Source organism: Myodes glareolus, chromosome 19, assembly GCF_982192425.1.
Source record: "Myodes glareolus chromosome 19, mMyoGla1.1, whole genome shotgun sequence".
In the NCBI taxonomy this organism is placed as follows: domain Eukaryota; kingdom Metazoa; phylum Chordata; class Mammalia; order Rodentia; family Cricetidae; genus Myodes; species Myodes glareolus.
In genome coordinates, this window is record NC_142044.1 from 41,277,795 (window position 1) to 41,405,008 (window position 127,214).

Below are 127,214 nucleotides of genomic sequence, written 5' to 3' on the forward strand. Positions count from 1 at the left end.
AGACTCATGGATTAGCAACTTTATTGACTACAGATGGGCCGGTATTTTCTCTAAACGGAGAGCTGAGAATGGCTGAGTTCTGCAGAGACCTTTGCAGTCCCCATTAATGACCATTTAACACTGAATTCAGTCAGCTCCCCTGGCCATATCCACACCTACCTCCCTGAGGGCCTGAAGCCAGAGTGGTTCCTGAACACAGTAGTTCTAGTGACCACCACTGCTTAAAGGGCCATAGTTAGGATGAAATGAAGCTCTACTGTGGCCCAATGCTGTAGGAAGTCACAGACTCCACTGTGCCATGTGCCACCATGCTGAAGTCCCATTACTACAGCCTGAGCCAGAACTACACACAGGTGAAAATAGCTGGATTCAGAGGAGTGGGCTCCAGCTGGCTGGGAAAAGCTGTAGGGTGAACAGGAACTAATCCACTGGCGACGGCTCTTCCCTTCCCTGAGCTCCAGTCTTGTCAGTCTCACAGATGGCAGCAGTGACTGTCCATCTAGCTGTGGAGTGAGCAAGCCCACCCACAGCAGCACCACACTGCATTCAGCCTGACCAGAACACCTGTCTCCCTGACTCTCAATGAATCCACACAACCTAGAAAGTGGGGTTCAAAGATAGCTAGTGGAGCATTTACACCTGCAGAAGTGGGGCTCCTGGAGGCCCTGCTCCCCTCAGCTGCCACCAGGCGCACAAGGCAGGCAGAACCTCCAGGTGGAGGTGCTGGGCAGGGAACATGACACTGTCAACTTAAAACAAACTTTTATTGTGAATGCTGGTTTGGTCAGTCCATGGCCACGGGGCAGTGGTAACTAGAAACAGCTGGGAGGAAGGGCAGGGAGGAAAGAGCAGTCAGGACCAATTGAAAGAAAGAGAGCTTGGGAGTCGAGGTGGGGCTGAAGAGGGACCCAGCCAGCTGGGTGTGTCCTGGCTGAGAAGGAGCACCCCAGCCTGAGGTCAGGGTGCAGGTCTTGCCCACTCTACTCTACCCCAGCAGCAGTGCTTTTGATGGCCTAGAAGAATCTCCACTGCCACCTGCCCTTACACACGCCAGTCAGGGCATCTGGGCCCAGGCTTCTCGCTGCTGTGATGCCACAGCTGTAGCAGCTATGCTGGGGTGATGTGGGGAAGGAGGGTTTCTAGTCCTGGCTCAACTCAGAGGAGTACCTACCCTCCCCCACCAAAGGAGGGGCTATAAAACCAGATTCCAGGAAGGCCCGGACCCAGTCTAGTACCCTGTGCGCTGAGGCTCGGCAGAGGAACAGGAAAAGCCTCCAGTGGGCACAGAAGTCGGAGCAGCCAGGGCCAGCCAGGCAAGCCCAGGATTGTCTCCAGGGGTAAGCCCACCCAGTTCTTTGGATCCATGGCAAGGGTCAAGAGTCAGAGTGGGCAGCCAGGTGGTAGGGTGCACACTTTTAATCCCAGAACTTGGGAGGCAGACGCAGGCGATCTCTGAGTTCAAGGGCAGCCTGGTCTACAGAGCAGGTTCCAGGACAGCCAGGGCTAAACAGAGAAACCCTGTCTCAGAAAACAAACAAGTCAGGGTGGGCAGTCCTGTAATGCAGTCACCACGCTCTCACACATACAGGTGCCGCTGGAGAGCTTTTGACTTTACCTGTCTGGGAGCTTAGGAGGGAAAAGGAGAGACAGGGGAAGCCACCACTTTCCATTAAATTCCCCAAATCTTAGATTGGGGGATCCCTGCTCTGGCAGAAGCTACTAAACCAAAGAAGAGCTTCCAGCTAAGAGGGGCAATTGCCCTGGGAAGACAGGTGCCTTGGGCTCCTGAGGTTCCCTAAAAGATCTGAGGATCTCATTGAGACAGATACGGATGGAAGGACAGGTGGCAGCTCTCAAAAGTGAGTGGCCAGCCAGGACTGAAACAGAGACTGACAGGGTCAGCTGCATTCCTGCACACACCCCCTACACACACACACACACACACACACACGCACGCACGCACACACACACACACACACATGACAGAGATATATAATAAAGAGAATAGAAATCAAGGGCCCAGATGTACGAAAGATGTGTAAGGGAGGAGGCAGTGGGAGATGGGCAGTCCTTGGGCATCTAGTCCATCCTCATCTTATAAATTAACAATGCCCCCTGGAAAATGGGGGTTGTGGCAACAAGGATGCTCTGGCTGTGGGCTGGAGTGGGCGGGTGGCGGTCAAAGATGCTCTGCCCAGCTGGTGAGCAGTAGCCAGAGTAAGGATCCCATGGGTGGTCAAGTGCACCAGGGGAATATTCAGCAGCCGCTGGCAGGAGTCACACAGGCCCCCTGGGACTTCACCTTGTGGCGCTGGCCCCCTCGTCGCCGGCCCCCACTGCTGGGCTTGGGCTAAAAGAAAGAAAGCAGGCACTTGAGAAATGGTGGTTTTCTAAAGTAGGGCCAGGCAATGACCATGTTGTAGCCCTAACCTAGTCACGAGTTTACATGGGGAAACGGAGTCTTCCTGGCAGCTGTAGGTGTGTGTGGTGATGGCAGGGGAGCTGGTCAGAAAAGAACAGGGGGACAGGAGTCAACATACATCACTAACTGGGAGAGGGGTTCAGGAACCTCGGGGTGGGACGGGGTTACAAGGGGAGGGAAGAGGAGAGAGCTGGGAGGAGAGAGAAGAGAATGAGCACCTGCACTGTGTGAGAGTAAGGCTCAGAAGCCTACTCCAACAAGGCTACAGAGAAACAACACGGGGCAGGCACTAGGGAGGGGTAGCAGGCCTGTGAGCTCAGCAAAGGCCACCTTCACCTCCCTCATGCTCGGAGAAGGAGCTCTAAGGCAGTGTCTCTCAGGTGTGCTGGATCTCAGGCACACACAGCACTAGAAACCAAATATATTCGTATTATCAAAGGGAAGCCTTGGCTGGGTGTGGTGACTCACACCTGTGATCTCAGCACCAGAAAAGCTGAGGGAAGCTGCCTTAAGTTTAAGGCTAGTCTAACTTACAGAGTAAATCTCAGGCCAGTCTGTCCTACAGAGTGAGATCCTATTCCCCCCATCACTTTTTTTTTTATTTTTTAAAAAAAAAAAAAACAAAAAAAACCCCTTACTTTTCATTTTACATACCAACCCCAGTTCTTCCTCCCTCCCCAAGATCCTGTCTTTAAAAAAAACAAAGGAAAAAAACAAAAAACAAACAAAAATCAAAATAAAAAGGGGAACCTTGACATTTTTCTATTCTTTATTTCATTAAAAACAAATGCCAATCAGGACCACTTGGATTATCAGTCCTGCCCCTCCCAGAATCATGCTGGAGGCCGTAAGAGGCCCTACTTACCTGTGGCTGGAGACCACTGGATGTAGCAGCCTGTGTAGTTCCTAAAGAGGAAGCTTCCTCTCCAGCTGAGGGGCCCCCGGCCACTGGTGTGCCAGATGGACCTCCTTCTTCTCTTTTGCTCAGGGGACCCTTTTTTGTGGACTGCATTTTAATCTGCTGGGGCTTGGAGTTCATGGGAGAGTTATTGGTCGTCTGGAGGAGCTGTGGAGGCCAAGTGGGTAGCATGATGTCAGAGTTGCCTGCCCAGCTCTGAGCGAAGCGTGGCAGAGCAAAGAGGCCTTCCCATTCCCATTCTGAGGCCAGGGCCACACAGCACTGGAACAGATGCCTCGTTTCCAGCCTCTCCCTGCCTAGAAAGGCTCCAGCCCTTTCTGGGTTCAGCTGCTATTCCTACAGAGAGCTCTGAACTTCTGCCACCCTACTCCTGAGGTAGGGTCTGGGCTGCCCAGAGCCTGTTTTGGACCATACTTTAACTTCAGGCCCCCTGAAGAAAGAAAATAAATACCTGTCAGAAATCATAAAAGCTATCACCCAGGAGCAAGTGTCTCAGAATCTTCCTTGTTGCCCAAGTTCAATCAATCTCAAATACAGCAGAAAAGAAGGTTGGCTGCTGGGTTTCACAGGACACTACAGTGCGGTCTATAGCCTCTAGCAAACTATCAACATGACAGGGACGCCTCTCAGGAAGAAAAGACAGCCTGAAGTTCATTTCTAGCTCAGACATGGAAACCACGTCTTCTATATGAGCAGGGGTCAAATCCTCTACCAAATGTCCTACCCAAGACCATGGGTGAGCTCTATAGTAGGCAAAAGGTGGGCTCTGGGAAAACAACCCAAGCACCATAGGACCTTCCAACCATGTTCCCCACGATACCCAGCACTCACTACAAAGGGATCTACCATGCTGTGGGAAATCCTCAGGTAAAGTCCCAAGCATGCCTCAGGACCCAGAGGTAGCACCTCAGGTCAGCCCTGGCTCCCCAGACACTCTGTCTCCTACGGAGGAGCACCATACCCCAATGCCACCTTCTCTCCTTCAAAATAGCTTCCAAAGCAGGGAGGTGGTGGCGCATGCCTTTAATCCCAGTACTCAGGAGGCAGATGCAGGTGGATCTCTGTGAGTTCGAGGCCAGCCTGGTCTACAAGAGTTAATTCCAGGACAGGCACCAAAGCTACAGAGAAACCCTGTCTCAAAAAAACAAAACAAAACAAAAAACCAAAAAAAACCCAACCAAACAAAACAAAAACAAACAAAAAGCTTCCAAAGCCCAAGGCAGGAGGCTCAGGGGACAGCTCTTGGGGAAGCAGAGACATCACTGAAGCCACCCCCTAGTACTGGCTCAGCTCTGCCAGGGCAGGGACCACACCTCTGTCCCAGAATGAAGACAACTCCTGGTTCTCAAGAGGAGCTTGTGGTACTCATGGCTACTGGACTAGAGCACACTGAAGTTTCCTTGAGCAGGTGTGGTTACCCCAATCATACCTTGGTGATAGTACCAACAGCCTTGGTACGACCTTCCCGAAACACCAACCGCTGGTCTATGTGCAGGTACTCAGGGGTCTTGATGAAGCGGAAGTGGACAGTAGCCTTGTCTCCTGTGCGTAGACAGTCTTTATCCATACTCAAGATGGTAGCTGTCTGCCGGATGCTCCCACAGTGTACTGTCAAGAGAACCAGAGCCAGGGCATGCATGACCTACCCTGTGGCCTCAGGCTGGAGTCGTGTCTCTACGACAGGACAAGAACTCTGAGAGCCAGATACATCAGTGCAGTCTACTCTCAGATCTGATCCTGCCTCCTTCCATCTCTCCCCTACCCAGTCCCATGTGGCAGAGCGAGTGCCTCTGTGTGTACATATGCCTTCCCAAAGGGCTCTTCCTAGCACCTTGATGATGCCAGCAGGCACATCAACACTCTTGGCTGAATAAATGTGGGCAGGTGTTTCCTGAGGACTGAACAACTAACTAGTGTTGCTCAGCGCTGGGCTAAACAGGATAGAGAACTGCCTTGCCTGAAGCTGGAAGCCTTGGGCTTAGATTGCCGGAGCTCCCTTGGGAAGGCACAAGTACAGAATTTCTGAGGCTGGCAGGATCTTGGACACCTACCCATGGCTTGGTAGCGTGGACTAATTGTGGTGGGATGATGGAGGACGAGAATCTCAGCTTCAAATTCCCAGGAGGCTTGGGGATTCAGGCGTGGAGAAACCATCACCATGCCTTTCCGGATGGATGAGCGCTTTATCTGAAGGGAAAAAGGAGAACACAGCGCTCAAGGACCATGGTGTCCTTCAGGTTTACCTAGTCTGGTCCCAGAGATGAAAACCACTCCTACAGCTCTACTCCTCACCACCTAATGCAGACAGCACAAGGCAGCCTCCGTGCTGTGCAGCAAGCTAAACATTGCTACTAGGAGGCAAGGAAGACTGCACAGGAGCTCAGCTTTCCAGCCACTGGATCCTGGAGGGTGAGCCAGGAACACAGGCAGGTGCAAGAAATCAGTAAACCCGACCATGGAGAAGACAAAGGATATCCCACTTTTCTTAGTAGCTTACGGGAAGGTGGGCGACCCCAGAGCTAGTACTCATCCCAAACCCCAGGAGATGGAAGACTGAATGGTAAGAGTATGTGGCGCAGATCCCATCCATCCTAAGCTTAGGAGGGTGGCACTGTGCACAGGAGAGACACTCCTATCCGACTGCACTGTGAACAAGTGGCAACTGCTCAGGCTACAGAGGGAGGGGCAGAGCTCAGGGGGAAACAGTTCTGGGCCGAGTCCTGACTTGGAAAGGCTACCACGCTGTGAACTTAAGTCTCCTCCTCTGTGAAAAAGCGGTCAGTAACCCGCGCCTTGCAATGTAGTCACAAGAACTGAAGACAGTAAAGTGCTTGGCTCAGACTTAGTAGAATTCAAGAAGAGTTTCTGGAATTATCTTTACTCACCTTCTTTAGTGCAAAGGAAGCCGTCTGGCCTCCCCGTACCTCCTTGACAGGCATGCGCTTGCGATGGATTGACTTGACAGCAATAGACAGGAAGTTACCCAAGGGGTCTGGGCCCAGTAGCAGAGTGTCATTCAGCTTGATAAGGCCCCTCAGCGTGGTCCCGGACACTACTGTCCCCACACCCTGCCAAGGAGAAGAACCCAGCCTATTAAGCCTATCCCCACCACAGACTCCTTCGCTGCCCGGAGCAAGAAGTGCCCACGCACCCTGTACAGCCCCACCCAGAGGCACTCACGGGTACAGAGTAGGTGTCATCTATTTGGAACTCAGCAGGTTCTTCCTCCCTGTAGCTGGTGCGGGGGGACAGGAGGTTGAGGAACATTTTGAGCAGGTCGAGGTTCTCACCTGTGACGTTGGAGATCTGGAATATTGGGCACATTCTAAATAGAGGAGAAGAAATAAGGGAGAGGTGCTTAGGGAGCTAAGACCTCCTGTCAGGTCACTCTGGCCCTCCTTCTCATTGTCTTACCTCAACAACAGGAATTGCACACTTTCCTTAGTACCTCACACTAGGGACTCTAAGGAGCTGGAGCATGGCTGTACCCCTGAAATACGGCCCCTTGTTGGACAACTGGTAGCACTGAAGACAGCATGAGGCTAGAGAAACAGGCCAAATGCCAGGCTTCTCTGAAGCACAGACCAAGTCAGGGGACAGGTGGCTCCAAGGAAGCCCTGGCTCAGGGCAAAGAAAAGGAACTGTTATCAAAAGATGACTTTGGACCAAGGAGCTAAAGAGCCTAGCACTGTGCTCAAGTCAACACCTAGAATCTAGATGCATTAATATCTGGAGGAAGAGCCTGGTAGAACAAACATCCAATAAACATGTATGCATGAACAGACTCACTAAATAAATGCCAAACGGGCCTGTGATTAGAAGGCTTTTGAGAAACAGTAAAAAAAGTCAGTGAGTCATAAAAAGACAGCGTTCCACCAGTCAGGCATAGGCTGGTGCCTTCTATGCTCATGACTTCTACTCCAGCACCCAAGCGCCCTCTCTGGAGGAATATGAGGGCTAATCTTGGTTGCCAGCTTGATTGGATCTAGAAGCAACTAAGAGGCTATTTGTGAGAAGGAACAGTCGAGTAAGGTATCCCCTCCCCCAGGGTAGGCAGGGTTGTATCTGTGTAGAATGCTGGGAGGCCCTGGGTAATGTTTGGTGAGTGGTCAGTTCAGAGCACTGGGCCAAGATACAAAGAAGTCCAAGAGACGCTTGGTGGAGCGTGGTGCATGGTAGTACAAGCCTTTAATTCTAGCACCCTGGAGGCAAAGACAGGCAGATCTCTCTGATTTCGAGGCCAACCTGACCTACAAAGTGAGTGCCAGGGCAGCCAGGGTTATGTAGAGAGACCTTGTCTCCAAAAACAAACAAACAAACAAACAAACAAAAAATTAAAAATAAACAGAGGACCAAGGAAGAAGCAGCTCTACCTCTGCCTGCCCACCTTCACTCCTTACAGGTGAGCGCACCTTCTGCTATTGCTGCTGTGGCTGCCTGTCTTTACTGATATCACAGCCCAATTTCTTTGGCCTTGCAACATGGACTAAAGACCAGCAGCTCCATGGTCCTTGAAGACTTCAGCTCCACACTGGAACTAATGATGAAACAGCTATGGAGTTTTCAGCCTCTCCATCAAGCAGAGAGCCACTGTCGGACTATTCAGCCTGCACTGTATAAGCCAATCTAATATATCCCGTGTGATATATATTCATTCCATTGATTCTGTGCTTCTAAGGAACCCTGACTAATTCAGGAAGTTAATAATATCCCCATTTCCCAGGTAAGGATGAGATGTTCCAACCGGGATTTCAACCTCAGAGAGATCAGTAATTCAGAATGATACAGGCTCTGAACAACCCTGTTGACCTAGGAGACTTATACAAAGACAGAACCTTCTATTTCTTCCAGCCATGTCCAGGAGACCTCACGCTTGACTAGCTGGTTTAGGCCTATGGCTCGCTGGGCCCTGCTGGCAAGGGCGCTTGCTTAGAAGCATGTGTTTCCCCACCCTTTAGCCTTGCCCCCATTACCTCTCAGAGCTGAAGTTGGAGGCTGTGACAATCACATCATCTTTGCTCTGCACCAAGACAGGGATCTTCCGGCAGCCTGGTGACTTCAGCAGGCGCTGTAGTAGCTTCAGGGTTTCTTAAAGGGTGAAATGGAACAGAATTAGGGGACACAGGCTTCTCTCTGGCCAGACTTCCAGGGTATTGTACTCAATACTGATGCAAGCAGGAGACAGAAAGACAGACGGACCAGTGTTAAATGTCACAATGCCTGGAGAAGCAAAAAGGAAGATCAAAGCAGGGCAGGTACATGCTGCTAGTGTATAGAGAGCATACAGATGGGTCTCTTTTCTAAGGCCATGAGTCTGAACACACAGACAAGTGCCTTGGGTTCCCAAGGATGATGTTCTTTCCACAATGCTCTTGCTTTTTGGAAGGTCTCATCTCAGGAATATTCTGAGCATTTACAAATCTGCAGGGACCCTTCTTCTTCTTGTTTTTTTTTTTTTCTTTGTTTTGTTTTGTTTGTTTTTGAGGTAGGGTTTCTCTGTAGCTTTGGATTCTGTCCTGGAACTAGTTCTTGTAGACCAGGCTGGCCTCGAACTTACAGAGATCCACCTGCCTCTGCCTCCTGAGTGCTGGGATTAAAGGTGTGCACCACCACCGCCCAGTGCAGGGACCCTTCTTATGAGACCTTCTAATGGAGACAGTGTTCCATTCAACTTGCAGCACCAAAGAGGAGGTGTAGAGACCCACTCCCAAGGCCTGTGTGGAAACTCTGGTGGCTAAAGGCCAAAAGATCTCTGCCCAAACTTCTCCATACACATCTGCTTCAATGGTACAGCACATGCCAGCTGTTGGGGACACTGGGAGAAAATGGCAGACTAGACTTGGGGAAAATGGCAGACTAGACTGGGGGAAGATGGAAGACTAGACTGGGGGAAGATGGCAGACTAGACTGGGGGGAGATGGCAGACTAGACTGGGGGGGGGATGGCAGACTAGACTTGGGGAAAATGGCAGACTAGACTGGCGGGGGGAATGGCAGACTAGACTTGGGGAAGATGGAAGACTAGACTGGGGGAAGATGTAAGACTAGACTGGGGGGAGATGGCAGACTAGACTGGGGGGGGGGAATAGCAGACTAGACTGGGAGAAGATGGAAGACTAGACTGGGGGGAGATGGCAGACTAGACTGGGGGGGAATGGCAGACTAGACTGGGGAAAATGGCAGACTAGGGATTTCATAGATCCTATACTTGGAACCAGGAAGGAAAAAAAAAAAACAGAAGGAAATTCTGGACTTCTCTTAAATCAAGAGCCAAACAGGAGAGGAAGAAGTAGAAGACTTCAGCTGATGGAAGCTGAGTCAAGGTCTAGCACAGACAAAGATGCAGAAGGGGCTGGGCTGAGGCCCTGGAGCAGAGCGTACTGCATTAGCATCAACAACCCCACAGGCTGCTGCAGCTGGAAGCTTCGCTTACCTTGAAGGATATTGGCAGGACACATGTCAATCTTGGTGACAACCACAAAGACAGGTACATTGAGTGCCAATGCCAAGCCCAAGTGCTCCTTGGTCATCCCCACGATGCCAGCATTACTGCCCACCTGCCCCAACAGAAAGGAACTGTCAGGACAAGGAGACAGAGACTGCTGCTGGGTAAGTGGGGACTGCAGCCTGCTGGGGAAAGCTGGGCTGGTGAAGTTCACTTAACTGAGCTCAGGAGGAGCTCACCTGAAAAGCAGGCCCCAGCGACAAAGCCTTCAACCCCAGCCACTCAGAAGCCTGAGCTTGAGGCCTGCCTGGGCTACAGAGAACTTTTAGAGCCAGCTTGAAAAACTCAGTGACACCCTGTATGAAAAAAAAAAGTAAACAAAGGGCTGGGCTGGGGATAGACTCTGCCTAGCACCACTAGACCCAAGGTTCAGTTCTCAGTATTGTAAAAAAATAGACACAACAAACAAAACTCAAATCAAACCAACAACAAAAAACCAGAGGAGTCTTGTAAACAATAGGACATTTAAAAGAGTCTGGGATGCACAGCCCTCCATACTCCCCAAAGTGTGTTCACTTTAACATCTTTGGTCTTCAGTTAACACAACTTTAAAACAGGGCCAGACACGTCTACTTTAGAGGGTCACCTGATGTTTGACAACATAATGGACACTTGGTATATGAGCACATTGTATCTCTGGAACTGGAGAAATGACTCAGAGGTTAAGAGCACTGGTTGCTCTTCCAGAGGACCCAGATCCAGTTCTCATAACTACACAGTGGCTCAAACTGTCCAAAATTCCAGTTTCAAGGGATGCAATGCCCTCTTTTGACCCAAGGATACCACAGACAGTGCAAATACATACATACACACAGGAAAAATGTTCATAAACAGAAAATGAAAAATAAACACTTTTTAAAAAAGTATCTCTGGTAGGAACACAAAAAACTAGCTGCCTCTGGAACAAAGGAAGAAGGGAACTTTACTACATGCTCTCTGTTGTCTTTTAAAAAATACATCCATGCTGGGTGCAGTGGTGCACGCCTTTAATCCCAGCACTTGGGCAGCAATCTCCATGAGTTTGAGGCCAGCCTGGTCTACATAGCAAGTTTCAGGCCAGCAAGGACAACATAGTGAGACAGTCTTAAAAGAAAAAAATTTTTTTAAAAAGTCAATTGTGTGTATGTTACTGTGTGTAGGGAGAGGAATTGTGCCACTGTAGTATCTGGAGACTGCCCCCAGCTGTCTGCTGCTGCCCCCATTTGTCTGCTGCCCCCATCTGTCCCCAGCTGTCTCCTCTTGCCCCCAGCTGTCTCCTGCTGCCCCCCAGCTGTCTGCTGCTGTCCCCAGCTGTCTGCTGCCCCTGTCTGCTGCCCTAGCTGACTGCTGCCTGTCTGAGTTACATCTCCAGTCCTCCAGCTATTTCTTCCCACTCTTTTTCAATACAAATGCAGCTCACTTTGTTGTTCCCACACTGAACCTGAGAATGGTCTATTGGTTTCTATATGTTACTTTTTCCCCCCTTGAAAATTCATTACTGTGGAATAGTAACAAGATAGTTCATTGTTTTTGTTATTTATTTATTTACTTAAAAAAGAAAAAGATGGGGCTGGAGAGATGGCTCAGTGGTTAAGAGCATTGCCTGCTCTTCCAAAGGTCCTGAGTTCAATTCCCGGCAACCACATGGTGGCTCACAACCATCTGTAATGAGGTCTGGTGCCCTCTTCTGGCCTGCAGGCATATACACAGACAGAATATTGTATACATAATAAATAAATAAATATTTAAAAAGAAAAGAAAAGAAAAAGATGTCAGAAAATGGTGGCACACATCTTTAATGCTAGCACTTGGAAGGCAAAGGCAGGTGGTTCTCTGAGTTTGAGGCCAGCATGGTCGACAGAACGAGTTCCAGGCCAGCCAGGGCTGTCAGAGAAACCCTGTCTCGAGGAAAAAGAAAAGAAAAGAAAAAAAAAAGGTAATAAACTTTAGCCAGGTGGTAGTGGTGCGTGCCTTTAATCCCAGTACTCAGGAGGCAGAGGCAGGGGGATCTCTGTGAGTTTGAGGCCAGCCTGGTCTACAGAGCAAGTTCCACACCACACACACACACCACACCACACACACACACACACACACACACACAAAAAAAAAAAAATGAAAAACAAAAACAAAAAAAGGTGGCTGGCCTCAAAGTCATGATCCTCTTACCTCCACCTCCTGAGGGTTGGGATTCTGGGGAGGCAGAATACCTTAAGTATTTTTCTGTTGTCTATAGACGTTTAATAAATAGATGATGGCCTAAAAGTCAGACAGGAAAATTTTTGTTTGGGGTGAAGATTATCCCATCATTGTCCTTCCTCATTACAGTTTTAACTAAATGAAGAACTTGAGTCTCTAAAGTAAAGACATGACAAGAAGGACCTGCATTAGGGCTATGGTACAACAGTAGCATGTCTCTCCAGGAGATGCTAACTGATATGGTTCATATATACTGTATACATGCACTGAAATATTCTGAACCTCATAAGTAGGACAATTATTACACATGTTAGTTAACACAACACAAACAGAAAAAAAAAAAACGAAAGAAAAATGTTTATGTTAAGTTAGTTCCCAAACCCTTCATGTTTAAAAAATATATGCAGGGTAAGAATTTTTTTAAAATTTTTAAAAAAATATTATTAGGGGCTTGAGAGATGGTTTAGCAGTAAAGAGTACTGGCTGCTCTTCCAGAAGACCCAGGTTCTATTCCCAGCATGCACAAAGCAGCTCACACCTGTCTATAATTCTAGACCCTGGGGAATCTCACACCCTCTGTTGTGAAATATTTGTTTAACTGGGCAAATATGTGTTACATATGTTTATGCTGCATTTGTTTAATTATGTAAAGGTGTGATGCTGTTTCACTTTGCCTGCCTAGGGCACCTGATTGATCTAATAAAAAGCTGACCAGCCAACAGCTAGGGAGGGACTGTCAGACAGAGAGAATAAATAGGAGTAATCAAGTAGAAAGAGGAAGATGCCTAGGGCCAGTCAGCCAGCCAGCAAGTAGAACGTACAGAAGGAAAGAAAGATAAAAAGGTCCGAGGCAAAATGTAGATGAAGAGAAAGAGGTTAGGTTATAAGAGCTAGTGGGACAAGCATAAGATAAGGCTGAGCACTCATAACTGATAGAAAGTCTCCATGTCACGATTTGGGAGCTGACTGACAGTCCAAGAAAGCCTGCTACAACTCTCTTCTGACCTCTGTGAGCACTGGGCACACATGTGGTCCACAGAAATACACGCAGGCAAATCACACAAACACACAAGATTCGATAAAATTAAATTTTAAAAATTAGTGTGTGTGTGCATGCATCTAACGGTCAAGAGACGTCTAGATGGAGTTCGTTTTCTCCTACCTTTATGTGGGCACTGGGGATCAAACTTAGGTCACCAGGCTTGCTTCCCACTGAGTCATCTTCCTTACCCCTTAAACCTTTCTTAATGGCCACAGGCCCAGTGGCCTCTGTGGACTTCCACAGAGATGCCTTCTGGTATGGCAGCTCTCCTTAGTCAAGAGAGTCAGTGACAGCCTTTGCAAGGGTTCAAAAGTAAGAGCAACTGCTGCCCAAAGAGCGCAAGCAGAGAGGGATGGACATCCCTGCAGCACATACTGCTCCTCCCCTCTCCAATTTGAAGGCTGGCCTGAGAACCTGTTTGTGGGGTAACTTGAGCACGTTCTGTAGCAACAGATGCCTGTGTTTACCACACTTATTAGCACAGGCAGCTGAAGAACCAGGAGGGTGGAGGGGCTTTGGAAGGACTTGAAAACTCACTCACTAAGCATGTGTGCGCACTGCACTCTCTTCCTCCCTCCCTTTCCCCTTGAAGCTATGCATAAAGTACAGAAGTTCAGCAGAACACACATGCACACACATGAGCAGAGCTGAGCCCTCTGCCCTTCTCCTTTTTGGTGACCCGACATGATGAGCTGCCCTCTGGGAGCCCTAGGACAAGGAAGGCCTACTTCCCATTGTGCAAGCCACCAGGCGAGAAAAGGGCCAGGCCCCTGTTAGCTTCCCCCAAAGAGCTGTACAATGGCTGCTACATTTCCCTTCCAGGCACTGAAGACATCACCTAAGGCCCTGCTGATTGCTACCCTTGGCTCCAGATGTGAGGTGCTTTTCTTCTTTCTTCCCCAGGCTGATCTCAGAGGGTGCCATCTAGGGCCACTCTCTCAAAGTACCCTCAGACACTAGAGAAAACATTCCTGAAGGCACTAAGTAAGGAGGAACCCCTTTGCCTTTCCAAAAATGAAATCTGCGAGTAATATATTGCTTTATACCAGGAGGTCCCCTCCCTGATCTAAATGCAGGAGAAAGATTAAGATTCACCTGTGGAGAAGATCACAGAGCTCAGAGGGCTGAGCTCCCTGAGATTCCAACTTGCCATCCTTACTCCAGCCAATAGTCTCAGAAAGATCCTGAACCTTCGTATAGCACCCCCAGGTCCCCTCCTGAAGGAAGCTTGACACTTACCATGAGCATGCAGAAGTCAGGCAAATGGCCAGTCATGCCAAAAACAGTGGTCTTCAGGTATTTCTCGTGGCCAGCCAGGTCGATGAAGGTAATCACCTTAGAGGACTTCTCACAGATCTTTGTCCATTCGAGGCTGCCACCATGGCTGTCGGGCTTGTTCACTACATTGCCTTCACTGTCAAAGCCCAGAATGTCATTGCCCACGCTGCTGGTTCGACCAGATTCAATCTCATGTTTATGGCGGAATAGTTTTTGGCGGGCAAAGCCACGGCCATTGTCCAGCTCCCCATGTGTTAGGACTCCCAGGAGTGTACTTTTGCCAGCATCCACGTTGCCTACCACTGCCACCCTGCATGGACATGAAACCAGTATGAGAGCTAGTTCCTGGAAAGACTACTCAGCCAGAGCCTGGGTCCCCGAGGGAGGGTTCATCCCAGCCCTCTGGCTCACGACGTCCCAGTTCCTGGATGAGCACAGAGGGGGTGGGTGTTCCTGGAGCTGTACCCAAGGAGCACAGAGTCAGTCAGAAGTCCTGGCTCTTTCAATGCTCACAGTCCTAACCCCACTGCTGGAAATACCCGCAAAGTTATAAAAGTATCTCCCTAGCCCCCATTTTCTAGCCTCTCAGGTTGATGGTAAACTGAATATAGCCACAGACTGGCCCCAGAATGCATGGCTGGGTCTCTCCCACACGTTCCAGATGGAACACAGAAACAAAGAGCACACTGCCAAGACCACGAGCCCCATACTCTCCCACCTTGGGAGAAGGGAGATGCAGGGGAGAGTACTGACTCGGCAAGACCACAGGCTCCACCACACGCTCTGTGAAGCCCCTCCAAGTGGTCTGTGGTCTCCTCACCTGACCTCCAGGAAGTCATTGTCTCCAACTCGTTTCCTGACTAAGTAATCACGTACACGGCCACCAGCTTCTTGACGCTCACGCAATAGGATGACATCAGCCTCTATCTGTTCCGCCATGCTCTTCACTGTGGCGTAGGAGGCCTCCATGTCAGCTTCACTCAGCCCATACTCAGTCCCATCTGGTGACAAGAGCCCAGACATCAACAGGAGAGGGGTTCAGACCAAGCAGCCTGCCAATAAGCCAGTCAGTCAACTCTATCTAAACAGACTCCCTCCTGGCACTTCAGAAAAACAGTTACAACACAGGCACACACAGAGTTAATGTATAGTAGTGCCACAGCTTCCCCTCCTAGCAGGGCACTGGATAATTCATTCATGAGCCACTGCGATTCTCCTTGAACTTATGCCAAGCTTCATACTGGGTGCTGGGAATATAAGTGCCCTCAGTGAGCTCACAGCCCCAAGGGAGAGACACAAGAAATTAATTAATGTCAATACGGATCTGAGCACTACCCTGTAGAGCTGAAGGAAGAAAACACAAAGTACAATCTAGAATGTGGAGGGTAGCGTCAAGGGTGCTGACCCCAAACTGGGTCTTTAGAAGTTGAGTATCATAGAAGAGAAGCAAAACCGAAAGCTTCGCAGACAGTGACCACGCAGGGACAAGAAGAGGCACTGGGAGCTTGATGGCATCAGGGAACAGAGGGAAATGGAAGCTGGTATTACACCAGATAACAGCAAATGGTTTGTACCAGAGCTGGGGGTCAGGCAGGACAATAACATGGTCAGAGCAAGGTAGGCTGGAAGACATTCTAGGCAATAAGCAAGAGGCCAGAAGCAGGAGCCAGGTAAGGGAGAAATTCCAATGCCCTAGGTAAGCAACGAGGGCAGGAAGAGGGAGGTTGTGGGAGGGGGTGTCCAGATTATCTTAGAGACGGTTTATAACTAGGAAGGCTCAGGTACAGTATCCAGTCAACACCTGGAAAAAGAATATGAGCCTAGGATGTGGAGGTGGGCAGGAAAAGGCTGAGCAACTAGCTTCCTAGAGTCTAAGAACAGCAATGCACCAGGTGCTTCTCTGTAGCACGGGGTTTGGTGTCCATACTCCCTCAGTCTTTCTCTCGGTCCTTCCAAAACACACCCTGTAGCAGGGTGTTCTCTTCTTTTTCACCACCCAGAAACTTTGCCAGACCAAGCCTGTTCCTCCACCTTCTCTTCCTCAAGTTCCCTAAAGAAAGCCCGCTAACTCCAAGGAAAGAAAACCACCCCTTTTTGCATTGTCTCTGCTCACCTAAGCTACTAACCGTCTCTTCAATTCTGGAAACCAAGGAATGAGATTAGCCAACCCTTGCTGACACTCATCCCCAGAGCTCTGAACTGACCACTCCTAGAAGAGCTGCCATCACCAATCATCACCAGTGCTCCCCATCACTGTAACCAGCTACAGCCCTGCCCCACCCTGGATGCCAGCCTCTGCTAGTCCACTCACCAAAGGCCCCCTTTTCCCTCTAAACTTTCACCTTAGTTATTCTAAAGTCTCAACTGCCAAGACTTCAAAGACGGGTCAGGCGGTAGTGAGCGGCCACGCCTTTAATCCCAGCACTTCGGAGGCAGAGGCAGGTGGATCTCTGTGAGTTAGTGGCCAGCCTGGTCTACAAGAGCTAATTACAAAGTTACAGGACAGTCAGAGCTGTTACACAGATAAATCCTGTCTCAAAAAAAAAAAAAAAAGGCTTTAAAGATATTCTTGTCTAGTACTGGCTACCTTGCCAAGCTCCACATGGGATCCACATGGGATCCAGTGTCCTACATGAAAACTCCTACCTAGAAGTCTGATATTCAGACTCACCCACTCACCCTGTAAGCGGCAGCACACAAATGGCCAGAATCAATAAAGCACTGGACACTCCCTGTAACCCTACAATTCAGGCAGTACTTTTGCCTTTTAATAGTGGAGTAAATAACTTGACAATTCCAGCACTCAAGACGATGAGGCAGGAGGATCATAAATGTGAAGCTCCCCTCAAAAAGAAAAAAGAGGGAAAGGGGAGGAGGGGAGGGAAGGAAGAAAAAGGTAAACAGAAACCAGATACTTGAGAACTAGGGAGCTGCAGAGGGGCCATAGTGTAAACTAGAGTCTTCTGATTCCAAATGCAGATGCTTTTCCTTCCCTGCTGTCCCTCTCACTGTCTGGCTGTTCCCTCTCTTGTTGTCCCTGTTCTAATAAAGACAATACTTTGCTTCTAGTCTCCTAAGCATGACCCTTCATCAGCCCAGTCCTGCTGATTCCAGTTCTTTATGGTGTTCTTTTGCTGCCTGATTTGGGACCATTCTCTACTAAATAACTGGTCTCAGTGAATCTAGTCTGTATGTCTTGCCCCTGCAACATCCCTAGCAGTCCACCTAGCACAGTCCCCATACATTTAAACTCTCAAAGAAACCATGGTTCTAACATTGCCACTTTCACATCAAAATCTCCAAATGACTTTCCAGAACCAACAGTATTCCTTTCCGCTCCAAGTCCTTTAAGCGACGGTCCCCCTCCCCTAGTCTTAGCTCGACCCTCACTTCTCACCCCAGACAGCCAATCAGCATGTACCCTTTGGCAAGATCCTCTCGGTTCTGCTCTGAGGCCTTCTTTACAGCATCTGCCACACCATGACCTTGTGCGTGTGCTCCCCTGACTACACAGAAAGTCTTTTGTATTTTCTAGACAATAGCTATGGAGTCTGTCCTGGAACTCGCTCTGTAGACCAGGCTGGCCTCGAACTCACAGAGGTCTGTCTACCTGTCTCCTCATGAGTGCTGGAATTAAAGGTGTATGCCACCACTGTCCAGCTACACAGAACATCTTGAGGATGGGGACCATATCTTAACTATTCTGTGGTGAATAGCTTTTCTGCCTTAAGTCCTCAGATGTTTGGAAAATGTAAAACAACTGAATCAAGGGAGAGCAACTGGGAAGAGGGTTCTAAATGAACCACTGAATGAGCTTTGGTCCCTTGAGGTGGGGATGGCTGTCATCCTTACCAGAAACACTATCTACCTCCCTTGCTGGTTTTCAATAGGGGCCAGTACCAATGTAACCTTCACCATCAGAACCTTCGGGTGGGCACATTACCCTTGTCTAAACACACCACTTTCATCATGTTAGGAGGAGAAAAGCCAGTGTCCAGTTACTAAAGACCATACCAGACCTCATCAGATTCTGTCCTGCCAGCTCGCTTTTCTTCCCACAAACATTCCACTACTCAAGGTGCTATGACAGCTTCCTAGGCTTTGGGAACACAAGTCTCACCTCTTTGGCATGACATTCAAGGACCATAAAAGAACCCTGCCTACCTGTTCAACCCCCCCTACCTCACATTCTCCTCTCTTCACTGGAGTACATCTGGCCCTCCAAATGCGCATCTCCAATGTCTCCATGCCTCTGTGCATGTGGATTCCTCTGCCCACTCGCCACCACTCACAGAGGAGCAGCTCCTCTGTGTGGCTGTTCCTGACTCCTACAAATACAACACCGTGTCCCCTGCTGTACCATCTGTCACTCCCCTCATCGCTATGGTGATTAGGCTGCCCTGGCTGGCTAGGCAGGTATTCCCTCCCTCTCTCAATGCTCCATTTGCTCAGTTGAAGATGATGACCTTCCTTTAGAGAGAACCTTTCTTCAGGGATGAGTGTATGACACAACTGTGTTCCCTGCTGGACCCTCCAAATGAGCACTCAAGTCATGGCTTAGTATTAAGAAACTTTTGAGGTTCTTTTTTCCAAGCAATTCCATAATAAATCAACTATAACCTAGGACCCTGAAAACCTGCCACTACTAACACTAACATTTCTATGCCAAATGCACTCTTTGAGCTCATGGAATGTGCCTGGACACTATGAGATGGTGTATTAGTACTCTCATTTTCTTACTATTGATTTATTCTTAAGATTTTATTGATTTATTTTTGGATTTTCAAGACAGGGTTTCTCTGTGTAGTCCTGGCTGTCCTGAAATTTGCTCTGTAGACCACTCAGGCCTCGAACTCAGAGATTCACCTGCCTCTGCTGGATTAAAGGTGTACACCACCACTGTTTGGCTGAAAGATTTTATTTTTAATTATATGTATATGTGGGGGAATGTGCACCTGAATGCAGACGTCCATAGAGGCCAGAATATGGTGTCAGATCCCCAGGAGTTGGAGTTATAGGTGGCTGTGAGCTTCCTAACATGCATCAGAACCAAACCCAGTTCCTGTGAAGAGCAGTACACACTCTCCAGCCTGATATTACTTGTATTCTAAGACAAGAAAACAATTCATAAGTAAGCCCGAACTTTCCAGGCTCCAGACCCCAAATTACTAGACAATCACTGACTTGTTTCTAAAATATCAACCTTAAATGAAGAACACACAAGTATAGAAAAGAGTCCCTCTGGATGGTATACAAAGTTTTAATCTATTTATTCACATAATACTTCTCTGAGGGACAGGTGGTGGTGGTGCACACCTTTAATCCCAGTACTTGGGAGGCAGAGGCAGGTGATCTCTGTGAGTTTGAGGCCAGCCTGGTCTACAGAGTGAGTTCCAAGACAGCTAGGGTTACACAGAGAAAGCCTGTCTCAAAACAAAACAAAACAAAACAAAACTGGTGTGGGAGAATTGTCTGTATTCTGTCAATCATATTTTAATAAAACGCTGATTGGCCAGGCAAGCAGTATAGGCGGGAAAGCCAGACAGGAAGTAGGGGTGGAGCAAAGAGACTGGGAGTATTCTGGGAAGCAGGAAGCTCCCCCCGCCATTCCTGCCCAGACCACCGAAGAGACAACATGTGAGCTGTCACACTGAGAAAGGTACTGAGCCGTGTGGCTAACATAGATAATGATAATGGATTAATATAAGTTACAAGGACTAATAAGAAGCCTGACCTAATGGGCCAATCAGTTTATAATCTTATGGAGTCCTGTGTGTGATTTTCTTTGGGACTTGCCTTACCTCACTTGGCTGTGGGGTACCAGGCAGGACAGAAACCCCAACAAGCCAGAACTCGTGTTACACGAAACAAAACACCAAAACACAAAAACCCTTTCTCTGAGGAAGGTCTCCATGTCTCCATTCTCCATGCTACAGGGGCAGGCTCTGGACCCAGGAGAAGCTAGAGATGAAGCTGACCTCTGGGAGCCTTGCAATTGATTCAGTGTTGTCTGATGTTCGACTTGTTTAACCAGTTCAGATGGCTTCTGCCTCCAAAGAATCCAGCAGACGGAGTCACCAAGATGATGTGTGGCTTTTGCTGAGTGTGTGGGAGATGGGCAAATGAGTATTATATCTTACCTCCCAAAGGAGAGTTAATTAGTTGTGAGTTGCTGAGCTATGGCAAAATTTAGACTGCATTAAAGCAGGAGAGAAAAGGGGAGTCTGAGTCTATGGGGAAGGCCAAGACAGGCGGATAAAATCCAAGGCCGGCCTGGATCACAAAGCAAGATCCCATTAAAGTAAATAAATAAATAGAGTCTGGATCATTAAAGACTAGTCCTACCCCTTGTCAAAACTGACCTTTCTGTAGTTTCCTACGAAGTAGGAAGTGACCTATGAATGGTTTGTCTTAAGGCAGGACAGAGACATACTTAATGAACTCACACAAGGAATCAATGATTTATCATCAAGCAGAATGGCCTTTTCTGAACCCGCTGCCTAGCAGCACTTGGCAACACTGACGGACTCCCTTCCTTCCTTGACAGGTGACCTCTAAGTCTGCCTATCTCTCTGACCAGGTCTTCTTTCAGGCGATAGGCACCACAGCTGAGGGGTGGCAGGCGTGGGAAGGACAAGGGAGATAGGGGAGCCGTCTCAAAGGCAGGCATGATGGGATATAGAGACAGAGTCCTTGTCCCTAGCTGTCATCTTCAGGCATTTTCAAATACTGTTTTCTCTGAGATTATTTGTGTACATGCCGTCTTTCCTCCTTGTGGGCGAGGACCAGCTATATTCTGTTTTGTTTGACTTTCTATTGCTGGTGACAGAGCACAGGGCCTTGAACATCCTAGGTAAGCATTCTACTGCTAAGCTACAAGCCCATCCTAGGGTAACAAATTTTAAGTATCCAAAAGAACTTTGAAAAGTATCAAGATCTAGAAGATCCTTAAAATATGTATCAAGTAGCTGAAGAACAATTTTTTTCCAGTACTGAGGATTCAGCCAGGCCTTGCTGAGGCCTTGTCAGGCAATAAAGCACTGCTCCTGAGCTACACCTCTGGTTTATTATATTTTTTATTTTGAGACAGTGTCTCAGGATGGTTTGGAATGGGCCATCCTCCTGCCTCAATCTCCTGAGTGCTAGGATCACAGGCAAGCACTCTGAGGCCTGGTAGAAGGCCTGTGAGAACTCCTGAACTCAGACTCAGACTGCCAAAGAACTATTTATTATGTGCCTGTCTACAAGTCTGTGTGAGAAAAACTGCCCCTAATGATGCACACAGGCCCAGCCTGGACTCCTTGCAAGTGATCCTCAATAGTTTTGGCTTTTGTCTCAGCAAAAATAATGTAATGAAGATGAAGATAGTGAGCTGTCTATGGTACTAAGGGTGGAAACAAGGACAGTGGACAAAACCAATTCTAAGACCTCATCTGGGGCTCTGACGTGGGGTCTGCCTGTCTCTAAAACTGCAGGCTCTATTATGATGAGTAAGTAGGTTGGAGGACAATAACCAGAGTAGTCACATGGCTACACGCCTGCCGAGACGTAGAGGGGTCAGGAGGGATCTCTGTTATCACAGCTATCCAGACTGAGTGGTCAGCGTGGTCTGGGCCAAAGCACCTTGATGGAGGAAGAAGAAGAAATTCTGAGTGTCTACTTCTTGGTGGCTTCAAGAAGAACCACAGAGATTATCAGCTAAGTAGGAAACAGAACATAATGGGATCTACAACAGGGCCTATGGGGGAAGAACTACAGGTACCCAAAGCAGGGTTAATTCTAGGCTTGGCTAGGACTTGCTGGCTTACCTTGGATGAGGTGTCCTTGCCTAAAGTTCCAATTCCTTGTACATAAATAAGGAGTCCTGAGGTGGAGAGGAAGCAACTGTAGGGCCCCCTGGACAAGGGACCTTGACCCCAAACCTTGTCCTGACCACTAAGGTAGGAGTTGGCATTCAGTTGCTTGTCCCCCCTCCAGACAGTTCTGCAGGCACTACAGAGTGGGTGCACAGGAGACACGGAAGTCAAACAGGTGGCGGCAGAGAATTGTGCTCTAATAATTGTTTAAAATAAAGGAAAGGAAAACTATGCTCACCTGATCCCTGCCCAATGACATATATGGTCTCTCCGCATCCCTCGTCCATCCTCTCCCACATCTGCCGAAGTAGGCTGTCATACTGCTCTGATGTAGGGCTCACTAGAACCAGCTAGAAGAGAAACCAACAGCCTTAGGACCACACTCACTAGAGAGCGCCACAGCAAAAGCTGATTAACAGCCTGACCAGAGACCCTGGGCAAACCTTAGAGCACTCTAATGCAACACAGCTGTGCAGCCCCCACATGCGCTTTCTGCCTCTCCTGAAACAGCCTTATACGACCCAGATGATATATTAAAATGAGTTATGTCTGCACCACAACCCACAGGAGGAGTGGTGTGCACAGCCTGCCTCCAGCTGCTTCACAAGGGGGTTGTCCCAAACAGCCTGACACAGCGGGAAAGCTGCGGAGCAGGGCACCTCCGCACCATCTTCTGCCTACAGTGCACCCGGAGTTCAAGGACAGACTGCTCACTTATAGCTATGCCTCCACCCACAATAACAAAAGGATTCTGTTCTACCTTGTCTAAGCTGTCTTGATTACTACAGTGAAAACTGCCGGCGAAAGGCCATCTCTGTCAACAAAATTCTATGGCCACTAAGGTTAGTATTATTAGGACTATGGGCTGTGTAAATCCCGTCAATAACAAAGTATCAACTACTTATTTGGGGAGGTCTTTGCCATCAGGCTTGACACTCCTATGTGACCTTGGACAAAGAACTTAACCTCTCTAAACCTCAATGTCCTAGTCTATAGAATAACATAAAACATTTGGGCTGGCTCATGTCTGTGATACCAGCACTGGGGTAGCTGAGGCAAGGAAATTGCTATGAGTTTGACAGCCTGGGCTATAGAATGAGATCCTGTTTCAAAATGAAACAAAAACAAAAGCTCCTAGGCCAAGCTCAACTAACACTCAGTACAAAATTATCTTCACCCAATCATTTCTACAAAAACTGCATATATCTTGCCACCATTAATCATTAAATGTTTTTCTTGCTGGAAGCTCTCATAGCCTTAGCTCCCCACATTTTTTAACAATAGTGAGGTATAAAATCTAGAGTCTGTTCTTTCCAGGGCTTAAATCTACTCAATCCACCCCTTCTCTCCTCCACACAATCAACTTTCCTTTCACACACACACACACACACTCTTTCAATTTCCAAGTTCCAAGGACTTCCCCAGCTATGTGATGAAGTAACAGTTCCTTACTCATGGCAATTAAATAAAATAGTAACGAAGGTACCACCCTCTCACAACTCTGTCCCAACTCCCCACTGTGTTTCCAGGCTTCTTCAGTTCCCTGACCATGTACTGCCATCCAGCCAGCCCACTTCTAACATGCCCATTTAACTCATCAGAACTTATCATCGTAACCTGGATGCTGCTAGGGTTACACTGCCTCCTACTTCTGGATGGAGGTCTTCTTGAGTTTGGCCAACCTCATTATGGTATTAGAGGAACTAGACAGGACTACCATGACAAAAAGAAGCTAACTGGCTTCCAAGTGCTCAGCAGAGACTAGATGGAGAAAGAATAGTTGGGAATCATTTACTTAGGTCGCAGGGAAAGGTTCTTTCCAGTTTTATGTAGTTGTGCCACCATGAGATGTCACAAACATTTTTAACGCTCCATAAAATCTCCCATCCAAGTAGTAATCAGACCAGACCCTGCTTAGCTTCCTAGATGGGAAGAGACTCGCTCAGCATAGTATGGCCACAGACATCAAAGGGCCATAAAAATCTCTCTTATAATTATCTTACAAAGGGCAAGGGGTGGGGTTGTTCTATCTTTCATCAGCAGCTTTTTAATCCTCATAGGGAATTATCATCTATCTAGTCCAAATACTTCCCGAATCTCTGATATGGATCTGGTACTATAATGGGTGTCTTAACAAACACTTCTAATTTTTGCAATCCAGCCATAGTTCCTTGATGGAATAACTGGAGAATTGAGAGGTTAAGATACCTTCCCAAGGTCACAGAACCTCTTTAATGGCAAGAGTTGGAGGGGAAACCCAGCCAGCCTCCCTGTCTCTCCAAGTGGGCATTAGTGTCTTTAGTGACACTGAACACTTTCTAAACACCAGTTACATCTTAGACTAACATTTTTATTTTTCACGATGCCAAGTAGATGGTGAGATCTAATTTCTGCCTACTGTCTCAACAACTCAGAAGGCACCATTTAAAACCCCTTCCTTCCCTATGACTACTAAGAGATGGCTCAACTCCTGGGTAGCAAGACTGTGTGGGTCATGCCCACTGCCCATCTAGTTTTTAAATTTTATTACATGGGGGTGGGGAGCGTGCCACAGCGTTCGTGTGGACATCAGAGGACAACCTGTGGGAGTCAATAGGTCCAGGGGATCGAATTGAGGTTGTCAAACTCAGGAGGCAAGCGCCTTTATAGCTGAGCCATCTCGTCAGTCCCATCTTTTTATACTGTTTGGGTGGACACGGAAAGTGGACACTCCTCGGACATCATTCTCGCCGACGGAGCAACTACTTTCTGTTTCCTTTCCAGGGACCAGGAAGAGAAGCAGCTGCCACCCTACAATCACCTCAGAATGACTACCTGTCTTCGCGAGCAACCCGCCCCCTGTCCAAGCCACCTTGACCCTCGGTCGTCCCGGACGCTCCAGAAAGAAGAAAACCCAGTGTCTCGGCGACCCCTCCTGAGGAGGGCGGGGTGGCCCACGTAGGGACAGGGATGCAGAGCGCGCGGCCGGTGTTGAGAGCCCGGTTCCACGTGGCGGAGCCAAGGGGCAGCGATCGAGGCGGGAGCGGAGAGCGCGGGAGGCCGGGTGGACACTGCCCGGTGCCGAGAGTGGGCCCGGGCCCCGCACGTCCGGCAGCGCGGCAGGTGGGCGGGCTGCGTCTTTCCCGCGTACCAGTAAGCCGCACCACTGGACGGCCAGCTGTCCGCCGTCGCCTCGGTGACCGTCCGGCCCACTCGGGTACCCCTGGCCCCGCCGCCGCCACCTCCCGGGCCTACCTTGCTGGTGAGGTCCAGCTCCGGCTCGCCGTTGAGCGCCTCGCCATCCTCGCTGCAGTCCGAGTCGAAGCCGCCGTGGAGTCGTGCCGCAGCCGCCGCGGCCCGGGCCGCTCCCGGAGAGCTGGGCTCGGGGGCGAACATCGAGGCCGGTACCGGCGACTCCACCGGGGAGCGACTCCGCTCCGCCGCCATCTTTAAGAACTTAGGCTAATTCGCAGCCGGCCGCCCGCCCTCCCTCCCTGGCTAATTTAACTAATTTATGCTAGGCCCGCCCTCCTCGTTGGAATAATTTATGCGCAATTTCTCCCGCCTCGCGAGGGTGACACGTATCTCCAGCGGAGACACAGGCGACTCGGTCTCTCAGCCACCAATCGCTGCAGTCGTCTCAAGTGTCTTAATGAATAATTAATGAGACCCAAACCCCAACAACAAATGTCGGAGATGTCGGGAGCCGAGGTCCCACCCCGGGAGGGGCCAACACGGCGTGCACGCTACCTGCCTGGAGTCTTCTCGCCAACGGGAACAAAGCAGAGGTTTGACTGACTTGACAGGGATCCAATGAAAAGAGAGATCCATGTTTTTCCCCGCCTCCGCACCGCCCCTTCACTTTCCAGAGGTGGGGCCAGTTTCCAAATCACACTGCAAAACAGTCCCGCCTGGAGCCTCAGGATGATGGACAAGAGAGGGACCCAATCTTGTCCTCCCTAGGTCCCGCGCATCTGGCCACTGCTCACCCAGATAGTAAACTGCAAAATGAACCTGGCACTCCAAATGACTTAACAGTCGCTGGAATGCGATGTCCGGCGTGTTGGCAAGCTTAAAGCAAATTTTATAGTACAATCGATGCTATTTATTTCAAGAGTTGTAATACTATAGCAGCCAGACCAAGGCAATTAATTAAACACTGACCTTAGGGAGCGCCATTCATTGACTCCTCAGAGATCTATTAAGTGAACAAAAAGGAGAAGATAACAGCCCAAATACCAGCTGAGCGTAAAACACCTCACCACATTTGTGGTGAACAGCTGAGCCAAAGGTCTAGGATATGTGAAGGTAGTTTCCTATGGGTTGTTTTTTCAGTGATGTCGCTTGTGGAAAGTCCCAGTCCAAAACGCTGCCCGTGTCCCTAAAATTCCTGTCTCAAATGTCTGAAAAACCTAGATTTTGTCAGGTGAGTTTTGTTTTTTACCAAGGTCTTATAATACTGTCTGGCCCTAGCCACTCTTCCTAAGTAGTAGAGAAAAAAATAGCATCCATCTGAGAAAGTACAGAAGATTTAGAGTTCAGACCACAAAGTATGGTGAGCGAGAGAAAGGGTTCAAAATAGCCATTGACTAAATTCGGGGAGTCTGAGACAGCAGAATCTTGTTATCATTTTCAACCAAGTAACACCAAGCTTCTGTACTGACGCTGCTGGAAACGTGGTCTAAGGTTTGTTGTTGCTGGTTGAGATTTATTATTTTTATTTTGTGGGTATGAGTATGCGGGTATGTCTATGCACCTGCGGGTATGTCTATGCACCACCTATGTGCAGTACCTGTGGAGTCCAGGTGGGGCGCTAGAATCCTTTGAGACTAGAGTTACATGTTTGATAGCCTCAGTTTGGGTGCTGCGAATTGAACCTAGGTCTTCTGGAAAAGCAATCAGTGCTCTTAACCTTTGAGCTCTTGCTGTTTTTGAAAGAGTCTCAAGTAATCCAGATTGGTCTTAAAGATCATTATGTCAAGGAAGATGTCTTGAACCCCTGATTTTCCTATTTCCACCTTGCAGGTGTGGGAAAGCAGGTGTGCCCCTGCAGCAGTGCTGGAGATGGAACCCCAAAGCTCAATAGGCAAGCACTCCACTAACTGAACTACATCTCCTGCCTGCTAAGTTATTTTGATGCCCCATCTTTTTCCTGGGTAAATTGCTCGTTACTCAACCTATATACTCTTTTATCTGATCCCACAGTGTAGTTAAAATATTAAGATTTTGTTGGGCAGTGGTGGTGCTTGCCTTTAATCTCAGTACTCGAGAGTCAGAGACATGTGGATCTCTGAGTTGGAGGCCAGAGTGAGTTCTAGGATAGTCAAGGCTACACAGAGAAACCAAACTCCAGATAAACTCAAACAAACAAAAAAAAAACCAAATAGAGAAAACTATTTAAATAGTTCCTTGCCCTATTGGAATCTCCAGAGTGACGTTTTCTCTTTGCATACCAGCAAGTCAATGGACAGAGAGTTTTCACAGAGAGATTAAAATGAAAGCTTTAAAAGGATAATTTGGTCCTATGACCACTCTTAGGGGAAAGAAAAGACTCATAGCCAATATTTTTCATCCATGATACCTATGTAACGAAGCTTCCATAAAATCCCTGAAAAGAGGGTGTGGTAGTTTGAAGGTAATTGGCCCACAATATCACAGTAATAGGGTGTGGCACTATTAGGAAGTGTGACTTTGTTGGAGTGGGTATGGCCTTGTTGGAGGAAGTGTGTCACTGTGGGAGTAGGCTTTGAGGTTTCCTATGCTCAGGATACTGCCCTATGTTTCAACTGGCTTCCTGTTGCCTGCAAGATGTAGGACTTCAGCTACTATTTCAGTACCATGTCTGCACGCTGCCATGCTCCCTGCCACGATACTAAAGGACTGAACCTCTGAAACTGTAAGTGAGCCACCCCAATTAGATATTTCCCTTTAGAAGAGTTGCCATGGGGCTGTGCTGCTGGAGAGATGGCTCAGTGGTTAAGAGCACTGACTGCTCTTCCAGAGGACCTGGGCTCAATTCCCAGCATCCATATGGCAGCTCACAACTGTCTGTAATGTACATCAAATACAAATAATAAATTATAAAATAAATGATGACAAAAAAGAGTTGCCATGGTCACAGTGTCTTGTCACAGCAATGGAAACCCTAAGACAGGGACTGGAGAGATGGTTCAGTGGTGAGAGCACTGACTGCTCTTCCTGAGGGCAGGGGTGTGAGTCTCAGTACTCACAGGGTGACTCACAATCATCTATAACTCCAGTTCTGGCATACTATGGCACCATGCATCCCCGTGTATGCAAAAAATGCAGAACAAAAACATAGAGACAGGGTTTCTATGTGTAGCCCTGACTGTCCTGGAACTAGCTCTGTAGACCAGGTTGGCCTCGAACTCACAGAGATCCACCTGCCTCAGACTCCCAAGTGCTGGGATTAAAGGCAGGCGCCACTGCCTAGCCCCTCCTTCCATCTTTACATATGTTCTGGTGTTCAAATTCAGGTCTTTGTGCTTTCACGACAAACACTTTGCTAGATGAGCCATTTTGCCTGTCCCATCTCCATCATTTATATATCCTTGAACTCACAGAGATCCATCTGACTCTGCCTTCTGGGTGCTGGGATTAAAGGCATGGATTATCATGCCATGCTTAAAAAGATTTATTTTATTTTATGTATATGACTGTTTATGTATACGCACCATGTACATGCCTACTACCGACAGATGCTGAAGGAGGGCATCGGATCCTCTGGAACTGGAGTTACAGATGGCTGTGAGTGCCATGTGGGTGCTGAGAACTCTGAAAGAGTATCATGTGCTCTTAACTGCTGGACGGTCTTTCTAGGCCCCTTATCTTAGTTTTGAAACAAGTCTCTCATCTTATGACTTGGCTAGACTAGCAATCCAGGAAACCCCAGGGATCTTCATGCCTCTCCTTCTGCTGAGATTACAAGTGATATATCCTCCTGCCTGACTTTTTACATGGGTGCTGGAGAGCCAAACTCAGGTCCTCACTTATGCTGCAAGCAATTCACTGACTGAATCGACCCCCAAACTCTAAGATGGATTCTGAGGCTGTTTCACCCAGAATGGACATGGAAGCCCCCTTATCACATACTTCACTGTCTGTCTGTCTCCTTTGACTGCTCTTCTGTGCACTTCATCTTGTCCTTTGTAATAAACTGGTATATACAAGTATAGTGCATCCCTGGGTTAAGTGAGCCATTGTAGCAGATTGAGTTGGATCACGAGCCGTGAGAATGTCTACAGAGCAGATAGACCAGAAAGTCCAGAGGTTCCAAATCCTAAGAGGCATCCAGAGTAAGAGGCAGTCTTGTAGACCAGAGTTCTTTATTTGAGGGTTCTGACAGTATCTCCAGGTATTCCGAATTTAATTGCTGGTTGCTCACTGCCTATCTAAGAGTGCGAGCAGAGGTGCCAATCGTATTAGTTCTATTGTTTCAGTTGATACATAGCATCTTATGACCATGAAGAGTTCAATTTCCGAGTACCTTGACACCTGACTGAAAACATATGTCCTTCTCACTATGGGATTTTGCCCAGAAAGGATATATGGAGCACTTGCTTTTTTTAATTGAAAGGGAGTAAGTATCAAAGTGACATTTAGAGGTAATTTCCTATCCATCATTAGGTACTCTTTCTGAAAACAGTTTAGTTCAAGTTCAAACCCTTAGTTCACTACATATATGGTGATTTCAAACAACTGATCACCTAATTCACTATAGATACAGTGATTTCAAACAACTTGATCGCACCTTTGTGCTTCAGTTTTCTCCCTAGAAAAGAGAAATGCTTAATACTACTCTCGGTGATAGACAGTTTAGATAGGTAAAGTGTTTACAGCAGGCCCCTGGGAGTTAAATCCTATGTAAATACACTGTAACTGTTGAACGGTTTACACTTCACAGAAACCTTTAAGACAGTTCAAAAGTAGTCTAGGTAGAAGCAAAAGACTCCCGTCCACGTGGTAATCACTCAGATGTGTTGCAGGACAGTGTTGATTGGAATAGTCTTGAGGATTGGAGAAACCACAGCTTTAAAAGTGCAAATCTGTTGTTTTCCAAGCAAAAAATCTGAAAGAAAGGGAACTAGAGACAATGACGATTTAAATCCACAGGCAACTTCAAATACAATGTACTCAGCTCAACTCAGAAAATAGGGAGCCCTAGTTGATATAGTACCAGGCCCTGCACAAACTAGGCGTTTTAAGTCATTCTTGTTTATTTAATGAATTCGAGGTCAACTGGGCTAGAGAACACACACACACACACACACACACACACACACACACAGAGAGAGAGAGAGAGAGAGAGAGAGAGAGAGAGAGAGACTGAGACTAAAAGGAAGGATAGAAAGAAAAAAAGAAAACACAGAAAGGAAGGCCTAGTGACAGCCAACCAAGAAGAGGTGGCAGAGCAAAAGGGCAGTGGTTTGTGTGGCGTGAACGTGAATACGACACCACGGATCTGAAATAGAACTCTCGTTTCCATTTGCAATATGACTCCCGGCGAGGCTCCTACCCTCAGCGCTCAAAGAAAACTGGAGGTGGTCGGGTTCACTAACCAAGATTATGCCCGACCGCGTTGGTAACGTGTTTGGAAATCTGGTGAACATAAGTGGGCCAGGGCAGCGGCCGCGATCCACGTTCCAGAAAGCACTCCGCCGCGAGGAGGGTCCTGCGGCGTCCAGGTGGGAGTCAGCGCCGGGGCGGAGCTGAGCAGAAGCTACACTTCGACCTTGCCCGCGACAGCAGCCCTGCCGCCGCTGTCCGGCTCCCCAACCACAAACTCTGGGAGATCCCCTTAGAGCGGGCGGGCGCGGGCTAGAGCAGGCGCGGGCGGCTTCACACGGACGTCAGGGGTGACGCCGGGTTGGCGGGCGGGGTCAGCGCGGGGGCGTGTCTGGGGCGCGCGCCGCTGACGTCGGGCTCAGGTGCGCGTGCCCGCCCGCTCTGCCTCCGGCTCGTCCGCGCGCGGCCCAGGTGGTGGCCGGCTGGCTCCCGGTGGGGGCGGAGGGGAGGCGAGCGGTTCCCGCGGGGCAGGCAACGGGAGGACGCCCGTGCTCGCCTCCTTCACGTGACAGCGGGAGGTCGCGGCGGGGACGACCAACCGGGTGGGCCAGGGCTGCGCGGGGCGAGGCAGGCGTCCGGCCGCACCCTCGCGGGCCAGGCGGGACCTCCTTGCGGCGGCGCCCGGGCCGCCGCTCCCCTTCCCCAGCCCTCCCGCGGCTCCGCCCGCGCTGAGACGAAGCGTCTCCTCCGTTGGGCCGAGTCCGCCAGCCTACCGGCGGGCATGAACAACTGCCCCCGAAGTCCCCGCGCGGCCCGCGACCCCAAGCCCGCCGGCCCTCGCTAGCTGTTGGCATCGGGCGTTTTCTTCACCATCCAACCGAGTCTAAGGAATCTGTGGCGTTGAGATTCGGACGAAATGGAAGAAAAAGAGCGATGTGACCCATTCGGCTTTGCCCTCCTGCATTGAGGCCTAGTTGGCATCTGCAGAGAGGAAAATACAGCCAGGAAAGCGTGGTTTTTTTTTCCCCCCCGAAAGGGGGTGGGAGGGTAGGGTAGTGAAAGGGAGGAATCTTAGTTTTATATGTTCTTTTTTAAATTCTGCGCTTTGAAAGTGGTGGCTAAATAAACTAATCCAAAAGTTATTTTTTTCTATCGAGAAGACAGAAGAGGTGGATTTTTTTTTTTTTGTCCCTTTTGATTTCAACCTTTTCTCCCAGTGACAAAGCATAAATCATGGACACCAGAGAATAAGGTGAACCTCAGGAATCTGAAGACAGAAGCCTAGACCTAGACCTTCTGAATCGGGGGGGGGGGGGGAAGGAGTGGGGTGTTTATCAGCTCTGTCTGGAACCTAAATCGAAAAACATGAGTTGCATGCCATGGAAAGGAGACAAGGCCAAAGCTGAATCCCCGGAGCTTCCCCAGGCAGCACCCCCACAAATCTACCATGAGAAACAGCGCAGAGAACTCTGTGCCCTTCACGCCCTCAACAACGTCTTCCAGGACAGCAACGCCTTCACGCGGGAAACGCTGCAGGAGATTTTTCAGAGGTAAGCCCCCCCACCCCGCTTGGCATCGTGATCTCCACTTCTTGATATTTCTGAATTTGTGTGGGTGGTGCGATGCCTCAGGGACATAAACCTTCAAACCTACGGGTTTGGAATTAGATGCCGTCGGCCGCTCTAAGGAGCACAGGAATGGTTGGTAATCATCTCTGGTCTGTCTGTTGTGGAGTAGCCTCAGTTGTGCGGTTACCACAGTTCTGGTCAATCAGGGAACTCCATGTTGCCTGTGTTATTCCCATTTTGAAATGAAGACAGAGCTATGCAGAGCTCCTTAATTTCCTCCAAATAATCTGACAAGCCATGGACGCAGGGTTGAGTTCAGGTCCCTATCTCTGCTGGTAGTCACTGCTATAATGCCTCCCTTCCAGACCCTGCCACCAAGGAATTTATAGTCTAGAAGGGATACAAGATGCATCCACGGTCAACTGTCACCAAAGGTGGGACATGATGGGCACCGCAAGAAAAGTCTACCCACAATGCTTAGCTTTTCTGAGGCCATGTGCTGGCCAGGATGCTCTTCATATATTGTTTTGTATGACTCTCCTCACCGTCATTTTACTGATAGAGAAATGGGCAGAAAGGACAAGTGATTTGTCCAGAGCGGCTCCTGAGCAGAGCTGTGAGAGGAGCTGACTCCAGATCTCACCTCTTCCTTGGGGCTGGTGAGAAACTCAGTGATGGAGTCTGCAGGAGTTCCCAGGTGTGTTCCCCAGCACTGTCTCCCCGAAAGAAAAATGATTGCTGTTCGGACCCCTTAGAGCAAATATGTCACTCCACAAGTGGTCAGAGTTCAGTTTTATGCTCGTTGCTTGGGCTTTTGAAAAGTCTTTACCAACAGCCTTGAGAGTTGTGGTGTCTTGCTGGACCCAGCAGCATGGCTGCAGTCCATAGCGGCTTTAATGGCGAGTCTGCCTTATCCCTCCAGACCTCAGGGCAGAGAAAGCTCAAGGATCCTTTGAGACTCCAGGTGACCTTTTTGATACTCCTCATTTGGAGATGAAATAGCCGCAGCACAGGAATTAGAGCTAGAATCAGCCTGTTTGGGGTGACCTGTAAAGCGTAGGTGTGGATGGACCACTTCTCCTGAAGGAACCGTAGGTCTCTGAAAAGAGCAAACCTGAGTGTTCTTAAGAGTCATTATTTCCCAGTGCCGGTAAAGACCAGAGTAACGCCCTTGCCTTAGCAGGGCAGATGTGCCTTTTGGTTCAGGACCACTGAATCTGCCACTGTATCTGCCAGTACAGTTCAGGCCTCAGGAAATAAAGCTCAAGGAGGAAGAGAATGTGTCTTCTACCACCCAGTCATGTGACAGAAAGGAGGACCCAGATTTCTGAACTGCCTCCTTCTGGGCAGCTCTGGATTGTTTCCTAATCTGTCGCCAGGGAGAAGGAAATGACTCACCATGCGTGCGTACCTGAGTGTGCTTGGTGCTCTGTCTAGATTGACAACCCCCGAGCCACCTTAGCAGTGCCGGGAACCAGGACTGAGTGGATGCAGTTTGCCTAGTTTTACCCACTAGGAAATAAATGTCAGATTATTACTAGTTAGTTAGTTCTACTCAAGTTGACAGATTTTGACCTCTGTGGGTTTGGCTCCTGGTCTGACAGGAGTTAATTATCTTGAGACCACTAACAAACCAACACTGCCCCGTTTTGAGGGCCTTCTTTGCACAGGCAGCTGAGTCCTCGCACCCAGTTTAGGAGGTAGGCTCTGTGGTTTCCCCTTATTCCAGAAGAAGAAATCAGGACATGGAGTTGGTAGTTGCTAATGGTCAGATTTCAGCCCAAGCTTTATAGCTCCAGGGTCCACCTCCAGCGTGCTCCTCCTGGCTGCTTGCTGCAGACTTGAAAAGCTCATTAAAGAAGCAGGAACTTCAGTAGCCTCCTTTCCAGCTAGTAAGCAGGCTGGACTGGGGGTCTGGGCTGTATCATCAAGTGTTTGTGGATAACACTGGGCGTCTTTCAGATGAGCTCTCCCAGAGTGAGAGGTGCTGAATATCTGCTAGCACCCACAGGGCCCTGTTCCTTTTGAAGCATTTGCAAACTGTGGTATTTCTGTGTTCCTGATCAGCACAGTGCAGGCTGACCAGCAAGAGAATTCTAGAAAAGGAATTCTATAATAGAGCGGTTTTATGTGTGTGGATAAGTCGGGACTTCGCCCCCTTCCCCCGCCCCCATGTACGGGAGGAATCCAGAAGAAACTGTAAAGGAAGAAGGCAAGAGAGGGAAGACTAACCACTCGCAGTGTGCCAGGTACTGGGAGGCACCTCAGGGCTGTCCGTGGGGCAGGTCTAAGAGACTGAGGCGTAGAGAGAGCCATGGACAGGACAGTGGAGCAGTTTAGAAATGAACAGTTGGTCTCTTTAGAAACTTGCGTTTATGGGGCTGGAGAGATGGCTCTGTGGTTAAGAGCACTGACTGCTCTTCCAGAGAATCCCGAGTTCAGTTCCCAGCACCCACATGGCAGTTAACAGTTGTCTGTTACTCCAGTTACAGAGGCTCTGGCACCCTCATACAAACATGCATGCAAGCAAAAACACCAATGCGTGTGTACACACACACACACACACACACACACACACACACACACAATCTTAAAAAAGAAAAGAAACTGATACTGAAAGGGAAGAAAGCTGGCAAGGTTAATCCATGCTGGTGTACAAATGAGACTCCTGAGTGGCAGCAAAGGGAGGAAAGTGTTGGTAAGAACTGTTTGCTGCGAGGGAGTTCATCATAGCAGTTGAGTTTTAGCCAGTTAAAGGGGGAAACACAAAAGCAGGATGGAGTTTTAATAGAGTTGTGGAGATGGGATGACTCATGCTCGGAATAGAAATGAGTAAGAATTTAGAATGGAGCTAATGCTGATTAGCAACGAGGGAGGGTCAGGTGGAAGGGGCTTGACCCGGAGAAGCTCCTCAGGCAGCGGGCTCATGTCGCCTCACCTCATGTGCTTCACCATATCTGTACATAAACTTTAAAAAAGAAGGGCTGAGAGCTGAGAGGTGAGCTCACAGAATAGCACTGACTTCATGACCTTATGCATACAAGTGTTTTGCTGTTCTGCAAGTGTTCTGCTGCTGTACACATTAGCTTGTGGTAGCATTTATTTTATCTTATTTACTGTGTTTCATGTGTATGGGGGTTTTGCCTGTATGAATGTCTTTGCATCACATACATGTGTTGGATTCTCTAGAACTGAAATCACAGATGGTTGTCAGCAGCCATGTGCCTACTGGAAACCAAACCTGGGTCTTTGGAAGAACAACTAGTGTTCTTAGCCACTGAGCCATCTCTTCAGGCCCTCTGGTAGCAAAGGGCTCCTTTTTTGGCCTGGCCACTTTGGAAATACATAGGCCTGAAACATTTTGTCTGGCCTTTTCCCATTATTTTAGTGACCAGAAGTTCTTGCAGCAAGCTATGCATGCCTCCCCCTAAATAGACTAGCTATTAAAATCTGACTAGACAGAAACTAGCCTGGTGACGGGGAAACATTCTGTTGAAGGAGGAACCAGGTTAGGCGTGCTGGTGAATGTCACTAAGGGTAAGCTCTCCGGTTTCTCTACTGGTCATTCATCATGAGAGATGGGAGGAGCCACATTGAAAAGTTTGAGAAGGTGAGAAACTAAGAAAAGTGCTGAGGTTTTTTTGTTTGTTTGTTTGTTTTGATTTTTGAGACAGGGTTTCTGTGTAGTCCTAGCTATCATAGAATTTACTGTATATACCAGGCTGGTCTCAAACTAAGAGATCCGCCTGCCTCTGCCTCCTGAGTTCTGGGATTAAAGGCATGTGCTACCACTGCCTGGCTAAGAGGCTGAGTATTAACCTCTAGGGATTAGAGGAGCTCATCCAAACTCATGAGGGGAATAGCTGACATGTCCCTGCTCTACGAGCCGTGTTGCATTTAGAAAAATATCCAGGAAATTCTGATGAAAGAAAGAATTAAGGGAGAAAAAAGTTGATTAAATCTTTCCCTCCATCCCTGCTTCTCTCTCTTCATTAAAATCCAAAATCACCACCACAGCAGGCAGAGTAGTGACTTTGGAGGGGACTGAGGACAGCACTGAGCTTTTCAAATCTTACCTAATTCTGGCTGCAGTAGCAGACACCAGAGGCTTGCTGTAAGCCCCAGGGTTTCTGTCGAAATCAGCAAGGCAGTCCTGGGCAGCAGGCACTGTACCCAGAGGCTCTGGTGGTGTGCTGATGGACTGTTGCGGGGAAGTAACCGTGGGCAGTTCAGTGCTGCCTTAGAGGCTAGGTCCTCGCTGTGCCACTTACCTGGCACCTGTGCGTGACTGTGCAAGTCACTGTAACCTTTGCACCTCAGCTTCCTTATTTACAGAAAGATTGTAGAAGGATTAAATGATAAAGCCTATGAAGCAGTTAACCCAGTCAATTATCCTTAAAAGAAAAAGAAAGGACTTTTGTGGGGGCATGGGGAGAATTAGGGGTGACCATCCCTGTAGAATAGAATGGAAATTGTTGTTAGCATTTCCTATATTGCTCGGTTTGGGTTTGTTTTTGAAAGGAGATCAGACTGGTCTGGAGCTCGTTATATATAGAAAAATGACTCTGAGCTTCTGATCCTCGGCCCTCCACCTCCCAAGTGCAAGTGCCAGCTAGATAACAGTCCTGTGTCACTGCTCCCTATAGTGATCAGTTTGGGCATGTTTATTAGATGCCAATGCCAGGCTAAGACATAGCATTAACAGAGTTCCCAGGACTCACTGTTTGAATGCATGAATGAATTCTTCAATAAATTAGTATTGATGGTGTTCGGATAAATTTGGATTATGTGTGGTCCTCTGTGTCTCCCTCCATTTTCAGAGTCAGGAAGGATTCTGTGAAAGAGAGGATACGAGGTTGAGCCTGAAGAATCAGTGGGATTTGGCCTGTAGTCAGAAGTAGGATAAACCACTAAAGGCCACATAGTTTTGATGCCTGAAGTAAACCAAGCTCCCTGAAGAGGACAACAGCGGATTGAGTAGAGTGGGACCCAGAGTTGGCTAGCCAGGCACTAGGCTGGAGAAGAGGGTGAAGTGAGGCCTTGGTGAGTGTAGAGAAAGATCTGTGCTGACCTGTTGGAAGGAGCTTGCAGGCTAGGAGAAGAGTCTGGGAGCTTTCAAAAGCTCAGTGTGAGACTAGGGGCCTCCGGTTAGGAAAAGTGGGAACAGGCAGGAGAGGGTCTGAATCTTAACATGATTTTTAAAGAGATGAGAGCAGGTCAAGGGATCTTGGGACAGCAGTCCTGAAAAGCAGCCTTCAGAACGATGTCTGTGTAGCCGTTGGTGTTGAGGGCTGAAGCACAGTGTGTAACCTTCTCTATGCTAGGAACTTGTGGAGTTCCCGTAGGAAGCTGCTTTACTTGCTGGCTCATCCTGTTGTGACTGTATTGAAATATTAGCTGCCTCTCAATATCTCCAATAGTGAGCATGGAATTGGGAGACTGAGGAGAGCACTGCCCTGGGCGTGAGCACGCAGGGAGGTAGAAGTCTTAGCCTTATTTCTGGTGATGTCATCTTCCTTGTATTGGTCAGAGACTCTCCAGGAAAGATTGAAGCCACACACTAGGTTTCTGAAGAGTGGGTAGAGGGAAAGGATCTGCTACCGCCCAAGTGTGGTCTCCTATCTACTTTCTCCACTGCCAGGAGAGAGGGAGCCTGGGTCCTAGTGCTCCATGTTTCAGCCTGGGGACTCAGGACTCAACAGACATTTGGCTCAGCAACCTGATACCACCTCCCATCCCACCCTGACTCTTGGGTCTCCACTGTAAGCCACATAACTGGATTCTCATGAACGCAGGTTTGAGCTTAGTTCTGCCAGCTGTTAGTGTTCATGACAAGTCAGTTAAATCACCTGACTTCATGTGGTGGAATGGCACAAGCCTAGCATTCCCAGCACATAGGAGTTGGAGGCAGGAAGGAGGATCAGGAGTTTGAAGTTATCCTCAGCTACATAGGGACTTTGAAGCTAACCGAGGCTACATGAGACCTTCTTTGGGGGGCAGTTGGAGGGTTCAAAACAGGGTTTCTCTGTGTAACAGTCCTGGTTGTCCTGGAACTGGCTGTGTAAAGCAGGCTGGTCTTGAACTCAGAGATCCACCTGCCTCTGCCTCCTGAGTGCTGGGATTAAAGGTGTGCACCACCACCCACTGAAACCTTTTATAAAAAAAGAAAAAAGTTCTTTTAAAAAATTACCTAACTTTAGAATTAAAAAAATGTTTATTTGGGGCTGGAGAGATGGCTCAGTGATTAAGAGCACTGACTGCTCTTCCAGAGGTCCTGGGTTCAATTCCCAGCAACCACATGGTGGCTCACAACCATCTATAATGAAATCTGGTGCCCTCTTCTCGTCTACGGGCAGAATACTGTATAAATAAATAAATAAATCTTTAAAAAAATGTTTATTTTTATTATTTAAAAATTGCCAGAAAAGGGGCTGGAGAGATGGCTCAGAGGTTAAGAGCACTGGCTGCTCTTCCAAAGGTCCTGAGTTCAATTCCCGGCAACCACATGGTGGTTCACAACCATCTATAATGGGATCTGGTGCCCTCTTCAGGCATGAACACCTACATGCAGGCGGAACACTGTATACTTGATAAATAAATTTTTTAAAAAAATTGCCAGAAAAGAAATTAAATGTTGGGCAGTGGTGGCTCACGCCTTTAATCCAAGCACTCAGGAGGCAGAGGCAGGCGGATCTCTGTGAGTTCGATGCCAGCCTTGTCTACAAGAGCTAGTTCCAGGATAGACTCTAAAGCTACAGAGAAACCCTGTCTCAAACAAACAAACAAAGAAAAAGAAAGAAAGAAAAAAAGAAATTAAAAGAAAAGGCACATTAAAAGAGGGGGAAAGGACCACCCACAGCCATGGCCCTGATTCGGATTGCTTTCTGCTGCCTAGACACCCAATGTCTGAGTGCCTATGGGAAGAAGCTCTTTGACAAGGCCAACAAACACCACTCTTTGCACAGCCTGGTCCTGCTAGAATTACCCTATTGCAGAAAACCCCTCTGGGGCTAGCTTCTGAAACTACTTTATTTTGTACCAGCTCTTACTGTCAGGCTCTAAGTGGAAACAGTAGCATCCAGATTGTGGGTCCTGTTGGAGGGAGCCTGCTAATTTTAGGCTGACTTGCCTTGGCTTTTTGAGGCCTCTTGTTTAAGTGCCCAGCCTGAGTAATTGGGGCTGGGGCTTGAAAAAGAAAAGGTATTAAAAGAAAATGGCACATAAAACATGTGTAGGTATGTGTGAGTATGTGCCATGAGTACAGGGACCTGCAGAACCAAGAAGCATCAGATCCCTGGGAGCTGGAGGTCGATGTCTGTGAGCTGCTTAATGTGGTTCTTGGGAACCACCCAGGTCCTCCAAGAGAGCAAACATTTCTAGCCAATGAGCCATCTTTCCAGCCTCGGACCTCAGGACTTTTTACTTAAATAGGATGAATTCATACCTTCCAGTGTGGGGATTAAATGAGGCACTTACTAAAGCAATAGTCCTAGCATTGAGCAAGTGATGGTCTTAAGAGGAAATGGCATTTGGTTACAGCGTGTGGAACTGGTGCCTTTGTCTGGAGATAAGCAAGTGAGCCCTTTTCCCTTTAATTTTCATTATTTTTTAATGCATATCATAATGGATATCAGTTTTCTCTAGTGGTTCTCACTGGGAATATCAGCCATGGGTAGGCCCCATGCCTAGGAGCAGTTATCAATACAAAACAGACTATATTTATATTTTGTCTAATTGATTTTTTTCCCTATCTCTTCAGTTTGTTTTGATTTTCTTTTTTTTTTTTTAAGAGAAAAATCATGAATTTTGTGGCTAGGGAGGTAAGAAGGATCTGAGAGGGGTTGAGGGAAGAGAATATAATCAAAGGCTGGAGAGATGGCTCAGAGGTTAAGAACATTGACTGTTCTTCCAGAGGTCCTGAGTTCAAGTCCCAGCAACCACATGGGGGTTCACAACCATCTGTAATGAGGTCTTGTGCCCTCTTCTGGCCTGCAGGCAGAAATACAGGCAGAACAATGTACACATAATAATAATAAAAAAGAATATGATAAATATATTGTATGAAAAGACTAACATCAGCCAGGAAATTTTTTTTTCATGTGTAGGGTGTTTTACCTACAGATGTTTGGGTACTATATTTGTGCCTGGTGCCAGCAGAGGCCAAAAGGCATTGGGTCATTAGGTACTGGAATGATAGGTTGTTATGAGCCATCATATAGTAGCCAGTGCCCTTAACCACCAAGCCAACTCTCCAGCCTTAAATCCCTGTGATGCCCAGTATGGTGGTGCACACCTTTAATCCCAGCACTTTGGAGGCAGAGGCAGGCAGATTTCGGTGAATTACTGGACTGCCAGGGCTATGTAGAGAGACCTCGTCTACAATAAAAAGATATGTTGGCCCTCCAGTCAAAATGGCCTTCGTCATCTCCTGGTTTGTCAAGACTGTGCAAATACCAGGCGGTGGTGGTGCACGCCTTTAGTCCCAGCACCTGGGAGGTAGAGGCAGGCGAATCTCTGTGAGTTTGAGGCCGACCTGGTCTACAAGAGCTAGTTCCAGGACAGGCTCCAAAGCTACAGAGAAACCCTGTCTCGAAAAAACAAGCAACAACAACAAAAAGACTGTGAAAATAAAATGATAGGATTGGAAATGCCTTCAGTACAGGCCTCAGTTGGAAATTGCTAAAAGGAGCAATAAAAAGGAAAGGGCTTGAAATAGATGGGGTGATGCATACCTGTAATCCTAGCACTTTGGAGCTGAGGCAGGAGTATCCTCATCTTAGGGCCAGCCTGAGCTAGTATGGAGACTTTAGTGAAAGCTGGGTAGGCCACCAAAACTGCAATTGAGTTTGTCTGGTTTAAGGTTTGTTTGTTTGTTTCCAAGACAGGACTTCTCTGTGTAGCCTTGGCTGTCCTGGAACTTACTCTATAGATCAGGCTGGCCTCGAACCCAGAGATCACCCACCACTGCCTGTAAGTTTATTTTGTTTGTCTGAGTTGATTTTGTGCTTTTATTTTTTTCAGGATAAACACAGGCACACATGCATGGACACACATGCAGGTACACTGTCTGGAATGGGCTCTATATTCCAGTTTAATATAACCCTCATTAGAGTTTATTACCTTTCGTACATTTATGCTGCCTGTCTCAACTACTGTTGACCTTTGAATATTCCATAATAATGATTACTGAAGTACAGGTCTTAAATAGAGTATTTAAATTGCAAAAGACAGGAGCAACAGTCACTGCCTGCCATTTAAATATCACCTTTTACTAGTATTTTTTTTTTTTTTATTTTATAATGAAGGTCTCACTATGTAGTTTCAACTGGCCTACAACTCACTAAGTAGATGAGGCTGGACTTGAACTCACAGAGACCTTCCTGCTTCTGCCTCCTTAGTGCCAGAATTAAAGGTGTGTCGCCAGTGGCACCACCACCACCATGCCCAGCTTTGCCAGTGTTTTTTTTTTAGGTTTGTATGAACCAGAAATAGCAGCAGTAGGAAGGCTGTGCCGACAGGAATTTGTAAAGGAGACCAGCATCTCTGTGCATCAGTTCTTTTTTGTTTCTGTTTTTCGAAGCAGGGTTTCTATATGTAACAGTCCCGACTGTCCTGAACTAGCTCTTGTAGACCAGGCTAGCCTCGAACTCACAGAGATCTTCCTGCCTCTGCCTCCTGAATGCTGGGATTAAAGAGGTGCACCACCACTGCCTGGTCTGTGGATCATTTCTTGTGGTCACTCCCTCGCTGTAACCCGCCTCTTAAAAGGCCAGATAGGTCTCAACCTTCCTGAATGCTTTTGCAAGGGAGAGGCAATCTCCAGACTAGCTAGTTTGTGAGATTATTCTGCCAAGGGGACCAGCTTCCAGGGCAATGCTGCAAAAATGCTTTTCTGGTGGTCTGAGGCTGGGGAGGCTGGCAGACCAGCAAGCCTAAGCTTTTCCTTTACATTTGTAGGTTGTCTCCAAACACTATGGTGACGCCCCATAAGAAGAGCATGCTGGGAAATGGGAACTATGATGTGAATGTCATCATGGCAGCACTTCAAACCAAAGGCTATGAAGCTGTTTGGTGGGACAAGCGCAGGTAGAGAACCAAACTTGATTTGGCGACAAGGGCCAGCCATGGCACCAACCCCAGGTGAAGGGGGCAACCATGGAGAGTGACTGCCCCAGAGTTTAACACCTTTTCTTTCCTGCAGGGACGTGGGTGTCATTGCTCTCGCTAACGTCATGGGATTCATCATGAACCTACCCTCCAGCCTGTGCTGGGGTCCCCTCAAGTTGCCTCTTAAAAGGCAGCACTGGATCTGCGTTCGTGAGGTGGGAGGGGCCTACTACAACCTTGACTCCAAACTCAAGACTCCAGAGTGGATTGGAGGCGAGAGTGAGCTCAGGTGACCCCTAACGTCTGGGCTGCTGGGTGTCAAGCTCGTCTGATTACTTGACAAAGGAAATGAAATTCCTGTGTCCTTGGATCCTTGCCCTGCCTTCTTGGAATCAGGGTCTTTAAGACTCAATTAGAACTCCATCCATCCTGTGATTCTAGCTTTCTGCTCTGGTGGGGCTGACACTGTCATCTTCCATTTAGATAACTGCCAGTTATCAGACAGGGTTAAGTTTCTGTTTACTTATTTATTTTTTGAGACAGAATCCCTCTATGTAGTCCCAGCTGTCCAGAACTCCTTATGCAGACTAGACTGGTCTTGAACTCAGAGATCTGCCTTCTGCCTGCCCTTGCCTCTTGAGTGTAAAGACATATGCCATCACCATGCCCAGTTCCGTAACTGAAGTTTTTTTTCCTTTTATTATTATATGTGTATAGGTGTGTGTGCTCCTGGGCATGTGTGGAAACCAGAGGACAATTTTTAGGGGTTGGTCTTCTTCCACTGGGGTTCCTGGAATCTCCTTCAGGCAGCCCTGCTTGGCAAGTGTTTTATCTTGAGCTGGCCCAGGTTTTATGCTATTTTGTTTTTTTTTTTTGACACTTAGTAACCATTAGAATATACTAATTCTAGAACTCACACCAGCACACTAATGATATTAATCTCCAAGAATGAGCAGAAATTGAGACTGAAGTTCTTTTTTTTCTAAATTATTTTATTGGTGTTTTAGCCTGTATGTATATCTGTGTGAGGGTGCTGGGAATTGAACCGAAGAGCAGTCAGTGCTCTTAACCACTGAGCCATCTCTCCAGCCCCGAGACTGGAGTTCTAACGGAAATGGAGGGGTAACCAAACATGGAACATCTAAGTCACCCTTAGAGTTTTAAGATTGCCACAGGGATAGCCTAGGTGGTGGTGGTTGTAGTGGCGCACACCTTTAATCCTAGCACTCAGGAGGCAGAGGGCAGGTGGACTTGAGTTTGAGGCCACTTGGTCTACAAAGCAAGTTCTAGGACAGCCAGAGCTATAGAGAGAAACAGATTTTTTGCCACAAACAGAACAGATTGGTATGGGTGTTAAGTGGGGAGGTCTCTATCCTAGTGAATGGGTGGCCCCAAGATTGCAATCTGCAACTCACTGGCATCTCGTTTCTTGTTGCCTATTCCCTCTTCCATAGGAAATTTCTAAAATACCATTTGCGAGGAAAAAACTGTGAACTCCTACTGGTGGTACCAGAAGAAGTGGAAGTCCATCAAAGCTGGAGGGCAGATGTGTGACGGTTATGCTGGACCCGCTCTTCGCCTCAACCTCCAGCCCTCTTTGATGTTCTGTGGCCTCTACAGTGGGTCTGTCCAGCCACTTCCCTAAACATCTCATTGAGTTTCCCCCTCAAATTTGACAGTGCAATAGGACAGGTGTGTGGACTGTCACAGCCACCAAGCACTGTCTGTGCCTGGGGGAAGAAGGTAGGAGCTCTGAACATTTAGGGCAAGCCATTTAACACCTTTTCTATTTTAGAGAAGGGAGGCAAGAGGGGTGGGGGACTTGCTTACTTCCCCCTTTCTATGAGGACTTGATACAAGTTCTGCTGGTAGTTGTCACTGATGCTCCAGGCTCACAGGGAACACACACTTCCTCTTTTTCTCTCCTGTGGCACCAGGGGGTCCAAGGACACAGTACATGCAGAGCCCAGTGACTAGTTCAAAGGACCCAAGCATAAGCGTCTCAGGAAACTGTCAGGCCCCCAGCAGTGGCACTATATGCCGTCTGCAATCCATAATGCCACTTCTTACCCCATTTTTAATCCTAGCCAGCCTTGGAGTTTTATAATGAGAAGTTCTGATATTCCAAAGTGGGTAAATTGCACAGTATTCCAGCAAGACAATGGTGAGAGAGGCCTAATATTGTGTGGCTGAAGCCACATTAGGACAGTCATGGGTTATGTCCCAACATTTCACTATATTGACATAGGAGGCTCTGGAGCAAAAAAAAAAAAAAAAAAAAAAATGAAGAGGGACAGTACTCCTAGTTGGCTCATTTTAACAAAATCAGAAACACATCTGCCACTGACACCAAATTTCATAGGGACGGAGTTGGGTGAGGAAACTGCCATGAAAATGAGCCCCACAGTCTGAGGGTGAGAACTGGCAGGCACATCCTGGGCTCCAGAGCTGTGGCCAGAGTCGCAGGTTATGTGCAGGACACTGGAGGCTCTGAGTTTGGCATCTTTGTGTAGTTTCCATTACAAACTGAGGGTTGGCTCACCCCCCACCTCAAGTAGTTCTAGACCATTTTTTCTCCTGTAATTTTAGAAAATAAGTAATTACCATGCCACACACCAGTGTGGTTGTGGTGGCCTTTAAGGCAGGTGACCTGGCCAGTCCTTAGGGGAGTCCTGGTCTCTGCAGGTCTGAGAGCTGTCCCACTGGCCAGGCTTCTCCCTTGGTAACAGAGCTAGCCTAGGGGCTTGCATGTCGATCCTGAGCAAGCTTACTGGGGTGAAGCGGGGGCTGTCTCCCCACTGACTGGAGTGCATGTTTACACCAGCACTTTTCTGCACATGTATCTTCAACAAGGCCGTTTTTTATTCGAGTAGCAGATGGCCCCAAGTGGCTACTGCAACTCAACCACGGTCATCTGTACCATTTTCTACACCGGATCTGCTTGGCACCATGGGGAGCTCTGACCCTGCACAATGACATTCCAATCACTACCAGCCAGAAGTTACAGCCGACCTTGCTGATCGGCACAAGCAGGACCTTGGGTCCATTGGCACTGTCGGTGGTAGTAAGCCATTTCTTGGGAAGAGGAGACTCCTCCCTACAGATCTGCTTGGGCCTGTGCAAACAGCACTGGAAAGGAGTCCCATGCACGCGGAATCCATGAGCCAGTGGAATGTACAAAGACGCTTAAGCATTTCAGGGCTGGTTCTGTTCATATCCAATCTGGTGCTTAGGAACAGGGACCCATGTTGATGCCCAAGGGCAAAAAGCCCCATTCCTTTTAAGGAAGGGGAGCCTGACCCTGATGCCCAGCAAGGGGCAGCCCTAGGCTTTGTTCTTCTTGCTTTACTCCCTTTTTTTTGTTGGCCTTGTGCTGGGTTTGTTTACAAAGATGTATTTTGTTTAACCAAATATTAAAAATGAAAAACTGAACACAATCTATTTGTTGCCTAACTATGTAAAAACCTTTGGTATGATTCTGACGTAAAGGCATTTGTTACCACTCTGAGATACACTGTCAAATTTCCCACCTGAGAAACCAAGACAAAGTATTTCCTTAGTGGGATTTAGTTCAGAGGTGCCCAACCACCGTTGTCCTACTAGAGGGGACGCTGAAGCAACATCATGTGTTTGAGGTCAGTATGGAATCCAGCTAGCCATAGCCTGCCTCAAAAAACAAACAAGGGCTGGCTCGGAGGTTGAGGACACTTGCCTGTTCCTCCAGAGGACCCGGGTTCAATTCCCAGCACCCACATGGCCATGTACAACTGTTTGTAACCCCAGTTCCAGGGGATCTGACACCTTCACACCAATTCACATAAAATTAAGTTTAAAATAGAACAAACAAAAAATGTCATTGAGGCATCTGCATTTTATTTTAATTTTTAAATAAGACTTCTGTTGGAGTTTGTACCTTTTGACTGTCTATTAGTGTTATTCTAATTATCAATGAAAAGCCAGACACAGCAGAGCTATTGGCCTTGAAAGCACACAACAGTGGTCTAGGTAGAAGGCTGGCTTTGAATCCAGATCCTGTAGTGACAGGCCTTCTACAGGTTCCTTAACCCATGGGAATAGTACACCCTCCCCAATCATACAATGCTACTGGGAATTGATTACAAAATAGGATCAGAAAACCTGCACAATAAATTATCACGCTGGGTGTGGTGTTGCACACATTTGATCCATATAGACCATGTTTCAAGAGAAAAACAAAAGACCAACATTGAGTGGGAAAACTTCAAGGTTCAAAGATAGGACAATAGTAGGATCCATTACCAGAGGCTCACTTAAAAAAACAAAAAAAAAAAAACAAAAAAGGAAGCTGGGTGGTGGTGGCCCGGGCCTTTAGTCACTCCAAGAAGCAGAGGCAGGCAGATCTCTGTTTCTCTGCGAGTTCAGGGCCAGCCTGGTCTACAGAGTGAGTTCCAGGACAGCCAGGAAATCCTGTCTTGAAAAACAACAACAACAAAAAAATCGCCTTACCAGGTGTGTATGCCTATAATCTCTCAGCACTCAGATGAAGGCTAGCTTGGGTTATGGAGAGATTCAATCCCCAAGAAAAGAGTTAGGCAACAAGCTCTATCCCCTCTCAAAACCAGAAGGCAATACATACTTTAAATAGTTTATAAGTACTGTGTAGACTGCACACCCACAGAGCATGCCCTTCAACTTTCTGTAGGGGAGACTGAAGTGATTCAGGGCAATAATCAACACCATGTTCAAAAAGAAATGTTCCTTTTTGAAAACTTCACTTAGATGTATGAAACGAGGTTGGAATAGAGGTGCTAGCTTAAGCAAGAAGAAATTTGGCAAGCAGTGTCCCTGTCTTGCTTTCTTTGGGGGGGGGGGAAGAGTTTCTCTGTCAAACAGTCCTAGCTGTCCTGGAACTCATTTTGTAGATCAGGCTGGCCTCAAACTCACAGAGATCCGCCTGCCTCTGCCTTCCAGAGTGCTGGAATTAAAGGCATGTGCCACTACTGCCTGCTGTCCTTGGCGTTCTAAAATGGCCTCAGTTTAAAATATGTATCACAAACACAGCAATAACACTTTCAGTTGGAGTTCTTTTAATATTTAAATACAAAAAGTGAGCACTGACTTCTTTTTTACACAGCACACAGGTCCAAATATGCAGAGGGATGAGCGCCTGCTCTGTCCACAGTCCCCATCTGGCTAAAGCTGCAGCCAGCCTCCCTTTTCTCCACCATACAGGGATTCCTGCTGACCGTTTTGTAATGGCAGCTATAATGGATTTTGTCAGTTTCACATTGCGTACATGGCCCAGACATTCCCATTCTTCTAAAGAAAAAGTCTTTAATGGTCAGGGGTGCTTACTTCTTCCCCACAAGGGGCACGTGAGAACTTCGATAGGAGAAGTTTACTAAAGGGATAACGCGGAATAACCTTCCACATGGCTGTACTCTAACATCAACTGAGACCAGGAAATAAGAGAGAGCATTATGAAGGGCACAGGTGCAACCGGAGTCTCTCCTTGAGAAATGGAGAGAGTTCCCACCAGATTTAAATAGACTGATGCGCCAAAGTTTAAAAAAAAAAAAAAAAGTCCAAACAATCAGCAGTTCAAACACAACTCAATTTCAAAGTCCTCTCACCAGGACAAATTGAAGTAACAATCTAGATCTTTCCAGGAAGTGGAGGTAGAGCCCCTGGCATACCTCCTGACAGCCCCGTGTTAGGCCCCAAAAGTATCTGGAAAAGAGAAAAGTGTGTTAAGACACTGTATAGTTTCAGTAGTTAAACAATTCAGACCTCAGGCCTGCACTGCTGGCCTGGAGCCCAGAGCGTGTGCTCACCTGCCGCTGCTGCAGCTGCTGCTGTTGCTCCATTTGCAACTTTTCTGTCTCAAAGACAACAGGAAGAACCAGGATCATAAAGGAGGTGGTCCCAATCCACAAAGCTGCCCTGGAAAATCTGCAGAGGGAGGGTGTGTGTGGTGACTTACCTCCCCCGATGTTTCTCAAAGTGTCCCTACCCATTCCCTCCACCGAACTCCTAGCAGAGCCAAGGGAGCAGTGGTTACTTAGTGATTACTGTAACGTTCTTATAAGTCTTGCATATAGAACCCTTAGTTAACATGAAAGAATTCCCACAACGGTCCTGCCAGATAAGAACTCCACTCTGCAGAAGACGAACCACACTCGGAGTGTGGCAATGATTCCAAGGTCACTCAAGCTCCCGGCTGTGGCTTCCGAGGCCCGGTATCCTCTGACAGCACCAGTCCCTCCATGAACACTCTCGGTGCCTCTACATTCGTCCCTTACCTGTACATCTTCTGAGCCACGAAGAGCGAGAGATCAAAGGTGGCTCCGGCGGCGGACCGGACCCTTTCCGGAAACATTTCCGTCAGACCCCAGAGTCTCTCCGACAGGGTCTCATCTAGCTGTGGTGGAGGAGGTGAGGATCGTTGGCGAAGCGGCAACAGCACCGGAGTCGCCGAGCCCTGGGCCTGGCCCTTCCCTGCCGCGCGGATCAGCCGCCCTCCCGCCTCGCAGTGCCCACGCTCCGACGGCCCGCTCCCGCCCCGCTCCCCGCAGACCCAGGCACCTCGTCGTCGTCGTCTTCTTCCAACTCCTCCTCTGCCTTCTCCGCCTCGGCTTTCGGGAGCAATTCGTCTGGGGACAGAGGCTCCCCGGCGCCAGCTGCAGCGACGGCGGCGGCCATGGCTGTAGGACACCGGAAGCGGAAGGGAGCCGGCGAGAGCGGCTCCCCGCCGGACAGAGCGTCTTCCGGAAGCGAGCCGGTCTAGCTGGAGAGAGGGCGGCAGCAGGCACTCCGTCCCGCCCCCTAGGATTCGCCCGCCGCTTACGCTCTGCCAATACAAAGAACCCCCAGCATGTTGAATGAGTTAGGTAGGGTGCTTTGGAGCTATTCTGTGCAGTTGGGGCTGGGCTGGGCTCCGATACCTGCATATTTAAAAGAATATATATATGCTTTTAGAGACAGGATTTCTATGTACAGTTCTGACTGTTCTGAAACTCGCTTTGTAGCCGAAATCTGACTACCTCTACCTCCCAAGGGATTAAAGGTGTGCACCGTTCCACCCTGTTCTACTTGTTTATTGAGACAAGGTCTTATCCAGATGGTGGTGGTGCACGCCTTTAATCCCAGCACTTGGGAGTCAGAGGCAGGTGGAGCTTTGTGAGTTCGAGGCCAACCTGGTCTATAAGAGCTAGTTCCAGGACAGGCTCCAAAGCTACAGAGAAACCCTATATCAAAAAACAAACAAACAAAAAAAAAAAAAAATAATAATAATAAATAAATAAAAAAGGAGACAAGATCTTGCCTAGGCTAAGCTAACCTCAGATTTCTCTTGCCTCAGACTCCCAAGTGTAGGGATTACAAGCATGTGCCGTTCAGCCATCAATAATGAATGTTTTAAAATTTTTATTTTATATTATGTGTATGTGCACGAGTGTAGGTACCCTTGGAGGTCAGAAGAAGCTTTCGATCCCTGGAGCTGGAGTTACAGTCATGAGTCACTTGACATGAATGCTGGGTACTGAACTTGAGTCCTTTGGAAGATCAGTAAGTGATCTTAAATGCTAAGTCATCTCTCCAGTCCCAACAACACATAACTGAAAAAACTAAATCTTATTTTTAAAAAATTACACTTTCATTTTGTGTATGTGCATTGGTGCATGTATGCACGTTGTGCTTATGGAGGTCAGAGGACAACTTAGAGGAGCTGATTATATCTGTAGCAGGGCCCCAGACCTTAGTATGCTCCAGATTAGAGCATAACTGATCCCATGGGGGAAGCGCCATTCAGGCTGTAAAAGCAGCACACAGACAGCACCACCAGGGAAAAATGAAACAAAGGCCTAATCCGTCAAAAACAACAGTTCTGGGGACGTCTCTAAATGTGCTAACCTTGCTTTTTGGCTTCTGTAGTTCTGCTTCTGGCTAACTGTTCTTGTTAACTGAAACATGTCAACCCAGGACATGGTTTTTGTTCTTAAAAACTCAGTGCTACCACTGGGATCCTAAACATCCAATGTAGTAACCGGCTGGCTAATAAAGACTTTCTATTGGTTTAAATCCCTGTCTGAGCCATCTGGTGAATTCCCCACAACACTCTTCTTCGACCATGTGGGTCCTGGGCATCAAATTCAGGCTTAGCAGCAGGCATCTTTACTTTACTACTACTACTATTATTATTTTGAGACAAGGTTCATGTAGCCCTGGTTGACCTGGAACTATGTAGGCCTCCAAATCACAGAAATCCACCTGCTTCTCCCTCCAAAGTGCTCAAACTAAACACATGCAACATCATATCCAACTCATGTGGTGGTGGTTTGCAAAAAATGGCTCCCAAAGGGGAGTGGCACTATTAGGAGGCATGGCCTTGTTGGAGGAAGTGTGTCACTGTGGGGACGGGCTTTGAGGTCTCTCAGTGTGACAGTCAGTCGACTTCCTGTTGCCTCTGAGTCAAGATGCAGCACTTTCAGCTCCCGCACCATGCCTGCTGCTTGCCGCCATGCTCTCCACCATGATGATAATGGACTGGACCTCTGAAACTGTAAGCAAGCCACCCTCAATTAAATGTTTTCTTTATAAGAGTTGTGGTCATGGCATCTCTGTACAGCAATAAAAATACCTAAGACATATTCTTAATAATAAAGGGGTTTTTGTTGTTGTTTGTTTTCTTCAAGACAGGGTTTCTCTGTGTAGCCCTGACTTTCCTGGAACTCACTTTGTAGACAAGGCTGACTTCCAATTTACAGAGATCCTCCTGCCTCTGCCTCCCAAGTGCTGGGATTACAGGGGCGTATCACCAACATCCAGCATTTTTTTTTTTTGAAAAGGGTTTTCAGTAATTATAAAATTGCCAAGCAATCAGGAAATAGTGGGATCATGCAATGTCACTTTCTGACCGCTGGGGATACCTGAGAAGCCCGAGCCAGGATAAGTCAGAGCTCCAGAACCGGAGGGGGGGGGGGGGGATGAGGAGCGCTTCAGGTTTTCAGGTTTTCAGGACAAATGCTGAGCATCAAAGGCCACACATGGTGGGTGGAAGCCAGGTCAAAGGTCACACAGACAAAAGGACCTCTAAGAGTTCCAGTGAGTGGTTATGCTCCACCTGGGGAGGAGGAGGGTGTCCTAGAACCCTCCGCTCCTGGCTGTTCCACTGCCTCTTCCCTCGAGGCTACAGTAACTGCCACCTGTGTCCTGTCGGAATCTGAATCTGGAGGTAGAGCATTGAGGTGAGGGCCACGTGGGACTCTTGGGGCAGCTAACCACGGCTGTAAAAGTCATCCTCCACCTGCAAACTCTAGTGCAGATTTGCTCTGGTTGTTGCATCTCATACTGTCTCATGTCCACAGAACTTTCTATTTCGGCTCGTCAGTGAGAACCCTTCCCTAGTCCAACTCAGCACAAAATTTCATGAGATTATTGCCATAATTACAAGAAATAATGTCCAGGGGCCAGCACTAGTCAGTTTTTAGTCTGACTAAGGCTTTAAGGGAGAATTTTAGCCAGAGCCTTAAGGAGATATCTACCGAAAAAGGAAACCTTTTTTGTTTTGTTTTGTTTTGTTTTTCAAGACAGGATTTCTCTGTGTAGCTCTGTCTGTCCTGGAACTCACTCTAGGAAATCTGCCTGCCTTTGCTTGCCCAGTACTGGGATGAAAGGTGTGCGCCACTACTGCCAGGCTTCAAAAAGGAAACTCAACAGCTGGGGCCATGTTGGTGCCTGAGGGCCACACTACTGCTGGAGCCATGTTGATCTGAGCTGTCTGTGCTGCCACCTGGGCCTGGGCTGTTGTTGAGGACCATGTCTGGGTCATCCATGGTCCTAATGCAGCCTATTGTTCCCACCAAAGGCCACATGGATGCCCAAGGTATAGGCCGTCCCATGGCCTTGTTGGTATCCATGGGCCCTGATACCGCCAGGACCCTAGCAATTTGAGTGGCCTGCACTGCCACCCAGGGCCATGGTAACATCCAGGCCCAAGCTCCTTCCAAGGGCTACAGCAGCTAGGATTTGAGTTGATGGCCACAGCTCTTGTTACCACTGAGGGCCGTGCAGTACCTGGGTCTGGTCAGCCACCTGAGTCCATGTTGGTGTACTAGGGCCATGTTGCTGCCAGGGCCATACTGATCTGGGTGGCCTGTTCTGCCACCTGGGGCCATGATGGTATCTGGGTTGGAGCTGCTGCTGAGGGTCATGTGGGTCCGTGGTCCTGCTGCAGTTGGAGTGTTGATCTCTGTGGCCCCTATTACCACGGGGGCCATGGGAGCCAAGTGTGCTGAAATCTGAGGGCCATGCTGAGCAGCCACTGCCCTTTGCTGGCTCTACCTCTTGCTGGCCACTGAGCAAGAGCTGGTACTGCTCATCATGGGAGAGCTGGCCCCACATTCAGGGATACGCCCCCCAATGGCATGGGCGTAGGAGAGCTGGCTCCACCCCAGCTGCCTGGACTGACCAAATCACCTGCCACCCAGCCCCACGTCCAGAGCTTTGATTGACCCACCCAGCATCTGCCCCATCTGTGACCTGCTGGAGTGTGAAGGGACTGGTCCTGTGGAACCCTAGCAGCAGGATCTCTGACTGGGGCAACACAGGGTATCAGAGAGGAGTCTTGATGAGGCTCCAGTGCTGATGCTGATGGTGTAGCAGAAACCAGAGGCCCTGAACCAGGCCAACAATTCACTGTAATGAACATTTGCCAGTAAAGCTGAGTGGACAAAAGGGTCCATTGCGTGACACCTGCAGCTCCCAGCGTGACCGAGCGGAATGAAGAGGTGGGGAAATGGAGGATCCAGGTGTGGTTGTTTCTAAAATTTTTTTTTAAAAATTTTTCTTTTATGGGCTGGAGAGATGGCTCAGTGGTTAAGAGCACTGCCTGCTCGTCCAGAGGTCCTGAGTTCAGTTCCCGGCAACCACATGGTGGCTCACTACAATCTGTAGTGAGGTCTGGTGCCCTCTTTGGGCCTGCAAGCATGAATGTAAGCAGAATACTGTATACATAAGAAATAAATAAATCTTTTAAAAAAATTTTTCTTTTAGGTGGAGATTCTACAGGGGTGAGGAGTGGATATGGAGGGACTGGGAAAGGAGCAGGATTGGGGTACATAAGGTGAAATTTCCAAAGAATCAATAAATATATTAAAAAATGGCATGCTAACCATGGTGGCCCTAGTACTAAGGAGGCAGAGGCAGGTGGATCTCTGTAAGTTGGAGGTTAGCCTGATCTATATACCCAGCTCCAGGACAGCCAGGATAGAGCCTGTCTCAAAGGAAAAAAAAAAAAGACATACCTCTCAAGGTGGGGGGAGCAAGACTAGTCTTCCCAAGGGACCTAGGGCTGGCTAGCAGTGAGGACTGGGTTTTGTTTGGGTGTTTTCTAGACATTTTTGATAACAAAGGTCACCCTTGGCCCCTTCCTGCAACCATGACTGTTAAAAAAAGCCCCACGTGCAAGTCCCATGTACACTAATGTCAGCTCTTCTGTTTCCACCTGTGTGGTGGGAACAGCCTAGGCCCCTGCAACCTGCTCTTCCTACACAACGAGGGCCATGGTGGCCTTCTGCTCAACTAACTCCTTAAGTGCACAGCTGCCCTTTATCACACTGGCTCCAGCACCCTGCCTAAGTACCAGTGGTGGCAGGGGGAGTCACAGCATTGGCACATCCAAGTGTACCCTATTGTGGAATATTATTTTAAATAGGCAAAGATGTGTTACATTTGTTTTTGCTGCAGAAAGTTACTTTACTGTGTGAAGGTGTGTTGCATTTGTCTCACTTTGACTGCCTAAGGCACCTGATTGATCAGATAAAAAGCTGAACAGCCAATTGCTAAGCAGAAGAAAGGATTGGTGGGGCTGGTGTTTAGAAAGAATAAATAGGAGAAGCTAAGCAGTGGTGGTGCACACCTTTAATCCCAGCACTTGGGAGGCAGAGGCAGGCAGATTGTGAGTTCGAGGCCAGCCTGGTCTACAGAGCAAGCAAGTTCTAGGACAGGCTCCAAAGCTACACAGAGAAACCCCGTCTTGAAAAACAAGAAAAACCATATATATATATATTTCATATATATATTTCTCCATATATATGTGTATATAGAGAAATCCAGGTGAGAGAGAGAGAGAGAGAGAGAGGAGGAATGAGAGGAGGACAGAACGAGCAAGAAGCCAGGCAGATGGAGAGAAGCAATGAAAGCTACACAGGAGGAAGAAATATGTCCCGAGGCAAAAGGTAGATAAAGAGAAACAGGTTAAGTTAAAAGCACTAGCCAGAAACATGCTTAAGCTAGGCCGAGTATTCAAAGCTGTAAGTCTCTGTGTCATGATTTGGTGGCCCACATGATCCCGAAGGGTTTATCCACAGCCCCTTCTCTTTCAGCCAGCACTTCACTAGAATGGTTTCGTCACCTGGTGAACAGTACTCATGAGAATTAAAACCAGATGTCCAGCATCGGAAGTTCTCAATGAATGGTTGCCGAAAGGTAGCCTGGACACAAGTAAACACCACTGCTCCGTGATCATTATTTACATGACATACCTGGATCCTTTTATGATTTCTTCAGTACTAAGTATTCACTTGGGCTGGCAAGATGACCCTTGGGATAAGGACAGAAGTCACCAACTTGACAACCTGAGTTTAACCCTCATGACCACATGGGACAAAGAGAGCCGACTCTTGAAATGTGTCCTCTGACCTCCACACAGAGCAGCGGGACACATGCAACATACCCCATAAAAACAAATAAAATGTAATGGAATTAAAGTTGAAAAAAGAGCCGGGTGGTGGTGGCAGCACTTGTGAGGCAGAGGCAGGTGGCTCTCTATGAGATGGAGGCCTACCTGGTACAGAGTTCCAGAATAGCCAGGATTACACAGAGAAATCCTATCTGGAAAAACAAAAAGGGGTGCGGAGTAGAGTTCCAGGTTAGGCACTCACTCGGGGGTCAGGAAGTGAGGCTGTGAGCTGCAGTTCTCCTATCGCCTCTCCATCCCCCGGCAGTGCTCTGCTGCCCATTAGGAGACATGAGTCAAGCCTCAGCGCAGGCCGTCCCTCCCGTCACTATGGGCTGGGACTCAGAGGCCCCCTGCACTTGCACTGTTGTGTGAAGCGGCTTCCAAACTGGTCTCTGAACACTGAACACTGTCTCCTGGTTCACAGCTAGGCGTGCTAGCAGGGCTGAATGAGGGGTGTGAGACCGAGTGCAAAGGACTGGCCTACTGCCGGACTCAACACCAGCCCAGGAGGAGGGACCCACTGAGGCAGTCCCCAGTCTAAAGCTCTGGGCTCCATGCCTAACCTGTGTCCCCTTGTCGACTTTAACAACGAGATTCCCCTCTGGCTAGATAAGACTAGATCACACTGACTTGGGCACTGATTCTCAAGCCATCCACTCTTCACCAGGTCTGGGCCACCTAGTGGGCCACTAGCGCCAGCTCCCTAGAGCAGCGGAGCAGAGGGATGTGAGCAAGAAGTCATTATTTCTCTTCTAGGGTGGCTTCTCACTTCAAGGTGCTGTTTCTCTAACCCTAAAAATTCTTGTGGTGGAGCAACGAAAAGTTAGAACCCAGGCTTTGCTTACTTTTTGGGGAACCAACACTGGTTTTGTTTTTTGTTTACCTATTTTGCTACACAGAGATTACTGAACACCATTTAATAAAAATAAAAATACTCAAAACAGAAAGCAGAGTAAATTACAATGTGCTGTGGAGGACAGAGGTTGTTGCTGGGAAGCTGATGGCAGAAGAGGCTGTGGACTTGGGAAGGCAGAGAGAGCATGGGTGGAGGGGGCAGAGAACGCAGAGAATGCAGAGCCACTTTCTGTGCATCCTCATGTGAAGTGTGAACTGGTGTGAACCGGAACTAGTGCCAGACCCCAGTGTGAAGAGGTGAACTGCCAACTGTCTGAACTGTCTGAGACAATGGATAGCTGTATGCTGTCACCTGCAGACAGCAGCCAAGGGCTAACTACTTTCTAGACCTGCCTGCGGTTTGCTTTAGGTTGACACCCTGGGCGGTGTGTCTGTGGCGCCTCCCAAGCTATGGCTTGGAACCTTGGTTTCTTCCATCCCGTGCCACCTCCCTGTCCCCATGTCCAAGGGAGCTAGGTCTGTTAATGCTCTCTCTCAGGGCAAGTCTATTAATTTGACTGAAAATCAAAGGGCTCTGCCACATCCTCCTCCCCAGGGGTCAATGGGGACTTCTAATCTCCTAGCGGGCCCGTCCAGGCTCTTCACTTCCTCCTGCGGTTGATGATCTTCAGTTCGTCCAGTTCTTTGTCCTTTAAGTGGGACTCAGCAGTGGTCTCTGAAAGCTGGAAGGGAAGCATCTGACTATTACCAAGGAAGCTATGTCCAGGCCATGCTGCCGGCTTACATAGCTACTCTGCCCGAAGGAAAGGCCTGCCATTCCTCACCCAGCTGGCCTCTTCAACAGGAAAGCCTTGACAGTCAAAGGAATTACTCAGATTCAAGCCCTTGGCACTCCCATCATTTACAGCCGTGTGGCACGCCACGTGTGAAGGCTGAAAACGACGATACTGGGCACTCTACAGTTAGGGGACCGTAAATCACTTTGACATGTATTCCTCATGCAATGGCGCCTAGGGAACAATACTGCAAAAAACATCAGGGAAATGGGACGCTCTAAAAATGATGCTCCTCTCCTCATCAGGATCTCTGAATAGGCTTCACAGCAGAAGGCAGTTGACATTGATCATGAAGACAGAGGGCGGGTGGGTGATCTCTACTTCCAGTGCAAGTGTGTGGCTTGCATTAGCTCTGTGAAGTAAGAGCTACTCTGATGTGTAGTGATATCTTGTTTGTACAAACAAAGCTTGCGGCCTGAAGATCAGAGGGTGGAGCTAACCACCAGCTAACCATAGAAGTCTGGAGGTCTGTACAGACAAGCAGGAAGTGATAAGGTGGGAGGAAACAGGAACTTAGTCTCTTCAGCTGGGAAGTTGAGTAGGTAAGATGGCTGTGGTTTTGCTCCTTCTTCTCTCTGATCTCACAGCATGTCCCCAATATCTGACTCCGGGCTTTTATTATTACGACCTCGTGCTACACTGTGGCCAGTTGCCCTGCTGTTGGCGAGGTGAACAGCAGTTAGCCAGCGGGACAAGAAAGCCTCCCATTGGCGCCATCACGCCTGCCATCACTATGTGCACGCACTGCCAGGCCCAGGAGACACAAGAGACTGACGTTAATTGGGTATGCACACTCAGCAGGTCTGTGCTGGGCACTAACTCAGTCTGTGTGAGGCAGGATACCTCCATACCATGAGCGGACACCCCCACCACCTGAGATGCCTTCATCCTAATCTTCATTCCTGACACTATCCTGGTGCATTCGGCTCACATACTTCTTCATCCAAGAAACTCTCCACTGTATAGACCTTGTCTCCTGGGCCAATGCCAACCTCTGCTTAGACTAAAGGACACCCTTCCATAGGCACAGGCGTTGTGGGTATTGTTACACATCCCTGTTCTAGCTTTTAGTGGCAAGGTTGACTTTTATGTACCCAGCAAATGAGCCCCTGGGTGGCTTAGGTGGCTTGACTCAAGACAGAGCTTCCTTGAAGGGGAAACCTAGGCATCCCTTCCAGATTGCCTTGCTCACCATGTCCAGCAGAATGTCCACTTTCAGCCGCAAGAGATTGTTCTCTTCTTCCAGCTGCTGGTTCCGTTTGCGCAGGCGCTGAGTCTCCCTCCGATCCACACCTCCACTAATCACAGTGTCTAAAGGAAGCACAGAACAGGAGTGAAAAGGGGGATTGCTTCTGCTATTCTGATCACCAAAGCCGCAGGAGGGCCTCTCACCTGCTACCCACTGGCCATTTTCAAACTTCAGGTTTTGCCCCGCCAGGTTCATGGTGGGAGTTCCATAGTCAAGGCCCAGTTCCAATTCCCGCGTTGACCGATCTAACTGTGGTAAGAGACTATGATGGCTCAGGAAGTCACAGAACAAGAGTTCACACCCCAGCTTCACCCACTAGTTCCAAACCCAACAAAACAGGTGTCTGTCCTCCCACCAGTACCTAGCACCTTTAAAATATATATATTTTATTTTGAGACATGGTCTCACTATGTAGCCCTGGCTGTCCTGACACACACTATGTTGAGTGTTCTGCCAGTATGTAAGTCTGTGAACCTTGTAGGTGCAGTGCCAATAGAGGAGTTACAGATGGTTATGAGTCACCATGAAGGTGGTGGGAACCTAACCCAAGTAGGTCCTCTCCGCAAGAGCAACAAGTGCCCTTAATGACAAGTTCCTGAAATTAATTTTTTCTTTTTTGAGACAGGGTCTCTTCCTGCAGCCCTGAATGTCCTGGAACCCTATATGTAGACCATGCTGGTCTTGAACTCACAGTGGTCTACCTGCTTCTGCTTCCTGACTGCTGAGATTAAAGGTATACCACTATACCCCACTTGAATTTAATCTTTAAACATGACTGAAATTAATTCTTTAACAAGTTTTGGAACTAAAATGTAGTCAGTTTGGACATCGTCACCTGGGACCAAAATCAGAATGAGGCTGGCTGTCCTAGTGCAGTCTTGAATAAACTCCAACAGTAATTGCCACCAGGAATTTAAACTTGAGTAATAATATAAACTAAAAGGATGCTGTTGTAGAACAATTTTTGAACACTGTGTTGCTCTTATTGGTTTAATAAAGAGCTAAATGGCCAGTAGTTAGGCAGGAAGAGGTTAGATGGGACTTGTGGACAGGGAGAAGAAGGGTGGAGTCACCAGCCAGATGAAGAGGAAGCAGGATGTGTACAAGATGAGGTAATAAGCCATGAGCAATATGGTAGCAAGTAAGTTAATAGGAATGGGTTAATTTAAGCTATAAGAGCTAGTTAGAAACAAGCCTAAGCTACCAGTCAAGCATGTATAATTAATACGTCTCTGTGTGGTTATTTGGGTGCTGGCTGGTGGCACAGAAAATTCCACCGACAGGATGCCCTCCTGCAGTGCTATTTGTCCACCAGAGACCACCTGTGCCCCAATCCACTCACAGAATGCAGGTTGGAGAGAGAGGCCGACTTCCGAGGCGGGGTCTTCTTTGGGCTGAATATACTCCCAAAGAGAGGCATTCCTGACTCGAGGAGGAAACACCAGCACTTCCTTCTAGGGTCAAACAGATCAGTGACGTTACTTCATTGTTCTCAAATCATGGAAATATTTTAACCATTGGCAATTACCAATCCTGGCATTATCTACTGGGAAGAGTTGTCCATTTAGACAGAGCTGCAAAGAAAGGCTGTCTGAGGGTCCAGAAGTCCTGGCAGGAGCTCCCCTATGTTCGATGCTTTTTTTTTTTTTTCTTGGCGAGCCAGCCAGGAGCCGAAGATGCTTTTTATGTGCTGGGCAGTATGTCAATGCCTTTGCACAATCTCATTGAACTCACAAATACCCCTTGACAAGCCCCTCCTATTCACCCCATTTGGTTAGTGACATTTAGAAAGCTAAGGTCTTCAGTGGGAATGGGTATCTGAACCAAACTTTGTGTGGCTTCACAGTTATGTTAGCGTCAGGCAAACCTGTCCCAAGTTGGCCTCACCAGAACTACAGTGTGGACCAAGGAATGAAATTTCTATCCCATAAACCAGTCAGAGCTGGACCAGGAACTCTAACTTCTGCATACACACTATTCTAAAGCTGCGAAGCTACACTGATACTTCATTTCCAGACTGACTGTGATGCTTATCACTTGGTCCCTATATCAAGCCCCTTGTCCTGTTATGAGAGGTAAGGTAGTCTCAAGGAAAGGAGAGAGCCAGAACATGGTGGAGCTGACAACACTGTCGCCATTATGTCAGCTTTAATTCCAACCTCCTGTGCTCATAAAAGTCACAACATCACTTAGCTTCTGGGAAGAGGTCAAGGGTTTTTTGTTTGCTTGTTTTTTTCTTCAAGACAGGGTTTCTCTGTATAGTCTTGGCTGTCCTGGAACTCACTCTGTAGACCAGGCTGGCCTTGAACCCAGAGATCTACCTGCCTCTGCCTCTCAGTGCTGGGATGAAAAGCGTGTGTTACCACTGCCTGGCATCTTTTTAATTTAAGTATAACAAATAAGGAGAAGTTTTAAAACCACAAGGCTCCAGGGTGGCTTTTTTAATGTACGTGTTTATGTGCTGTATGCACGTGCACCTGCAGGTGTGTGTGCATGCGTGTGCGTGCTTGTACAGAGTCCAGAAGAGGACACCAGGTGTGCTGCTTTATAAACGCTTCCTGACACAGTCCCTTGGCAGGGTCTCTCACTGAACCTGGAGCTAGACTTGTGGCCAGCAAGTCCAGGCAGTCCTCTCTCTGGCCCCAACACTGCTGGGAGTACAGGTGTTGAGTCCGCCACAGGCTTTTTACTGGGGTGTTGGGGACTTGGATTCCGGTCATCATACTTGTGCAGCAGGCACTCATATTTCCTGAGCCTTTCCTCCAGTCCCCTTCACAAATCTGTAACACACACACACACACACACACACACACACACACACACACACATACACACACCCTTCTACAGAGTGAGTTCAGGCCGTAGCAGCACCCTACAAGACTCTCTGGATGACTTTACAATCAACTCTGCTGAGATCCTAGCTTTCTTTTTTGTTTTGTTTTTGTTTGTCGAGACAGGGTTTCTCTGTGTAGCCCTGGAATGCACCCCATAGACCAGGCTGGCCTCAAACTCTGAGCGATACATCTGCCTTTGATCAAACACCTTTAGTTCTACGGTTCTTTAGTGAAGCCTTCACATAGGGAGGGCTCAGGATCAGGAAAGTTATGAGGCTATACCTGGTTTCCAACCAACACCGCTGCTCACCCTCAGCGGGATCCCAGAATTTTATCCCTGAAGGGCCTCAACTGCTTTATTTTTTGTTATTGTTTTAATATGTATGGATGTTTTGCCTGCGTGTAAGTCCGTGTACCATGTGCCTTAGGTCCGCAGATTCCTGGAACTGGTGCCACTGGGCCGTCATGAGCTGGGAATTGAATTCATCCGGTTTCTCTCCAACAGCAACTAGTGCTCTTAGACGTTGAGCCCTCTCTCCAGCCCTCGAGTCCCTTAATTATAACCAGGAATAATAAAAGCACCCAGTTTGAAGGTGAGGAGTGTTTTCATATTTACAAGTTGTTGGAGCATTTGATGCTCACTATACCCTGGGAAGCAGATCAAACTGTGCCCCTCTACAGGGAACTGTATTCATTGTGCGAAGGTTTAGTTCGCACCACGTTATAAAATGCATTATCTTCACTCCGACAAGAAAGTAAAGGGAGCATCTTTGGTTGTCACTGGGTTCTCAAAGGAAAAAGGGTCAGCCAGTTGCGTGTCTGCAGGCGCACGGGCCACAAGACCATAGGAGTTCAGTACCAGTTATGAGAAATCCTTCAAGCGATGGTCAATAACACCGTCCCGAGTCACCTTCGCAGGATGAGCCCGCCACCACCCGGCCTGCCTGCCACCCTCTCCAGGGGTACCCGGGCGCCCCCAACACCCAGGCTGGCAACGGCCTTATCCCAGCGCTCCCAGACGTACCTGGCGCGTCTGGGAAGCCGGAGTCCAGAGCTCTCCCAAAGCCTTCGGCAAGGATCCGCCCACGTCGCATCAACCGTCGCGAAGGCGATTGGCGGGCGCCGGATTCCCATCGCGCGCATGCGCGACTGCTTTGGCCTCTACTACCACTGAGGATGAAGGGGGAGCCACGTCCCAGAGGAGCCTCCGCGGAACAATGGGGCTCTCGCGGGTTCCCTCTACTTCAGCGAGCTCGGAAGGCCTTGGGAACTTGTTCTGGAGTTACTCACATGCCAAATGGTGTAGGCTGGGCGAGAAGTGCCCCCTTAGACACATTGGTCTGGCCCCCGGGTAGCGCCGCCGTTGCCATGGTAACCGCGTGTGGCAGCCACTGGGCCAGCTCAGGGCTGCATTGTTGTGGAAACGGTGTGTGTAGTGACCTGGGCTGGACTCACAGAAGCAAAATGGCCTGCTCTCTGGCTGCCCCGCCCCGGCCAAAAAGCAAAGTACGCCCCTTTTTGGTGGTTTGGGGTCCCGGGTGCCGGCGGCCATCCGGAGCTCCGTCGGGTCACCGGAGGGACCCGTGGCGGAACCCACCCTGAGGCTTTGGGATTCTCCCGAAGCTTTCAGGTAAGACAGACGAACAGACAGAGGACGACTCCTTGCCAGCAGCAAACTGGCTTCTGCCGGACCTGCCTCCTCCTTATGCCCACGAGCAAGGGAAACTGAGGTCCAGGAAGGTCCCCCAGTGAACAAGGAACGGAGGACAGGAGAATCCCCTCCAGAATTCCTCAAGTCCTAATGGCGTGTATGCTCTGTTTGGTAAATGAAACGCGCCATCCAGGAGATGTTTCCTGGCGGCCTAGTGGGTGCACTAGCTGTCATTCGAGCCATAGTAAAGGACAAGACCAAAGTGCAAGCCGTTTTCCTCCTCTTTTGCCACGCTGCATTATTAGAAGAGTTTCACGTTCAAAATTAACCATATCTAAAATTAACCATTCATTGGTTCAACAGAAACATAAAGCATAGCACACTTGTAATTTGTGGTCATTTTAGCAGCTTTTTGTTGTTGAACCCTGAGCCTTGAAACGCTGATCCTGTACTTCACCGATGAGCTATACCCAAAGCACCTTTCACTGGGCAGCGCAGGCTTCCCCCAGGGTTCTCTAGTTCTGGCTGGTCTCCAAATCCTCCTGCCTCTGTCTCTAGAGTACTGGAGACTGAAGGCTATGCTGTTAAAAGTAAAATCAAAACAGATTAAATTAACTTGACTACTGTTTTATTTAGCTCAGTTTGTCCAAAATATGCTTAATCATATTTTTAAATTTACCTTGCTTTGGTATTTATTTTATTGATTGATTGACTGGTTGGTTTTTAATTTTAAAATAAAATTTACCTTCTTCAGTCCCACTAACCAAATTTAAGAACTTTGTTTTCACGTGTGGCTAATGGCTGCTGTGATGGGCAGTATCTATGGAGCCTTCGTCTGGCTTTGCTGCTTTCTCTTCTCCCTTTTAGCCAATTAACTCCTGCTCTTTCTGCCTCACCACTGACCTCTCTAACAAGGTCGAAACAAGCTGTCGAAATGCTTAAGCAGAGGCAGGGATCTCTGAGTCGGAGGCCAGCCTGGTCTAAATAGCAAGTACCAGGGCTACATAGTGAGACCCTGTCTCAAAAGAAGCTAAACAGACCACACTATGTTATCTCATACCCATCCCTGTGGACCGCCTTTGGAAGCAGTATGAGTCTTAATTCATCATTATATGCATAGCTTTTATAAATTAGAATTTATAGTTATGCACTTGTTTTAATTCTACAAGTCTACCCCAATATTCAACCCTGCTAAGGGGACACGGATCCAGTCTGACTCAGTTCACCCTCTTGTGTACAGTTAGAGCTCAGTTGCTAGTCTGTGGGAGGTCCTTAGTAGTCACTGAGTGGCGGAAAATTGACAGTGAACCGAAGTCTGATTCCATAGTCTGCATTTTACATGCTATCCAAGTTAACTTTAAGTGGGAATTTTCAAATCCCAGCTGCCAGAATGCCCCGAGGGGAAAGTTTCCTGGCACCCACTCATCTACGCTCAGCACCTGGCACAGTGCTTGCCACAGGGCAGCTTTCAGTGAAGCTGACTCTCCCTCCTCTACAAGCTACGACTGTGCTCCTGAGCACACGTATCCTTAAATGGTATGAGGAAGAATTCAGCCTGGAGCAGTGTGTATATTTTAAACATTCCTCTTTAGAAACACGCTACTCGGTTCTCACATTAGGCATGAGTAATAGTGTTAGGCTAAAGCTGGAAGCTTCCGACAGAGTCATCTGAGCCTAGCTCCTCAGAGAACAGAGTGTAATTTTCCAGCCCTTCTGGGGAATGGGTAGGAGGACATTGAGAAGCCCGAAAACGCATCTGCCTCCTCTCACCTCTCCCTGTTCGACCCGTGAGGCTAAAGACTAGGAGCAAAGGACAAGAAGCAGTACTGACCTGGGCCTGGGTCAGTCTTCCCTTCCATTCAATGGGCCTTGGTCAGGGTCACGGGTTGGTATGGAGCGATCCCTGCAACCACCAAGACCAGCGGAGTCAAATCAGAGGGAGATAAGAGAGTAGTTCAGTTCAACAGGACTCAGTAGCTGGTCTTGGTTCAACCCTGAGTAGTTTGTTTTAGGCACATTTAAGCACAGCAAAATTAGTAAAAAGAAGTTTCCTGGTGATAATTAACTCAATTCCACGTGTCCAGCAAAGCTTAAGATAGGACTGCGTCAAAACTCTTTGTAAAGTGCAAGTAACATCTTCCGGGAAAATGAGTTCTATAGAAAACTGAGAAAAAGTTCAAGATGACGTATGTGATAAGGGTCTGGAGGGCAGCGCTGCAGATGGGCTGATGTGATAACATATGTGACACATGTGATAAGGGTCTGGAGGGCAGCGCTGCAGATGGGCTGATGTGATAACATATGTGACACATGTGATAAGGGTCTGGAGGGCAGCGCTGCAGATGGGCTGATGTGATAACATGTGTGACACATGTGATAAGGGTCTGGAGGGCAGCGCCGCAGATGGACTCAGACAGACAGGCTCAAGGGCCTGTTGGTCAGTGCGGTCTGACCACACAGGTAGTGCAGAGGTCACCAGGCTGTTAACAATATCAGTGCCTTCTGGGCTGGAAAACAGGTTGTACACTCTCCCTTGGAAGATAAGTCCTGTGTGTTTAACCTTCCTGGTTTCCCTAGTGCTTACGTGTGAGCACAAGAACCTACACTTCTCCTACAGGAGAGTCTGTGATAGGCAACTTCTTCCCCCCCCCAAAAAAACCAAAAAAACACCCCCCCCAAAAAAACAAAAAACAAACAAACAAAAAAGTACTGAGTGATTAATCATAGTGATTGCCCCTGGAGTAATTCTAGTATGTAGCACGAATAATAAAAACTCAAAGATAGATATTGGGGTTCAAGCTGAAAGATCGAGAAGCAAAGCAGCCAACCACTAAAGAGCTCTTACCTCTAAGAAATCTTCAGACTGAAAAGAGGGAGAATTCCTGTCTCATCTCGCCTTCTATTCCTCTTTAGTGCTGGGATACAAGGCGTGCATCACCACCGCTTGGCCTCTATGGCTAACTAGTGTGACTGCTGGGATTAAAGGTGTGTGCCACCTCTGCCTGGCCTGAATGGCTGACTAGTGTGGCTAGCTTTGCACTCTGATCTTCAGGCAAGTGTTATTTGTTAGATAATAAACAAAATATCACTATACTCCTAATGGAGAAAAACATAGAAGCAAGTCATTCCAGTTCAGGTTTTCTTTCTTGAGACAAGATTTGGTGAGGTACCCAAAGCAGGCCTTGAACTCTTGATCCTCCTGCCCATCCCTTACCTTGCTGGGGTTTTAGGCACGTGCCATCATAGCCACCTACCAGTTTTATATATTAAGTGCTGTAACAGATGAAAGTAGATACATAAAAGAGTCTACTCTGTGGTCCTGGTGACCTGGACCAATCCCGGGTCTTTCTAAAGATGATGTATCACCTGTGATTGACCAAGTCCACAGATGGGACCTTGTGTACAAAGATATAGGAGCATTAAAAGCACGGCATGACCTGATTCCGTCGGTCCCCAGTGCTCACCACACAGGCCTGACAACCTGAGCGCTCTCCCTGGAACCCAGCTGGAAGGAGGAAGCTGACTGCATGAGCTTCTTCTGATCTCCTCATGTGTACCCTTGCTATGTGTATTCCTGCGCCCATTCATAAAGATCTTCTTAAAAGAATATCATGACAGGGAACCAGAAAGAAGTCTGTGGGCCAGGCCTCTGGAGTGCAAAGCTGGGGAGAAGAGTCAGGAGGGAGACTGAATTGGGGGAGCAGGGTGCAAGAAGGAGTGGTAGGTAGACCTAGGTTTGATTCTCCTGACCTTAGCTCCTTCCTTTCATTCTGTATGGGCTGCTTGAGGACAAGATCTAAGACTCTGGCTTCACTATCCCCAGGTCTCTAGCATTATAGTCTGGGTGTGGAGGGAGAGACATGTTATAGGACTGGACCCAGGAGACAGGCCAGAGTATCCTCAAGTTAGGGACAAAGGGTTGGGCAGTTTTCTATGGATACAGAAAGCCTTAGAAGGCTTGTGCTGAGGAGGACTATTGTCTTACAGTTATAACTCCTGAGAGCTGCAAAGAGTCATGGGGTCACATGTGACAGGGTGAGACAATGTAAGAGTTCCTCCATTTTGTATTTGTTTGCTTTTGTTTTGTGTTGTTTTCCTTTTTTATTTTTTGATACACAAAAAATTTGTTACACAGGATTTCTCTGTGTAACAGCCATAGCTGTCCTGGAACTTGCTCTGTAGACCAGGATGGCCTTGAACTCACAGAGACCTGCCTGCCTCTGCCTCTGCCTCTGCCTCTGCCTCTGCCTCACACGTGCTGTGATTTAAGGCAAGCACCACCACCAGCCATCCCATCTTGTATTTTTGCTGAAGCCATTTCAGGTTTAACAAGAATTTGTTCTTCTTGGTAGAGAATCCCATGGAAAATTACCCAGCCCTGTTCTAGGAACCCAAGGTTGGGATGTCCTAGCTAATTTAGCTTCTGTTAAATTGTCTGTCTGTGTGGAAATCCCTCCAGCTAAGTGCTTACCATAGCTTCTGTTAAAACTGCTTACTTCTGCAAAGCAGCTGCTGGGTGAGATGCCAGGACTCTGCCTTTAAAAACTCTGTGTTCTGGACACTTGAGGCAACACTAGATTCTTGAATACCTGAATGTGGTCCCAACTGGCTGGAATAAAAACATCCAATTGACTATAACTTGTGTCTGAGTGGCCTCCCTGTAGCACCCCTCCAAATCTCTTAAAACTCAGGCCCAGAAAGGCAAAGAGATTTGGTTTCATTTCTAGTTGTAATGCTGACTTGCGGTGTGGTCTGGAGCCCTGAGTTTTCCAGTCCTCTAACCTCCACTCCCCGCATCTCCCCCTTCTCCCAGGTTTTTCTGTGTAGCTTTGGCTGTTCCAGAACTCACTCTATAGACCAGGCTGACCAAGAACTCACAGAGATCTGCCGGCCTCTGTCTCTATTCTTAAGACTAAGTCAGGGTTGCCATAGGGGTCTGCAGATAATGCCTGCAGCCAAGACTGATGACCTGAGTTTGATCTCTGGAACCCACTGATGGAAAGAGACTTGTCTCCCACACATTGTCTTTTGACCTCCACACACACCGGAGCATGTGAACTCACAAAAAAAAAAAATTAAAAAAACATAAAAAAGAAAAGTTAAAAGTTTCTATCATGGGTGTGGGGAGGGGCAGGCATTTCCAAGTTATAAGAATCAGTACAGCGTGGGACAGTGGTGGCACACACCTTTAGTCCCAGCACTTGGTGGATCTCTGTGAGTTTGAGGCCAGCCTGGTCTACAGAGTGAGCTCCAGGGCAGCCAGGGCGACACACATAAACCCTGTCTTGAAAAACAAAGTATGGGGCTGAGGATAAAGCTCAGGGGAAGGGAGCTTGCCTAGCACGCCTGAAGCTCTAGGTTAAATACCTAGCTGGAGGGGGGATGACTGGGGAGTTTGCTTGGTGGGTAAAGTGCTTACTGTCCAAGCATGAGGACCTGAACTGGGACCCCCCAAATCCACGTAAATAACCAGTCTTGGTGGTGTGCTCCTGTGTCAGAGCATGGTCCAGCATGGAGTCATGGGAGGAAATTCTGTGTGCTTGTGAGAACACTCTAAGGAAACAGGAGGAGTTGTGACCCCAGTTTCTCCAAAACACAGACTTGTTCTTGTGGTGTGTTAGCGTGCTCCTCCCAGGTGCAGCGGGTAGGAGCGAGCTCACCTCAGATTTCTCAGTACTGCTTGCTGGTGTTGCTCAGTTGCACCCCTGTGGGAGAATGCGTTCTTGCCGTGAGCAGCCTGTCCTTGGAATTCTACACAGCATGAACTCAGGAGAACCCTAGTCCTGTGTGACCTTTCTTAACCCTGAGAATAAATTGTCTGAGGTTCTGAATAAAGTTGACTACTGCATTAGACGTTCATCTGAGTCATTTATCGGCTCCATTCTCCACGCTCCCACCACTCTAGAGAGGTGACACACCAGTCACCTCTTTCTGGGAAGTTCAGCCTAGGAAATCCCAAGGCTTGTGTAGGCCAGCCACTCTAGCTGAAATGGTGAACAGTGAGGAACCCCATCTCATAAAACACGGTGGAGAATTGATTGACATCATCCTCTGCCCTTCACATGTACCTACATGGACATATGCACAAGCGCGCGCGCACACATACACACACACACACACACACACACACACACACACACACACACACACAGAGTACCTGGGCCTTAAAATCATACTAAGAATTAGCTTCCTGCTTTCTGCCCTAGCAAAGGTGCAGACTCAGCCGGAAATCCACCCTGCCCTGGGGAGGGAGCATGAAGCCTTTAGCACCAGGAATTGCCACAGCTGTTTCCCTGCCAGGCTCCATCTTGAAGGCCTCTGTAGCCAGGTGGGGCCAGAGTCTCAGTGAATAAGTGTATGCAGAAGAAGGAGTGAAAGATTGGTAGACTAAATTAGCCTTTTAAATATTAAATTTATTAAATATATATTAATATTAAATATTTAAACATTTTATTGTAGCCAGGTGGTGGTGGTGTGGTGGTGGCGCCTTTAATCCCAGCACTCAAGAGACAGAGGCAGGCAGATCTGAGTTCAAGGTCAGCCTGGTCTACAGAGCAAGTCCCAGGACAGTCAGAGAGAGAGACCTGTCTCAAAACTAAAACAATGACAACAAAAAAGATTTCTTATGTCATTAGGTTTTGACTATTAAGACAAATACTGCTGAGTTTTCTTAGAGGTTGATTTTATTTTTATGTATGCGTGGGCACAAGCTCACATGCAGATGAGAGAAGAGGCCAGAAGAGGGCATCAAATCACTGGAGTTACGAATGGGTGTGAGCTGCCAGGCACAAAGGCATGGTCTCTGCAAGAGCAGCAAACCTCTGAGCCGTATTCCCAGCCCTCTGCTGTTCATTTGATTTTGACTTTTTATTGTAAATTAGATTTATGTAGTCGTTGTGATTGAAGGTGCGTGTGCCACAGTGCACATATAAGGCCGAAGGCAGCCTGTGGGAGTCAGTTCTCTCCTATGTGAATCCCAGGAACCAAAGTCATTTTGCCGGACCCTGCCTGGTGGCTTTGACAATTGTTTAAGAATAGCATGTGTGTTTTAAGGGCTTTGCCACGTGGATATTTTGCTACTGTGGTTGACTGCTTGGAGGACTCTCCTTGTAGTGTTTTGACACAACTATTTTATGTCTATTACCTTGATGGCATTCCTTGTCCAAGCCGAGGCCACCTGCCTTCCCAGCTAGGACTTTACAAATCGGTTCACGAATTTAATCTACCCCGTACTGCCACTGCTCAGGGAAGGTAATGATGTGGCCGCCACGGCTGTTCATTTTTACATCCCCCCTCCCCTTTTTCCTGTCTCCTTTGCCTCTTCCCCTCCCCTCACTCCTTTTGGAAATGGTTCAGGAATTGAACAGTTTATGCTGAGCAGTTAAAGGGACTAAGTGAGCACACAGAACAGGCCTTCTTTCTACTGTCTCGCAAAGCATGCTGCTGGCCCGGCTACACACTCACTCTTTTCCTTCAATGCGTTACAGTTATTAACATACCTATTGGAGTGGAGGGAGTGAGCATAGCACGGCATATGTGTCAGGGGATAACTTGAGGGAATGGGTTCTTTCCTTCACCGTGTGTGTGTGTGTGTGTGTGTGTGTGTGTGTGTGTGTGTGTATAGGGGGTGAAGGTTGTGAGCAGTCAAACTCTGGTCATCAGACTTGGCAGCAAGTGTCTTAAGCCTCTGAGCCATCCCCCCCCCAACCTTTGTTTGTTTGTTTGTTTGCTTGATAGAGTTTCTCTGTGTATGGCTGTCCTGAAACTCACTCTGTAGCCCAGGCTGGCCTTGATCTCAAAGATTCACCTGTTTCTGCCCCCTTGGTGCTGGGTTTAAAGGGGTGCACTACACACCTGACCACGTGGGGCAGTACGCAGGGGGAACTGGCAGTGTGTAGGTACCAAGGGGAGGAGGAGACACTGGGGTATCTGCTTAACAGTTTCTCAGCCATTAGAGACTCAGGACTGTGCTCACACATTATCAATGACAAAGTGACTACTGAAGTTATCATTGTATTAAATTAATGCTATGCTACCAAATTTGGGCATTTTGTTTTATTTTGGCTTGTTCTGGTATCTTAGCCCTTAACCAAGCATATGTGGTTTTTTTTGTTTGTTTGTTTTTGTTTTTGTTTTGTGGTGTTTTTGTATATTTATTTTTCTTTTCTTTTTTGGGTACAGCTGTAAGATACTTATATTTATATGTGGTATTCTTGCAGTCTTGATATTCAGGGTGGATTGTAAGACATGAATTTTGGGGACTGGGCACATGGCTGGGTGGATAAGAACAATTACCGTTCTAACAGAGGACTTCACTTCTCCTCACTGGGTGGCTCTCCTGCGTATACTCACCCAGGCTCTATCTGGTCCCATCTTCAGTGGTCCTCATCTCACTGCTGAACTGTATCCTGCATCACAGAACTCTGTCTCTGAGGACCTCAGAACTCATCCAACAAATAGCCCTCTCAGATGACAAATAACCCCAGGCTTTCCATGTTATATATAGCTTTACCTTCTTAAATGATTTATTTTTATTTTATGTACATTAGTGTTCTGCCTGCATGTATATCTGTATGAGTGTGTCAGATTCCTTGGAACTGGAGTTACAGACAGCTATGAACTGCCATGTGGATGCTGGGAACTGAACCCAGGTCCTTTGGAAGAGCAGCCAGTGCTCTTAACTGCTGATTCATCTCTCCAGCCCCTTCATGTTATCTATATATTTATTTATCATATATAATAAATATAAATTTTATTATTTTTATTATTATTATTATTACTATTACTTATTTTTGCTTTTTCATGGCAAGGTTTCTCTGTGTAGCAGTTCTGGCTGTCCTGGAACTCACTTTGTAGACCAGGCTGGCCTCTAACTCACAGAGATCTGCCTGCCTCTACCTCCTGAGTTCTAAGATTAAAGGTGTGTGCCACCACTGCCCGGCTTCCGTGTTATGTGTTTAAGCTAGGCTGCAACCAGGAAACTACACCTTTCACATGGTGCTTCCCTCCCACCTATAACTCCAGTCCCTCCACTGGCCCCAGGCACTCCAGGGCTACACATCTATGCATGCAGGAAAACACACATGGGCCGTGCAGTGGTGGCTATGTGTCGAAAAAGCCACATATGGCCGCCAGTGCCTGTGGCCCTAGCATTTGGAGGTTAGAGACGGTGGAACCCTGCAGCTCTTCAGCCAGTCAGACTAGCGAAAAGGCGAGCTTCGAATTGAATAGAAGATCCTGCCTCTAAAAAATAAAGGGACAGGTGACAATCTAGTTCATTCCACACATACACCACACGTGTATATTTTTGAAAACTGATTTCAAAGGTGGAGATTACTTTGCTAACATGATACGGATGTAAAGGATGTGGTCACGGCAAGGCTATGGAGGGGGAAGACAAATGCATAAAGCACAGAACTTTGAATAAATATTTTTGCATCAATTTGGAAAAAATAAAATAAAGAACTTCCCGAACAAAAGCCTTTCTTCCTGCTTCATTGTGTGTACCGTGCCTTGTCATCCTCGTTCAGCAGGCTGTCGTGTGCATCTTTCTGCTTTTGTTTCCTGAGATGGTTTCATGCCATTTTATTCCTGCAGGCTGCCTGAATAAAGAACAAGGTTGGAGTGGGAAAAGAGAGGAAACTTCCTGTCTGCCAGTTTACAAGAAATTGGCTAATGGAATCTGCCAAGAAGATGGACGTCATCAACGTCATCGCCTTGCCCATGATACCAATGGATGAGCACCAGGTGGTCTCTGTCAATGCCCGGAAAGCACTGGAGAATTCTTTGAGGAAACAGTTGCAAGAACATCCCCCCAGTATCCTTCTAAAGCTGCCACCCACGGTCAGACCAAGTACATCTCACTGGTGTAATGAATGCTTAGGTTCATATATGTTATCTGTTAGCCCACTCTACATACCATGGTAATTTTTTCTGAGCATGGAAGTCCTATTTGCCTCTAAACATACATATATACATGTATGTATGTATGTATGTATGTATTTGGTTTTGGTTTTTTTTTGTTATTTATTTATTTATTTTTTTCGAGACAAGGTTTCTCTGTAGCTTTGGTGCCTGTCCTAGAACTAGCTCTTGTAGACCAGGCTGGCCTCGAACTCACAGAGATCCACCTGCCTCTGCCTCCCGAGTGCTGGGATTAAAGGCGTGTGCCACCACTGCCCGGCATGTATTTGATTTTTTGAGACAGGGTTTTTCTGTGTAACAGCCGTGGCTATCCTGGAACTTGCTTTGTAGACCAGGCTGACCTTGAATTTAGAGAGATCCATCTGTTTCTACCTCCTGAGTGCTGAGATTAAAGGTGTGTGCCACCATCTCCTGGCCGAGGTTTATTTTTTAAGCAGAGGGCACTCAAAAGGAAGATGCCCAGGTCAGATCTGTTGAAAGAGGGAGAAAGTTTTGTATTGGCTCCACTTACTCTTCCGTCCTAGGAATTAGGGCTGTGGATATAACAGGCAGCAACTAGGAAGTCAGGAGCTAGGCCTCTGTCCCCAGAAAGCTGAGCCCACCACTCAGATCCTTCATTTCCTCTGGTTGACCTCCCCTCTCCTCACCAGCTAGCCCGCCTACTCAGGTTCAGTCTGCCCCTCTGGCATCCACCCAGGTTCCTCCTGCCTCTGCTCTCTCCCTGGTCCCGCCTTCCCTGACCCTCCTCTCTCCACTGAACTGTTTCCCTGCCGCACAGACCCCATCTCAGAGTCTGTCCCACAAACAGGCTTTAAGCCTTGCTGCCACCAGGCAGCCTGCATCTTCCACTCTGCCTCCCTCTCCACATTCCTCTCCCCGACCCTTCTCGAGACTCCAGCTAGTGTGATCCCATCTGGATCTTGATACTTTCTTGGGGCTCTTTTCTTTTTTAAAAGATTTATTTGTTATGTATACAGTGTTCTGATCAGATCTCATTACAGATGGTTGTGAACCACCATGTTAATGCTGGGAATTGAACTCAGGACCTCTGGGAGAGCAGCCAGTGTTCTTAACCTCTGAGCCATTTCTCTAGCCCCAGGGCTCTTTCTAAAGCCTTACTTAATCCCACGCTCCACTTGGCCTTGTCTGGATCATGTGTCCCTCTTGGTGTCTTCACTTTCCAAGTGCTGTCCCCATGGTAAGAACCCTTAAGGGTAATGGAAGGGAGGGCGAGCCTGCTTTACCGGGAAGGAGGGAGTGGCAGGGCTATGAGGCTTACCAAGGCTGAGACTGTGTCCCAGGAGACCCTGAGGCTAAGATATGAAATGTAAAAAGTGAAGAAAAGGTGACAGATAAGGTAGAACTGGTCAGACTCAAAGAGAGGTTCAACTGAGAGGCAAAGATAGCAGGTGCCCCTTGGCCCAGTCATCCCACACCTGAAAATCTCTCTTAAAGAAATATCCCAGGAGCCGGGTGGTGGTGGCACACACCTTTAATCCCAGCACTCGGGAGGCAGAGGCAGGTGGATCTCTGTGAGTTCGAGGCCAGCCTGGTCTACAGAGCAAGTGCCAGGACAGCTGGGTTTGTTACACAGAGAAACCCTGTCTTGAGAAATCAAGGAAAGAAAGAAAGGAAGGAAGGAAGGAAGGAAGGAAGAAAGAAAGAAAGAAAAAGACTGGATGATTCTGCTATCAAGAGTGTTAGTGAACTGGGCCCAGTTACAAGCGCCCACAGCAGGCTGCTCACAGCCACCCCTAACTGATCCCAGGGGATTCACAGGCACTAGTATGCATATGGTGCACATACATACACTCAAGCACAAGCTTATATGCATAAAATTAAAACATCTTTTTTTAAAAAAAGAGTATTCCAAAATTTGAAACCTCTCTGTGGCTGTGCTCACCACAGCTTTGTTTGCCATTGAGAGAGGTTGTAAGTGGCTTACAGAGCCACAGCCCAGCAGCAGGAACACTCACTGAGGTGTGCGTTCTAAGTGGCCTGTGTGATGTTACTAAAGCGGTATTATCTGGCCATCGGGCAAGTTCTAGTGGAAGAGAAGTCATGAACATGAGCCGGGCATCTGTTGACATTGTAATTATGCTTGCACAGAATACTGGAAGGCCAGCTGGTGCAGGGGCACATGCCTGAGGCAGGAGGATCACTACATAGACGTCCTGTCTTCCCCTGTCAAAAACTGAAACAAACAAAACCCAAAAAGGAATGCTCTCAAGACTCCAACACAGGGACTCGAGAGGTGGCTCAGTGGTTAAAAGCACTGGCTCTGGCTGTTCTTCCAGAGGGCCTGGGTTCAATTTCCAGGTCTCAACTGTCTGTAACTCCAAATCTGATACCTTCACACCAATGCACATAAAATAAAGTTAAGTAAATTTAAAAAAAAAAAAGACTCCAACAGAGAGGCTGGAGGCAGTGTGGACAATGTTTTCCCTTGGTTAGTACCTTACAAGGTGGTTACAACACTTTTTTTTCCTCCGTCTCCTTTTCTCTTCCTCTTTGTTCTTTCTTATTTTTTAAAAAGATTTATTTATTAATTTTTATTTATTAATTATGTATACAGCATCTGCCTGCATGTATCCCTGCAGGCCAGAAGAGGGCACCAGATCTCATTACAGATGGTTGTGAGCCACCATGTAGCTGCTGGGAATTGATCTCAGGACCTCTGGAAGAACAGTCAATGCTCTTAACCTCTAAGCCATCTCTGAACCCTTCTTCTTTGTTCTTGACTTTGTTTCTCTGCTTGCTTTTTTCTTTTTTTTTTTTTGTTTTTATTTTAGACAGGATATGCATTATAGCCCTGGCTAGCCCAGAGGTTACTATGAAGCCTAGGCTGGCCTCAAATTCATGGCACTCCTCCTGCCTCAGTCTCCTAAATGCTGGAATCACAGAGATGAGTGCTCACACTGGTTCATAAATTTTCATTTATAATTTATAAAATGATTCACTTGATGATGTCATGAATGTTGGCAGAAGGAATGAGTCAGTAGAGAGATGGTGTAGCCTGGACACCTTCCTGGCCGACAAGACCCCTCTGCCGTGTGTGCCCGTCCGCCTTCTGGAGTTTCCTTAGCAGCTTGCCTCCCAGCATGCATCATTGGCTCCATGAGCCAGGTGAACCAGAAGATTACTGAGATAGACCTGGGCCCCAAACTGTGGGCCAGCATCTCGGTGAGTTGAAGCAGATACTGGAGCTCAGGCAGGACTTTGGAAAGAAAGATCCTAGGGAGGGTCATTCGAGGTGTGCCCTGCGGGCCCTGCACCCCTCCAAACACATGTTTGTACAGTTGAGGTTTCAAAGTTCACTTTTAAAAATTAGCCAACTTTAAAAAAATGTATGTATGTATGCATGCGTGCGTGCGTGCATGTGTGTGTGTGTGTCTGTATGCTACATGTGCATGGGTGCTTTTGGAGGCCAGAAGAGGGCACTGGATCTCCTGGATCTGGAGTTACAGGTAGTTCTGAGTCAATGTGGAAGGTCCTGAACTCAGGTCCTCTGAAAGAACAGCAGGTGCTCTTAACTGCTGAGCTCTCTCTCCAGCCCCAGCAGGCTGCTTCTTAAGAGAAGTTTTAAATTTGCAGTGAACATATATACTGTATGCCCCACCCTCACACATGTTGTAACCTGCCCCATCAACTTCTCCATACCTCAGTTACAACCAGTGAACCCACCCTGCCCCAGCATTACTGCCGACCCCCCTACTTTATCTTAGGCTTCCCTCCTGATGAGTGTGGACCATGTACAATGATGTATATCATCTGCCTCTGCATTGCATACGGAATAGCCTCACGTCCCAGCTACTGCGCACCACCTTTTGTCTCCCTTCCCTCCCAGCCTCTGGCTGCCACTGGCCCATTTACTTCTGTATAGTTTCAACCCTAAAGAACGCCATGACCTTGGAACTTGCAGTGTAGCTTCGCCATGGTGGCCTCACTTAGGAATGCACCTTGAAGGTTCTTCCTTGGGCTTCCATAGGTCACCCGTTCCTTTTTAGCATTTGCTAAACCCCATTATCTGGATGCACCGCAGTTTGTTATCTGCCCCCCTTCTCGGGCATATTGGTCACTCCCGTGCTTTGGAAAGCTGGACACCCCTGTGCAGGCTATCACTGGGAATGCAGCTCTTTTGGGTAAATCCCAAAGGGCACACTATCAAAGTCGCTTCCAAGGTGTTGTCTTCCCACCAGTGAGGTCTGGGGTTCCTGTGCTTGAAATCCTCACCAGCACCTGGTGGTATCGGTGTTCTGAACTTGGCTGTCCTGGTAGGTGTGTGGCAGGGTTTCACGCGCTGCTCTGACAACACAGGGTGTGGCATCTTTTCATTGCTTATTCATCATCCCCATATCGCCGCCTCCTTTTTGAAACAGGGTTTCTCTGTGTAGCCATGGCTGTCCTAGAACTCTCTCTGTAGACCAGGCTGGCCTGGAACTCAAAGATCTACCTGCCTCTGCTGCCAAGTGCTAGAATTAAAGGCATGTGCCACCACCACCCAGCTTTCTCTGTCTTTTTATTTTTATTATGAGAATGGGGTTCTTAATGTTTTGTTTGTTTGTTTTCCGAGACAGAGTTTCTCTTTGTAACAGCTCTAACTGTCCTGGAACTTGCTCTGTAGACCAGACTTGAACTCAGAGATCCGCCTGCCTCTGCCTCCTGAGTGCTGGGATTAAAGACATGTGCCACCAGTGCCCCGTGGGGTTCTCAGTGTTAATTGTCAGTGTAGAGAGATTAGCCTCTAGGAGAGGTCAACTTGGAAGATTTGCCTCTGTTGATACCTTTGGGGAGCTGTGTTGATTATATAGTTGAAGTGGGGCACCCTGCCTGTTGTGGATGGCACCCATATGCTAGAATCCTGGACTCTGTTAATGGAGAATAGGTACTGGGCACACATTCAGCATGTTCTGCTTTCCAACTGGGAATGCAATGTGCCTGCTGCTCTGAGCACCTGTTGCTGTGAGTTCTTGGCTGTTCATGGCTAGCCGCCTGTGCTGGTCTAGCCTCCTGAGCTGGGCTAGCCTCCTGAGCTGGGCTAGCCTCCTGAGCTGTGAGCTGCAATAAGATGCTCTTATTGGATTATTCTATCACAGCAATGGGCTGGGGGAGGGGAATTAAAACACGAGGTGTCTCCTAGGTCATAGGCCCATCTTTAAAAGTTGAGCTACTAGTTCTCTTGTTTTTATATTTAGATAAGCCTTTTACTGGACATACCTTTTGCAAACAATTTACCCCAGTCTGTAGCTTGTCATTTCATTGTTTTGACAATGTCTGTGAAAGACAGATATTAAAATGTCCGTGACTTTCCACTTCATCTTTGGCCTTTGGCTCCACGTCTAAAAAGTCACTGTCAGTCCCAGGGTCACTAGGGAGCTCCGACCTTATCCGCTATGGTTTTAGAGTTTTGCATTGTACATTTAGGGTGGTGGATGGTGGCCCCTGCAGTTTTTATCTCTGTTCATCCACGCTGCCCCAGCAGCTCATCAGCAATGGAGCAGGGTCTCCAGCGGCACCCAGAGCTGCTGTCTCTGGCTTTCCACTTCAGGAGATTGGTTCCCTGTCTCTGCTCACCTTTTCCGTTGGGAGGCTGCCACCTGCTCCATGGCTTCAGTCCTCACAGTTCTGAGAAGAGTCGTTGATGTTTCAGTGTGTTCAGACTTTTGCTGCTAGGGCAAGATGGTGGCTGTGGGTCTCTTACCTGATGACCTGGAAACCAGAAGTTGCAGATTAGTCTGGTTTTATTTTTTTTTAAATCTAAAGTCCTTCCATAATTCTCAAACACGCAGAGACACACAGACACAGTGGCTCTCTGGTCAGTGCAGGGGCTCTTCGGTTGGCCACTGTCCCAGTCGCTCAGGATTCCTGTACATGTTATGTTTGCCTGTTTCACTTTTTTTCATAGTTTTCCAAGACAGGGTTTCTATGTGTAGCCCTGGCTGTCCTGGAATTTGCTTCAAACTCAGACTCACAGAGATCCACCTGCCTCTGTTCCCTGAATGCTGGAATTAAAGGCGTGTGCATTTCTTTTTTTAATTAATTTATTTTACATGCATTGGTGCTTTGCCTCCATGTGTATCTGTGTGAGGGTGTTGGATCCACTAGAAATGGGGTTACAGACAACTGTGAGCTGTCATGTGGGTGCTGGGAATTGAACCTGGGTCCTCTGGAAGAGCAGCCAGTGCTCTAACTGCCGAGCCATCTCTCCAGCCCCAGCATGTTCCTTTCTTAAGTGACACAGATCTAATGAGAAGGCTTAGACTAGATGACCCTCACCCTCTGTTGGAAGGGAAGTTTCCCCGGGAGTTTTTGGCACAGTGTTTTTCTGGTGGTGATGCCCGCCTCTTGCTCCTCTCTTCTTTCTCCCTCGTCCTCCTCCCTTCTTCCCCCCATTTCTCCCTTCCTCTCCTTTCCTGTAAGTACTCTTTGCGTTTTTGGTCTGCCTAACCCTAACCCAGGCCCTCGACCTGTCATTTCACTCCACTTGCTCACCCTTCTTCCTACCATGGCGTCTTGCTTTTTGCCACGTGTCTCTAACCTCATGATCTGCCTCCAGATTTTTTCTCCATGATCACCCCAGCTTTCCCAGTATCAGCTTCTGAGGACTCCAGCTCTTGTGTCATTCTTTCTCTTGCATTTATTTTTTTTTGAGGGGGTTCAAGACAGGGTTTCTCTATAGCTTTGGAGCCTGTACTGGAACAAGCTCTTGTAGACCAGACTGGCTGGCCTCAGACTTACAGAGATCCATCTGCCTCTGCCTCCCAAGTGCTGGGATTAAAGGCGTGTGCCACCACCACCCAGTTGTTGCATTTAATTTAAATTTTTTTTTTCCTTTGAGATAGGTTCTCATCATCAGGAGACCCAGTGTTCAGGAGGCAGAGGCAGGTGACTCCACATGAGTTTGAGGCAGCCTGGTCTACAGAGCGAGTTCCAGGACAGCCAGGGCTACACGGGGAAACCCTGTCTTGGGGGAAAAAAAGAGAATGAGAGAGTCTCACCATGTAGCACTTGATGAATCAGAACTCACTATGTAGACCAGGCCACCTCCAACTCGCAGAGATCCCTTTTTCTCTGTTTATAGAGTGCTGGAATTAAAAGTGTATCAACACACCTGGCTTATGTTTTAAAAAGTTTAAATAGCTGAGTAATACACAGTTTTATAATACACAGACTATTTATTAGTGAAAAGTGAAAGCCATCCTTTTCTTGCCAATTTTCCTCCCTAGAGGTACCCATTGCTATTTCTATGCCATGGAGACTTCCAGAACTTTTATAGGTTATTTTCATGGGCACTACATTCCTCTGGAATATATATATATATATATATATATATATATATATATATATATATATATATATATATGCTATAAATGCTCTCTCACTGGCTGCTTTGCTTTTGTCTTACTAATTGATTTATTTTTCAGAACAAATGCCTCTCGGGAACTCTTTTCAGCCAGTACTATTGGCCTGCCCATTATTTTAGTGGCCTCATGGTATTCCAAAGGTTGGATTGAGCATAATCAATTTATTCTCCAATGATAAATATCTCAATGGTATTTATTTTATTTATTTATTATGTTTGCAGTGTTTTGCGTGCATGTTTGCCTGCATGCCAGAAGAGGCACCAAATCTCATTATAGGTGATTGTGAACCACCATGTAGTTTCTGGGAATTTAACTTAGGATCTCTGCAAGAGCAACCAGTGCTCTTAACCTCTGAGCCACCTCTCCAGCCCCTTAATGGTATTTGAAAACATTTTTATTGATGTGTGTGTCTGTGTGAACATATTCCATGTGTGTGCAGGTGCCCACAGAGGCCGGAAGAGGACTTCGAACCCTCTGCAGCTGGAATTACAGGCAGCTGTGAGAGCCTGTCTGGGTGCAGGGATCTAAACCCGGTCCTCTGGAAGGGCTCTTAACTGCTGAGCATCTCTGCAGCCCCTCTCAAGCATTTGAGTGTAGTGAACATTCAAGAGTAGTGAACATTTGAGTGTAGGGAGCATTTGAGTGTAGTGAACGTTCGAGCATAGTGAGCATATAAATGTTTCTGTGCCTTAATCTAGTCTGCTTCTTGTTGCTGTGATAAAACACTTACCAAAAGCAAGTGGTTGGGAGAGGATTTATTTCCTCTTACAGCTACAGTCCATCACAGACACTCAAGGCAGGACCTGGAGACAGGAAATGGAGCTACTTACTGACTGGCTCTTCATGGCTCACTCAGCTGCCTGGCTGACTGCCTGACTTACTTCCTTTAGATTTATCTTATTTTATATGTATGACTGTTTGCCTGCATGTATGTATGTGTGCCATGTGTGGCTGGTGCCCTCAGAGGCCAGGAAAGGATATTGGGTCCCCTGAAACTGGAATTATGGTTGTGAGTCTCCATGCAGTTGCTGGGAATTGAACCTGGGTCCTCTGGAAGAGCAACAAGTTTTCTAAAGCACAGAGCCATCTCTCCAGCTCAGTTTGCCTTCTTATACAACCCAGAACCACCTGCCAAGGGTGGCACTGCCCACATCAATCATTAATCAGGAAAATGCCCCCACAGACTTGCCCATAGGCCAATCTGATGGAGGCAATTCCTCGCTGAGGGTCCCTCTTCCCAGATGATTCTAGTTTGTGTCAAGATGACAAAAACAAAACAAAACAACAACAACAACAACAACAACAAAAACCAACCACCACAGGCTCATCTGCAGAATAAAGCCCTAGAAGTAAAGTTTCTCAGTGGAATGAGTATGGTCAGAGAGAGAGGGGGAGAGAATGTGAGTACATAGATGCTTGCCATGGCGCACATACGGAGGACAGAGGACAGCTCGTGGGAGTCAGTTCTCCTTCCACCGTGTGGGTCCCAGGAATCAAACTAAGGTCATCTTGCTGGTCCCAATTTTCTTCTCATACAAGCGAAGCCATTCTTTGTCACATGAAGAGGTTGGGCCTGCTTGTTTGTGGGTTTTTCTGTCCTCCCACCAGGTCCCCACAATTATTTAGTCCCAGAGAAAATCACCCACACAGGACTCCGTAAGTTATAATGCTGATTGGCCCAGTAGGTCAGGTTTCCCACTGGCTAACTCTCATATCTTGATTAACCCATTTTTCTGATCTATTTTAGCCATGTGGCTCAATACCTTTTTCAGTGGGGCAGCTCACATCCTGCTGCTTCGGTGATCTGGGCAGGAGTGGGAGGAATCAACTTCCTCCTCCCCAGAATTCTCCTGCTCTCCTTGCATCATTCCCACTTCCTGTCTGGCTTTCCCGCCTACACCTCCTGCCTGGCCAATCAGCGTTTATTTAAAACATGATTGACAGAACACAGACAATTCTCCCCCACCAATTCTTTATGAATTGGGGGGGAGCGCTCGTGGCCCACATCTGAGCTGGGATTGGAATCAAGTTGTGAATAGCAGTAGGATGCACGGACACGCTCTCTGGATGATTCTGTGAAGGCATGTATTTCTGTGGGGAGGGTAGCACTGGGTGTGTGAGCTTTTCAGTCAGAACGCCAGACAGGAGGGAATGAGCCTCAACATCTGGTAAGAGGCCCCACAATAATCCACCTATCTGAGAGCATCCATAGGGATCGGATGAGCTGTATGTAACACATGCCTGACCTAGCTGGGACTTAGAGGAACCCCTGGTCACAGCAGAGATCGAGTATGTGAGTGCACAGATCTGTCTGCTGTTACCTTTATGCACCAGGCTTGACTGTGAGGTCACGTCTAGCATCCTGGAACCCATTCTTCTGGGCGACACATCCAGCACTTCCATAGCGAACTCTATCCAAGCACAGCTAGCCCCTTAGCTGACAAGCAATACATTGTGGGGGCACTGACATTCCCTTTTCTTTCTTTGTCTAAGGTGAGGGTGGGGAGCATCAGAGATACAGTGGGCCCGGGTGAGAGGTCAATGGTGACTGACTGATGACAAGGTTAGCTCCTAGTAAGCCTGTTTGACAGCTCTGGGCTGTGTGCAAAATGCACCAAATACTTTCTCCTGGGTCCTTACATGGAAGGTAGGTGTGGTTATTACCTTCTTATGGAAAGATCGCACATATGTACTTGTGGATTGCAGTCAGAGCCCTGCTCTGCATCCTGTGCTCCCAGAAGTGGAGCCAGGGGGACAGCGTGATGCAAGGGTGCTGGGATGAGATCTGTATTGATGACATACAGTGGGGCCATGTCAGTGACACCAATGGCCCGAGGTCCCTACCACCCAGGGGCAGAGAAGAGGTACTTAGCTACATACTCTGTTTCAGGCTTTTGGATGCCAGTAAGGATAAAGCTCCAATTCCTGACCCCTGACCCCTTCCCTGGATTTACATCAATCTCTAATGCCCTGTTTTTTTCTTCTTCTTCTGGTTTTTGAAGGCAATTGAGGAATATGAGTTGGAGAAGAAGTCTTTAAAAGAGAAAACTCACGGCAGCCTGGGAGACAAAGGCAAAAAATCCTTTCTCAGTCTGAAAAGTGCTTTTGTGGGGTTTGGTTTTTTATTCTCTTAAGTTTAGATTCTTTTCAGCATTTTTGTTTCATGCTAGCACGGATCGCAGGGCCTTGCACATGCCAAGCACATGCCCTGCCACTGAGAAAAACCCGTTATTATTTTTTTTTAGTCTTTGAAATGTAGTTGAGTTAGAATCCAGAGTTCTACCTGAGAATGGCTTTTGTCCTCTTCTGTGGCAGCCTTCCATCAGACCTGACACTGGACAAGGAAGGAGGGAGGGACAGGATCATGCCGGGCTATCTGCTAGGTGACATTGCACCAGGTGCTTTGATCTCTGCTTCTTTATAAAGCCCCACCTGGTGGTCACACACACCCACACCCACACACACACACCCACGAGAGTCCTGCTGGGGAGGAGATTGCCTGGTGCACAGAGTCCCTGCTGCTTCTGAACAGACAAGCCAGCCCAGCAGTCTGTCCGTCACCAGGCAGCCCTGTCTGTCCGTCACCAGGCAGCCCTCTGCAGCAGTCTTAGCTCCCAGTAGCAGGTGCAGCCACTGCTCCTCATATCTAACTTTCTCCTCCATTCTCAGCCAGGCGACCAAAGGAAGAGTCACCGATATCCTGCAAAGGCTCAGAGCTCCGGAATGCCAAGGTGGTCCTGACAAAAAGGGTAAGAGCCCAGCGCCATGTTGCTTTACCAGTAGTTTCTACCATGAACAAAATGGGTTTTATTCTTCGGGAAGGAAGATTTGGTGCCTAGTGACTCACAGAGAAAGACAGGGTTCACTTTTTCAAAGATCTGGCAATACTTTAATTCTAGAATTGCTCATGTCACTCTTGAAAGGGCAGACCTGAACCCAGCCTCTGCAGTTAGAGTGTCCTAGAGCCCTGTGTTTGTTACTGTTAGAGCGGAGGCGTCTCCGCTTAGAGAGAGTCCTCCAGTTTCACTGCGATGGCACCACACAACTCCATGTGCCTTCTACACAGGAGGGTCCCGTGCCACCACTCACCGGCCAGGCTGTTTGTAGTGATCAATGCGGATGTGCCAGGAAGCTGAGATGATGGTCCAGGGCCATGCAGCATGTCAAAGGACAGGCACAGCTCACCACTCGGCTCTCCAGCCCAAGGCCAGCCCCCTCTGTTGCCGGCAAGTTCCGTGACAGCTGTCCTTGTCAAGATTCACGGTGCAGGCTGGGGGTGCGGCTCACGGGGAGAGTGCTTGTCTAGCAGGTGCAGGCTGGGGGTGCGACTCACGGGGAGAGTGCTTGTCTAACATGCGCAAAGCCCTGGGTTCTGTCTCCAGCACTGCAATTTTTTAATTTCAAAAAGAACCCCAAAAAGTGGTTATTTAAACTATCCAGATCACCTGTACCAAAAGCCTTAGGAAACACTGCATTATCTTTCCTGGAAAAAAATTACTATATTAATTTTGTATGTATGTGGGGGGGGTGCACATGCCATGGCACACATGTGGCGGCCTGAGCACAACTTGCAGAAGCCAGTTCTCTAGTCTACCTTGTAGCTCCCGGAGCTTGATCTCACATCATCAGACATAGTCTCTGGCATCCTCACTCTCTGACTCATTTGATTGCTCCTGTTCCCATTATCTTTTTATCACTGAGTAAATTCTGAAACAGCACAAAGCCTGGTGGTTGGGTCTGAGGTGAAATCGCCTTACATGCCGTTGATGGTGTCTGAGTATAAATGTCCTGCCTGAGGTGGCATACGAGTAACTGGCCGAGTGACCTATGATTCAGGATCAGCACAGTCATTCAGCAAGCTCTTCTCTCACTGTCCCCTCCCATGGCTAAGTTATAAAGCAAACAGCTAGCCCAGCACAGTGTATCGGCAGGTGCTGTGGGCTGATGGTAAATGCAGCCCTCATTCCACTTTTCTGCATTGTCCCATCTTTTTTTTTTTTTTATCAACTGTCATGTTTGCATTTGGTTATAAAAAATAATTTAATGATATATATTAAGTAATGTCATATATTGAGGCAGTTACATCCTTCGATAAATATTACTGTTTTAAGAAAATCATGCTAGCTGGGTAGTGGTGGCACATGCCTTTAATCCCAGCACTCAGGAGGCAAAGGCAAGCAGATCTCTGAGTTCAAGGCCAATCTGGTCTACAGAGTGAATTCCAGGGCAGCCAGGACTACACAGAGCAACTCTGTCTTGAAAATCTTGCTAAATAAATGACACAAAGAGGAAGAGGACTATGTGCTCTAAGATATTAATGACAATAATATTGAAAGTAATGAGGGAGAAGTCAATTAAACTGTAGCAGTTTACATGATAATTTTGAGAACAGTATACATATACATACATACATACATAAACATACACACACACACCCTGAAGAAATCTAGAATAAGGCTAGGTGTCTAAACTAGGACATAAAAGTGTGTATGTGTTGGAGAGACGGGGGAGAGGGGGGAGGGTTAACATAACTGTATTTGGAAGTCTTTGCTCAGAGCTTTAAGGAAAGCAGAGCTGATGCAGCGGGTGTTGGGGTCGGGAAGCTCTTGTTTGCTCCGTGTCTATGAGTCTGTTGCACTGTGTGTAGAGGGGGAAGGCATGTTCTTGTTTTAAATTGTCGAGATGGTGGATCCCATTTTCATAGTATGCCTTTTTTTCTCATCAGAAAAGAGCAGATAAAAATCTGCTGGCGGAGCTTCACCAACACCCCCCGTTTGATGAAACTAGGCCCAACAGGCTTCCCAATGGCGTGGACTTCTGCGATATGGTGGGCAATGTGATTCGGTCTGAGAAAAACCCCCTTAGTGGCAAGGTAAGGGAGAGAGCAGGGAGCCAGCTCACTCCAGTTGTACAGGCGTGCCTGCCGAGGTCAGAGGACTCTGCAGAAGGGACGGAACCCAGTCGTCAGTGCTGGCAGCAGGGCTTTTACATCCTGGGCTTTCTTGCCAGCCCTTGCAGTGTGTTTTGATCATGTGTGCTATTAAAAAAAAAACAACTGGAGCAAATACCTTCATAAACACGTGTCTGTCTGTGGGCCATCTGCTGTTCTCTCAGCTGCTCTGTGGCACGTCAGTCAGCCTGACTTTTATTACTTTCTAGTCAGAACAACTCTGCTTTGGGTGTGGAGTATTCCCCAACAAGGCTCGGGCACAGGGCTTTGGAGGGAAGAGTGATGATGTCCCCAAGATGCTTCATGCTTATGTGAAGCAACGCCAGAGGCAGGTGACAGCTCTGTGGAGGTCTGCAGAAGGAAGGCGGTCCGAGTGCTCTTGGTGACAGTGTCGCTGGGCCTCTTCATCTTTTATGGCTGCATGATCTCTTTCCCCCAAACGGTTCTGGTCATTGGTCATTGATGCATTAGCCTTAACTAGTCAGCCCTCCCTCCATTCCTGGGACTCGCATGGCAGGCAACTGTACTCGCTGCTACACTTCCTCTCCCCCCCCCGCCCCCAGCCATCTCCCTGTCTCTATCTCTCTTATTCCCTTCTTTTTTTCCCTCCTTCTCCTCCTCCTCCTCCTTCTCCTTCCCACCGCCTGCCTGTGCTAAGTCTCGCCTGAATGAGATGAAGACCAAAGGCGTGTGATCCAGTGGCAGACATACAGGCATCCCTCAGTCATATATGCTATATGGTGGGGAGAGCACAAGCTAAAACTTCTGCTCCTCTGAGTTTGTGTGTAATTGATTTAATTTTTGACTTACGTATATTTATTACTGATTCAGCAGAGTCTCGTGGCTCTGCCCTTGCCTTGTGTATTAGATGTCTGGGGGGCTCCCTCTAGAGTTGTGGGTTCCTAGTACTGGCTCTGCCATTTGCTGACCATATTACTTTAAGTCCTTTGAGCTCTGCGGTCCTCAGTGTCCTGAACTATGGAGCCTCAGTTTCCTAGTATGTGATAATAATGTGTGCTCAGAGATTCTAGCCAGGTTAAGAGAAAATGTAATGTCACTTAGTATGGGGCCATGAAAATCATGAGTACTCACTGAAAGATTAGGGTTTTTTCTTTCTTTCTTTCTTTCTTTCTTTCTTTCTTTCTTTCTTTCTTTTCTTTTTCTTTTTTTTTTTTTTTTTTTTTTTGGTTTTTGAAGACAGGGTTTCTCTGTGTCGCTTTGTTGCCTGCCCTGCCCTGGAACTAGCTCTTGTAGACCAGGCTGGCCTGGAACTCACAGAGATCCTCCTGCCTCTGCCTCCCGAGTGCTGGGATTAAAGGCGTGCACCACCACTGCCCAGTTTCTTTCTTTGTTTTCATTGCTAGCGAATCAGCCCTCAGGAGGTTGGGACAAGGAGAATCACAAGCTCCTGGCACAGGGGACATAGTGAGGCCCTGTCTTGAGCAACAATAGCAGTGATAATAACAATGGCTACGATACTAATGTGAACTTCATTTCTTTTCAAGTCTTATTGTTCAGACAGAGAATTAGAGAAGTTTCTATCTTCTCCCTCCCTGAGCGCCATCTGGCTGGACAGCTTTTGGTGGCTATTTCATGAACGGTACCAGGTAAATGTGAACCTGTGTCTCCTCCCTCACTGGCCTCGCCTTCGTATGGGACCAAGTCCTGCTGTTAGTGTGAGCTGCAAGTCCCTCTGTTCCAGTGGATCACCTTGACAGATTCAGCCTCTCATCTCCCTACTCCTGCCCCATCCACATACTCGAACCTTAGCTCCCATGAGTTTGAGCAGTCAGTTGCTGCTAAGTAGCGGGTCCAGGACAAGGGCGAGAGAAGAACTTGGGACCTTTTGACCCAGACAAGCAGCTCATACCTCAACCCACAGGTTGTGACCCCTTTGCGGGGGTGGAGGTGGAGGGGTCAAATAACCTTTCACAGGGGTCACATATCAGATAGTTACATTACAATTCATAACAGTAGCAAACCTACAGTTATGATGTAACATTGAAAATAAGTGTAAGTTGGGGGTCATCACAGCGTGAGGTAGAGGGTCGTAGTTGAGAACCACTGCTCTAGCGAGTAAGACTTCTGAGGTGAGACCCGCCAGGTGTGGTGGTGCATATTCAAGGCCAGCCTGAGGTCTCCTGGTGAGGCCATCTCTGATAAAACAACAAATGAGAAAGCATGGCAGCCCCTTGGGCAGCTGCCGCAGGCATGCTGGTAATTCTGTCTCTCACCGGGCAGCCAAACAAGGAGATCCAAAACAAGCTGTTTGACCGGATAGCCCGGAATTACGCCTTGCTGTTGTTCAAGACGGTTCGGTCCCACTATGAAGAGGCACTCATAAAAGTGAGTATCACTTGCTGCTTAGAAAACTTCTTTGCTGGGGCTGAAGAGATGGCTCAGAGGTTAAGAGCACTGCCTGCTCTTCCAAAGGTCCTGAGTTCAATTCCCAGCAACCACATGGTGGCTCACAACCATCTGTAATGAGGTCTGGTGCCCTCTTCTGGCCTTCGGGCATACATGCAGACAGAATATTGTATACATAATAAATAAATAAGAAAAAAAAAAAGAAAACATCTTTGCTGAGCCAGGTGGTCGTAGTGCAAGCCTTTAATCCCAGCACTCGGGAGGCAGAGGCAGGTGGATCTCTGAGTTCAAGGCCAGCCTGAACTGGAACAAGAGCTAGTTCCAGGACAGGCTCCAAAGCTACAGAGAAGCCCTGTGTCGAGGGAAAAGAAAGAAAGAAAGAAGGAAGGAAGGAAGGAAGAAAGAAAGAAAGAAAGAAAGAAAGAAAGAAAGAAAGAAAACATCTTTCTGGCAAGAGAATGCCCCCAAACAGGCGTTCCATAAAGGAGTAATAAGTACCCGTGCACTAGCTTATGATTTAGCCATTGCAAAGAAGTGTGACTGAGTCCTGTGCTCACGGGGGAAGATGTAACGATGTGTTTTGAGGGGGGGAGAAGCAAGTTATTCAATTCAATGTTTAAAACTATGGTATATAGCCATCACACACTTTGTAACAAACAATTCAGTTCATGATAGGTCACATCTCTGGCAGTGGTCCCATGAGATTATGTCACATAAAGGTGACAAGCCATTACAGTTTGTGTAAGTAAAGTCTGTAATGTTTATATATGATGAAATCACCTACTGATGTGGTTCTCAATGTATTCTCACCATTAGGTGATGACACAGCTCTGTAGTTATATGCGCACACATGCACACCCAGAAATAGAAAAAAATCTGGGAAATATTTGCCAAGTTCCTAGCAATGGTTGTCTCTGAGGACTGAGGTCATAAGGGAGTTCACTTTTCTATTTCTTTTCTTTTTAAAGAACTAAGACCTTTGGGGGATCTGTAGAGAGGGTTCAAAGGTTAAGAACACTGGCTGTTCTTCCAGAGGTCCTGAGTTCAATTCCCAGCACCCACATGGTGGCTCATAACCATCTATAACAAGATTTGGTACCCTCTTCTGGCCTGTAGGCATACATACATACAGAACACTACGCATAATAAATTAATCTTTTTTAAAAAAAGAAAACACTTTTATTTTATGGGTGTGGGTATTTTGCCTCTGTATCTATATGTGTTATGTGCACATAGTGCCAGCAAAGGCCAGAAGAAGCCCGAAAATCCCCTGGAACTGAAGTAACAGCTGTCTGTGAGCTGCCATGTGGGTGCTGGGAATTGAACCTGGGTCCTCTGTAATAACAGCCAGTGCTCTTCACTGCTCTGCTGTTCTTCTATCCCCTTTGCTATTCTAGTTCATGTTTCTGTCATATTTAAATAAGCTTGTAATATTAGAATGCGACGTGTAGACACATGTATACTGTGTGTGCGTGCGTGTGTGTGTGTGTGTGTGTGGTGTGTTAACTAAAGAGACTGTTGGGAGAAAATGTATCGGTATTTCGATAATTCGCAGGTGAGGAAGAACAGTGTAAGCATGATCTAGGAGACGGGTCCTCAAACAAGACTGGTGGATTGAACTGTGTATTCTCACTGTATGTGTGTGTGTAATTTATTTGTGAGTTGAGGTCTCACTCTAGTCCAATCTAGCTACAATCTGACTCTGTAGTCTCAACTAGCCTCAGTTCTCCATTCTCCTGCCTCAATCTCCAAGTGATAAGATTAGAGCCTGTGTCATTACACCTATCTATTGACTATATAGTTTTTTTTAAACTACTACACAGAAAATTAAGATATAAATAACAAACTGTACAAAAATACTGGTGGCATTTTTTTATATTTTTTTAATGTGTATGAGTGTTTTGCCTACATATATGTCTGTGTACCATGTTCATGCCTGGTTCCTGTGGAGGTCAGAAGAAGGCACCAGATCCTCTGGAACCAAGTTGCAGGTGGCTATGAGTTGCCTTGGTGGGACCCAGAAATTGGAACTGGGTCTTCTGCAAGAGCAGCTAATGCTCTTAACCCCTGAGCCAACTCTCCAGCTCCTGGTGGTGTCTGTGTAACACAACATAAAGAACTCTTGCAAATCAGTAAAAAAAAAGTTCAACATCTTGAGACTGGAGTGATGGTTCAGCAGTTAAAGCACTTATTGTTCTTACAAAAGTCATGGGTGTAGTTCCCAGCACCCATAGGGTAGCTTAAACTATCTTTAACCTCAGTTCCAGGGGATCTTATATATATTTACCTGGCCTATGCAGGAAACCAGCATACATATGCTGCATGGACATATATGCAGGCAAAACACTCAAGTCTAAAACAATTTTAAAAATATTAGACATCTCACCAGGCAATGGTGGTAAACGCCTTTAATCCAAGCAATTGGGAGGCAGGTGGATCTCTGTGAGTTCGAGGCCAGCCTGGTCTATAACAGTTAGTTCCAGGGTAGGCTCCAAAAACTGCAGACATTTCATAGATTCCTGGATAAAGTACATAAATGAGAAATTCACTGAGGAAGAAGTATGGATAGGAGAAAAGTTTAGTCCCAAATCAAAACAGAAATGAAAACAATAATTGAATTCCCTGGGAGCTGGGGGTGTTGCCCTGAAACGGTGCTTCTCAATGTGCGTGAGATCCTAAGTTCAGTTTCCAGCATCACACAAAGAAGAGAGGAGAAGCCTCCCTCTCAGCCTGTATAGTGGTTCACACCTGTAATTCCAGCATTCAGCAGGCAGAGAGATGATTCACATAAATTCCTGGGCTGCATAGTGAGACCTTGTCAAACAAAGCTCAACTGGTCCTCCTTGGGGTAGATAGTCATGGGGCGATGCATGCATATGCAGTGTATATATGTCCTTATCTTGCTGTTTCCTTGGCCGTGCTCTGGGCAGAGTACAGAAGCACCGAGCGTTAGAACACTGCGGAGGTGTGCTGGGGGAAGGCGGAGATTGCTGGCTGAGCAGAGCCTGGTTCCTGAGGAGTATCCTCAGTGACACCCAGAGATGGGGAGGCAGCCCAAGACAGAAAGGAAGGTAGCCTGGTGTTGGAAGGAATTTGGTCACCGGTTCTTGGCTCAGCCAGGCCTCTTTTCTGAGGGCAGAGACACTGGGACTGATGCTGAGCTCTGCTTCCTCCCAGAGGCTCCCATCGCTTCTGAGCAAAGCCCTGTATACCAGTTTCTGCTGCTCCTTCCCCCAGTCCTGGTTCGACACCCACGAATTCAAGTCAGAAATTTGTAATACCATGGACCTGTGGATCTCAGGTGAGAGGGGAGGGACTTCCTGCCAACTAGGTAAGGAAGGTGGTGCAAAATGTTTCCCACCAGAGGCTGGGTGTGTTTTTTGACTGCCTAGCATCAAGACAGCCTCCTGTTCTTTCCTTATCAGTGAAGTCTGAGCTTTGAGCTTCATACCTACTTCCCTGCATCCCTTGTATTCGAGAGGCTATGGCAGGGAGTTTGTGAGTTCAAAGCCAGCCTGAATTCATGGCAAACCCCTGCCTTAAAAAAAAAAAAAAGCTCACGAATATAGCAGCCAAAATGAACTATAAAGAAAGATAAAGCTGGGCATGGTAGCACACACCTGCAGTCCCAACACTCGGGAGGAAGAAGCAGGAAGATTGCTATGAGTTTGGGCCAGCCTGGGCTATATGGCAAATATCAGGCTGACTAGGGTTACTTAGACCTATCTCAAAACACCAGAGAGGAAGAGAGAGGAAAGGAAGGAGCAAGGGCGGGGGAGAGAGGATGAGAATGTGAGAGTGTGGACTGAGCTGCAGTCCCAATTCCCCTTTTCTTGTATGCAGTTCTGAGTCATGGCCGCCTGACCTGAGCCTATGCCCCACCACATCTGCAGGGAGCAAGGCAGCAAGTGTCACTTCAGCCCTGTTAGTTAGCCACGGACCCCAGAGCAGCAGGACCCAGGTGGCCCTGCAGTCCACTTCAGCACATACTGCGCCAGCTCCTCCTTGGCTTTCCCAGACATCTTCATTCCTTTCCCCCACTTCCCTATCTCAGCATAGACCCTTTCTGAGGTCATTGGATGCTGTTATTCTTTGTGAAGATTTGTGTTGGTCAGATATCGTGCGAAACAGGCAACTTTGACATTTCATGTTGGGAGCAAGAAGTTCAACAAGGTCACTTCCTCATAAAGACCTTTGTCTCCATGGCTAAGATTTACAGCATCCAGTAGGAAACATGGCTGGACCATAGAGGAGGAATGGAATGCTTTGGGGGATTCCTGTGCAGGCTGTCTGGCCTTCACTCCCTCCTTTCCACGGGAAGTCACACAGAGTCCATTTACCTACCTGCCAGGGAGATGTAGCTACTCGTGTGTGATGCCTCTGTCCAGGAGAAGCACATCAGAGATTCACGACCAAGGTTTTCCATTCAGGGTCATCTTGGAGACACCTCTGTTTCTCTGGGATCTCAGTTCTGGAAAGCTGGCATTTAGCCAACCTTCACTGTCTACGGACAGCCCAGGAGGAATAGCTCACTCATTAAAAGTAGTTTTGTGTCAGTGTATGGACCTGTTTGCTGGCTGTGTTCCCAGACACTAGCCAAGGCCTAGCCTTGCCGGCGTTCGCTGCACACCCTTTTAGCCCTCTGAACATGAAGGGTTAAAGAAGTTCAAGAGAAAAGAACTGAGTGTCTTGCTTTAGACCCAGAGTTGTTCCCCTCCAAAGCTAGGTCTTGGGTCACTGTGGCAACCTGTCTCTCATTTCCCACCTTCTTCCTGCTGCTCCTTCTCCCTGGTCCTGATTTTGCCTGACTAATCACCAGGAATAAACTGCCTGCCTACTCCTATTGCCAAGTGGAGGCAGCAGCATCGCACAGTGGCTCACATTTCTCCAGTGACCCTTGGAAGCATCATTTCTGGCACTGAGCCTGAGAGTGTGTTGAGCCTGAGAGTGTGTTGAAGAACTTTCGCCGAGCAGTTATTCACTGCTGCCCGGTCCAGCGGGAGGCCCTGGGGATGCAGACCAACTGTCCCTACCCCTGTCCCTGTGGAAGGGAAACTCTTTGTTCAGCAAGAACAATGGGAGACAAACAGGAAGCTGGGTAACTGCAGCATCTTCATTAGCGCTGTCATGGGTCACACACCCAGGGCAGGTGGCATTGTCCCCATTCTTCAGGTGAGGAAACTCTCCAGAGAGGAAGTGACAAGGCCAGGACAATGCTGGTAGCAGATCTCCAGTTCCCTGAAGCCAGCAGGAGACTCAAGGCCTCTGTTCCCCTTGTCCTGCCCCAGTCTCATCAGTGGAAGTGTCTGTTACCCTCTTGGCTTCTTTTAGGGACGTATCCTTGCCCAAAGAGCTATGACAATTGGGACTACTCGGAGCTGGATCCAGAGAGGTTCCGGAGAGAAGAACTGATGTTACAGAGCAGTCGACTTATAAGGGGTAAGCGCCCAGCTCCAGCCCTGTGCCTTCTGCCCCTTTACAGCCCAGTCACAGTGTAACTGAGGCAGAGTACCAGGGCACTGATGTCCCCACTAGGTTTTCTCTCATAGGCTTCCAGGCTAGCCATCAAATGAATACAATACCAGTGTCTATGAGTATGGAGAGTAGAGGTTTACAGTTGGTAGAAAGGCTGGGGACACCCAGTTCTGACACAGGGATTGCCTAGACCATGAGTTCCATCCATAGAGCTATAAGCAAACACGCAAATCTACCTTCTTGTCTGTCTGTTCTCCCATACTGTATCAGGTCTGTGTGTACCAGTATCATCTACTAGGCCTGTATGTTCTACACTGTGTGGGTCTGTATGTTCTAGTATCATCTATGAGACCTGTGTATTTTATACTCTATCCAGTCTGTGTTCTAGTATCATCTACTAGGCCTGTGTGTTCTACACTGTATGGGTCTGTATATTCTAGTATCATCTATGAGGTCTGTGTATTTTATACTCTATCCAGTCTGTGTTCTACTATCATCTATGAGGCCTGTTGTTCTATACTGTATGGGTCTGTGTCTTCTAGAATTGTCTATGAGGCCTGTGTGTTCTATACTCTATTCAGTCTGTGTGTTCTATATTCTATCCAGTCTGTATGTTGTACAGTAGAATATGAAAAGCTAGTTAAGCCGGGCAGTGATGGTACGCACCTTTAATCCCAGCACTCAGGAGGCAGAGGCAGGTGGATCTCTGTGAGTTCGAGGCCAACCTGGTCTATAAGAGCTCCAAAGCAAGCCTGTCTCAAAAAACAAAACAAAACAAAACAAAACAAACAAACAAACAAACAAACCAAAGAAAGAAAGAAAGAAAAGAAAAGCTAGTTAATAGGAACCTAGGAGTTTACTGGTGCCTGGGACCTGTTGGAACCTCTGGGTGCTGTTTCATCTCCATGACAGCCAAGTGAACCACAGGAGACCCTACATGCCTGTCACCAGTGAGGACACTGATGGCCAGCGGAGTAACTTGTACGGTCCCAACTTTTCTATTTCTCTCCCCATATCATGTCATAGACATGTTTTGGTGGCATACATCTCCAATCCAAGCACTTAGGAGGCTGAGACAGGAGTTTGAAACCAGCCTGGTCAATTACAGAGCAGAAATTCTACTGCCCATTTGTCAACCACACTGTGAGCACTCTGACTGCAGTTCATTGGCATTGCTACTTCACTTTGGTGGCTAGTTTAAGAGTCTGCGAAGGTCACGTCACGTCACATCATGTCTGTGAGCCAGGCCTTAGGCTGATGCTGTCTCTGGGCCTGTGAGCCTTGCCTCTCCTCCCTATCCGAAGGCAGAGGGAGGCGCTTGAGCCACAGCATGTGGATTGCACCTGTCTTGGGTAGAGATAGGGTATGGAGGCCACATGGAGCAGTGCCAAGATAGCCCCCGACACTGGTCGTGCGAGGCCTCCACACTGAGATGTGAAGGTCAATATTTCAGACAGGTAGAGGGAAACCCACTGGTGTAGACGTTGTGGTTAAGTCGATTGGACCCTGCAGCTGAGTCAGGCCCCCACTACCTGTGAAGTTTTAGTCTCGTCTTGGGGTTCCAAGGAAGAGCCTGACTGCAGTGTCAGTCTGGAAATTATAACAGCCCCTGCTTTTCCAGGACCAGACCCTGTCTCTGTCACTGTCCTAAGCAAACAGACATGCTTTTCTCAGGCAATAGGTCAGACAGGATTTCTCTGTGTATCCCTGGCTGGCCTGGGACTCCTCTGTAGACCAGGTTTTTGTTTTGTTTTGTTTTGTTTCCTAAGGGGGGAGGAAAAAAAAATAAAAGAAAGAAACCAGTTGTTAAATTGTCTTTATTTCTGCCTCCAAGGATTGGCTGTGCTCAGGATTTTTTGTTTTGATGCATTGAAGGTTTAACAACTTGTCACATTGGTAGTTTTTCTTAGTTTTTGGTGGTTTCAGGGCTTAAACCCAGAGCATCAGCTCTTGCTAATCCCGAACTCTGACCCTGCAACACCCCAGTCCTAGATTTTCTTCTACTTTTGTTGTTGTTTTAATTTTTTCTATTAATTTTTTCAGATTTTTTTTATGTGTGTGTTTTGCCTGCATGTCTGTCTGTGTGCCATATGCGAGTGCTCGGTGCCCACAGAGGTCAGAAGAGGGTGCTGGGTTTCCAGGAACTGGAGTTACATGTTTGTGGCCACCCTGTGGATGTCAAGAATGACCCTCCGTAGAGCAGAATGTGCTGTAACCACCGAGCCATCTCTTCAGCACTGAATTTTCCTTTTTAGACTTTTAACCCAGCTTTGTGGCGCACACTTCTAATCCCAGCACTTGGAAAGCTAAGGCAGGAGGACTGCAAATTAAAGGCCAACATGGTCCCTATAGAGTTCAGAGCCAGGGCTAGATAGTAAGACCCTGTTTCAAAAGCAAACGAACAAAACAAGTGTAGGAGTCATCAGGAGGCCGGGTGTGATGGCACACGCCTAATCCCAGCACTTGGGAAGCAGAGTCAGGTGGAGCTCTGTGAGCCTGGTCTGTCAACAGCCAGAATTACATAGTAGAGAGACCCTGTCCCCAGCAGGATAAGTCAGGACTACACAGAGAAATGCTGTCTTAAAAACAAACAAACAAACAAACAAAAAACATCTTCTTTGGGACTTGGCTCAGTTTTGTAAGAGTCCGGGATTAGTTTTCCTGTGAGGCTGCTGTGACTTTGTTTTGTTATCCTATGCACCATGCCCTGCACATGTGGCCTTGTAGGCATTATCTCTGCTGGCTCAGCAGCTCTGCCTCATTGAGCAGAGGCCCATGCTTGCCTGGGGCCAGTTCTGTTTCTGGTTCCACTCTTGTCAATGTTTCTAGGGTTGTCTTAGGCTCCCACAAGCTCAGTGCCATGGCCAGACACCACAGAACAGCTTTTCTGTCTCCTAGGAAGAGAGTTCAGCCTCTTCACTTGTAAGAAAACCACCACCCAGAAGGTGGAACAGAACAAAAACAAGAAATTCTTTCGCCTTCCGGTAAGCAGAGAACACAGACCTGGACCCTGAACTACACAGGACCCCCAAAGCTGCTACAACCCTAGGTGTCTTGGAGTACCTGGGCCTTCTATGGAAGGCATATCTCCCACCTGATCTACTCCATTTGCTCAGAGAGGGGTCTGTTAGGCCCCAGATTATCCTCTTATGAAAGGAACATGTGGGACAACCACGGAAACATGAGAGGAGCAGACCCAGCCTTTGAGTCCAACCAGGATGACCCCCAGATATGCAGGCTCATGGCTCCAGGCTCACATCTGGGTCTCAGTTCTTTGTCTCTGTCTGTGTCTCCCCCCCACCCTCTTCTTCTCCCCATCTGTCCCCATCCCCTCCTGAGAGTGAAATCTCAGGGTCTCCTGCTAGGCAAACACCCTGCTACTGCACTATAGATGCAGCTTACAGTGGCTGCTGATCCCCTTCAGTCCCGCGCTCAGAGCTGCTTTTCTTGGTCCCCTCTAGAGGATGCTCCTGATGAAGCAAGCTCAATTTCCTTTCTTTCTGAGCATCCATGTGCTCTGGGCATCCCTCTGACCATGGCCATGCCCGTATAGATCTTAAAGCTCTAGGTCAACATGCCTTTTCCTGATTACTGAGTGCTCATATTGGACACCTCATGAGGCTTGATGCCAGATTATATGCCATGTGTTTACCTGGGCCTCAGCACAGAGATGATGCAACCCACCTCCATACTCCATTGTGCCTCTTGTAACAGTCTCCCATTCTCACTGAGGGTTTTTTTGTTGGTTGAACTTCTCCCTCTGCTAGTATGTAAACTCTATGAGGGAGGGGCTGTCTCCTGTCACTGTCTGGACTCCTTTATCATCAAAGGTAGACCTGCCACCAAGAAGGCACTCCGTAGGATATCTTCACGATGGTCACCCTTTGTAAGCTCTGGGCCCTGTGCTTAGTATGCAATGGAGATCTCTGTCACTCCTGCCTCAAGCACAGGCAGAACAGGCATGGCTGAGGCCAACTGTCCCTCAGAGATCAGCATCGAAATAGTACGCAGTGTGTGGGCACTGCCAGTCACTGTGCCCAAAACAAATAGGTTTCTCTGTACTGAAACACAGAAAGCCTTCTGACATTTATTGCAAGAACCCAGCTGAGAGTTCCCATCTTCTGTCCTGGAAATAGAAATAATCAAAACCTGGAACCTTGAAAGCAGCTGAAATTTGAATGGCAAACCAGGACAGAGGGAGTATTTGGATTACTGGCAACAGAGCCTCTCACCATGAGCAGACAGTCCCCATCTGCTCAGTGAATGCAGCTGGCTGCATTCAGAACATGCATTTCAGTGGCAGCCGACTCTCTGAGAGTCCAGTATTCAGGATACCAACCCGTGCTTTCTCTAGGATCAACTTGTCATCTGCCCTTGTCTCGCTCACGCACTGAGGACCTGTAGTGGATCCGCTTGTTCTGTGACTTAGTTATAAATCAGGGCTCACAGAAACCCGTCAAAGACTCGGTCAAGTCTCCCACCCCTTTAATGAGTTTTAAAGATGGCAGAAGGCAGCGTCTATAAAGAGGAGCTTGAGCTGGAAGATGGCTCTGTTGATAAAGTGTTGATAAAAGCATGAAGATCTGAGTTCAGTCCCCAGAACCCATGTAAAAAGACTGGGTGTGGTGGTGTGTGCCTATCACCTAACTGCTGGGGACGCAGAGGCAGACAGATCCCTGGCCAGCAATCACTGGCCAGTCAGTTAGTCCAATCATTGAGCTCCAGGCCACTGTGAGGTTCTGTCTCAAAAACAGTGTTCTTGGGGGCCCGGCTGTCCTGGGTGTTCTCTGCATCTTTCAGGAAGCGCTTGCTCCTGTCCACAATCCTCCTGGGCACCAGAGTCCAAAACACCAGTTCCTCTCATTGCTTATTCTGTCTGATGTCTCGGGCAGGTGTGAGGCATGGGAAGGGGTGTAGAGAGGAGAGCAGTCTTTACCTGGGGTGTGAGTCTTTACCTGGGGTGTGGAGAGGAAGAGGGGGCATGTGACAGAAGGCACCCAGCAGGTGCCAGTGAGCTGAGAGCCCAAGGGGCTATTGGGAGAAGGAACCGGATGAATGGAGAGCCTTCCAGGAGGCAGGAACAGCTTGTACAAAGGCCTGAGCAGGGAGGGAGGAAGGGAGAGAGGGATGGAGTGAAGAAGGGAAGGAGGGAGGGAAGGAAAAGAGATAGAGCTACTTGGGGAGTAGAGAGGCAGTGGATGGTGCAGAGCTTCGTAAGTGAGGGAAGTTGAGACAGGAGTTAAATCTGAGGATGTGGACTGGTCAATTCTTGGAAATGAGAGGGTAGACCAGGTTTCCATTGTTTGTTCTTGTATGGATGGACAACCGGGCAGCTCCCTTTCCCCGGTGAAGTGAACAGAGCAGCAGTGAACAGAGCAACAGTAGAGGTGTTTGTGTGGCAGGCAGGCTTGCAGTTGTCCAGTGTCTGCCCAGGAGTGAGGGTCATATGGTAGGTCTAGTTTTAATCTTTTTGAGAAACCTCTAAATTAATTTTCATAGAAGTTGTTTAATTTGTACCCCGCATCAGCAGCGATTCAGGACTCCTCTCCCTCAGCCCTCCCCACCATTGTACCCCACATCAGCAGCGCTTCGGGGCTCCTCTCCCTCAGCCCTCCCCACCATTGTACCCCACATCAGCAGCGATTCAGGACTCCTCTCCCTCAGCCCTCCCCACCATTGTACCCCACATCAGCAGCGCTTCGGGGCTCCTCTCCCTCAGCCCTCCCCACCATTGTACCCCACATCAGCAGTGATCCGGGGCTCCTTTCCCTTGGTCCTCCCCACCATTTGCACCCTGCATCAGCAGTGATTCAGGATTCCTCTCCACCGTTTGTTGTCACACTTAGGATATTTGCTTCTGTTGTACAAGTCCTTGGCCACAGTCCTGCATCTGGTGGTTTACGGGACCCTTCCTGTTTCCTTTCCTAGCCAGCCTCCTGGAGTGTGAAGATGGTGCCTGGAGTGCCTGAAGCTCTGGTCACCATCTTGGTTCCTGAGGACAGTCTCCTTAGAGTGAAACCCGAAGGTGGGAGAAGTCAAGACTCCTGAGCCTTAACACGGCTCTGTGGGACAGCCACTGTTAGGAAAGCCTCCTACTTATCTGGGAATGCTTCAAGACAGGGACTAGGTTCCTTCAGTGGTTGGCAAGCAACAGATAACACAGGAGTTACTCAAAGAAACATTGGTGGAGGCCATGCTCTGCCAGACTGCTTAGAAGTGGCCATGTCCGGGAGCCACAGTGCACATCGCACGTGGCAGCTGGATTCAGCTTTAAGGAACCCCAGGGAGCAAAGATATTCAGTTACTGCTCCAGATCTTTAGCAGCTGAGTGACTTCCCACTACTGCCTGACACCCACTCCACATCATCCCTTGCGCTTTCCCCCCTGACCAGCTTCCCTCTGCCGTGGTCCAGAAACTGGGCCAGAAAGCTCTTCTCACATATGTTCCTTTACTGAGAAGGATGAGGTAGAGCCAACGTGCAAGTATTTCTCTCATATCACTTTTGCTAACTTTATTTTTTAAAAATATGCTCCCCTGAAGTCTTCTAGTTTACCTGCGATCCATGAGAAAATCTTATCAAGGACGCTGGCCACAGAGGACAGCTCACATCAAGAAACGAAAGGTAAGCAGGCTGCTGTGGAGGGCAAGGCTGGCTTGCTTCTCCATTCTTGCCCCTGAAACCCTGCTGCATGGATCCATCAGAGCACACTTTGCTTTGCCCTTGGGTTTGACCTGGGCCCCGGCACCAAGCAATGGCTAGGAGAGAGTGCTTTGTTGTTCCAGTCAGATAAGCACCTCGGTGTGAAAGACATTCCCATGACAGAGCCCTCCACTCAAGTGTCAAGAGTGCCAGGGCTCCCAACCCTGTTCATTGGTCAGCACGACAAGGATGCCGGGCCGCACTGCCGTCCTTAGAGGCCTGAGGAGTTCCCTAGACTTCTGGGGACCTTTACCATATTCATGGCTTCAGTGCTGAATTCCAGAACCCAGCAGTATAGCAAAGAAGAGGTAGAGATTTTATTAATGATACGCACATATATGCACACATATATGATTATTTTATTTTTATTATGTGCGTATGCCATATATGTGTAAATGCCTTCAGAGGCCCAGAAGAGAGCATCAGATCCCTTGGAGCTGGAGTTCAAGGCAGTTGTGAGCCTCTGTAAAAAGGTACTGGGAACCAAACTCTGGTCCTCTGGAAGAGCAGCCAGCACTCTTAAGCACTGAGTAATCTCTCCAGCCACTGAAGATATTTTAATATAGGCTTAAGCACAAAGGTCAGGAGAAAGGAGGAACTCAGAAGATGAAATACACACAAGAGTATGAGCATGGGCTTCTCAAAGAGAAGTGATGTACCAGCCTTTTTCTTTTAGCCTACCAACCAGCTCCCAAAGCATGACCCAGAGACTTATTATTAGTTGTGAATACTCAGCCCAGCTTCGGCTCGTTTCTGGCTAGCTCTTTTAAATTAACCTGTTTCTGTTTATCTACCTCTTGCCTCGGGGCTTTTTACCTTTCTCCCTTCTGTATATTTTACCTTCACCGCTTCTCATGTCTGACTGGTGGTTGCCTGGCTTCTGGCCTCTGGTGCGTTCCTCTCTTTCTCCTTCATTCTGTTCTCCCTTCTTCTCTTCTTCTTGAATCTAGATTCCTATTTATTCTTTCTGCCTGCCAGCCTGGCCTATCCCTCTACTGCCTAGCTATTGGTCATTCAGCTTTTTATTAGACCAATCAGGCAGGCAAGGTGAAACAAATGCAACCCATCTTTACATAATTAAGCACACATCCTCATATCATTAAACAAATGCAGCATAAACAAATGTAACACAACCTTACAGTTAAAGTAATATTCTGCAGCATAAACAAATGTAACACATCTTTACATTTTTAAAATAATATTCCACAATGAACTGTTACTATTATTTATACAATGATAGATTAGATTTTTGGTGGGGTTTAAAGTTACTGTCTTATTACTGAATGATCCTAGGGGGACACAGGAGTACAACTGATAAAGTGAAAGTCTAGCCCACTGGGAATAAGAAGGTAGGGTTTGTTCTTTCATCTTTCCTTGTTATGTAGATTAGACTGACCTCAAACTAATGGAGTTCAGTTTATTTTACCACCCAAGCACTGGGATTAAACTCATGTGCCACCCTTGGCAAGGATATGTTCCCTGTAAACCTAGTTAAGTTTTGTCAAGACTCATGCCATATCTAGAGAAAGGAATGAGGCCCTATCCAGGGCCTAGACATTCAGGCCTTAACTGCTGTTTGAACATAAAGTGTCTGCATATGAAACGGGATGAACTGTTATCAGCCTTTCCACAGATATGGTTAATTGTGCTGGATGTCTTGCTTCTTATCTGGCAAATTGTCAAACTCTAGGGTAATTTGGCTCCTCGCCCACTCTGTTTTCAAGACAGGGTTTCCCTTTGTACCTTTGGAGCTTGTCCTGGAACTTGCTCTATAGACCAGGCTGGCCTCAAACTCACAGAGATCCACCTGCCTCTGCCCCCACCCCCGCGAGCTAGGATTAAAGGTGTGTGTTGGAAGGAGGCCACTTGTTCTTCCCAGCCGCCCAGGTAGTTAGACCCGAAATAACCGCACAGAAACTGTATTGATTAAAACACTGCTCGACCCATTAGCTCTAGCTTCTTATTGACTAACTCTTACATCTTAATTTAACCCAGCAGACTTTTCCATGAAGCAGGAAATTTCAAAGACAGTTCCACCTATATTGGCAGTTTGTCAGTCATTTTTTTCTGTGTCCTGCAGAATGTCTAGTAGACTCTTTCATGAAGCAGGAACCATGAAGGATAGTCTCACCTTTAGGCAAGTTCAGCAGTCATTTCTCGGTGGATTCTGCATGTCCAGTTCATCTAATGAACTCCATAAAGAGCCTTTTCAATGCCCATCTTCCTCTTGAAGTAGATTGGTGCTGCCAGGGGCAGATGTGTCTCACTGTCATGAAAACTCCTAAATTTTTAAAACATTTAAATGCCATATTCTGAAGATCTCTGAAAGATTTGAAGGATACCCAACTAACTGAAATATATCTCTACATATCTAGAAAACCTAACTAACATGACTACAATCTTGACTATTATAGATGATTATCTATTAACTTATATTAACTATACATTGCATTTTAAAAAGAACTACACAAACACAATACCTTAATCAAGGGCAGAAATATACATATACAGTATAACAAAATTTACCTTAAATTTGTATCAATAAATCAAGATCTATACCAAAGCAAATTATTTATCTCTATAGCATATCCCCCTTTAAATGTAAAGAAACATTTATAAACAATATTTGGGACTATGGGTGTAGTTTCTTCTTTCTCCCAGCATTCAGTCTAGTTTTCCCTGCCTACCTAAGTTTTTGCCTTGCTATAGGTCCAAAGCAGTTTCTTTATTCATTAATGGTAATCACAGCACATAGAGTGGACTCCCACATCAGGTGTGTGCTATCACCACCCAACTTTCTTCTTTCTTTCTTCTTTCTTTCTTCTTTCTTCCTTCCTTCCTTCCTTCCTTCCTTCCTTCCTTCCTTCCTTCCTTCCTTTCTTCTTCTCCTTCCTTCCTCCTTTCCTTTCCTTTCCTTTCCTTCCTTCCTTCCTTCCTTCTTTCCTTCTATTAAGATTTTATTTATTATTTTATGCATGTGCATGTTTTTCCTACATGTATGCATGTGCACCATGGTACTCAGAGAGTCCAGAAAAGGATATTGGACTCCCTAGAATTAGAATTACAGACAGCTATGAGCAGCCATGTGGGTGATCGGAACCAAACCCAGGTCCTCGGCAAGGGCAGTAAGTACATAACTGCCCTCATAACTGCTGAGTCATCTCTACAGTCCTGGATTTATTTTTATATTTATTCAACATTATATGTATATATGTACATTTTTGTGTGTATGCCACGGGTTTTGGATACCCTTGAAGGCCAGAAGAGGGCACCAGATCCCCTGGAGCTGGAGTTAAAGGCCACCATTGTGAACTTCCTGATGTAGATGCTGGGAACTGAACTCCGGTCCTTTGGAAGAGCAACATGTGTTCTTAACCTATGAACCATCTCTCCAGCCTAAGACATTTTTCTTCCTTCCTGCTGCTGGGGGCTGAGCCCATGGTCTTGTGCATGTTAGTCAAGCTCTCTACCACTGAGCTATGTCCCCACCGTAGACTAACGCTACTTTTTCTCTTGATGTAAACAGAGATTGCACTTTTGTTTCCTGGCTGCCCAGACCCAAATAATCACACAGAAACTATATTAATCACAGCACTGCTTGGCCAACAGCTCAGGCATATTCCTAACTAGCTCTTACATCTTAAATCAACCCAGTTTGTTACCGCACATCTTGCTTCTTGGGCGGTTAGGTGGCGTCTACGTTACTCTGCCTTCTTTTTTCCTGCATTCAGTTTAGTTTTCCCAACCTAGCTATATTCTGCCCTGCTGTAGGCCAAAGCAGCTTCTTTATTAACCAATGGTAAAAAACATATTCATAGTATTCAGAGGGGAATCTCACATCATCTTGGTGTGTTGGTGACTTGGTTCCACTGTTCCCTGCCTCCCAGTGCTGCCGAGTGCTCTGCAGCCTTTCTAGTGGTCTGTTTTTAGTGACCTGATGTGTTTTTACTTGTCTTCAAGCAATTCTCTGCTAACCTCCTACAGGAATCAGAAATCCACAGTTTTGTGCAGAAGCTGGATTTTTTTTTCTTTTTTTGTATTGTAGCCCCAATACTCATTCTGTTCCTGCATGGCATTTTAAAAACTTTGGGACTTTCCTTATTCTGTGACCACACTGCTTTTATAGATGCTTTCTCATGGCGCCTGGGTTAGTGTGGCTCTTATTATTTACATGTCATATCCTTTTTTTCCCTCAGTAAACTAGGAGGTCCTTGAAGATAATCCATTTCTAGCACCCAGCATGAACCTGGTTTGGAGTGGATGTTCAGTGACTATCTGTGGACAGAGAGATGTGCCAACATGGCCTATGGCTGTTTGTCTGGCTGTAGAGCAAGTGGAGTCATCTGGCTCCCCTGCAACTCCAGAGGACTGACACCTTGTACCAATCCCACCATGCAAGGGCACTTCCGCTCTAGTGCCCTTTTCCTTGGGTAAATACCCACAATCACTTTTTTGCTGTATCACATTGACAGACCAGCCAGCAACAGCCCTGTCCTCCCGGAAAGCCACGCCGCAAGTCAAGAGGATCTCGGAAGCCAGAGCATTAATGAATTTGTTGCTGAAAAAGGTGAGCATACGATTGGAAATTTAAGGTCTATTTCATTGTCTTTAATTTGTGTGTGTGTGTGTGTGTGTGTGTGTGTGTGTGTGTGCACATATAGTGTGCATGTGACTATGTATATATGTAAATGCGGGTGTCCTCAGAGGCCAGAAGAGGGTGTCTGAGCCCCTGGAGCTGGAGTTACAGGCTCTTGTGAGTCACCTGACATGGTCACTGGGAACCAAACTCGTATCCTCAGGAAGAGTAGTAGACATCCTTAACTGCTGAGCATCTCCGGCTTAGAGCAGAGGTAAGTTAAAGGAGCCATGGATGGCCAAAGCATCTTCATCTTACGTGGATGGCATGTCAGAGCAGGAGAATTTCTGATTACAGCCCAGATGATGCCTGCAGATCTCCGAAGGATGATTCCTGGGTCAAGAAGACACCCACTGTCAGAGTGTTTTCTCTGTATTTAAACTCCCTGCTGGAGCTAGGTATGGTAGCTCACACCTGTAATCCCAGCACTTAGGAGGCTGACTTGGGAGGATTGCTAAGCATTCTAGCCAGCCTGAGCTACGTAGCAAGTTCTAGGCTATCCCGAGCTAGAGTCAGACCTTGTTCTCTGAAGGCGTAAATAATATTTTTTTTCTACTCTAACTAAGACCCCCATGCATAACAGGAAGAGAGCTGTGAGCTTGCTTCTGCTTCCTTCTCTCTGTTATAGAAATAAATACACCTTTTCAGTGGGTTCAGATCTCTGTGCTGCCCCTCAACCAGCCTATGCTGGTACAGCTGTTATACGGAGAAACCCTGTTTTTGGAATACAAAAAAAAAAAAAAAAGGAAGGAAGGAAGAAATAAAAAAAGGAAAGAAAAAAGAAATACAGCATTTCCAGACCAGGGTGTGCTGAGGTGGAACACTTGACCACTGTGAGGAGGGCTGGATTGCCAAAAGAAGGCAAAAGTTGGTAGCATCTGCTGCCACCCAACTCCACTACCCACTGTTTTCTTCTTGTTGTTTGTTTGTTTGTGTTTTTTGAGACAGGGTCTCTCTGTGTAGCCCTGGCTGTCCTGAAACTCACTTTGTAGACCAGGTTGGCCTTGAACTCAGAGATCCACCTACCTCTTGCTGGGATTAAAAGAATGTGCCACCCCTGCCTGGCTTCCCCCACCCCTCAGTTAATACAAGGTCTCCTTGTCTCCCAAGCTGGTCTCGAACTGCAGCTCCTCCTGCCTTAACCTGCCAACTGCTGACTGTGTGCACCACCAAGCTAAGCTCCTTTTTGTGACAACCTGCCTATTAATTACAATGATAATCTTTGCCCTTGGAGAAAAATTCAGTCTTTAAAGTTTTGGTTAACTTGTGTGTGTGTGTGTGTGTGTGTGTGTGTGTGTGTGTGTGTGTGTGTGGTCTCACATGTACAAGTGACCATGGAGGAAAAACTTAAAGAAATGGAATTACTAGAACAAAATACATACATAGATTCACAAGAAAAGCGTACAGTCGGAATTTACTTGCCCCTAAGCCTGTGTTGCGCGTTGTCCAGTTATTTCTGACAAGGGACACGGCTCTTTGTTGTTGCAGTAGACCACACACAGAACCTTTCCTTTGTGTTGGCCTTTCCCTGAGGAGGTATCTTAAGATGGAGTTGCTGGGTCAGAGGCATGGGTTCTGGGAACATGGTGTGTCCATTGCCGTTCCTACTGCTGTGATAAGATGCCCAGAGAAGAACAAGCTAAGGGAGAGAGGCTTTGTTTTGACTCACATTACAGATCGTGGAGGTGAGGGAGGGGACAGCTGCAGGGACCTAAGGCAGGTGGTCAGATTGTGTTCACACTCAGGAAGCAGAGCACCATGGGTGCTAGCTCTGAGCTCATGTTCTCCAAGCCAGACAGGAATAGCCCCACCTACATTGAAGATGGATCTTTCAATTTGATCAGTCAAGATACTCCCTCACAGATATGCCCAGAAGCTGAATAATCCCTCACATTTATGTTTGGAGACTTGTTCCCTGAGTGACTTTAATTTCTGTTAAGTTGATGACACTCTGCATCACACATGACCATATCCTTTCCCTTCCTCCTCCCCCAGTCCCACCCTGCCGGCAAAAGCCCCAAGCTGACTTCAAACCAATTCAACCTTTATGGGAAGAGTCCGCTAATCGTGTACTTCTTCCTCAACTACTCCCAGCTGCAGCTGAATGGCCAGGATTTGCTGGTCAGCAGGCGAGAAAAGACCAGTGTCGTCCCATATCCTTTTCACCAGACTCCTGCCACCCCTTTGCAGAAGTGGGGCTTGAGGGGAAGCATCCAGGCTTTCGTGCGTAAGCTGGCACACAGTGTGTACTTGGTAGGAGCAGCCATGGTATGTGCTTCAGGGGTAGAGTCTGGCTTGTGTGCTAAGGTGAGCCTCAAGTCTAGACCTTGGATGCATGTCAAATTTCCCCATGTACAGAGCCATGCTTTTTCATCTTTCAGCATGAACTTAGATGCTCACTGGTCCAAGAGTGTATGGACCATCAGTTTTGGCATCCACGTGAGAGTTTCATCTAACCTCCTCCTTTCCAGCTCCACTCAGCTCCTGGGAAACATGCAGCACGTGTTGGTATTCTGAGCCTTAACAACATGCCTTGGGGCTAGAACATGGGTTCTTCTGGGAATCAGTTTGCTCTGTTTGTTCAAATAGCTCCAGACTCCAGAACTAATGCTACACTAGCCAACCAAGTGACTTTGGAAACACCCCGATTTCTCTGTGGGCATCCCATTTTTCATCTGTAAAATCAAAATAAGGGTTTTCACCTCAGGAGTGTTGTTTGTTTTCTAAGACAAAGTCTGTCTGTGTAGTCCTGACTGGCCTGAAACTTACTGTGTATGTAGATCAGGCTGGCCTTGAACTCACAGAGATCTGCCTGCCTCTTCTTCCTGAGTGCTGGGATTTAAGACTTGTGCCACCACACCCAGCTTCAGGGGCACTTTTGCAGATTGATTTGCAGATTGCTGCCAGAGCAGCAGAGGGCACTGGTACTCCACTGCCTTTAGTGGCTCATGGGCAGGAGGGCACCAGAAGGCCTTTTCCTCTCCTGCCCTGAAGGATGGTGACAGCTGTCACTAGACAACACGATCCAAACTGTCCCAGCATCACCCTGTCCTTTAGGTCACTGTGGCTCCCGAGGCAGCAGCTGGCTGGAATGTAGCAACCTTAGCACCCTCACCCTCCAAGCTCCCAAAGTGAAGATGTCCCACCAAGCTAGCAATGTTGTGACTGGGTGGTGTATAGCTGGCACTAAATGCCATTGCTGTTGTCACCATCCTCTAAAGGAAGGGTTATCTTTTCTTTTCGAGAGGTTCTTAAGTTAGGGTCTGAGCATATAGCTGAGGTTGGCCTCAAACTCAGGGCAATCCTCCTGCCTCAGCCTTGTGATTGCTGAGATTACAGGTGTAAATCACCAGACCTGGCTGTTATTCCTTTCATAGATAGATAAATGGAGACACAGAGAGCGACAGTGGAGGTTCCATAGCTTGTCACAAATGCAGCCGAGGTTCTAACCAGGGGCGGGAGTGCAGCAGAAGAGAAAGGTGTGGTTTGATTCGGTGTCTCCTGCAGCTCTGGCTGGCCTGGAACTCCCTGTGTCCTTGAACTTGATCCTCCTAATTCTATTTTCCAAGTGCTAGGATTACCGGTGTGCATCACCACACCTGACTGAAAGAGGGGCCTCTTCAGCGTTAAACTTGAAATGGACGATGAAACTGAGTGCGACGGTATGTACCTATACTGCCAGCACCCAGAAGGGAGGGGTAGGAGGCTAGATATTAACTTGAGACATAGCTGCATCCTGTTACAAAACACCAAAATCCAGGTGACCTTGATGTGCGCACCTTTAGTCCTAGCACTCAGGAGGCAAAGGCAGGTGGATCTCTGTGAGCTCAAGGCTAGCCTGCTCTACATAGTAAGACTATCAAAAAAACAAAAACAAAAACAAAACACCAAACCTAAATGCCAAGCCAGAAAACAAGAGATGAATCATCAGGCCTCCAAGGAGAGGGATAATGGAGTCCCTTCCCCTTTACCATTGTGATGGCAGACTCCAAGTCCAGACTGTTCAGCTGGACGCAGAACTAAACTGGTGGCCGGCAGCTACAGTGATGTGTGGAAAGAACTGGTGATGCTGGGGAACCCTCTGAAAACAGCGTTGCACTGCCCAGCAGCGGATGCTGCCTTGCTTCTTCTTCAGACATCTAAGGATGTACTTTCTGCCTCCCTACCATGGACAGGGCCAAAGGGGGCCTTATGACAAGGTGGACACTGCCTGACCACAGAGAGGACAGCTCTCTTCATTCCCAGGCTAGCCCTAGCCAACCCCAGGTCACTCCCTCCAGAACCCCAGAGCACCCAACATTGTCCTTTGTGCAGTCCACGCTGTCCCTCCCTGCTCCATCTGCAGCAGCTGCACCAGACACTCATCTCTCGTTTCTGGTTTGGTGTTTGGGTTTTGTTTGTTTGTTTTTTTTCTTTTCTTTTAAGCGTGGGTCTCAACCACTAACAGTGTTGGGGGGCAATACAGTGGGTCTTTCCTTGACGACAGAATCCACTGACTCTGCCATGACCTACGCTGACATCATCTGCCTGGTCATGAAGAACATGGAGACTCGGAAGAGAAAGCTCAGGCGGCTGTATGAGCTGCACGAGAATGAGTGGACCTATTTTAACAACTACCTAACGGAGCTGCAGGAGAACTTCGTGAGGTAGGAGGGTGTGGGCGTGGACACTTGTCCACTGCAGCGGCCAGCAGGGTTTAGCTGCAGTGGGGTGGGGCTGCTAGCTTCCTCTCTACCTTCACTGAGTACAGTCAGCCTTCCTGTGCTCAGCCAGATGAGAAACAGCTCATTGACAGAGCCTAGCTCCTTTCTTTAGAATGTGTGTGTATGTGTGTGTTTCCCCACTGTGTGTGGTGGCTGTCAGTTGTAAGTCTAGCATTCAGGAAGGCTGAGGCAAAATTACCTCAAGTTCTGGATTACTGAGTAGGAGCCTATCTACACACACACACACACACCCGCATGAAGAAAAAGCTCTTTAGTTAAAGGCTGACATCACAGTGTATGTCTGTAATCTCAGCACTCAGAAAACTGAGGCAGAAGCATCCTAACTTGGATAGACCTGGCCTAGGATGTGCATATGGCTAGGAGAGGGTGTCTCTCATGCTGTGTTCCCTTTGCTACTAAGCCTACGGCAGCAAGCCCAGAAATCCACCTGTCTTTGATCCGCAACTTATGAGTCTCTGGCACTCATTGATTGCCCAGCGAGTGCTTTTAACCACTGAGACTCCTCTCCAACCCTTGCCACCTAACTTCTGACACAGGGTCTCCTACTGAATCTGAGGGAGCTCCAGGGACCCTCCTGGCTCTGCCTCCCCAGCACTGGGATTGCAGGCACATCTCACCTACCACGTGGCTTTTACATGTATGCTGGAGATATGTTCATGCCCTAAGGCTTTCACAGCTAGCACCTTACCAAACAGGGTATGCCCCTAGTCCCCTGAATATCTAAATAGCAAATGGTGTTCTGCTTTGTTTTTTAAACGACGGCCAGAGCTGGAACGAAAGTGGCCATGTGGAAGATGACTCATAGGTGGGATAGGATGCTTTAGGGGCATCACTACTTGTTTCTCTACTAGAACACAGGTCCAGAGCATTGGCTCTGATGTTGGGCAGACTCTGTCTTATTATCCATGCCAATTCATTTTATGTGTGTGTCTTGCATTTCTGCATGTATGTGTACCACCTTAATGCCTGGTGCCTACACAGAAGTCAAAAGAGGTTGTTGAATCTCCTGGAATTGGAATATTGATGGTTGTGAGCTGCCTGCCATATGGGTGCTGAGTATTGGGTGTGGGTCTTCTCTAAGAGTATGCTGTGCTCTTAACTGCTGAGCCATAGCCATCGGTACAGCCCCTTGTGACAACATCTTAACTCACATAAGCATATACTAGTGGCTCTTTTGCTGACTTTGAATGCTCATAATGTGATCTTCATCCAGTAATTGTCTATTTGCATTTCAGAAGTCAACTGAGGGTTATCCAGTTGAGCAAAGCCATTATGTACCCTGTGAACACACTCTACCGAAAGCTTCCAGTAACAGCAGCTGCCAACACTTACTGAGCATTTCTTGTGTACCTGGCACTGTTGAACATTTGCCCTACAACAGCTTCCACCTCACCACAAATCTAGTGAGCTAGTAAAGTCATTTCCCCAGGGTCACACAGCAAGTCGCAGAGGTCTAGTGGATCCAGCTTCCTTCTGAAACTATGCATATACCAGGCTCTTTTTGAGATGGTGGAGCCCTTCTCTCTTCTGTGGTTTCATTTTGTATCCATTCTAAAACTCCAGTGGTCTGTATGTGGGATGTGGTGATTCCTGTGTGGTTAACTGTTTCCTGGCAGACTAATGTAGATGTTTATCTGACAAGATTGCATTGCAGCCGGGCGGTGGTGGCACACATCTTTAATCCTAGCACTCAGGAGGCAGAAACCGAGTGATCACTGTGAGTTTGAGACCAGCCTGGGCTACAGAATGAGTTCCAGGACAGCCAAAGCTATACAGAGAAACCCTGTCTTGGAAAAGAGAGAGAGAGAGAGAGAGAGAGACAGAGAGACAGAGAGACAGAGAGACAGAGAGAGAGAGAGAGAGAGAAGACCACATTGACTCTATAATTCTTTTCAATATATGTCTTTTGTCATCTTATCCCCCAGGGAGGTGAATATTATCAATCAAAAAGCAGCAGAAAGAAAAAGGGCCAGATATGCCTTTCTCTCACACTCCTTACTGTTTGATGACGTGTTTGACAAGAAATCCAAAGGAAACCCCCACCGAGAAACGGTGTTTCTCTCAAGGTTTGTTCAGGCAGAAGCCTTAGAAAATGTCCAGTGTGAATGATGGGAGAATTCTCACCAAGTGGAGCAGGTGTGCAGGTGCATGTCTGGGTCCAATGATGGGAGAATTCTCACTAGGTAGGGCAGGTGTGCAGGTACATGTCTGGGTCCAATGATGGGAGAATTTTCACCAGGTGGGGCAGGTGTGCAGGTGCATGTCTGGATCCAAAGGGCACCCACTGAGCTTTCCCCAGTCTTGTGTCTCAGAATAGAGAACTGGGCCCAGGGGTGGGTGGATTGTAATAGAGACAGTTTATTAAGGAAGGAAAAGGGCCAATTCTGAGGGTAGAGGTGGACTAGAGAGAGTCAGGAGCCTCAGACGTCACTTGAGGTCACTCACACAGTGCCACCTTCTTTGACCCAGGGTCCTGGGGCTCTTCTCCCACAAGCTCTGTTTTGTCACTGGTAGCCATGATCAGGAGGGTTTTCCAGTCTTTCTGCCAGCTGGCATCTCTCGCCTGCTCCTCTACCTGCTCACCACCTCTCCTGCCCCTCATCATTCATCACAATGCCTTTCTCCATCCCCACCTTCCTGCCACAGTTTTCTCTTGAGACCTGTGCTCCCAGAAGTTTTATGGGGATGTTAAGGGATTTAAAAGAAGTTAATTCTACGTGTATGTGACTGCATGCAGATGTATGTACCCCATTCATGCAGGAGCCCAAGATGTCAGAAGAAGATCAGAGACCCTAGAACAAGAGTTAGAGACAGTTGTGAGTGCTGGGAACTGAACCCAGGTCCTCTGGAAGAGCAGTCAGTGACCTTAATTGCTTCCCATCTCTCCAGCCCCAGTGGTCGGTCGTTTTACAGCTTCCATGGTTCTGTTGGTTGGAGATGAACCTTTGGAAGCCTACAGTAGGAGCGGGCTGCGATCTCTGTGTCAAAAAAGGTTTTGTTTGAATATATCCTGAAAGACATAAATTTTACAAAATGAAAGCTACAAAGTCTAAATAATAGTAACATGGTCACACTCACCCACGGCCTCAGCAAGGACGAGAGCCAGGAAAGCTGTGTACATGCTCACTCCCCGAGAGCCGCTCATGTATAACTTGTTTCCTGAAATGTGAACCCCTGCACTGTTAAAAAAAATGTGCATGCCTTTAATCCCAGCACTCGGGAGGCAGAGGCAGGCGGGTCTGTGTGAGTTTGAGGCTACAGAGTGAGTTCCAGGACAGCCAGGGCTACATAGTGAGACCTTGTCTCAAAAACAACAACAACAAGAAAAAAAAAATCCACACACAAAAAGCGAAAAACCAAAAAAAAAAAAAACCCCACAAAAACAATAAACGCAAATAAACAGAAAACCACATACCGATGGTTATTTATTGAGAATGTGATAAAATACAAAATAATAATTGTAAGGGGGAATCCAGTGGTGGAAGAGATTAAGAAGAAAGGTAGTATGAGACAGCATCCTCATCTTATGGATGCAATATTTCCACCCCTCGCTGGGGTTAATCAGACATCCTCCACACACCCTATGCTTTTCTTCCGACCCAATGCTGCTTCCATCTCCCTGAGTCGTCTTTGCTGGTTTTACTCTTTGATCTTTGTTGTCTCTGTATTCCTGGTGACTTGGGCTGCCTTCATATTTCAGGAGGAAGCTCCAAAAAGCTCACAGGAGGTAGCCCTGATGGCTGGGGCTCCTCCCTTCTTGTGACAGGGAAGCAAGCCACCTGCCCAGGGAGGCCCTGAACATCATCAGCCTCTTTTCTCAGGACCATTCTGTGCTGGGGCGGGAAGAGCCTTTCTCTGTGGGCTGATGCTTGACTGACTGCTTTCTGGAAATGCTGTGGAGCGGGTGCTCTGCATTTAAATAACCCCCAATATTTCTGTATGGTCTTATGTCACCAACCTTCTTATTTTAGTGTCTCTAGGAAATAAAAACCTTTCATTCTTGTGACAGTTCAAATCGTTATATAAATTAGGATTGCAGCTAGATGTGCATCACAGAAAAAATAGAAAAGTCACAGTCTAGACGTTAAACCCTGGAAGTGGACAGTCTAGGCCTGGTGGGGGTTTCAGGACCTTCGGGAAACCAGAAGCCAGCCTGTCCCTTAGGGTTCCTCAGGGTCTCATGTGGCTGATGATGTTGCAGGCATTCAGTCTGTGTTCCAGGCCAACAACCCAAGAAGACTAATCTTACTTATTCAACAACCCAAGAAGACTAATCTTACTTATTCTTAGCTTTCTTCCCAGAAGTCCCAGTTGTTTTCCCTGTATTCTCATTGGTAATATAAGAATATAACACTTTCCTCCTTACCACTTTAGGGCACAATTCAGTATTTCTGAAAGTCATTTTGAAATTTGATGATTTTGATGATTTGAATGACTCCTGTAATTTTAGCAATGAGCATCAGTGACCACAATCTGGTGTTGGACCCTAGAGTCCAATCACCGAGGAGGAGTCACCCCAAGAGACCATCTCTCATACCACAGCTGATGTAAAAGCATGAGGATTCTATTAATTCTGTCATGACAGGGTCTTTCAGCATTCGAGGAGCCAGAAAGACCCTTAATAGCTGGTATAGGATGCTTTTAAAGGAAAAAGCCACAGAAGCAAGGGGGTGTCTGGGGGTTGTTCTTTGACTATTATGATTGGCTTATTCAAAAGGGCTATTACCAATAATTGGCTGGAGAGTGGTTGCCAGATCAGATGAGGTAAGAGGAAACATCTGAGGGTCACTTTGCCCCTTTCCCAGGGACTGAATCAAAACACCAGGAACTGAGTCAACACCTAAGGGTTATCTTGCCCCTATTCAGGGAGATGGAAAGTTCCCAACATCTGAGTACGTGCATGTGTAGCTGTTATGTCCTTGGTTCCCGGTGGGGGGGGGGGGAGCACAACTGCTGAGAGGCCTCAGACGTGGCTTCAAAATTGTCAGAAATGGCTTTAGAGTTATTTTTAGAGTTCTACACTAATTTTTAAACTTTTCCCTCATCTAGTGAAGCTCTGGTGGGTTCATTTCCAATAGATTCCCATTCCTTTCTGTGTTCTAGAAGGACCTTCCCTGGAAATACCATGATATTGCCACTTTATTTCAGGGGCCTGATAGTAGTCACATGGTACAAAGGAGCTTGGGAATTGTAATGTTAAAAATTGAGACTACTTCCATCCCCACACTGGTTCCATTGGATTTAAATTTTTCTCTAAATTGAGAAAAGGCTATGACTTTTAAAGTTCCGGCAGCTTGGCAGTCGACTGTGGGGTCGCAGGGAAGCATCACTAACAGCTCTAGCTTCTCAAGCATCTGAACTGCGCCTCCGTCTAACCCCCTCAGACCTGACTACCCTGTTTCTTCACCTGACTCTAAACCCAGCCCAGGCACCGTCTTCACTGACAGTGTTTCCTCAGAGCACGTCTTAGACAGCAGGGACAGCGCATCTACAGCCCAGTGTTGGGTGCTTGTACTCAAGGTCAGGATCCTGTTTCCAGAGTCCTGTTCAGACTTGGCCCTCAAGCTGCTGCTGGAAGATTAATGAAGGGGAGTGGCCTTGTGTTGGCCTCTACTTCCTTTCCCTTCCCCAGCCTTGCCAGTTCGTGTAATTTCCCATGTGTTTCAAGGTGCCAGTGGAGCTGCCTCTGGAGAAACCACACTGAATTTCTGAGCTGGTTTTATTGACATCCATTTTGCTTCTGCACAGGAAGAAACAGAAAGAGGTGGCAGAGAAACAGAAGGTTTCCCAGTCCCCTTTCTCATTTCGAATTACCGTGGATAATTACTCCCTGGGCCTAAGAAGCCCCTGCAGAATCGGATCTGGTTCCAGTACCAGGTGAGGTGGGCCGGCAGTGGGAAGACGGGACTAGGAAGTCCCCACCCTCCAGCCCAGTTCCCTCAGGGTTTGCCCAAGAGACCTGTCAGGGGAACTCCATGCAGGTCCACTGGATCTTTTCAGACATTTTGCTTCCCCTCACTGTTTGAAGTATTGTCATAATAGTGCTACATTGTCGGATGGAAATGACAGCTCCATTTACCAATGATTTACCCTGTGCTGAACATTAAGAAAATGAGCCCAGCGCAAACGTGACCTCATATGAAAGTTAAGCTTTCCTGAGGTAGGGACTAGTCACACACAGGTTACAAGCCTGCTTCCGTAGGCGCCTGTGGGAATCCAGCAGTAGGTCTCCACAGCCCCAGCTGACAAGCAGCTGGTGAAGGGCAGCAAATACATCAGCAAATTAAATGCCCATAGCACTGGGGAACCTGAGAAAATGGAGCAGGGCTCCAGGAGCCGTGCAGGAGTGATGTCACTGTCTGGCACAGGCAACAGAATTTCCTGGCAGAAGGAGGCAGGGATGTGAAAGAGGCAGCAGGTAGGAGAGCAGAGCCAGAGGTGGAGAAAAACTCAGATGGTAGGGACCACTGCATGGGAGGGGCAGAGCCAGGGGTGGAGAAAAGCTCGGGATGTGGTGTGTGTGTGTGTGTGTGTGTGTGTGTGTGTGTGTGTGTGTGTGTGCACTACATGGAAGGAGGTCCGGCAGGGTGTAAGTGGGACATCAGGGACTCGGAGGCTGTCTCTGGACTAGTGAGGTTTTTATGAAGTCTTTTATTTTCTGTTATGGAAACTGCTGGAAGATAGTCAGCAAGGGTATATAACTGATTAAATTTGGCTTTTCAGAAACTTAGTAGCAGGTATCGGGGAGACTTATAAAGGGCCCCACAAATCCTTGTCTGTACTTGGCACCTGTATATACCTTCCAATCAGAAATCCCTAGACTTTCTCAAGCTTGATTCAGAAAAATATTTCAGAAACTAGTTCTTGATAATATATTGCTAATTAAGAAACCATTTACAGCCTGGTGGTGGTGGCGCCTGCCTTTAATCCCAGCACTTAGGGGGCAGAAGCAGGCAGATATCTGTGAGTTCAAGGTCAGCTTGGTCTACAAGAGCTAGTTCCAGGACAGGCTCCAAAGCCACAGAGAAACCCTGTCTCGAAAAAAAGAAAGAAAGAAAGAAAGAAAGAAAGAAAGAAAGAAAGAAAGAAAGAAAGAAAGACAAAGAAACCATTTACAAGCAGAAAGTGGTTGTATGAGGTTATAATTGCAGCACTTAGGAGGCTGAGGCCAAGGATTTTAAAAGAACAAGTACAGGGATCTAACTGGTGAATTAGTTCTTTTTGTTGCTGTAATGAAACACACAAGATTGAGTGTTCATGACAAAAAGATTTATTTAGCTTACAGTTCTGGAGGTCTCAGAAAAAAAATGTGTGTGTTTATACTCCGTGTGCTGTGAAATACACAGAAAAAGAAACCAGAATTTTTAAAGGATCATGTACACATGCACTGACTGGGTAAAGTCCTTGCCACACAGTCATGAGGACCTGCTCTCTAGAACCCAACCTGCACCCAAAACCCCAGTATTCCTGCAGTGAGATGGAAGCGGAAGTGGAGGCAGGCGATCCCCAGGAAGCTTGTGGGCTAGCTTGTATTAGCCTTGTAAATAACAGCAAAAAGATGATCTCAAACAAGGTAGATGACAAGGACCAACACCCAAGGTCGTCCTCTGACCGACACACGTGCACCGTAGTACACGTGTGTACCCTGCAAATATCATACACCTGTGCATACACACAAAAGGATGGTACAAACCCCAGCGTCCTCTGACTGCTGCTGAAAGCCCCCGGGTTAAGTGTGAACCAGGCCAACAGCTTCCCCTTTGGTTTACCACACAGGAAAGGTCCAGGTGTGGCAACTGTAGAGAGTGTCAGAGAACTGGAGGCAGCTAGCCTTGTTTCGTTGCTGTCGCTTCTGGGGTCCTTACTCTTAGGTCAGGACGCCTTGGAGCATGCCTGGCTGGGAGTCCTGGCTGGGCTCGACCCAAAAGGACTCCTTTTTGCTGGGCCCTGCACCTTGGTTAAATTCTCAGAACCCAAAGGACAGCTCACAAACATCTGTAATTCTAATTCCAGGGAATCGAATGCCCTTTTCTGGCCTCCAAGTGCACCAGGCATGGGCACCAGGCATGGGTACCAGGCAAGGGCACCAGGCATGGGCACCAGACACGGACACCAGGCATGCACGTGGTGCACATATGTACATGGCCAGCAAAACACTCATACACATAAAATTAAAAAAAAAACTAAGAAAAGGAAACTTTGTTATTTTAATTGAAGTAGGGTGAAGCAAGGCAGAGTCATCTCTCTATATCTTCAGTTTTTCAAGACAGGATTTCTCTGTGTCGCCCTGACTGTCCTAGAACTTGCTCTGTAGATCAAGCTGGCCTCAAACTCAGAGATCTGCCTGCCTCTGCCTCCCAAGTGCTGAAATTAAAGGTATGTGTCACCATGACCTGTAGCAGAAGGCCACTTTTTGGTTCCTGGCCGCTTAGCCCTAAAATAATCACACAGAAACCATATTAATTAATTCACTGCTTGGCCCATTAGTTCTAGCTTCTTATTGGCTAACTCTTACAGATTAATTTAACCCGTCTTCACTAATCTGTGTATCACCATGTGGCTGTGGCTTACCAGGTAAAGTTCCCAGCATCTGTCTCTGATGGAGGCTCCATGGCTTCTCTCTGACTCCACCCTTCTTTCTCCCAGCATTTAGCTTAGTTTTCCCCACCTAGCTCTGTTACCCTATAGTTTTGCTATAGGCCCAAAGCAGTCCCTTTATTTATAAATGGTAATCACAGCACTCGGAGGGAAATCCCACATCAATGACCAGGCTGGACATAGTCATCTTTTAAGGACTAAATAGAGAGGCAATGATCTCAGTCACTGAACTTTTAATGTGCTCCCTCTCAGGACTCCCTGGTTCTATGACCCTATATGGTTCTTATCTTGATTCTCAGGCTCTTTCTCTGTAAAGTGGGAATGATAATAGTACATATGGCCCAGGGCTGATGTACAGAATGAATCTGCCAGCTCTTTGTAAAGCCCAGAACACAGTGCCTGGCACAAGCAAAGTGGATGTGACAGAAGTGTGTCATCATCATCGTCATTATGTTACTGTTTGAGATAGGGTCTCACCATTTCTTCCAGAGTGTCCCCAACTGAAGATGTTGGGTCCAGGGGGGGTCGCGCAAAGATGAGAACACCACCAAGTCTAATAAACCAGAAGCAAACTTTATTCCAGAAACCAGATCCTAGGAAAACCAGAAGCAAACTTAAAAATAAAAAATAAAAATAAGACACCGCGGGGCACAGAAGCTTATCAGCTAGCTGAGACCACAGCCAGAGATGGCATTTGTTAGGCTATGGCATCGACTAGTTTCTGACCCCATCTTTTATAGTTAGGACACCAAGCATTAGGTCTGGGTAAAGGAATTTTTACAACCTTGTCCTGACCCTTGGGTTGATCAGCGGAGACCCGAGGGAGGGGAGTGAGTGCTAATGTCAAGGGGGAATTTGGGATTAACTGGTTCCTGGGCTGAGAACTTAGAAGAAAAGCCTTTCACACTGTTTCCAGGTAAATCTTTAGATACTGACTGCCATACTTTATAACCTCCATTATCAGAGCTCATTAATTAAACCTTTGTATTTATCCACTGTCTCCTGGTACCTCCGGGTGTAAACTGGGGTCTTATGCCTCTCCTCTGGTGGTGCCAGTTTCCCATAACAGAGACAGTGTCTGACCCAGAGGTCACATATCTCTGTCTCCTAAAGGTTAACTCAGTTTACATCTGCCGTTTATCAAGGATGGTCAGGACACTGCTCTCAATTTGTAGAGAGACACTCTGGCCTTGTAAATAAAACAGCCAGTTGTAAAATGACCTAGGCTTCCCAAACATCTGAGAAAATAGATCCTTGATCTGCTGAGAAAGCTGCTGATAGTCTGTTCTCATTCTCCTAGACCTATAACTTTATATTTCTTTATTTCTACATTCTTATTTTTGGAATCTACATTTTTATTTTCTTTTGCCTGGACTCTTCAAAGAGCCTCCGACCTCAGCCTCCCAAGTGTTGGATTACAGGTGTGTGCCACTGTGCCCTACCCTGGCAATGCTCCTTAAGTTAAGAAGCAAACATTCTGCACAGCTGTTGTCAGACACTGTGGTGCCCCTTTCCCACTTCTCAGCAGTTCTTGGCACATCTAACATCAGGTGCTGTGGTTCCTTCCTCTTCTTCCCAAAGTCTGTGGGCTGGTGCGGTCGCTTTCCTTGGTCACTAGTAGGATTCATTCAACACTCTTGTCAATGAGCCAGGGCTCTGTTCACTTATTCCTAGGTGTTTTTGTTCTCCTGAGAGCTAAGCCTAGCTGTCTGTTTTAATTTGCTTGTCTTGATTCTCTCCCTCTTGTGTATTACCACAGTCTCAGATTCTTCCTTGGTTGTATACATTCCCTCTCTCCTCATACATTCATGTCATGTATGTACTTGCCACCTGTTGTGTACTCCATGTCACCTGTTGTTTGCTGGCCTTTGACCTGCTTCCCCCAGGTGCTTGATTTTAGCCCACTGGCATCTTGGTCATAAGAAGTTCCCGCCATTTCTGTCTGTGTCTTTTTCATTCCTCCACAGCAAGCGCAACACCAAGATGTCCAGAATCAAGCAGGAGATGCTCTTTAGACTCTCACCGTCTTCCATGGAATGAATGCCAAGGATCGGCTCGGACTGCAGAGGTGGTGCCTGCCTGTGTCATCGGATGGCAGTGAGAACTCTGCTGCAACAAGGGCCATGCTGAGTCTTCCTCAGTCCACGGGATAAAGAATATTAAAGTTCTCATCTACCACGAGCCAAAGTGAGGGCTGAGAGAAGGTGACTCACCTCATCCATTCAGACATTTACTAATGCATTCTTTCATTCACTTATTAACAATAACCACACAATTCAACACATCATTATGAAACATAGCAAGACCTTGACTCAAAAAAACAAGCAAACAGGAAGTATTAGAAGGGAACTGAGCCAGGTGGTGGTGGCACACGCCTTTAATCCTAGTACTTGGGAGGCAGAGGCAGGTGGATCTCAGTGACTTCAAGGCCAGCCTGGTCTACAAAGCAAGTTCTAGGACAGCCAGGGCTACACAGAGAAACCCTGTCTCAAACAAACAGCCGGGCGGTGGTGGAGCACATCTTTAATCCCAGCACTCGGGAGGCAGAGGCAGGCAGATCTCTGTGAGTTTGAGACCAGCCTGATCTCCAAGAGCTAGTTCCAGGACAGGCTCCAAAGCTATAGAGAAAATCTGTCTTGAAAAAATAAAAATAAGGAAAGAAACAAACAAACAAAAAAAGAAAGAAATGAAATGAAAAACAAAGATCCATTCTATAAATTCTGTTACTCTGGAGAATCCTGACTGATGTGGTACTAGAAGTGGTTGCACAGCAACAGAAATGTAAGGATGAATCTTTTAAGTCTCTGGAATAGGCTTTCAATCTGCTAACAACAAGTACTGTAACCTCTCCAGTTATCAAAGCCTCTCCTGGGAGCTCAGAATGTACTAAAAGTCCATGATGTGAACTATTTTACAAACTTACAGAAATAAATAGATTTGATTATTCTGATTCATCAAACAAACAGCCTGCTGAAGACCAGGAGAGGTGGCTAGGAAGAGCAGGAGAAGGAGGATGGGAAGAATTACGCAGCACCCAGGCAAACTTGTAGGGCTATGTTCACTGTTTTGACAGTGGTGAGAGATTCACACCCATTATTTACTTTAAAGGTGTGTATGCTCTTGTGTTAACTACACCTCAGGTTGTTGTCTACAAATGCGTGTGTCAGCTGGGCATGGTGGTAGATGCCTGTAATCCCAGCACCCAGGAGGTGGGACAGGAAAGATCAAGAGTTCAAAGCCAGCTTCCACCACATTCCAAATTCAAGGCCAACCTGAGCTCAACTAGACCGCATCTACCGCGTCTCAAAACAAAGAAAACAAATTATAAACATAGATATTTCCAAATTCTGTCCACTGAAATAACCTAGAAATAAAAACTGATAGCAACCCAGGATACTCTGCCCCAGTGCTAGGCAAGTGTTCTACCACTGAGCTGCCCCCACCTCTAGCCCAGGACTGTGGCTTGAGATAGCATTCTCTCTAAAAGGACTCATATGAACACACCAGGCTGGTGTCCAGTAGTTTCCCACACTGATTCAGAGCACATAGACTTGAGCCAGCTGTGAGTCCAACACAGTGTGGAAATGGTAGTCATGAAAGACCCTGCCCCACTGTGTCTGTTTGAAGCTGATACTTCATGAAAAGCGCTTAGAGCAGAGCCCAGTCCAGCAGGGGCTGTGCAAGGCATGTTCCACAAACATGTGGCCGGGTGGCCTCTTCCTTTGCACCCGAGCCCGGCTTTCTCTCCAGAGGCTCACACTGCAGAAGAACCACTTGCCCCTCCCTGAAAGCCTCAGTGCGTCTGTCTCCCACCCTGTAAGGCAGGCCAGCCCTCAACCATTTCCTGCTCAATGCAAGGGTTACACCATAAAGGGCTCCCCAGGGACAACTGTACTTGGTTCCCAGTAGCCTATCTAATCCTCAGATGACTCCACGTAGCCCACCCCCTGTCTCTTGCTTCCCAATGGACTCTGCTTCTTTAGAGCAGGTGTCTGTCTTTATCTCTGTATCCAGCGGAGAACTAAATTGAGAAGTGTCTGGTGAATGCTGATGAAGCACGTGGTAACAGGTATGCCTCCGATGTCTGTGTACGAGGGATGTGGATGAAGTGCATGGTAACAGGTATGACTCTGACATCTGTGTATGAGGTTAAAAAGTTTTCACCTTGGGAAATGTGAACAAACGAGAAAGTCCAAAACATATGATGAATCACTTCCATGTGTATATTGAATATATCATATGCCAATATATTAAAACATTTCCATAGAATTCATTCATTCATGTATGTTAAAACATATGTGATACACACACACAATTATTTGGGGCGGGCCCATCTATTATCGATATTAAGTTAGCTATTAGCATATATCATAAGTTTATTTACATGTTTTTGGTTTAAATTTTTTCTTTGCAGTACTAGATATGGAACCTAGGGCCTTGCCTATATTAGGCAAGGACTTAGTAGTAAACACTCCTTCACATTTCAGGGTCTTGCTAAGCTTCCTGGGCCACCATTGAGCTTGTGAGTCTCCTGTCTTTGTCACTGGGCCCAGCTGCTGCCACTGCATGGTTTGGGGCAAGTGGGAGGCATGCTCATGAAAGAAGCTTAAACTAAAGGGGTAAAAATAGGTTTGAGCCTAGATTTTTGCATTCCTTTAAATCCTGCACTTCTTTGTATTGTCTGAAGTGTAACATCCCTGCCGTGGCTCCCAGAGTCTCCCAGACTTCTTTTCTGGGAATGGGAGTTGATACAACCTAACATTTCCAGGAGCCTAGGATACCTTTCAAGGTCCCTGGAACTATGCCTGCCCTGTAAGTCAACTGTACTTCTGGAAATCTACCTAGGAAAATCTCAGGAAAGAAGGCACGCAGAAGATGCTTCATCCATCATCTCTGATAAAATGGGATGCTCATTAATAACAGACATTCTGTGCAGCCATTTAAAAGCTAATTAGGAAACAACCTTCCTTAAGACCTAGTAATACCACTCTTGGGTATATATCCAAAGGATACTCAATTGTGCCACAAGGACACAAGGACATAAGGACATATGCTCAACTATGTTCATAGCAGCATTGTTTGTCATAGCCAGAACCTGGAAACAACCTAAATGCTCCTCAACTGAAGAATGGATAAGGAAAATGTGGTACATTTACACAATGGAGTTCTATACAGCAGAAAAAAAAATAACAGCTTGAATTTTGCAGGAAAATGGATGGAACTAGAAAACATTATTTTGAGTGAGGTAACCCAGACACAGAAAGACAATTATCACATGTACTCACTCATAGATGGTTTTTAAACATAAAGCAAAGAAAACCATCCTACAAACCACAATCCCAGAGAACTTATACAACAATGAGGACACTAAGAGAGACTTACATAGATCTACATGGGAAGTGGAAAAAGACAAGGTCTCCTGAGTAAATTGGGAACATGGGGACCTTGGGGGAGGGTTGAAGGAGGAAGGGGAGAGGCAGGAAGGGGAACAGAGAAAAATGTAGAGCTCAATAAATATCAATAAAAAAGAATAAACAAAACAAAAAATAACTAACAGCATATACCACTATACCTGGCATTCAATTTTTGAAAAGTGTTTCTGAGGCTGGTGACATGGTTCAGCAGGTACATGTACACGCCCTGGGTTCAACCCCTGTGACTCACATGTGGAAGGAGAGAGTCGACTCCCACAAGTGTCCTCTTCGTGCTGTGTTACCTGTGCTGGCATCTACTCCCTCCAGTGCACATGAGTGATGTGGGATGCCCTTCTGTAGGTTCTGAATATGTCTTATTACCTTTGGTTAATAAAGAAGCTGATTCGGCCAGTAGCCAGAGAGAATAGCACCAGGCAGGAAATCCAAGCAAAAAGAGAAGGCAGAGTAAAGGAGACACCATGTAACCTCTGAAAGAGTAGCTTCCTAGCTACTCCTCCCAAGCGCTGGTAATAACTAAACATTAATTTAAAAAACAGTTTACCATATGTACATTTTATACTCTTAATGTTTCAATAAAATCTGTTGCACCTGTCAGCCTTGAGGGATAATATGGTGAATAAAGGCGTAGGACAAAGCCTGGTCCCATCAGCCTCTGGGTGATGTCTAGGGAAAAGCACTGTGCACCAATGAGAACCAGGAGAACGAGATAGACTCAGAGGCCTAAGGGGGGAATTAGGGAATATTACTGAACTTCCAAGAATGGTTTAGAAAGACTTCCACTTTCCAGAATATGCATATACTGAGCATGGTGGTGCAGATCTTTAGTACCAGCGTTCAGGAGGTAGAGGCAGACTGATCTCCGTGAGTTTCAGGAGAACCAAGTCTACATAGTGAGACTCTGTTTCAAGAAAAAAAAAAAAAACTGGAACTTGCTCTGTAGACCAGGCTGGCCTTGGACTCAGAAATCCATTTGCCTCTGCCTTCTGAGCGCTGTGATTAAAGGTATTCACCACCACCGCATGGCTACCTGTATATGGTTTCTACCACAAAAAGAAACTCAGAGTGTGAGACCCAGAGTTCAGATAGAATAGCGACGTCTGCCGCTCTTCCCCTCCGGACAGGAAGGACCCTGACTTTCCAAGGAAGGGAAATGAAAGGGCCTTTGCTTTCTCAGTCCTGGAACAGGAAGGGAGGAGTTTTTGATGGCTTTTTGTGTGTGAGCAAATGGCCTCAGAGAAGACACATTTTTAAATCGCTCTCCGAAGTGACTTGCTTCTTGGTTTCTAAAAATGTTTTTTCAGTCACAAGGTTCACATTCTACAGAATGATGAAACTATTCATGGAAAATTATGCAACAGGGAGAGGCAGACTTGAGGGTTATGTCCTACCGTAACATCATAACTGTCTGTGTTCTTTCATCTCGGCCCTCAGTAGTCTGGGTACCTTTTCCTTGAATCACCAGTACAGTGCCTGGCACAGTAGGAAATCAAGGCCCACTATCTAAATGCACTAATGTTTAAGGTAGATTAGTGTGTGTGTGTGTGTGTGTGTGTGTGTGTGTGTGTGTGTGTGAGGTGAACCTTCTTTCTTTAGTTCTTAACCAAAATCTTTCTCAAATTCATGCTCCTGAAACTCCAGACTCCAGGTGTGAAGAGCCCCAGACAGGGACTACGAACCTCTGTCTGGCTATAAGGTGATTGTCCACAGAGGGGCAGTACAGTGCAATGGTTCAAAACTCAGGTCCTGTTCTGAATCCACTGTTTTCCTGTTTCTTTTCTTTTTTTCCCCTATCTCTCCTTTTCTTTCTTTCTCCCATTCTTTCTCTCTCTCTCTCTCTCTCTTTCCTTCTTTCTTTCTTTTTTTGTTTGGTTTTTGGTTTTTCAAGACAGGGTTTCTCTGTGTAGCCCTGGCTCTCCTTGAACTCACAGAGATCAGCCTGCCTCTGCCTCCCAAGTGCTGGGATTAAAGGCGTGTGCCACTACCATTCGACTTCATTATACAATTTCTTTATACAATGACATTTTTTTAAATGTATATGCAAATTGTGGCATTCCTGAGGCTCCCCAAACACACACACACACACACACACACACACACACACACAATTGGCTATTTTATCTGGCCACTAACTGACACAGAGTGGCTTGCTTTTTTTCTTTGTATCTTGAATAGGAAAATAGCATTTTGCCATACTTGATTTCTTTCTCTCTCTCATTTGGCTTTTTGAGACATGACTTCTCTGTGTAACCATCGATGTCCTGGAACTTGCTCTATAGACCACCTGCTTCTGCCTCTTGAGTGCTGGGAATAAAGGTGTGTGCCATTACATTTGCCACTTCTTTCTATGAGTCTTATCGGAGGCTGGAGAGGTGGCTTGGTGCTTAAGAGCACCTCCCAACTACTTGCACCTCCTGTACTTCTTGTTCTAGGGGATTTGATGCTCTCTTCTGGTCTCAACAGCACTAGCACACTGGTGCACATGCTTACATTCAGGTACACACACGTACACATATACATCAGATAATCTCAACAGTCTGCTATGGATCTGAGTTTTGTGGTACGCCCTGTTCTTGCAGGGGACCTAGATTCGGTGCCCAATGCCCATACAGTGGCTCACAATCATCTGTAACTCCAGTTCAAGGGATCCAATACCCTCTTCTTCACTGGCTTCAGGCACTCATGTGGTGTACATGTAGGCAAAACATTCATACATGTGAAATAAGTGTTAGATTTATTTAAAAGCCATTTGTCTTATAAAATAATAAATGGCCCCATGTTTTCTTCTAGTGCTTTTCATACAATATTCAGTTTGATCTATCTGGAATTTATTTTGGTATGAGGTGTGAAGTATGGTTCCAATTTTATTTCCTTCCAGATGGTTACCTAGTCATTCCAACGCCATTCGCTCGACTAACTCATTTTCTTCACCAACTTGAAACTGCTCCTTCACGATACTCAGAATTTTTACAAAATGTGACTCCCCCCCCCCCCGATTTGACTGGAAAGTGCACTTTTTCGCTGTTTGTGGCTGGTTTTAAGCGTCAGTCTGATGTCCTAACACGGCTTTCGTCTCACTTCGTGAGTTTGTCATTGCCAAGCTCGTTTCAGTTTCTTTCTTGAGTGTACTGCATACAACCTTCAAATATTATGAGCATTTCTCTCTCCCAGCTGTCACTACACCAAACTACATATGTTAGATTTCCCTAAATCATCTCGCTGTGCTCTTTGCAGCTCTCCGGTATACTGCTGATGTCTTCGAGTTGCTCAAAAGTTACTGTATTTTAGGTGGATTCAGAAGGAAAGCCGGCCATCATTATCAATCCTCAAATGGACAATTTCCATTCAAAAAGACAGACAGGCAACGATTCTGGAAAATAAGGGATTTTTGCAAAGCATTTGTTGGCTCTTTATCAACAGGAGAGGGGTGTCCTTCAAAATGCCAATTGTCTTGGTATTTATTCTATCAAAAAGGTTCAGAAGAAAATAGAGGTCACCCTGTACCTCTGGGTCATCCAAGACTA

General features: G+C 47.3%; 5 protein-coding genes and 1 long non-coding RNA gene across 8 annotated transcripts; 2 read left to right on the forward strand and 4 right to left on the reverse strand.

Annotated features, from left to right (window-relative positions):
- Positions 1–745: 745 nt before the first annotated feature.
- Positions 746–25,637, reverse strand: Gtpbp1 (GTP binding protein 1). The gene is made up of 12 exons (XM_087898970.1): positions 25,431–25,637; positions 22,435–22,546; positions 15,161–15,341; positions 14,302–14,650; positions 9,774–9,897; positions 8,315–8,429; positions 6,522–6,666; positions 6,227–6,409; positions 5,393–5,528; positions 4,771–4,949; positions 3,288–3,488; positions 746–2,350 (listed from the first exon to the last, which is right to left on the reverse strand). Exons 1-12 carry the CDS (start codon positions 25,620–25,622, stop codon positions 2,258–2,260), a joined length of 2,010 nt encoding a protein of 669 aa, XP_087755096.1. The 5' UTR covers positions 25,623–25,637; the 3' UTR covers positions 746–2,257.
- Positions 25,638–29,504: 3,867 nt separating this feature from the next.
- LOC148118954 (uncharacterized) lies at positions 29,505–31,041 on the reverse strand. The gene is made up of 2 exons (XR_015735635.1): positions 30,755–31,041; positions 29,505–30,264 (listed from the first exon to the last, which is right to left on the reverse strand). It is a non-coding gene; the product is annotated as an uncharacterized LOC148118954 (long non-coding RNA).
- Positions 31,042–31,214: 173 nt separating this feature from the next.
- Josd1 (Josephin domain containing 1) lies at positions 31,215–45,813 on the forward strand. Of its 2 annotated transcripts, none has more exons than XM_048454764.3 (4): positions 31,215–32,251; positions 42,227–42,355; positions 42,471–42,665; positions 43,831–45,813. In XM_048454764.3, the coding sequence occupies exons 1-4, from the start codon at positions 32,067–32,069 to the stop codon at positions 43,928–43,930; spliced, it is 609 nt and encodes a 202-aa protein (XP_048310721.1). In that variant the 5' UTR covers positions 31,215–32,066; the 3' UTR covers positions 43,931–45,813. The 2 variants fall into 2 exon arrangements, with proteins under 2 accessions (XP_048310721.1, XP_048310722.1); XM_048454765.3 differs by having other exon boundaries at positions 42,471–42,655.
- A 1,612-nt stretch (positions 45,814–47,425) lies between these two features.
- Positions 47,426–49,099, reverse strand: Tomm22 (translocase of outer mitochondrial membrane 22). The gene is made up of 4 exons (XM_048454766.3): positions 48,941–49,099; positions 48,658–48,776; positions 48,190–48,307; positions 47,426–48,085 (listed from the first exon to the last, which is right to left on the reverse strand). Exons 1-4 carry the CDS (start codon positions 49,055–49,057, stop codon positions 48,011–48,013), a joined length of 429 nt encoding a protein of 142 aa, XP_048310723.1. The 5' UTR covers positions 49,058–49,099; the 3' UTR covers positions 47,426–48,010.
- A 6,897-nt stretch (positions 49,100–55,996) lies between these two features.
- Positions 55,997–62,035, reverse strand: Cby1 (chibby 1, beta catenin antagonist). 2 transcript variants are annotated; one of them, XM_048454770.3, is made up of 5 exons: positions 61,893–62,035; positions 59,377–59,488; positions 58,178–58,283; positions 57,978–58,096; positions 55,997–56,671 (listed from the first exon to the last, which is right to left on the reverse strand). In XM_048454770.3, the coding sequence occupies exons 1-5, from the start codon at positions 62,009–62,011 to the stop codon at positions 56,591–56,593; spliced, it is 537 nt and encodes a 178-aa protein (XP_048310727.1). In that variant the 5' UTR covers positions 62,012–62,035; the 3' UTR covers positions 55,997–56,590. The 2 variants fall into 2 exon arrangements, with proteins under 2 accessions (XP_048310727.1, XP_048310728.2); XM_048454771.3 differs by having other exon boundaries at positions 59,377–59,485; positions 61,893–61,969.
- Fam227a (family with sequence similarity 227 member A) lies at positions 61,997–120,439 on the forward strand. Its single transcript, XM_085678396.2, has 18 exons — positions 61,997–62,498; positions 72,117–72,336; positions 75,544–75,626; positions 82,810–82,879; positions 83,477–83,556; positions 85,533–85,679; positions 87,263–87,364; positions 87,999–88,103; positions 91,302–91,425; positions 93,456–93,563; positions 96,498–96,583; positions 100,141–100,222; positions 104,773–104,867; positions 106,932–107,089; positions 109,430–109,582; positions 111,586–111,726; positions 115,409–115,537; positions 120,226–120,439. Exons 2-18 carry the CDS (start codon positions 72,195–72,197, stop codon positions 120,296–120,298), a joined length of 1,878 nt encoding a protein of 625 aa, XP_085534522.2. The 5' UTR covers positions 61,997–62,498; positions 72,117–72,194; the 3' UTR covers positions 120,299–120,439.
- Positions 120,440–127,214: the final 6,775 nt, after the last annotated feature.

What these genes read in the sequence shown, in the direction of transcription:
- Gtpbp1 (XM_087898970.1), bottom strand. Translation starts at nt 25,622, where the DNA reads ATGGCGGCGGAGCGGAGTCGCTCCCCGGTGGAGTCGCCGGTACCGGCC. An exon ending in ATGACACCTACTCTGTACCC is followed by an intron (nt 6,410 to 6,521) that starts GTGAGTGCCTCT and finishes TCTCCTTGGCAG; the next exon opens with GGTGTGGGGACAGTAGTGTC. An exon ending in CTTCCTTTGCACTAAAGAAG is followed by an intron (nt 5,529 to 6,226) that starts GTGAGTAAAGAT and finishes TTTTCCCTTCAG; the next exon opens with ATAAAGCGCTCATCCATCCG.
- Josd1 (XM_048454764.3), top strand. Translation starts at nt 32,067, where the DNA reads ATGAGTTGCATGCCATGGAAAGGAGACAAGGCCAAAGCTGAATCCCCG. An exon ending in CTGCAGGAGATTTTTCAGAG is followed by an intron (nt 32,252 to 42,226) that starts GTAAGCCCCCCC and finishes TTACATTTGTAG; the next exon opens with GTTGTCTCCAAACACTATGG. An exon ending in GTTTGGTGGGACAAGCGCAG is followed by an intron (nt 42,356 to 42,470) that starts GTAGAGAACCAA and finishes TCTTTCCTGCAG; the next exon opens with GGACGTGGGTGTCATTGCTC.
- Tomm22 (XM_048454766.3), bottom strand. Translation starts at nt 49,057, where the DNA reads ATGGCCGCCGCCGTCGCTGCAGCTGGCGCCGGGGAGCCTCTGTCCCCA. An exon ending in AAGAAGACGACGACGACGAG is followed by an intron (nt 48,777 to 48,940) that starts GTGCCTGGGTCT and finishes CCTCCACCACAG; the next exon opens with CTAGATGAGACCCTGTCGGA. An exon ending in AGCAGCTGCAGCAGCGGCAG is followed by an intron (nt 48,086 to 48,189) that starts GTGAGCACACGC and finishes TCTCTTTTCCAG; the next exon opens with ATACTTTTGGGGCCTAACAC.
- Cby1 (XM_048454770.3), bottom strand. Translation starts at nt 62,011, where the DNA reads ATGCGCGCGATGGGAATCCGGCGCCCGCCAATCGCCTTCGCGACGGTT. An exon ending in AAATGGCCAGTGGGTAGCAG is followed by an intron (nt 58,097 to 58,177) that starts GTGAGAGGCCCT and finishes TGCTTCCTTTAG; the next exon opens with ACACTGTGATTAGTGGAGGT. An exon ending in TGGACATTCTGCTGGACATG is followed by an intron (nt 56,672 to 57,977) that starts GTGAGCAAGGCA and finishes CTTCCCTTCCAG; the next exon opens with CTTTCAGAGACCACTGCTGA.
- Fam227a (XM_085678396.2), top strand. Translation starts at nt 72,195, where the DNA reads ATGGAATCTGCCAAGAAGATGGACGTCATCAACGTCATCGCCTTGCCC. An exon ending in AACTGTGGGCCAGCATCTCG is followed by an intron (nt 75,627 to 82,809) that starts GTGAGTTGAAGC and finishes TGGTTTTTGAAG; the next exon opens with GCAATTGAGGAATATGAGTT. An exon ending in CTCACATCAAGAAACGAAAG is followed by an intron (nt 100,223 to 104,772) that starts GTAAGCAGGCTG and finishes TCACATTGACAG; the next exon opens with ACCAGCCAGCAACAGCCCTG.